General features: G+C 45.4%; 1 protein-coding gene across 1 annotated transcript; it reads left to right on the forward strand.

The window, feature by feature from the left end:
- Positions 1–1,878: 1,878 nt before the first annotated feature.
- LOC149468111 (uncharacterized) lies at positions 1,879–87,763 on the forward strand. Its single transcript, XM_089670676.1, has 7 exons — positions 1,879–1,992; positions 4,055–4,246; positions 4,356–4,497; positions 5,220–6,609; positions 15,442–15,556; positions 25,679–26,803; positions 85,428–87,763. The coding sequence occupies exons 1-7, from the start codon at positions 1,879–1,881 to the stop codon at positions 87,129–87,131; spliced, it is 4,782 nt and encodes a 1,593-aa protein (XP_089526802.1). The 3' UTR covers positions 87,132–87,763.
- Positions 87,764–144,179: the final 56,416 nt, after the last annotated feature.

Consider the following 144,179-nt stretch of genomic DNA (forward strand, 5'->3'; position numbering starts at 1 on the left):
TGGATAAGTGGATATATGAAGGATGAGGCTGGCTGGACTTACTTGGTCGCACTGGGCAGTTGTGTAAGAAATGGCCCATGGCCCCATGACATAAATGTAAGATTCAAGTAGTTGAGATGTGATCAGTAGAAATATGTCATTATATATTTAGTTTCAGTCCATGTTATTAAAGATAAGTGTTCAGGATTCAGTCAGAGACATATGTTCACCAATTAGCATCTGAAAGGACAGAGCAGCTCAAAAGCTAGAGGTGACACCTAGATGTCAATAAAACGTTGTCACCTATGTAGCCAGAGATTGCCACCTTCTTGAAAACTAAAAGAAGAGCTCCAGCCATTTTGGCTTTGGGAAAAAGCAGGAGACCAGGAGAGGGCTCCGCTTTGTCTGCTAGCTATGATTTATATCCACAGATCAGAGGAATATATTTAATCTCTCATAAAAGATTCAATATTAGTTCCAGAGAGATGAAAATACTTTCTTCTGATTGGACACACTGTAAGCTACATCTGCATGTAAAACTGTATTTGTAGCCTCTGTAGAATCCCAGAGAAACACAGAAAACAGTTATATGGTGCCTGATTGCAACAGCTGAACAGATTGGTACTGTCACGATCGGATTGATGCGCTGGTGTTGGAAATTCTATCCCTGACTTGGTGATTCAAACCATTCCTGGTCCAATTGACTTTAGGCACTTCAGTACCTCGAATGTCCTGTGGGCTGGTACAGGAACACCCCCCAAGGTTGATTGGCCAAGGGCTAATGTCCAGCCTACGTCCATATTTCCATAAATTGAGGACCCTGAGAAATGGATGGGGTGACTCGTACGGAGCCGGTTCTATTTGACTGGTGAATTGCAGACTTTCTCTGACTTGCTTCATTCACAGGATAACTCTTGGTAAAAGTTTTATTTCTGTTTTTATTCCCTTTAATGTTATAGTGAATAGCCAATTGTGTGTCTTTTTGTATGTTCTGTATTATTTGAAACTTTTTATACTTTGTACATATTTTATGCACTGCCCACTTTTGGGATATTAAATCATAAAATTAATAAGTGACTTCTGGGTACTTAAGCTCCGGCTCATATCTCCAGAGAGATTATTGTATTACAGTGTCTATATATGCTCGGTTTAAGTTCATTGCCAATCTGTATGCAATTGCACTGTGTGTGGGCAAGTGCGTGCGGTGTGGATCTGTGACAGCCCCGCAGTAAAGGCATAGGTTGCCTTGCCGTCTGCGTAATCTTTCCACTGGAGTTAAGGCAGGTCGGAGAAGGCCAATTAGCATGGGTTCTACTTCAGGATTTCCGATAGGCAGAGAAATAGGGACAGAATCCACTGGTCTTGGAACCCTTGGCAGAACCCTTGGCAAAAGGTCTGGGTACGTTTAGAACATCTCTCCCGTAGCTGTCAATCCAATTGGGTAGCGAGTTGAATAAGGTTCTCCAAGGAGGAGGGAGCCTCCACCCTAGCTAATTCATCCTTGAGGGACTCAGACAGACCTAGATGGAACTGGTATTTTAGGGCTGCGTCATTCCACCCGGTATTGGTGGACCATTTGCGGAATTTCACAATGTAGTCCTCCACATGCCGTCGGCCTTGTTGTAGAGCATGAAGGGCGGATTCAGCAGTAGAGGTCTTCTGGGGGTCATCATAAAGAGCTGCCATGGTTTCAAAGAATGTGATCACTGACTTCAGCGCTGGGTCCTTTTGTTCCAGTAAGCTGTGTGCCCATGATTGAGGTTTGTCAGATAGGAGAGAAATGATGAACCCCACTTTAACTGCCGCAAGTGAGAAGGTCCTGGGTTGCAGTGCAAAATACAACTCACAAGCATTCTTGAAGGCTCAGAATTTACATTGGTCCCCAGCAAGCATTCCAGAATGGTAACTCTAGGTAGTACCAAAGTGGGTGTAACAGTGGAAGGCGAACTGGCTGGTGCCACTGTAGGGATAGGACTAGGCAATGGATTCTGGTCTGCAGAAGGTGCAGTGGTAGTGAGTAAATGAAGATGTCCCTCCAGCTGAAAATATCCCTCCTGCAGATCCATGACCACTTGCGTAAGTACCGTCATCTGTTGTCACAGGGCCTCTAATGCGGAAGCACCTCTCTCGGCCTCAGACATAATGGCTGGTTGATACTATCACGTACCTGGTGAGAGACGCCAATGGAGAGAGGGCTTCCCTTATGGCTAAGTTCCAGACTCCCCTGAGAGTGGGACAGCAGGAGTCAGGACCAAAGTGGCATAGGTCACCTGTAGGAGTGCTTGTTGGTGGTCCACCCAGGAGCACAGCTGATGCACTGAGATGAGGTCTGCAGACAGGTGGCACCTGTGCGAGGTATGCAAGCCCTTCCGGGGAACAGGATTACTGGATAGCCGGTTTAAAGCCAAGATCCAGTACCGGGTGGAGATCAGAAGAGACATAGTCAGATGGGATAGCTGAGGTCATACACAGAGGAGCAAGAGAGAATATCCGTTAGCCCAGCTGAAGTCATACACAGAAGAGAAAGAGAAAATATCTGTTAGCCAGCCGAGGTCAGGTCAGGTCAGGGTTTAAGCAGAGAAGACAGGTCCAGGAGCAAGCCAAGTCAGTAACAGGAAATCACAGTTCACAGTGGAACAGGAACAAGGTACTGGGGAGCCAGAGATCAATCAGAACCTGAGAGTAGTGCAGGGTTTCCTTATAAAGGCCGTTTGCCACCAAATTTGAGCCAATGTGAACTTCTGCGGCCATGCAAGGTATTGGCAGGGGTGCCAGGTCTCTTAACACCTCTGCTGAGGACAGAGCCCTGACATCTGTCCCCTCTACCCTCCGGCACCTGCTGAACTGCACCCACAAATGGGCAAGCAGAGCCGGGGAAGCATAGTAGGTACAGGAGAGGATCACACACACGGGGTGGCAGAGGCTGGCACCTGAAAGGAGAGCCCTGTGGCTTGCCCTCAGCAGGGATAAAGAATAAAAACAATACTTGCCCGGCACCCAGAACTACATGTCCCGGGCGTCGGGTGATGTAAAGTGACCATCCCTGCATGATGAGCCGACATTGACCTCACAGCACTGCCTCAGAGCAAACTAGTCATAGGAAGGATCAGATTTATCATTCCTTGTCTGCAGATCTAAAACTCATCAAAACCAGTTCAGAGACCAAACAAACCCAACAGAGAAAAGGGTCCTCGGACCTCAAAACTGTAGTAAACACTAAACAGTCCAAACTAAATGTCTTCCCATGGGGGGAGTAGTTCTTCAATGTCCAGCAACCCTCCTATTCCCCCCTCACATCCACATCCTATTATTGTGTGACCAATACCATCCAAATCATTCTTACTTTCATTTCCCAAAGTTATCCGTCTACAAGGAGACCTGTATAGATCACATGATGGCACCAATGAGGATGGAGGAGGACCGGAGTCACATGACTGAGAAGATACTAAACCTCACCCTGGAGATCATCTACCTGCTGACCGGAGAGGTGAGGAGGATTCTGGGAGGTCACATGACATCACTCTTATCTCTATTAATAAAACATAGACCTGACCGGAGAGGTGAGGAGGATTCTGGGAGGTCACATGACATCACTCTTATCTCTATTAATAAAACACAGACCTGACCGGAGAGGTGAGGAGGATTCTGGGAGGTCACATGACATCACTCTTATCTCTATTAATAAAAAACAGACCTGACCGGAGAGGTGAGGAGGATTCTGGGAGGTCACATGACATCACTCTTATCTCTATTAATAAAACAGACCTGACCGGAGAGGTGAGGAGGATTCTGGGAGTCTAACATGATATTCCTATTGGTTCCTCAATACAGAGATTTCCTCTTCTGAAGTCAGGTGATCATATGACCATCACAGTGCCTCCATGTGACTCCCTAAACCCTGAGAGACACAACATGCAGAAGATTCTAGAAGTCACCAAGAAGATGATGGAGCTGCTGACAGGAGAGGTGAGCGGTGCTGGGAAAACTGGGACATTATCCAATCACTGATAGTATCATTAGGATCTGTACATTATCTGCATTGTTACCATTGAAAGGATTTGTGTTATGCATTCAGAGTGGAAACCTCGGGGATGAGAATATTGTTAAAGAGGAGGATGAGGAGTATGGAGTGATGGAGGAGTTTTCAGAAGGACACAAGGATATGATGGAGCCACCTAATACCAGGAACCCACCAGAGAGATGTCCCCGTCCTCTGTATTCCCCGGATTCCAAACAGGAAGATCACACCATCCCTCCTCATTACAAGGTTGGTTGTACAGAACATCTTGAACATGGATTTGAGGAGATAATATGTGGATTTTTCATGTTAGCTTATATTTATATATTATGAGAAATTTCGAATTTTCATGATTTAGAATGGAGATCCAATCGATATAGAATTTGAGGTGAAAGCAGAAGAAGAAGAGGCGTATGTGAGGGATGATCAGCAGTCTATGGAGGAGGATGGAATAACGGGGACATTTATAGAGGAGGACACTCCTACAGAGATCAGCACAGGTGGGTCATGAACACTAAATCCATTCCTCCACCCATACTGCTCACTGATTGGTCCAGAGTAGGGCGGGGACTGGGTGATATCAGCCTGTAATCCCCTGGTCACTTTCCTGAGCTGTGTTCCCCGTCCTGTATTCCTGGATTTCTCTCGGATAATCTTCCTTCTCTGTGCTGCAGACACAATTTATGTATCTAGACTGGATTTATGGAGGTTCTGGGGTTCAGCTGGCAGAAAAATGTTCATTTTCACCCTAGACAATCCTAGACCTAGGCCCGTAGGGCATGTTCTTTTGATCTTTTGCACAATGTCCAAGTCTAGTAAGATCTCTGACAGAACATTTCTCCCAGGCTGTGCCGGGTGGAGGGATATGTCTGTAGTGTCTCAGACCCAAGTCACTGAGTGCAGTCTCAGGAGATGGGAGGCAGCGGTGTGGGATCTCTGCAACTTGTCTTGTGTAGACATTTAAAGTGGTTGTAAACCCTCCTGTAATCCCCTCATCACTGTCCCTCCTATAAAAGACAGCTCTGGTTGTTTCCTCACTCTCTGACTAAGGTCCATGAATAAAGAAATGACCTGGTAGGAGATCAGAGGAGCCATTTCCTAGTTCCCTTGAGGGTGGAATTGTAAGCTCCTTAGAGACCAAGCTGCCTGATGTGGGCGGAGTCCTGGTTTGGGGGAACCAATCAGCTCCTGTCTAGTAATCCTCTTTGCCTTTGTATTTTAGTCCATGGCCGGGAGATGAGGAAAACCTCCGAGGATTGTCTCACTTTGTCTCCAGACTGGAAAGTAGAAGATGAGGACATCACACAGTTTAGTCCAGGAGAAAACCCGGCTCCCTCCAATGTCCATCAGGCACCACCCAGTGTAGATGAACCATCAAATTCCTCGTATACTGAGGAACCTCAGACTGTGCGGTACTGGGCCGGCTTTCCAACAGCAAAGAGCTTCTCCTGTACTGAGTGTGGGAAGAGGTTCCATTCTAAATCCAATCTTAATGCGCATGAAAGATCTCACACGGGGGAGAAGCCGTATTCCTGTCCTGAGTGCGGGAAATGTTTTTCACAGAAATCCAGTCTTAACAAACATCAGAGATCTCACAAAAGGGAGAAGCCGTATTCCTGTCCTGAGTGCGGGAAATGTTTTTCAAGGAAGTCCCATCTTTACACACATCAGAGATCTCACACGGGGGAGAAGCCGTATTCCTGTCTTGAGTGCGGGAAATGTTTTTCACAGATGTCCAATCTTTATAGACATCAGCGTTTTCATACAGGTGAGAAGCCATATTCCTGTCCTGAGTGCGGGAAGTATTTCTGTTCTAAATCCAATCTTAATGTGCATAAAAGATCTCACACGGGGGAGAAGCCATATTCTTGTACTGAGTGCAGTAAATGTTTTTCACAGATGTATCAACTTTATAAACATCAGAGATCTCACATGGGGGAGAAGCTATATTCCTGTCCAGAGTGTGAGAAATTTTTTTCAGACAAGTCCAGTCTTCACACACATCAGAAATCTCACACAAAGGAGAAGTCATATTCCTGTCCTGAGTGTGGGAAATGTTTTTCACAGATGTCCAGTCTGCACACACATCAGAGATCTCACACGGGGGAGAAACCATATTCCTGTCCTGAATGCGGGAAATGTTTTTCAATGAAGTTCAGTCTTCACATACATCAGAGATCTCACACAGGGGAGAAGCCGTATTCCTGTCCTGAGTGTGGGAAATGTTTTTCAGAGAAGTCCAGTCTGCACAAACATCAGAGATCTCACACAGGGGAGAAGCCATATTCCTGTTCTGAGTGCGGGAAATGTTTTTCACAGAAGTCCAGTCTGCTCACACATCAGAGATCTCACACAGGGGAGAAGCCGTATTCCTGTCCTGAGTGTGGGAAATGTTTTTCACAGAAGTCCAGTCTGCTCACACATCAGAGATCTCACACGGGAGAGAAGCCATATTCCTGTCCTGAGTGTGAGAAATGTTTTTCAGAGAAGTCCAGTCTGCTCAAACATCGGAGATCTCACACAGGGGAGAAGCCATATTCCTGTCCTGAGTGCAGGAAATGTTTTTCATGGAGGTCCAATCTCTCCAAACATCAGAGATCTCACACAGGGGAGTAATCACTTTCCTGTCTTGAATGAGGGAAATGTTCCTCACTGAAGTCCTGTCTTCCTGTACATCAGGGGTCACACACAACCCTGGAAATGTATTAGAGCCTTGAGTGCGGGAAATGTCTTCTAGATGAATGTTGCTGGACAACCCAGCTCTCATGTGGGGAAGAAGCACACTTTGATATACACGTCAGATACAGGTAAAACTCGAAAAATTAGAATATCGTGCAAAAGTTCATTTATGTCAGTAATGCAACAAAGGTGAAACTAATATATGAGACTCATTCCATGCAAAGCAAGATAGTTCAAGCCGTGATTTGTCATCATTGTGATGATTATGGCTTACAGCTCATGAAAACCCCAAATCCACAATCTCAGAAAATGAGAATCTTGTGAAAAGGTGGGATAATCTCGGCTCAAAGTGTCCCACTCTAATCAGCTCATTCAGCCATAACACCTGCAAAGGGTTCCTGAGCCTTTAAATGGTCTCTCAGTCTGGTTCAGTAGGAATCACAATCATGGGAAAGACTGCTGACCTGACACCATCACTGACACCCTCCATAAGGAGGGAAAGCCTCAAAAGGGAATTGCAGAAGAAGTTGGATGTTCCCAAAGTGCTGTATCAAAGCACATTAATAGAAAGTTATGTGGAAGGGAAAAGTGTGGAAGAAAAAGGTGCACAAGCAGCAGGGATGACCGCAGCCTGGAGAGGATTGTCAGGAAATGACCATTCAAAAGTGTTGGGGACTTTCACAAGGAGTGGACTGAGGCTGGAGTCAGTGCATCAAGAGCCCCCACACACAGACGGATCCTGGACATGGGCTTCAAATGTCATATTCCTCTTGTCAAGCCGCTCCTGAACAACAAGCAACGTCAGAAGCGTCTTACCTGGGCTAAAGAAAAACAGACCTGGTCTGCTGCTCAGTGGTCCAAAGTCCTCTTTTCTGATGAGAACAACTTTTGCATCTCATTTGGAAACCAAGAACCCCGAGTATGGAGGAAGAATGGAGAGGCCCAAGGACCCCGAGTATGGAGGAAGAATGGAGAGGCCCAAGGACCCCGAGTATGGAGCAAGAATGGAGAGGCACAAGGACCCCGAGTATGGAGGAGGAATGGAGAGGCCCAAGGACTCCGAATATGGAGGAAGAATGGAGAGGCCCAAGGACCCCGAGTATGGAGCAAGAATGGAGAGGCACAAGGACCCCGAGTATGGAGGAAGAATGGAGAGGCCCAAGGACCCCGAGTATGGAGGAGGAATGGAGAGGCACAAGGACCCCGAGTATGGAGGAAGAATGGAGAGGCCCAAGGACCCCGAGTATGGAGGAAGAATGGAGAGGCCCAAGGACCCCGAGTATGGAGGAGGAATGGAGAGGCACAAGGACCCCGAGTATGGAGGAAGAATGGAGAGGCCCGAGGACCCCGAGTATGGAGGAAGAATGGAGAGGCCCGAGGACCCCGAGTATGGAGGAAGAATGGAGAGGCACGAGGACCCCGAGTATGGAGGAAGAATGGAGAGGCACGAGGACCCCGAGTATGGAGGAAGAATGGAGAGGCACAAGGGCCCCGAGTATGGAGGAAGAATGGAGAGGCACAAGGGCCCCGAGTATGGAGGAAGAATGGAGAGGCCCAAGGACCCCGAGTATGGAGCAAGAATGGAGAGGCACAAGGACCCCGAGTATGGAGGAAGAATGGAGAGGCACAAGGACCCCGAGTATGGAGGAAGAATGGAGAGGCACAAGGACCCCGAGTATGGAGGAAGAATGGAGAGGCCCAAGGACCCCGAGTATGGAGGAAGAATGGAGAGGCCCAAGGACCCCGAGTATGGAGGAAGAATGGAGAGGCACAAGGACCCCGAGTATGGAGGAAGAATGGAGAGGCACACACTGCAAGATGCTTGAAGTCCAGTGTGAAGTTTCCACAGTCTGTGTTGATTTGGGGAGCCATGTCATCTGCTGGTGTTGGCCCACTGTGCTTCATTAAGTCCAGGGTCACCGCAGCCGTCTAGCAGGAGATTTTGGAGCACTTCATGCTTCCTTCCGCAGACGAGCTTTATGGGGATGCTGACTTCATTTTCCAGCAGGACTTGGCACCTCCCACACTGTCAAAAGCACCAAAACCTGGTTCAATGACCGTGGGATTACTGTGCTTGATTGGCCAGCAAACTCGCCTGACCTGAACCCCATAGAGAATCTATGGGGCATTGCCAAGAGAAAGATGAGAGACATGAGACGGAACAATGCAGAAGAGCTGAAGGCCGCTATTGAAGCATCCTGGTCTTCCATAACACCTCAGCAGTGCCACAGGCTGATAGCTTCCATGCCACGCCACATTGAGGCAGTAATTGCTGCAAAAGGGGCCCAAACCAAGTACTGAGTACATATGCAGCTTCTACTTTTCAGAGGTGCAATATTGTTCTATGTACAATCCGTGTTTTATTGATTGCATGGAATATTCTCATTTTCTGAGATTGTGGATTTGGGGTTTTCATGAGCTGTAAGTCATAATCATCACAATGATGACAAATCACGGCTTGAACTATCTTGCTTTGCATGGAATGAGTCTCATATATTAGTTTCACCTTTTAAGTTGCTGCACTGAGGTCACACTCCCGCACTCTGAGGTCACACTCCCGCACTCTGAGGTCACACTCCCGCACTCTGAGGTCACACTCCCGCACTCTGAGACTGGTAAAACTTTATTTTGATGGTATTTATTCACCGCTGGAATTTTTATCTTTTTGCTATATAAATGAAAATGTCCAAAAATTTTGAAAAAAGTGTTTTTCTTATAAAAGTTTGCAAATAAATAATCTTTCTTCATAAATCTTGGCCAAAATGTATTCAGATATCTTTTTAGTAAAAAAACAAAAAACAAATTAGTTTTTAACCAAAAATTATAATTTTTCCAAATAAAATTTACATTTTTGTTTTTTTACACCCTTAAAGGCTGTAAAAGCAATAATTTCTCCTTCTCTCCGGCTGCATTCCTGCAGCCATTGAGAAATACTGTGAGAGCTGTATTCACATGGTACAAGTCTGTTGGGAATAGCCCTGTACCATGTGACCTCGGTGATCATTCACAGATTTCACTAGTAGTAAGCAATGATATCAGGAAGTGACATCTTGCTTACTACTATTCATGTGATCACTTGTCTTCTGTTCACTGGTCTTCCCAGTGAATGGCTGTGTAGGGAGGGGGGTGTCAGGACAAGTCTGATGATTGGAGGAGAGCAGACTGAGCTCCCAGCACAGCTACAAAACTGACCACACTGAGCTGTCATGCCTAGTATGGTCAGGTTTAATAGGAAATCAGAGGGACTGGCAGGATCACCGGGGATCTCACACAAAGGAAGCAATACAGAGAGGAGAGGAGACGTCTTCATACCAGGACATGGGACAGCCGGCACAGATCAGGAATAGGACATGTTGGAGGAACATATTCTTTGAAGGAGAAGTTCAGGCAAAGCTCTTTTGTCTGTACTTCTCCTGTGGATCAGAGGAGTGCAGTTCATTCTGATCTCCTGTGACCCATTTTCAGGCGAAGCCCACTGTCAGCTGACGTCACTCAGCCAGTCCAGGCTGGGGAAAGATCCTGACATCAGAGTCTGGACCAGCCGCACCCTCCCCCTCCACAGCCCAGTGAGTGTGGGGGGGGCAGGGCAGAGAGCGGTGACTGACAGTCACCACTCTCTGCTCAGAATGGCTGTGAGAACTCATGTTCAGCAATCACATGATCGCTGAGTTCTCACACTTGGACCCGGCGGGGGATGGGAGCAGCATCCACCTAGGGGCAAGGATGAATTTACAAAGTCAATAAATAAATGTCATACTTTTCTGGCCTTTAGATGGCGCTAAGTATCATAGAAACTAGAACCATCTTATTGCCAAATGTGGTATTCTCCATTTTATATCCATGGAAACCATTCACCCCGCCCAGCACAGAGCCTACTCCCTCTACTCCCCCCATCCCATTCACACAGAGGGAATGACAGGCACATTCACCGGGTGTATTGCTGTGCAATTGTTTTATGGACAGACTCCTAGATGATTACAGCTACTTATATAGGGCCATCAATTTACATATTACCCATCAGTCCCCGCCCCCGAGGAGCCTACAGTCCAAGGTCCTAACTCACATTCATACATACACATACTAGGGGCCAATATAGACAGGAGCCAATTACCTTCCAGCATGTCTTTGGAGTGTGGGAGGAAACTGGAGTACCCAGAAGAAACCCACGCAGGCACAGGGAGAACATGCATACTCCACACAGGTAGGGAAGTGGTTGGGATTCAAATCAATGACTAGAGCTGCTAGGAGGAAGTGCTAACCACTGAGCCACTGTGCTGCAGAATATGTTTCTATAAAGGTGGGAAGTATGTAGCAGTGAATAGACCTCCCAGCAATGTTATTACCAGGCTGCAGCTAGGGGGAGCTCTAATGTGTACAGTGTGACCCCAGCAGAGGGATCCCATCTAGCCCACATTAACCCTCTCACTGCCAGAGCTGTTTCTGCATGATTTTGCACACATGGGAAAATGCAGATTTTGGTCCTGAAGATGAGATAAACCCCCAAACATCTATTCTGTGACATCAGAGGCCCTGGAGAATACAATGGTGAGAGTTCTGATTATTTATGTCACATGATATTCGCTCCATCAGTACAAAATACACTAAATGTAATGTTTGAGAACACAAATACATTATTTTACCAATTGTTTGTAATATATAAAAGATGAGGTTGTGCCAAGTCAATAGATACCCAACATGTCCAGCCCTAAGATGGGGTGTGCCATTGAGATGATAAAAAACGTTGTTACTGAACAATGGCCCCTAGGTGGCACTTGAACCCTTTCCCTGCCATGGATGTACTGATGTCCTACTGACCTACAGAACTGCCTCCAGCTGGTCAGGTGACTACAACATACTGTCATGGCTTTCCCCCTTCTGCTATGAGTGCCTGGTCTGCTGAGCTTCCCTCCACTCCACAGCCCCTCTGCCTGTCCTCTAAGATGGCTCCCCACAGCTCTAACATCCCCTTGCAGCACTTATCCCCCCACAGCACCCATCCCCCACAGCACCCATCCCCCACAGCACGGATCCCCCCACAGCACTGATCCTCCCTATGCTGCACTGATCCCCCCACAGCACCCGTCCCCCCTCCTCCCATCACCGTTCCATCTGTGGCTCCCCTGCATCTGGTTTCTTCTCTCCCCTCCCACTGGCTTCAGCTGCTGCAGGGGAGCCATAAGGAGATCAAAATGTCCAAATACTTCCCCATCACTGAAACTCCCTCCCTGTGCTGGGACCTCCTACCGATACCCCAGCCCCCCTCTGCAGTGCTGCTGTCTGACTTCCCCTCCTGCCCCCCACACTGGCTGCTGCTAGGGTTGGAGATCAGTGTGGTGTTCAGGATGGAGAGTGGGGGGTTGGCATATCATGTTTACCAGCCCCTTTCTGAATGAACACAGTGAGTGATTGGTACTGATCACTCCTGTGGTCATTCACTGAAGCATAGTAAAGGGTGTTTCCTGGGCTTCAGTTTTGTGAATGAATAGGTGCCTCTGTACAGGATCTTCCTACAAATCCCACCCATAGAACAATATTGGAGATAACAGCAGTATTGTCCTCACCAATCACAGCCCGGATATTTCCCAGTATAGGTCAGGAGGGGTTATAGTACAATAAGGGGCCCATAGACATGACATGACAGAAACCCTCATAGATATGACTTTGTCATCTGATCTATCAGAAAATGACCAGATTGGAGGACAGTCTCATGTCTGGGGGGTACCTGCACACAGTGGGGGCTCCTCAGGGGATATTGTGATTGGACAGGGCAGAATACCCTATAGGTCCCCCTCATAAACCAACACTGGGAGGAGTCTGTGTACTCCTCCCCCTCCCCTCTGCATACAATTAAAGTAGACCTGTCATGAGAGCAATATGTAGAAATCCTCCAAACCATCAGGAGACAGGAAAAGAGGATAAAAGACCATGGAAGAGATGGGACTGAGTGTAGTGATGGATACCAGAAGGTGGGAGATGGTTCTAGAAGATGGGGAGAAGTACGGTGCATGGACTCACATCTGGGAGGTTGTGGGAACCCATCCAGGGATCAGACAACCTATCTGAGGACTTGTGGGGAATATGTCTGTCTCCTCACTGAAGTCAATGGGTGGTCACCCTCCATGGTCATCGGGGAATTCCGGATCATCATATACTAAGCAGGATTTGGACCCCGGGGGGAGAACTTTCACCCCAAGAAAAAATGAGGGTGAGGTCAGCAGAGGAGCCCCATAGTAAAGGAGGAAACTCTGAAATGTTTTCTTCAGAAGGTCGGAGTTTACTGGACAAGTGAATGTAAAATACACCATCAACGCGTTTCATGGCTTCAAAGTGTCACTTCATCAGGACAGGTGTAAGAAGACGATATAAAAATAGGGAATGAAGTAACAGTCCAGTATATGGTATTATAAAGACCCGAGTCACATACAATTCATGGACAGGACTGAGATTTATAGCATTCAGGATTTGTATGATGTTACACAAGGTGAAGAGATATATGGAGAGGATGATCAATACATGGAGAAATCAATCTATTCTATCATAGAAGGGAATCAATAGATCAATAAATGACATCAACCAATCAATAAGATCCATTTCATGGGATAGATTTATCATTCTGTGCACTGGTTATGTTGGAGGATCAAACCGTGATCACTGGATATTGGAAACATTCCTATTGATCTGATGATTGCCGGCATGGATTCCTGATTGATTATTGCTGGGAATAAAGTCCAATAAACACGCAGATTTGATGGGATTATTGATAGAAAAATCTCTTCATATTCCATGGAATAAATATGTGTAGAATAGTTTGGATTTGATGGAATAAATCTCTATAAAAAGACTTTGTGGGGTTTGTTGGTTCTTTTCTATTCCTCTCTAGGTCTGGATTTCAGGAAGAAGAAACAATTCCTCCAATTTCTAGTGGATGGTGAGGAGGGGAGAGATTTGGGTGAGTTTTGTACATACAGAAGGTAATAGAGAGAATCCGGCTAGTAATTGATGAGAGGAGATTTCACTGGAGAGTTCCATTGTTGAGAATTCAGGGCTGGGGGCACTGCTGGGGCCTGGAGGGTTCTGATTGGATCACCAGTACACGTGTCATATTAATCTGGTGGTGTGCACTGCTGGGGCCTGGAGGGTTCTGATTGGATCACCAGTACACATGTTGTATTAATCTGGGGGTGTGCACTGCTGGGGCCTGGAGGGTTCTGATTGGACCACCAGTACACGTGTCATATTAATCTGGGGGTGTGTACTGCTGGGGCCTGGAGGGTTCTGATTGGACCACCAGTACACGTTTCATATTAATCTGGTGGTGTGCACTGGTGGGTCCTGGAGGGTTCTGATTGGACCACCAGTACATGTGCCATATAAATCTGGGGGTGTGCATAAATCTCCCACTTTTGGTCTAAGTTCATTGCCAATGTGTATGCAATTGTACTGTGTGTTGGCAGATTGCATGGAGATTGTAAAGTAGCAGATCTGCCAGACAGAGATCTGTGTGTGTGGTGGCCCAGAAGATCAGTCTGCCGACAAACTGTTGGGTGGTGGCAAGCTACCGTTTGTGGTGTCTGGTCTGGAGGTGTGTGGACAGTTGAAGAGTGATGAACATCGAGGTGCTAGCTTGTAAGATAGCTGGAGGAATCCTAAAAGGGTGTGCCAATTGCTAGACTGCTCCCCAACCCTTAGAGTGCACAAGATTGTATGTAAGATTCGTATCTGCCTGTGTGTGGTCAGCCAGCTGGATAGGAAAATCTCCCTCTAGTGGTGACCAGAGGTAGTGCGGGCTGTGAAATTGTATCATGGTCAGTCTTATATGCTCAGAGTCCCCCTCACTCCCTCTGTACCCCAGTCACACATGTGCACGCCTTGGTTATCTAGTCGCTGTGGGCGTGTTTTTATCCCTGACACACCCTCATACTGATGGCCTGGTGGAGCTTCCCCAGTCCTCTAAGGGGCACTCTCCATTTGAGTTACTCTATGGGAATCATCCTCGGGAGCTCCTAGACATAGCCAAGGAAATCTGGGAAGGGGAGCAGGCACCCCACAAACGTGTCATTGAGTATATGGCTCATATGCAGGACAGGATTACAGCGATCACGTCTATTGTAGAAGAACACGAAGTTCACACCCAGGAAGCCCAACAAAGAATATACAATGGGGTTTTCTCATCTGGTGACCGGGTCCTGGTGTTGGTTCCTACTGTTGAAAGCAAGTTCCTGGCTAAGTAAAAGGGTCCTTTGAAGTGGTTAAAAGAGTTGGGGAATTACAAAGTATATCAATCGGATAATAGAAAGCCTGAGCAGATATACCATGTACACCTGTAAGCCCCTGGAAGGATAGGGTGGCACTGACTGTGGGGTCTGCCCCTGGAACTCCTGGGAGTACTGAGTCCCCTCTAGTCCCTGAAGTCACAATTCCAGACAGACTGTCTCATTCCAAAAAGCAGGGAGCTAGAGAGTTCCTGATAAGGAACAGAGACACATTTTCAGAGTTACCTGGTATGACTTCAGTGGTTTAGGATGATATTATTACTGAACCTGGGGTCCGTGACAAACTCAAACCATACCGATTCCTGAAGCTAGGAGAAAGGACATCAGTGACAAAGTCAAGAGGATGCTGGAGCTAGACATCATTGAGGAGTCTAATAGTGACTGGTCTAGTCCTATCATTTTAGTCCCAAAACCAGACGGTACTTTGAGGTTCTGTAATGACTTCAGAAAGATTAATTTAGTGACACAATTTAACACGTACCCTATCCTCAGGGTAGATGAGCTCAGGGACAGGCTTGGGAAGGCCCGTTTCATGACCACTATGGACTTGACGAAAGCATACTGGCAAATCCTCCTGACTGAAAGTGCCAGTGAAAAGATTGCATTTGTGACCCCCTGAGGGTTCGTATAATATAAAGAAATGCCTTTTGGTTTACAAAATGCCCCGTCAACACTTCAGAGGGCTATGGACAGGACCCTAGGACCTCCTCAACAGTATGGAGCAGTCTATCTGGATGACATAGTGATACATAGCACTGAATGGGACTCTCACTTGCCCCATTTCCAGGTGGTCTTGGATTCTCTCTTCAAGGAAGGTTTTTTGGCAAATGCTGTATATTTGGGCTACACTATTGGACAAGACGTCATAAAACAAAATAGAAGCCATCCAAGAATGGCCATGTCCTGCAAACAAAAAGCATATCTGAACCTTCCTTGGTATTGCGGGGTACTATAGAAGGTCTATCCAAAATTTAGCAACTCTATCAGCTCTACTGGCTGACCTTACAAAAGGGAAAGACTTTGTAATGGTAAAATGGTACCCAGTGGCAGAAGAGTCTTCCCAAGTCCTGAAGAGGGCCCCCTTGTGCACACCCAGTACTGTACATCCCTGATTTTTCCAAGGATTTATGTGGTTTAAATGGATGCATCTGATGTATCGTAATGAACATGGAAAGAAATATGTTGTAATTGACAAGAAATGTTTAGCCATAAAGTGGTCCTTGGATGCTCTAAGATACTATTTGTTAGGGTGAGTTTGACCTGATAGCTGACCATGATCCCCTCAATGGATGGCCCAAAAGAAGGAGACAAATAGACGGGTGAACTGGTGGTTTTTGGCTCCTCAAGATTATTCCTTCATGGTAAAACACAGACCAGGGGCTAAGATGGGAAATGTAGATGCCCGGTCCCGGGTTCACTCCTGTTGGGCCACAGCTGTGCCAACCCTGGGGATGAAACAAGGGGGGATATGTAGCAGAGTGTCTCAGAGGGAGCTGGGAAAATCCTCTTCTGGGTTCACACATCTCCCAGGCTCCTCTCATACACTTATAGGAATCTCTGATCCTTGGTCCAGCTCAGGTTTCACGCCTCTCCCTGGGTGTAATTTATACTCACCAGAAACATGCAGTCAGATCTCTCATACCTGGGAACAGACAAGTCATGTCTGGGAGAGATGGAAGGTTGGTGGAAGCTGTAAAACTGCATCTTTGGAGACTGACAAGCACTAGGCTTGCTCACCCTGATAGTACAAGAAATGGCCGCTGCCCCAGTCTATAACTGGCCTTCACAGCAAGGAGCACTTGAACGGGCAACGCATGTCACACAACAAAAGAGAAACGTTCCCGGCTCAACTTGCCAGCCAGCCTGCAAACAAACCAAATTACCCCGTCTAACAGTATGCCTTAAAACGGGTTTAGTTAGCACACATTTGCAATCACATTGTAAGCTACAGAGCCATGTCACGGCACCCCGATATTCTGTAGTCATAACTCTACAAACTAATTGAACCCCCATAGTAGAGGCATGTGATGGGAGTGACTTTTGGGGGTGGGGGGACCTCTGTATCATCTTCCCAAATTCCCATTATGTTTAAGGCACCCTGTGCCTGTTAAGGGGTACAGGGTGTGTATGTGAAGGTCTGAGTCTTGTGTATAGTGTGTGTTCCTTTGTTCTCGGCCACATGGCTGTCCATTGTCTGTTTGCCATGTGATACCCCCCATTGTGCTGTGCCTTCCTGTCCAGCCAACTATTATGGGATGTACTGTTTGTGTATTGGTGTGGGGGTTGGTCAATGTCCTTTGCCGCATGGCTGCATCCCATTGTTCTGTGTCTTGGTTGGATGGGGAGGGGTGATGAGGTGTTTTCTGCCTATACTGTAGCCCTTCCCACTGATAGGGTGGGCTGATGATGTGTTTCCTGTCCCTGGTTGTCTTTCCCTGCCCTCTGTATAAAACATGTTGTTTGTGTACAATAAAAGGTGTTGGCTTTCTGTATTAAGAAGAGCTGGGTGCTGTCTTTTTCCTGAGGGATTTCAAGGGTGTGGTCCGTGGATGGTGTTCGGACAGGGGAAGCTGCGGTATAACGGAATATACCCAAGTGCGGTCGGGTACCGGTTCTGTTACAAGGCACATGTATTTAATGGATAGACCAGGGGCAGGTGGACCTGTAGGAACCCACCCCTCTTTAACCACTCCAAGTTCAGACACTTTCACCCCCTTCCTGCCCAGGCCAAGTTTCAGCTTTCAGCGCTGTCACACTTTGAATGACAATTGTGCGGTCATGCAACACTGTACCCATATGATTTTTTTAGCATTTTTTGAGACAGATAAAACTTTATTTTGTTGGTATTTATTCAGCAATGGGATTTTTATTTTTTTGCTTTATAAATGCAAAAGTCCAAAAATTTTGAAAAAAAGTGTTTCATCATACATCTTGGCCAAAATGTATTCCATTATCTTTTTAGTAAAACAAAAAATAACCCAAATTAGTTTATAACCAAAAATTATAATTTTTAAAAAATATTTTAACATTTTTATTTTATTTTTTTATATTATTATTTTTTTTATTTTTTTTTAACATACTGTCACCATGGTGACACTGTACTACCTGTGGGGGGTGATGAAGATTTTTTAAATTATTTTTTACACTGATTGCTTTTACACTCATAAAGAGGAATAATTTCTCCTTCTCTCTGGCTGCATTCTTGCAGCCATTGAGAAGTACTGTGTGAGCTGTGATTGGTCACAGCTTGTCACATAGTACAAGGCTGTTGTGAATAGCCCTGTACCATGTCACCTCTGTGATCATTTACAGATTTCACACGTAGTAAGCAATGATGTCAGAAGTGACATGTGATCACTGATTGGCCAATCAGTGATCACATGATCGTGACCTCGCACAGAGGTCCCGTACGATGAACGGTGTTCCACTGTGTCTGGAGGACACAGCGGGCACCGGATTGCGGTGCTGCATGCTCCCAGGGAGCGCACACAAGCAGGGGGCGGGGAGGCCATTTAAAAATGGCCACCCACCCCTGCACTGCCACCGTCCGGCCGTTTATATACAACAGCCGGACAGGAGGTGGTTAAAGGTACAGGAGCGCACCGGACACCCAGCGTATAGCACAATGGCAGCCAAGGTGTCCAGTGTGTCTCCTCCCCAATAATTCAACAGAACAAAAAATGGCCACTGCCCCAGTACCCTGATAGTCAGGAATCGTGTTTGTGTAGTTAGTGCCGGGACACGGCTAGGATTTTGGTTTTGAGGGTTTTGCCGTTACTTTGTGGAACATTGTACAGCACCTGTAATCAGCACCAATAAACACTGCACTGTGTGACACCACATCACTGGACTGGTATCTGTCCCTGAAAGTGTGCCCATCCCAGGGAGCTTTGTACCCGATACCCATCCCCAGCCCACGATTCAGAAACATTGAACTGCAATTTCCACTGCTCTGACCAGTCTTCCAGCAACACAAACTCCTGTTCCATGTTACAGATACCTCCAAGTTCTATATGTAGTCTCGGGGGTCCCTGTGGAAGTCCATGTGTGGACATTTCTACCTATGATAAATGACAGGCTAATCCCACCTAGAAACCTGGGGACACTGTACAGGATCTATATGTAGTCTGGGGGTCCCTGTGGAAGTCCATGTGTGGACATTTCTACCTATGATAAATGACAGGCTAAACCCACCTGGAGACTTTCTCCACACCTGGAGTGTGCTGAGTTCTTGGAGAACGTCTACACAGTGTTTCCAGATTGGCTTTATCACCCCAACGAGCTCGCTCCAGTTCATGGATGTCATCATTATGTTTGGAGGATCTCACCAGTCAGGAGCCTTTCCTGTCATCCTACATGTTCCCTTCTGAGGATTGTTCTATCCTTCCAAACAAATGTATGAAATCATGGATGAGTCCTCCTTCTATGTGATCTAGAAGATCTTCAATCACAATGTCTTTATGGATGAAGTGGATGGCCCAGTTTATATATTATTTATTGCTTTACAGCTTTATTCCCTCCAGGATTCATTCTTTATTTATAGAACCATTCAAGGAAGTGTTCTTACTTTGAGAGATCTCCACCACCATTCCTCTGTGACCATTACATCCTTGTCATTTATGTCTAACATCTTCATTATCAGTGGATTGATAGATATTTTTATACTTTAAATAATATTTTTACATTTTCTTCACCAAAAAGATTGATTTCAGAGGGAATCTGTTTTAATTTGTCTTCTATATGTAATAAAATATCTTTGTTAAAGTGTTGGTTCCATAAGAACTAGAATGATTTGTTCTTCCTTATCTTGTGTTATATATGAATTTCCCTGGTAGCCGTGTAAGGTAGATATTTTACAGGAATGATTATTCAGGCTCCATTCACACCAATGCGTTTTTTAGTTCTTTTTGCTTTTTACAAAAAACCCACTGCAGTCCACATAACATGGCTTCCTATGGGACACGTTCACATCTAAGCTTTTTTGAGTTGCTGTGTTTTTGGAAAGGGCCCGGGACTTTTTTAAAAGCAAAAAGCAGCATTTTTGCTACAATAGAATTCAATGGAGAATCTGCTGAAATGCATGGTTGTGCATTTTTGCATTTTTATTCTGCCCAACAAAAAAAAAGTCCACTTTAAAAAAGGAAAAAAAAAAGACCTAAACAAAACGTGATAAAAACACGTCACAAACGTATCAACATGCAAGTGCACAATCCAAACGCATCATGTTCCTGAGTTACAAATGGCTGTGTGTATAAGTGGGTGCTGCAGCGACCGTCGGCTGGAACTGAACAGAATCAGCGAGGGAGAATGTCACCAGCACACCGAGGATCACCAATACGGGTCCAAAAGTATTAATGAACGATCACATAGTTACAGCAAGGCAATGCTTTGGAGACTCGCATGACTCCTCCGTCACATGCCTGATGAAGGCTTCCTGCGAGACTCTGAAACATTGCCTTGCAGTAACTATGTGATCGTTCATTAAAACTTTTGGACCCATATTGGTGATCCTCGGTGTGCTGGTGATATTCTCCCTTACAAACATATCAAAAACACATTAAAAAACGCAAAATGAACTGCGAAAAGAACAAAAAGCAAACCGCAAAGGTGTGAACAGAGCCTTACAGATGTTTCTCGGGGCTGCAGTTCCTCTGAGCTCCACAAGGTGGAGATCTCACTTCTATCCAGACAGGAAGTCTCTATGGAAGACAGACAGGAAGTGATGTCAGGTAAAGACAGGAAGTGATGTCAGGTACAGACAGGAAGTGTAGTCAGGTACAGACAGGAAGTGATGTCGGGCAGGAAGTTTGAAGTGGCTTTGAAGCAGAGAAGAGACATTACCAGAAGTGACAGCAGAGGAGGTAATAAGATATTATTTCCTATTTACACCCAGTAACCCTCGTCATGTCTGTCCTCTGCCTCCATAGTCACGTCCGTCCTCTTCCTCCATAGTCACGCCCGTCCTCTTCCTCCATAGTCACGTCGGTCCTCTTCCTCCATAGTCACGTCCGTCCTCTTCCTCCATAGTCTCGTCCGTCTTCTTCTTCCATAGTCATGACCGTCCTCTTCCTCCATAGTCACGTCTGTCCTCTTCCTCCATAGTCACGTCCGTCCTCTTCCTCCATAGTCACGTCCGTCCTCTTCCTCCATAGTCACGTCCGTCCTCTTCCTCCATAGTCACGACTGTCCTCTTCCTCCATAGTCACATCCGTCCTCTTCCTCCATAGTCACGTCCGTCCTCTTCCTCCATAGTCACGTCTGTCCTCTTCCTCCATAGTCACGTCTGTCCTCTTCCTCCATAGTCATGTCCATTCTCTTCCTCCATAGTCTCGTCGGTCCTCTTCCTCCATAGTCACGTCCGTCCTCTTCCTCCATAGTCACGTCGGTCCTCTTCCTCCTCCATAGTCATGTCCATCCTCTTCCTCCATAGTCACGTCCGTCCTCTTCCTCCATAGTCACGTCCGTCTTCCTCCTCCATAGTCATGTCCATCCTCTTCCTCCATAGTCACTGTGACGTCTTTTATCTCCAGCAGATGATGATACACACATATATAGTGTGGGAACCCAGATGAACCCCTTCAGGGGCAGAACATTCCCCCACTTCCGGGGCCGGAACATTCTCCTCATTGTGGAGATAAATTCTAGTAATATGGTCCTCTAAACAAACAGCACTGACAATAAATAGACAAGACAAGGACCATCCTGACCATACATGGCCTACAAAGGGCAACGATGACACTACACAGGCAGCCAATGGGCAATCATTACACTATGCAGCCAACACAATGATGGAGTGCCGGGGTCAGGAGTATGGAACATAGAGCCCCTTACATTGCTGCTCAGGAGGAAGAAAATATTCCCCAGCCGGCCATGAAGAATATGTTCCATCATTGGTGTCAGAGGGAGGAAAATGAAGGAAGAAGAGGACTGAGGGGTCTCTGAGGAGGTAGTGGGTCTAAAGAACTCTGGATCCTCTGAGGGTTTCCTGCATCTAAAGGACTCTGGGACCTCTGAGGAGGTGGAGTAGCTGAAGAACTTTGGGAGCCTGTTAGGAAGTAATAGGGCTGAACAACTCTGAGAGGTTAGTGGGGCTGAAGGACTGTGGGGGCCTCTGAGGGGTATTCAGGCTGCAAGGCTCTGAGGTAAGAGGGGGCTTTAGGGCTCATAGGAACACTTGGTCTCTGATGGTCCTCCCACCCCTCCTTCACTTACTTTTCTGACCTCCTTAAAGAACTCCTGCCAGCACATGTAGGGAGTCTTCACCTCTCCATCTCACTGGTCAAGATACAAAATAGAACAAAGAAGGACACTTGGTCCTTGGGGAGGTCTGTATGCATAGCATTAATGCTTAATGGGCGGACAGTCCAATACCTTCCCATACCACAGAATCTGGCAGTGCCCGGTACTGGAATTCAGAGCCAGAAAAATCCACTGCCCCTCTGTACAATGTCCTGGAAATTTCAGAATACTTGGCAACTAAGAGATCAAACCCTTCCCCCCTGCTGTCCTCCTCCTACCCACACATAGAAGAGATGAGAACAGACTCCTCCCCCACAGCTCTCTACTCCACCAGCCCCATCCTCCTGCTATCCAATCTCTTCTCTTATTGCAGAGAGTGACAGTGACATCACTCCTGTCAGTCAGCAGGCTGCTGGAGATTGGAGCCTTGCAGCTGGAGTTCTGCCAATTATCCAGCAACTCCGGCCAGAGCAAACTAGTCATAGGAAGGATCATATTTATCATTCCTTGTCTGCAGATCTAAAACTCATCAAAACCAGTTCAGAGACCAAACAAACCCAACAGAGAAAAGGGGATTTCTGATGCAGCAGGTCAAGAGGGTCCCGGGACCTTGAAAATTTTGTAAACCCTAAACAGTCCAGATTAAATATCTTCCCATGGGGGGAGTAATTCTTCAATGTCCAGCAACCCTCCTATTCCCCCCTCACATCCACATTCTATTATTGTGTGACCAATACCATCCAAATCATTCTTACTTTCATTTCCCAAAGTTATCCGTCTACAAGGAGACCTGTATAGATCACATGATGGCACCAATGAGGATGGAGGAGGACCGGAGTCACATGACTGAGAAGATACTAAACCTCACCCTGGAGATCATCTACCTGCTGACCGGAGAGGTGAGGAGGATTCTGGGAGGTCACATGACATCACTTTTATCTCTATTAATAAAATGCAGACCTGTCCGGAGAGGTGAGGAGGATTCTGGGAGATCACATGACATCACTCTCATCTCTATTAATAAAACACAGACCTGACCGGAGAGGTGAGGAGGATTCTGGGAGGTCACATGACATCGCTCTTATCTCTATTAATAAAACACAGACCTGACCGGAGAGGTGAGGAGGATTCTGGGAGGTCACATGACATCATTTTTATCTCTATTAATAAAACACAGACCTGACCGGAGAGGTGAGGAGGATTCTGGGAGGTCACATGACATCACTCTTATCTCTATTAATAAAACACAGACCTGACCGGAGAGGTGAGGAGGATTCTGGGAGTCTAACATGACATTCCTATTGGTTCCTCAATACATAGATTTCCTCTTCTGAAGTCAGGTGATCATATGACCATCACAGTGCCTCCATGTGACTCCCTAAACCCTGAGAGACACAACATGCAGAAGATTCTAGAAGTCACCAAGAAGATGATGGAGCTGCTGACAGGAGAGGTGAGCGGTGCCGGGAATTCTGGGACATTCTCCAGTAACAGACAAGGGATGTGTCTGGATGGTGACTGTATCATTGTGTGTGTCAGGTTCCTATAAGGTGTCAGGGTGTCACTGTCTATTTCTCCATGGAGGAGTGGGAGTATTTAGAAGGACACAAGGATCTCTACAAGGACGTCATGATGGACAATCAGCCGCCCCTCACATCACCGGGTAAGAGGAGACTTTATTGTAAAGGAGAGAGCAGTACGGAGGATCCACCTAGATCCCCCATCATCTGATAAACACATAGAAACAATGGATTCAGTCAGTGTGTGTGTTTCCTACAGATGGATCCAGTCATGGGAACCCACCAGAGAGATGTCCCCGTCCTCTGTATTCCCGGGATTCCACACAGGAAGGTCACACCATCCCTCACCATCATCAGGTAGATGACTGACAATTATTGGTAGTTGTGATTTATACACAGCATGTTTGTTACAATGAATGTTTTATTATATCTTTCAGAGTGGAATCCTCGGGGATGATAATATTGATGTTAAAGAAGAGTATAAAGAGGAGGATGAGGAGTATGGAGTGATGGAGGAGTTTTCAGAAGGACACAAGGATATGATGGAGCCACCTAATACCAGGAACCCACCAGAGAGATGTCCCCGTCCTCTGTATTCCCGGGATTCCACACAGGAAGGTCACACCATCCCTCAATGTTACAAGGTTGGTTGGACTGAGCATCTAGAACATGAATTTGAGGAGAAAATATGTGGATTTTTCATGTGAGCTTATATTTATATATTTTTGGTGAAATTTCTCATTTCCTTGATTTAGAGTGGAGATCCAATCGATATAGAATTTGAGGTGAAAGCAGAAGAAGAAGAGGCGTATGTGAGGGATGATCAGCAGTCTATGGAGGAGGATGGAATAACGGGGACATTTATAGAGGAGGACACTCCTACAGAGATCAGCACAGGTGGGTCATGAACACTAAATCCATTCCTCCACCCATACTGCTCACTGATTGGTCCAGAGTAGGGCGGGGACTGGGTGATATCAGCCTGTAATCCCCTGGTCACTTTCCTGAGCTGTGTTCCCCGTCCTGTATTCCTGGATTTCTCTCGGATAATCTTCCTTCTCTGTGCTGCAGACACAATTTATGTATCTAGACTGGATTTATGGAGGTTCTGGGGTTCAGCTGGCAGAAATATGTTGATGTTCACAATAGGTGTTGATTGACCTGGGACATGTATATTGGGTCTTCTACCCCTTATCCTGGGGCTAACAGGATCTCTGACAGAAAATTTCTCCCAGGGTTCCTTGCTCTGTGGTCTGCTGGCTGTGCCGGGTGGAGGGATATGTCTGTAGTATCTCAGACCCAAGTCACTGAGTGCAGTCTCAGGAGATGGGAGGCAGCGGTGTGGGATCTCTGCAACTTATCTACAGTAAACATTTAATCTTCCACTGATTACTGGATACAATATTATGAGTCCTGACCCTTACACTGTATAATTTATATTGTACATTACATACTGCTGACCCCCACACTATGTACTTCTTGTGTTGGGAAGATGGCGATGAGTGATAGAGGGGGTGGGGCCCCTCATCACTGTCCCTCCTATAAAAGACAGTTCTGGTTGTTTCCTCACTCTCTGACTAAGGTCCATGAATAAAGAAATGACCTGGTAGGAGATCAGAGGAGCCATTTCCTAGTTCCCTTGAGGGTGGAATTGTAAGCTCCTCAGAGACCAAGCTGCCTGATGTGGGCGGAGTCCTGGTTTGGGGGAACCAATCAGCTCCTGTCTAGTAATCCTCTTTGTCTTTGTATTTTAGTCCATGGCCGGGAGATGAGGAAAACCTCCGAGGATTGTCTCACTTTGTCTCCAGACTGGAAAGTAGAAGATGAGGACATCACACAGTATAGTCCAGGAGTAAACCCGGCTCCCTCCAATGTCCATCTGGCACCACCCAGTGTAGATGGACCATCGGATTCCTCGTATCCTGAGGAACCTCAGACTGTTCGGGACCGGGCCGGCCTAACAACAGGGAAGAGCTTCTCCTGCACTGAGTGTGGGAAGGGTTTCAATTTTAAATCACATCTTAATGAGCATAAAAGATCTCACTCGGGAGAGAAGCCATATTCATGTCCTGAGTGCGGGAAATGTTTTGTATACAAATGAGGACTTGTTAAGCATCAGAGATCTCACACGGGGGAAAAGCCACATTCCTGTCCTGAGTGCGGGAAATGTTTTTTTCGAGAAGTCCAGTCTTTCCAAACATCAGAGATCTCACACGGGGGAGAAGCCGTATTCCTGTCCTGAGTGCAGGAAATGTTTTTCATTAAAGTCCAGTCTTTCCAAGCATCAGAGATCTCACACAGGGGAGAAGCCGTATTCCTGTCCTGAGTGCGGGAAATGTTTTCCTTCTAAATTCCCTCTTATTGAGCACAAAAGGTCTCACACGGGTGAAAAACCATATTCCTGTTCCGAGTGCGGGAAATGTTTTTCACAAATGTCTAATCTTAAAACACATCAGAGATCTCACACAGGGGAGAAGCCATATTCCTGTCCTGAGTGCGGGAAATGTTTTTCACAGAAATCCAGTCTTTATACACATCAGAGATCTCACACGGGGCAGAAGCTGCATTCCTGTCCTGAGTGTGGGAAATGTTTTTCAGAGAAGTCCTATGTTTACAAACATCAGAGATCTCACACAGGGGAAAAGCCGTATTCCTGTTCTGAGTGCGGGAAATGTTTTTCAGTTAAGTCCAGTCTTTACACACATCAGAGATCTCATACGGGGGAAAAGCCGTATTCCTGTCATGGGAAGAAGCTGTATTCCTGTTCTGAGTGTGGGAAATGTTTTTCACGGAAGTTCCATCTTCACACACATCAGAGATCTCATACGGGGGAGAAGCCGTATTCCTGTCTTGAGTGCGGGAAATGTTTTTCAGAGAAGTCCAGTCTTCACACACATCAGAGATTGCACACAGGGGAAAAGCTATATTCTTGTCCTGAGTGTGGGAAATGTTTTTCTCAGAAGTCCAGTCTTTATAAACATCAGAGATCTCACACGGGGGAGAAGCCGTATTTCTGTCCTGAGTGTGGAAAATGTTTTTCTCAGAAGTCCAGTCTTTACAAACATCAGAGATCTCACACGGGGGAGAAGCCACGTTCCTGTCCTGAGTGAGGGAAATGTTCCTCACTGAAGTCCTTTCTTCCTGTACATCGGGTCCCACACAACCCTGGAGGTGTATTAGTGCCTTGAGTGCGGGAAATGTCTTCTAGATGAATGTTGCTGGACATCCCAGCTCTCATGTGGGGAAGAAGCACACCCTGATATACACCTCAGATATACTCCATGGCTGATCTTCATCATGGAAGAAACAGTTCATAAGGAGATCAGAGGTCCCCAAAGACATGGATGAAGTGTGGGATTGGGTCGGCCATTGATATCAGGAGAAGAAGTTTTCAATGTATTTTCCATCAATGGAAGACATTCCAGCAGCTGAGATGTGATCCTAATAACATTGGTTCCCCCATTCACACAGGAGGAATGGACATGAACTCTCACTGAGGGAGTTGCTATACAAACATTCTATGAATAGACCCCCAAATGTCAGGAGACGTTTCTATAAAGACGGGAAGTATGGAGCAGAGAAATGAAGAGACCTCCCAGCAATGTTATTACCAGGCTGCAGCTAGGGGGAGCTCTAATGTCACCCCAGCAGAGTGATCCCATCTAGCCCACATTAACCCTCTCACTGCCAGAGCTGTTTCTGCATGATTTTGCACACATGGGAAAATGCAGATTTTGGTCCTGAAGATGAGATAAACCCCCAAACATCTATTCTGTGACATCAGAGGCCCTGGAGAATAAAATGGTGGTGATTGTTAAGGTGTTCCCCGTACACAGATTCCCCTTCATATCCGCCTTTATTTCCTCCTTTCCCCCATTTTCTATGTTGGGATCTTTTCTACAAAACTTTGTTATAATAATGGAACACGTTGTGTATTGTATTGTACACCAATAATAATGACTCCGCCCCCACATTCCAGACAAGGGATCTTCCTGACCAATTGGATTTCTGCCTTTACTGTTTCCTGAATGTTTTTTATGCTTCAATCTTGTTAAATGTAAAATTATAATAAAAATTGTATTGAATGAAAAACAAAATGGTGTGTGTGTGCAATGATGACAAAGCTGTGTATCCAGAAACGGCTGGTCGGTGACACTTCCATATACAGACCAATGAAGTGACAAGGAAGCCCTAGAACCCTTTGGAGGAACCCTGGCTGAGAAAGGCTGGACTAGGCAGTCACATATCTCTGCCCCCCTTGCAGGGTTCCCAACCCTCCGGGACTTTTATTACTGACACAACATGAACATTTACTGACGGAGGACATGTTTTTCCTGACATCCTGAAAAATGACAGAACTCCTGTTAGGATTATTATTATTATTATACAGTATTTATATAGCGCCAAAGGGTTTGCTCAGCGCTGTACAGTAGCAAGGGGGACAGAACATGAGACAAGACAGTAACAATACACTACACGAGGGGTGCGAGGGTCCTGCTCTTTCGAGCTTACAGTCTAGGACGGAAGGGATGGTGGTGTAGCAAACTAGCTCCTCAGAGCTGGAAGCGGAGTTCTCCTTCAACCTTTGCTTTTGTAACAAACTAGCTCATCAGAGCTGGAAGCGGAGTTCCCCTGTTCCTTGCTGTATTTGAGGTCTTCCTCGAATCATTCCTCACATCCCCCCCTTGCATTCCTGTGAGGCAGACTTTATCTCCTGGCAGATGATGTGGAACAACCTAAGACATGAGAAGTGGAGACAGGCTGTCTACAAACGTGTCACTTTGGTCACCCAAAGCTATGTAAGCCCCACACCTTATCAAACTGACCCGAAAACTGAACATTCCTCAGGTCAACTGTATGGTTCATATAATGGGATATGAAGCTGGTAGTTTAGTTTAGAGTTCCCCAATGACCACTCCCAAAACGTGTAGTCAGAGCCCCCCCCCCTCCCCTCCCCTTGAGAGGGACTTTCAAGAGAGTTAGAGCTTGTCACACTCACACAGATCTCCGAGGTAACATCGTAACAGAGGAGATCAAAGAACCTTTCTGCTCTGCATCTTGGATTTGCAAACCCAGGCATATGGGCAAGTAACTTAACCCTGTAATCTTCTTCCTAATTATCTCTTTGCTGTGTCTTTATGTACATATATATATATTTTTGTGACATCTCTTTGTAAATATTTATTTGCATCTGTCTGACGCTTTTAGTAATAAATCTTTCTTTCTGAAAGTGTTAAACTGTTTCTAAGCGCTTACTTGCAATTCACGAATCCCTGCCTTTGAAGAGACGCTACTGTTTGTTATATCTCTGTATAACAGGTCTGCGGGCCGTGCTATATACATCAATATTTCAATCATTATAGTGTATGTTTGATAACGGGAGTTTCCCCGTCTCCGACAAAAGTGGTGGTGGCAGTAGAGGGTTAGTTGCGTAATTAACCCGACCCAGTAACAAGCGCATTCAGGCTGCAGGCACCGATTGTAGACCATTATCTGGGCAATCGCTGTGTAGGGTGCAGCTGGGTGGGGCCTTGTTACGCACATCACACCGTGGTTTTAGATCGGCTGGTCCTTCGGTCACGAGTTTGGTGAGAAGGTCTGGGGTCTGACGCCGTGGGCGCGACGTATTACTGTTAGTCGTGGTCGTGCGGTTGTCGCCTGTTGGTCGGTGGCGACCGTGGGTCATGACGTGGCACAGGAGGAGATGGCTGTGGGGGATGGAGTTGTGGGAGGAGTGGAGGAGGTTAGTTGTTAGGTGAGGTTGAGGTAGGCTTCCCTGAAGAGGAGGGTTTTCAGGGTGCGCCTGAAGGTGAGGAGGGTAGGCGACAGTCTGATGGATTGGGGTGGAGAGTTCCAGAGGATGGGGGAAGGCCTGGAGAAGTCCTGCAATCGGGCGTGGGAGGAGGAGACCAGGGAGCTAGAGAGTAGGAGGTCTTGTGAGGAGCGGAGGGCACGGGTAGGGTAGTATTTGGGTATCAGGTAAGTTATGTAGTTTGGGGCGGCGTTGTGCATGGCTTTGTAGGTCAGAGTTAGCAGTTTGAATTTGATGCGTTGGGCAATCGGGAGCCAGTGAAGGGATTGGCAGAGGGGGGAGGCAGATGTGGAGCGGTTGGTGAGGTGGATGAGTCTAGCCGCTGAGTTTAGGATCGACTGGAGTGGGGATAGCGTTCGTTTGGGTAGGCCTACACTGACCACTGATATAAGGGGGTCCTTCTCCCATTGGTCACCAATGTAAGGGACCACTACACTGACCACTGATATAAGGGGGTCCTTCTCCCATTGGTCACCAATGTAAGGGACCACTACACTGACCACTGATATAAGGGTGTCCTTCTCCCATTGGTCACCAATGTAAGGGACAAATACAATGACCACTTGGGATGATCTCTGGGTTTAGTTGTCGGAGAGTAGGGATGAGACGACAGTACAAACCAAACTTTGCCTGTTCCGGTCCCGTGTTTTGCAGGAGCCGATCATCACATGTAGAAGAGACATTTCTACCACTTCTATATATAACTAGGCGTGTCCATACTGGAGATTTCCATTTAGTTTGGATACATTCGTTCATTGAAGAATTTCATTTAATCCCCTTCGTTATGTTGGCCCAATTCATCTTCAGAATTTGTTTTGTATTTCCTGCATTTGTTTTGTATATTCGTTGGTTCGGGTGGATTTGATAAAGTTGGTGGTTTTTCCAGAATATTGCTGTACATCTCAATCTCTGAAAATGACATTTTCATACAAAAAAACTAATTGAAACCAAATGCACGTTTATATATAACAGCTTCCTGCACTGGGGCCTAAGGAAGCAACGGATACTTGTAACTGCCAAATCCCCAGGAATCAGTGATGTCATTGGGAATCCCTACCATGTAAGGAAGGGGGTGGGGATAGCAGTGACATCACTGACTAAATATGGCCACTGGTCACATTTGGACAATTGTCAGGAGCATCTAGCACTATTGCTCCATCACTGCTGCTGGTCTCATTCCAGCATCCTGGTTTTGGATGCGATACATTCTCCCTGTCTGTCCAGCTGAAAGTTGATGGATGTTGCCAGTTTCTGGGTGGAGACCAAACTTGATTTAAGCCAGCCAAGCCTGCAGTCCCATGCTTGTGATATTGTGTTTTTAACACATGCTCCAATCTCCCTGTTTGTCTGCCAGTTTGGATTCCCTCATTGACGACCTCGGATCAAATATCTACTACTCTCTGAAATCTGTCTGCCTTTTGACTATGGATCTGACCCCGAGTTCCCTGAACCTTGCCTGCCTTGTACCTGGACTGTCATTGAACCAATCTGTCTTTCTGCCAACCTCAAGTCCCTTTTTTCTGTGCTCAGTTCACACCTGCCCCAGCATGGTAGCCAGGCACTATAGCATTGTGTATAAGTCCTGAGAGTAACTGAGCTTGCCTTATAGGAAAGGGGGCTGCTTTAGGTAAAGAACACAGAAGCCATCTCTAGTGTGTGACCACCTGTGTTAGGGGTGAGTGTGACATTATCACAAGTCTTTAACAAGAACATGTTTCTATGAAGATGGACTCTACACAGACTCATGCATTTGCTGAGGAGATATGCAAACTGACACTCCAAGTCCAGGAACTGTCTGTGCATGTAAACGCACATCCAGCAGGAATGCAGGAACCAGAGCCCAGGGTTATCCCGCCTGATCATGTTTCTGGTGACCCAACATGTTTTCCAACTTTAAAAACTGTTGTTTACTATGCTTCAAGCTCAGACCACATTCTTCTGGTTCTGAAGGACACGGGTTAACCTTGTTGTTACATGGTTGCAGGGGCCCTCAGTCTTGGGCTTTTAGTCTCCTCACAAATGACCCAGCCTGAAGGTCAGTTGGGTTTAATCAATGATAAACCTGACCGTGCCCACTCAGCAGAAACTAACCCTAGGCCATTACATCAGGAAAAATACATCGCTGAACAATACTGTTCTGATTTCCACCACTGGTCACCTGACTCGGGGTGGAAGGCCCCAGATCCAAGAAGCCGGTTCAGGTTAGGCCTATCCTTTATCCTCTGGAGAAAAGGCTAGAAGATCTCAGGGCCTCTGCTTATACTGTGAGGACCATGACCACTTTGTCACCAGCTGCTCCAATAAGCCAAGAAAAGGGCCCTTCCCCTGAACTTTTAAACTCTATTTTTAGGGCCCGTCTAGTGCTTTCTTAATCTACCCCCTGGAAAGCTGTTTGCTCCCCTCCACCTTAGGCTTACAGTGCTTTCAGAAGAATATCCAGCTAAGATGGCCGAGCTCCCAGGGAGTACTAAAACCTTTTCTTTGGTTTCTCGTGGGCTTTAGTGGCCTCTCTCCATAAGGACTCCTGTTTCTGTGTAAGAGCTTGCAGAATCTGTGCTCACTATAAGTCCTCAAAAGTCCAACACTCTGCATTACCCCTTCCTTTGCCTGTCCATAAACACCCTTGGATGCATGTCCAGGCTGACTTGTCCTCAAGGTCTGCTGCCTTTACACCTGCTGATGTGGTCTAGTCTGTCTCTACACCTGCTGATGTGGTCTAGTCTGTCTCTACACCTGCTGATGTCGTCTAGTCTGTCTCCACACCTGCTGATGTGGTCTAGTCTGTCTCTACACCTGCTGATGTGGTCTAGTCTGTCTCTGCACCTGCTGATGCGGTCTAGTCTGTCTCTACACCTGCTGATGTGGTCTAGTCTGTCTCTACACCTGCTGATGCGGTCTAGTCTGTCTCTACACCTGTTGATGTGGTCTGGTCTGTCTCTACACCTGCTGATGCGGTCTGGTCTGTCTCTACACCTGCTGATGCGGTCTGGTCTGTCTCTACACCTGCTGATGCGGTCTAGTCTGTCTCTGCTGATGCGGTCTAGTCTGTCTCTGCACCTGCTGATGCGGTCTAGTCTGTCTCTACACCTGCTGATGCGGTCTAGTCTGTCTCTACACCTGCTGATGCAGTCTAGTCTGTCTCTACACCTGCTGATGTCATCTAGTCTGTCTTTACACCTGCTGATGCGGTCTAGTCTGTCTCTACACCTGCTGATGCGGTCTAGTCTGTCTCTACACCTGCTGATGTGGTCTAGTCTGTCTCTACACCTGCTGATGCGGTCTAGTCTTTCTCTACACCTGCCAATGCGGTCTAGTCTTTCTCTACACCTGCCAATGCGGTCTAGTCTGTCTCTACACCTGCTGATGTGGTCTAGTCTGTCTTTACACCTGCTGATGCGGTCTAGTCTGTCTCTACACCTGCTGATGCGGTCTAGTCTGTCTCTACACCTGCTGAGGTGGTCTAGTCTGTCTCTACACCTGCTGAGGTGGTCTAGTCTGTCTCTACACCTGCTGATGTGGTCTAGTCTGTCTTTACACCTGCTGATGTCATCTAGTCTGTCTCTACACCTGCTGATGCCGTCTAGTCTTTCTCTACACCTGCCAATGCGGTCTAGTCTGTCTCTACACCTGCTGATGTGGTCTAGGCTGTCTCTACATCTGCCAATGTGGTCCAGTCTGCCTCTGCACCAGTTGTTCTGATTCAGCCCAGGCCAATTGAGCCTTTTTTCATTTTTGGGACTTTCAGTAACCGGGCCTCACCCTACTGCAACTGCATCTGCTCAAACCTGTCTAAGAAGTTCCATCCAGCCTTTGGATAAACTGCCTCATTCAGCCATGTGGGGTCACAACTTTGTCTTCAGGCCACTCTGCATGCAGCCTGCATTCAGCTTGACTTCAGTACCATGTCACCTTCTATCCAACCTGATGTTACAGGTTCTCTGCTGTCCAGTTTGGCTCCATAAACTCTCTGCCTGCTAACCAACCTGACTTTGCTGATCCCCTGACCAGGGGTGGACTGACAACTCATGGGACCCCAGACAATAGGGGATCATGGGGCCCCTGTGTCCTTGCTCATACTCAAAAAAGCCTATGAAAAAGGTACCAGGGGCATCTCATGGGGCCCCCTACTGACCCCAGGCCCTCGGGCAGTGCCCAAGTTTCCAAATGGTCAGTCCACCCCTGCCCATTGCTCAGCATGCTGGTCCTTTGTTGGATGCCCAGCCTGATGGTCCTGTGCTGGATGCCCAACATGCCTTTAAGGGACTATTGGCCCCTCTTCAGATGAAGGTTAATGTCAGGAACATCTAGTGCCCCCAATCCATCACAACTGATGGTCTCATTACAGCATCCTGGTGTTAGCTATGATTCAGCCAGTCTCTGGGTGCAGACCAAACCTGATTTAAGCCAGCCAAACCTGCAGTCTCATGCTTGTGATAGCGTGTATAATACGTGTTCAAGCTCCCTGTCTGTCTGTCCTGCTCTGCTGTTTGGATTCCTCTATTTATGACCTTGGATCAGATATCAATTACTCTCTGAACTCTGCCTGTCTTTGGACCAGGGATTGGACCCTGATTATTCTGAATATTGCCTGCCTTGTCAATCAAATGTTGCCAAACACAACAGCGCTCAAATCTTGGTGCTTCACAATTCCACATGGTATCTGTCACTTGATGAGGTGCAGCCCTCCACAGATGGGGGAATCTGGGAACTGACAAAGACAACACACAAGAGGGAGCATTACCGTAATACCAAATTTATTAAAAGATCGCAAATGGAATCTCACAGGCCGACCATAAAAACAGACATAGAGCCAGATCTTCAGTCCCAGACAATGGGGTCCTGTCCCAAATACTGCCCGGTTGGGAAACTGACATTTCTGGAGATGAACTCGCCTTGTACCTGGACTGTCATTGAACCATTCTGCCTGTCTGCCAACCACAAGTACCTGTTGCTGTGCTCAGTTTGCACCTACCCTGGTGTGGTAGCCAGGCACTATAGCATTGTGTATCAGTCCTGGGGGCACCGAGTACCAGTAGGCCTGCCTGCCTTATGGGAAAGGGGCTGCTATAGGTAAGGACCACAGAAGTCAGATATAGTGTCAGACCACCTGTGTTAGAGAGAAGTGTGACAAGACCTCCAAGTGTTTGTGAAATCTCCCACCACAAAATGTACTCAGCCAATCACGGGGCAGGACTCCAGTTGTATTCTTCTCCTGCTATCAATGGCCAACCCGGTCCCACACTTCATCCATGTCTCTGGGGACCTCTCATCTCCTTATGAACTGTTTCTTCCATGATGAAGATCAGCCATGGAGTATATCTGAGGTGTATATCAGGGGGTGCTTCTTCCCCACATGAGAGCTGGGATGTCCAGCAACATTCATCTAGAAGACATTTCCCGCACTCAAGGCACTAATACACCTCCAGGGTTGTGTGGGATCCCTGATGTACAGGAAGACAGGACTTCAGTGAGGAACATTTCCCTCACTCAGGACAGGAAAGTGGCTTCACTCCTGCATGAGATCTCTGATGTTTGGAAAGATGGGGCTTCTGTGAAAAACATTTCCCGCACTCAGGACAGACATAAGGCTTCTCCCCCGTGTGAGATCTCTGATGTGTGTGAAGATTGGACTTGTCTGAAAAACATTTCCCACACTCTGGACAGGAATACGGCTTCTCCCCTGTGTGAGATCTCTGATGTGTGTGAAGACTGGAATTGTGTGAAAAACATTTCCCACACTCTGGACAGGAATATGGCTTCTCACCTGTGTGAGATCTTTGATGTGTGTAAAGAATTGACTTATTTGAAAAACATTTTCCGCACTCTGGACAGGAATACGGCTTCTCCCCTGTGTGAGATCTCTGATGTTTGTGAAGACTGAACTTGTCTGAAAAACATTTTCCACACTCTAGACAATATGGCTTCTCTCCTGTGTGACATCTCTGATGTTTGGAAAGAGTGGACTTCCATGAAAAACATTTCCCACACTCAGGACAGAAATATGGCATCTCCCCTGTGTGAGATCTCTGATGTCTGTAAAGATCAGACTTCTGTGAAAAACATTTTCCACACTTCGGACAGGAATACGGTTTCTCTCCTGTGTGAGATATCTGATGTGTGTAAAGATGGGACTTCTGTGAAAAACATTTTCCGCACTCAGGACATGAATACGGCTTCTCCCCCGTGTGAGATCTCTGATGTGTGTAAAGACCGGACTTCTGTGAAAAACATTTCCCACACTCAGGACAGGAATACGGCTTCTCCCCCGTGTGAGATCTTTTATGCACATTAAGTTTGTATTTAGAACAGAAACCTTTCCCACACTCAGGACAGCAGAAGCTCTTCCCTGTTGGAAGGCCGGCCTGGTCCCGCACAGTCTGAGGTTCCTCAGGACAATCCTCGAAGGTTTTCCTCATCTCCCGGCCATGGACTAAAATACAAAGACAAAGAGGATTACTAGACAGGAGCTGATTGGTTCCCCCAAACCAGGACTCCGCCCACATCAGGCAGCTTGGTCTCTGAGGAACTTACAATTCCACCCTCAAGGGAACTAGGAAATGGCTCCTCTGGTCTCCTACCAGGTCATTTCTTTATTCATGGACCTTAGTCAGAGAGTGAGGAAACAACCAGAACTGCCTTTTATAGGAGGGACAGTGATGAGGGGATTATAGGACGAGGGTCCCCACCCCCTCTATCACTCATCGCCATCTTCCCAACACAAGAAGTACTGCACTTCCTTATTTACTCCATGATTTAGTCATGAAGAACAGCGGGGCTGAGCCCCACCAGAGGTCAGAGAGTGAGGATGGGGGGAGAACAACCAAGATGAAGACTGGACTGATCCTGAAGACCACCATCATTGGGGTATTGACTCCTCCCTCATTATCACTTTCTGTTTAAGGGTCCAAAGTTGGAGGATGTTATCACATTATTATCACCATGTAAAAGTCTGTGCTCCAATCACATCATCCGATATAAAATGTCCAGCTGGGAGGAAATGGTGTAAAATAATTAAGACCAATGTAATTGTCAACTTATCATAAAGGATACAAAAGTTAGGACTATACAGTATTAGTTTTCTTCTATATTCATCTGGTGATCTAGCCAGTAAATCTGTTGTTTTATAAAGACCATTTACCACTGACAGGGGGCTTACAATGATCAGCTTTTATTTATTCATGTAAAATGTTTATCCCAAAAAGAAAAACCTGTTTGATGAAACTGATTATGAAGTGTGAGCTGGAGTTTGGCTTCAATTAGTTTCTGTTTTTAAATCTGCTAGTACATCTAACACTCCCCTCCCCCCAGACTGACCATGCTGCTGTCTCCACAGTGGGGGCGCTCTAATGCAGAAGGTGTGTTACTGGCCAGATCACCAGGAGAAAACAGGGAAAAAAGCCAAAGAAAAGGAATGCAGCCGCCACATCCAATGATTGGTAAGCTACAATATGGGACATTTGTGGTTTAACTGCTTGCCGACCCGCCGCAGTGTTTTTACTGCAGCAGGGCGGCACCTGTACGCACAATGCCGTCTTTTAATGTCGCTGTGCAAAACAGGTAGGGGGCGCGCATGTCCCCGCCCTACCCTACCCGCCGATCATGGCAGTGGGTGTCCATCACCGGCTCCCGGCAGGTGGGTGGCAGTGGACGTGGCATACTTGGACAGAGGGGTGGCGGTGGACGTGGTATACTTGGACAGAGGGGTGGCGGTGGACGTGGTATACTTGGACAGAGGGGTGGCGGTGGACGTGGTATACTTGGACAGAGGGGTGGTGGTGGATGTGGTATACTTGGACAGAGGGGTGGTGGTGGACGTGGTATACTTGGACAGAGGGGTGGCGGTGGACGTGGTATACTTGGACAGAGGGGTGGCGGTGGACGTGGTATACTTGGACAGAGGGGTGGCGGTGGACGTGGTATACTTGGACAGAGGGGTGGCGGTGGACGTGGTATACTTGGACAGAGGGGTGGCGGTGGACGTGGTATACTTGGACACAGTTCCCCACACACAGCTAATGTGTAAGGTAAAGTCTATGGGCTGGAAAAATCTGAATGTAAATGGATAGAAAACTGGCTAAAAGATCATATTCAGAGAGTAGTGGTTAATGATTCATACTCTGAATGGTCTGGGGGTGTCAGTGGTGTACCCCAAGGTTCAGTCTTATTAGTGGGGTACCCCAAGGTTCAGTGTTATTAGTGGGGTACCCCAAGGTTCAGTGTTATTAGTGGGGTACCCCAAGGTTCAGTGTTATTAGTGGGGACCCCAAGGGTCAGTGTTATTAGTGGGGTACCCCAAGGTTCAGTGTTATTAGTGGGGTACCCCAAAGTTCAGTGTTATTAGTGGGGTACCCCAGGGTTCAGTGTTATTAGTGGGGTACCCCAAGGTTCAGTGTTATTAGTGGGGTACCCCAGGGATCAGTGTTATTAGTGGGGTACCCCAAGGTTCAGTGTTATTAGTGGGGTACCCCAGGGATCAGTGTTGGGACCCTTACTTATTAATATATATATAAACAATATGGGGTGTGAGATTATAAACCCCATTCCAGTCTTTGCAGATGACACCAAGCTGTGCCGGGGAATAACGTCCTTACAGGATGTCTCCAACTTACAAGCCGACCTCAATGCTCTGTGTAATTGGGGGACTATGGGGCCAATGAGGGCTAATGGTGATAAATGTAAGGTTCTGCACTTGGGGGCTAAGGATATGCATGCATCATACAAACTAGGGGGGTACAAAAGGGGGGTCAATGGTGAAGGATCTGGGGGGGGGGTCAATGGCAGAGAAGGATCTGGGGGGGTCAATGGTGAAGGATCTAGGGGCAATGGTGAAGAAGGATCTGTGGGAAAATTGTGGAGAAGGATCTGAAGGACAATGGTGGAGAAGGATTTGGAAGGACAATGGTGGAGAAGGATCAGGGGGGGTCAATGGTAGAGAAAGATTTGGGTGGGTCAATGGTGGAGAATGATCTGGAGGGGTCAATGGTTGAAAAGGATCTGGGGGGTCAATGGGGGAGAAAGATCTGGGGAGGTAAAAGGTGGAGAAGGATCTGGGGGTTCTAGTAGATCACAAGCTTAATAATGGCAGCAATGCAAAGTTGTGGGTTCTAAAGCGAGCAAAATCCTCTCTTGTATTAGGAGAATTATAGACTCCAGAGAGAGAGATATCACCCCCCCTCCCCCCCCCGGTAAAAATCATTAGTAATACCTCATCTGGAATATGCAGTTCAGTTTTGGGCTCCAATTCACAAAAAGAACATTGGGGAACTGGAGGAAGTACAGAGAAGGGCAACCAAACTGATACGAGGCATGGAGGAGATCAGCTATGAGGAAAGATTAGAGGAACTGAATGTATTCTCTACTGAGAAGAGGAGATTAAGGGGGGATATGATCTCCATGTATAATACATAAGGGGGGGGGATATGATCTCCATGTATAATACATAAGGGGGGATATGATCTCCATGTATAATACATAAGGGGGATATGATCTCCATGTATAATACATAAGGGGGGATATGATCTCCATGTATAATACGTAAGGGGGGGATATGATCTCCATGTATAATACGTAAGTGGGGGATATGATCTCCATGTATAATACATAAGGGGGATATGATCTCCATGTATAATACATAAGGAAGGATATGATCACCATGTATAATACATAAGGGGGGATATGATCACCATGTATAATACATAAGGGGGGGATATGATCTCCATGTACAATACATAAGGGGAGATATGATCTCCATGTATAATACATAAGGGGGGGATATGATCTCCATGTATAATACATAAGGGGGGATATGATCTCCATGTATAATACATAAGGGGGATATGATCTCCATGTATAATACATAAGGGGGATATGATCTCCATGTATAATACATAAGGGGGATATGATCTCCATGTATAATACATAAGGGGGATATGATCTCCATGTATAATACATAAGGGGGGGTATGATCTCCATGTATAATACATAAGGGGGTGATCTGATTTCCATGTATATTACATAAGGGGGATATGATCTCCATGTATAATACATAAGGGGGATATGATCTCCATGTATAATACATAAGGGGGGATATGATCTCCATGTATAATACATAAGGGGGATATGATCTCCATGTATAAATACATAAGGGGGGATATGATCTCCATGTATAATACATAAGGGGGGGATATGATCTCCATGTATAATACATAAGGGGGGATATGATCACCATGTATAATACATAAGGGGGGATATGATCACCATGTATAATACATAAGGGGGGATATGATCACCATGTATAATACATAAGGGGGATATGATCACCATGTATAATACATAAGGGGGATATGATCTCCATGTATAATACATAAGGGGGGCATATGATCTTCATGTATAATACGTAAGGGGGGATATGATCTCCATGTATAATACATAAGGGGGGGATATGATCTCCATGTATAATACATAAGGGGGGATATGATCTCCATGTATAATACATAAGGGGGGATATGATCTCCATGTATAATACATAAGGGGGGATATGATCTCCATGTATAATACATAAGGGGGGATATGATCTCCATGTATAATACATAAGGGGGGATATGATCTCCATGTATAATACATAAGGGGGGATATGATCTCCATGTATAATACATAAGGGGGATATGATCTCCATGTATAATACATAAGGGGGGATATGATCTCCATGTATAATACATAAGGGGGCATATGATCTTCATGTATAATACGTAAGGGGGGATATGATCTCCATGTATAATACATAAGGGGGATATGATCTCCATGTATAATACATAAGGGGGATATGATCTCCATGTATAATACATAAGGGGGGATATGATCTCCATGTATAATACATAAGGGGGGGATATGATCTCCATGTATAATACATAAGGGGGATATGATCTCCATGTATAATACATAAGGGGGGATATGATCTCCATGTATAATACATAAGGGGGGGGATATGATCTCCATGTATAATACATAAGGGGGATATGATCTCCATGTATAATACATAAGGGGGGGGATATGATCTCCATGTATAATACATAAGGGGGATATGATCTCCATGTATAATACATAAGGGGGATATGATCTCCATGTATAATACATAAGGGGGGGATATGATCTCCATGTATAATACATAAGGGGGGGATATGTTCTCCATGTATAATACATAAGGGGGGATATGATCTCCATGTATAATACATAAGGGGGATATGATCTCCATGTATAATACATAAGGGGGGGATATGATCTCCATGTATAATACATAAGGGGGGGATATGATCTCCATGTATAATACATAAGGGGGGATATGATCTCCATGTATAATACATAAGGGGGGGATATGATCTCCATGTATAATACATAAGGGGGGATATGATCTCTATGTATAATACATAAGGGGGGATATGATCTCCATGTATAATACATAAGGGGGGATATGATCTCCATGTATAATACATAAGGGGGATATGATCTCCATGTATAATACATAAGGGGGATATGATCTCCATGTATAATACATAAGGGGGGATATGATCTCCATGTATAATACATAAGGGGGGGGGGGATATGATCTCCATGTATAATACATAAGGGGGGATATGATCTCCATGTATAATACATGAGGGGGGATATGATCTCCATGTATAATACATAAGGGGGGATATGATCTCCATGTATAATACATAAGGGGGGATATGATCTCCATGTATAATACATAAGGGGGGGATATGATCTCCATGTATAATACATAAGGGGGATATGATCACCATGTATAATACATAAGGGGGGATATGATCTCCATGTATAATACATAAGGGGGGGATATGATCTCCATGTAGAATACATAAGGGGGGATATGATCTCCATGTATAATACATAAGGGGGATATGATCTCCATGTATAATGCATAAGGGGGGGGATATGATCTCCATGTATATTACATAAGGGGGGGGGGTATGATCTCCATGTATATTACATAAGGGGGGGGGATATGATCTCCATGTATATTACATAAGGGGGGGTATGATCTCCATGTATAATACATAAGGGGGGATATGATCTCCATGTATAATACATAAGGGGGGATATGATCACCATGTATAATACATAAGGGGGGATATGATCTCCATGTATAATACATAAGGGGGGATATGATATCCATGTATAATACATAAGGGGGGATATGATCACCATGTATAATACATAAGGGGGATATGATCTCCATGTATAATACATAAGGGGGGATATGATCTCCATGTATAATACATAAGGGGGGGATATGATCTCCATGTATAATACATAAGGGGGGATATGATCACCATGTATAATACATAAGGGGGGATATGATCTCCATGTATAATACATAAGGGGGGATATGATCGCCATGTATAATACATAAGGGGGGATATGATCTCCATGTATAATACATAAGGGGGGGATATGATCTCCATGTATAATACATAAGGGGGGATATGATCACCATGTATAATACATAAGGGGGGATATGATCACCATGTATAATACATAAGGGGGATATGATCTCCATGTATAATACATAAGGGGGGATATGATCTCCATGTATAATACATAAGGGGGGATATGATCTCCATGTATAATACATAAGGGGGGATATGATCACCATGTATAATACATAAGGGGGGATATGATCTCCATGTATAATACATAAGGGGGGATATGATCTCCATGTATAATACATAAGGGGGGATATGATCTCCATGTATAATACATAAGGGGGATATGATCTCCATGTATAATACATAAGGGGGGATATGATCTCCATGTATAATACATAAGGGGGATATGATCTCCATGTATAATACATAAGGGGGAATATGATCTCCATGTATAATACATAAGGGGGGGATATGATCTCCATGTATAATACATAAGGGGGATATGATCTCCATGTATAATACATAAGGGGGGATATGATCTCCATGTATTATACATAAGGGGGGGATATGATCTCCATGTATAATACATAAGGGGGGATATGATCTCCATGTATAATACATAAGGGGGGATATGATCTCCATGTATAATACATAAGGGGGGGATATGATCTCCATGTATAATACATAAGGGGGGGATATGATCTCCATGTATAATACATAAGGGGGATATGATCTCCATGTATAATACATAAGGGGGGGTTGCTGTAGGAAAGTCCTGGATTCTTTCTTGGATACACAGAATATAACTGGATATAACATTTATAGGGAAAGTTGATCCAGGGAATATCCGATTGCCTCTCAGGGGATCAGGAAGGAATTTTTTCCCCTGCAGGAGCAGATCGGTTCTTTGCTGGGTTTTTGCCTTCTGGAGGATCAGCTGTGGGTGTCGGATTATAACTTTTATTTTTAATGGTACAACTAGATGGATGTCTTTTTTCAGCCAGACTAACTATGTAACTATGTAGGTCCCACACCGCTGCCTCCCATCTCCTGAGACTGCACTCAGTGACTTGGGTCTGAGACACTACAGACATATCCCTCCACCCGGCACAGCCAGCAGATAACAGAGAAGGTCCCCTGGAGGAGTCAGGCACAAGGCAGGAGACCCCAGTCACATGTCCTGGGTGCCTACATTATGCAATGCTTATAGGAAAATTCAACATTTTGCTGCCAGCTGAACCCCAGAACCTCCATAAATCCAGTCTAGAGACATAAATTGTGTCTGCAGCACAGAGAAGGAAGATTATCCGAGAGAAATTCAGGAATACAGGACGGGGAACACAGCTCAGGAAAGTGACCAGGGGATTACAGGCTGATATCACCCAGTCCCCGCCCTACTCTGGACCAATCAGTGAGCAGTATGGGTGGAGGAATGGATTTAGTGTTCATGACCCACCTGTGCTGATCTCTGTAGGAGTGTCCTCCTCTATAAATGTCCCCGTTATTCCATCCTCCTCCATAGACTGCTGATCATCCCTCACATACGCCTCTTCTTCTTCTGATTTCACCTCAAATTCTATATCGATTGGATCTCCACTCTAAATCAAGGAAATGAGAGAAAATATCATCTGTAAAATGTAAGGTCACATAAAAATCCACACATTGTCTCTATGAATCCATGTTCTAGATGCTCCATCACACCAACCTTGCAATAGTGAGGGATGGTGTGACCTTCCTGTGTGGAATCCCGGGAATACAGAGGACGGGGACATCTCTCTGGTGGGTTCCTGGTATTAGGTGGCTCCATCATATCCTTGTGTCCTTCTGAAAACTCCTCCATCACTCCATACTCCTCATCCTCCTCTTTATACTCTTCTTTAACATCAATATTATCATCCCCGAGGATTCCACTCTGAAAGATATAATAAAACATTCATTGTAACAAACATGCTGTGTATAAATCACAACTACCAATAATTGTCATCATCTACCTGATGATGGTGAGGGATGGTGTGACCTTCCTGTGTGCAATCCCGGGAATACAGAGGACGGGGACATCTCTCTGGTGGGTTCCTGTAGCTGGATGACTCCACCATGGTGTCCTGGTACAGATCTTCGTGTTCTTCTAGAAGCTCTGACTCCTCCATCCCCCCATCCTCATCCTCCTCCTCTTCTATCTCTTCTTTAACCTCAACTTTAGGATCTCTCAGGTTTCCACTCTGAATATATAATAAAAATGCCATCAATGGTAACAATGCAGATAATGTACAGATCCTAATGGTACTATCAGTGATTGTTCCTCATCTACCTGATGATGGTGAGGGATGGTGTGACCTTCCTGTGTGGAATCCCGGGAATACAGAGGACGGGGACATCTCTCTGGTGGGTTCCTGTAGCTGGATGACTCCACCATGGTGTCCTGGTACAGATCTTTGTGTTCTCTTAGAAGCTCTGACTCCTCCATCCCCCCATCCTCCTCCTCTTTTATCTCTTTTTTGACCTCAACTTTAGGATCTCTCAGGTTTCCACTCTGAATATATAATAAAAATGACATCAATGGTAACAATGCAGATAATGTACAGATCCTAATGATACTATCAGTGATTGTTCCTCATCTACCTGATGATGGTGAGGGATGGTGTGACCTTCCTGTGTGGAATCCCGGGAATACAGAGGACGGGGACATCTCTCTGGTGGGTTCCCATGACTGGATCCATCTGTAGGAAACACACACACTGACTGAATCCATTGTTTCTATGTGTTTATCAGATGATGGGGGATCTAGGTGGATCCTCCGTACTGCTCTCTCCTTTACAATAAAGTCTCCTCTTACCCGGTGATGTGAGGGGCGGCTGATTGTCCATCATGACGTCCTTGTAGAGATCCTTGTGTCCTTCTAAATATTGATGTGTATCATCAACATGTGTGCATCATCATCTGCTGGAGATAAAAGACGTCACACTGACTATGGAGGAAGAGGACGGACATGATGGGGGGTTACTTGGTGTAAATAGAACATAACATCTTATTACCTCCTCCGCTGCTACTTCCACACACAAGGCACAGCCTGTTTATATTCCATATGACTTCTTGTCTGTTCCTGTCATCACTTCCTGTCCGTATTCCATAGAGAAGTCCTGTCTGGGTAGTAGAAATGAGATCACCATCTTGTGGAGTTCAGAGGAACTGCAGCCCCGAGAAATGTCCCCTAATACCCATTCCTGCATTGTATCTACCTTTCAGAGATATCAGGGAAGTGCCAAAATAACAAAAAAAAGTAAGAAACAATAAATCTAACTCTTATGCAACCAAATGTTTAAAAAATATATTTTAATACAGATAGAAAAGTCTTAAAGACACAGAACACAAGATAATAAAAACAAAGGAATACATAATAAAACAGAGACCTCCAAAATCAGACATGTTCCGTTCTCAAAACACTGACTATGTGTGGCTCTAAACGGACAGCTAAACCCTCATCAGAATCTCCAGAAAACAGAAGCCCACTGCTTGTGTTGTCTACCAAAGAATCCAACTTTATTTTATAGGTGAAACTGAAACACAATACAATGACAGCATATCAGTATACATAGAATAACTAGTGTAACATATCAGTATACATAGAATAACTAGTGTAACATATCAGTATACATAGAATAACTAGTGTAACATCAATGACAGATGACACAGCAGAAAGGCACTTACAGGTGATGATGTCTCCAGCCCCTTGGGAGAGAATCAGGCACGCTGCATCCCCAGTGAATGGCAATCTAAAATGGCTGAAAAACTTCCTAAACCAAAAGTCATTTCCTGTCTGAGAGTTTACATATCCAGAGAACTGCCATACATGTTTGCCACTAGATGGCCGTGGTACACTACATGTCCCATATAAGTAACTATAATTCCATTAGCCTGTGAAGGCAACACACTCCCTGCCTGATATAATATATTATATCACTACCTATACATATCTACTGTACAGGGAAAACACATCATAAGAAAATACATTCCGGCCTAGATTGGTAACATAAAACATGAGTCCACAACATATCAGGGTCTTTTGGCTATGGTACTTCAAGCTTATGGCCCACATGAAGAAATAGTTTAGTCCATAAACCCATCTTCGGATTGGAGTAGCCGCCCAAGGCCAAACTATCTCCAACCCCAATTGTAATCCACAGGATGGAATTTAACTCAATGGCGAATGTCTCGCCTGAACGCTATCAGTGAGGCGCTCTCTGCTTTGTATTGAGCCAGCTAAACAACAGCAATGCTATTCAAAGGAGAACAATGACATCTGAAACTGGTCTAGTATACACTTTAGCAGTCCCTTGTTTCGTCACTTTGACTTCAACCTTTCTGACATTACCATTAGAGATGAGCGAATCGAAGTATCCGAAGTGGAATTCGAGTCGAATATCGGAAAAATTTCGATTCGTGCCGAATCCGAAAAACAGCCTAATTCGGACGCGCGAATCGAAATTTTTCCGAAAATGGCGGCTGACATGTGCGGCGACGGAGCGGGGATGTCGGGGAAGGCGCGCAGACAAGGCGCGCTGCCCCATAATGCATTCCTCAACGACATGTGATCGCATCAGCCAATCAGCAGCCAGCCAGCCAGCACTGTGTAATGGTCGAGGTATATATAGCGGCCATTTTGGAAATCTTCATTTGCCTGCAGTCATTGAACAGAGGCAGACCGCTCTGTACTAGGGACAGGGACAGAGTTAGGGCCACAGAAACGAGAATTGGGGACAGAGAGAAGTTACTTAGGGACAGAGAACCATTACTCAGGGACACAGACTTGTTAATGAGGGCCACAGAATCGTTATTTAGGGACAAAGAAACGCTAGTTAGGGCCACAGAATTCATACTCAGGGACAGACAGAATTGTTACTCAGTGCCAGAGAATTGTTACTTAGGGCCACAGAAACGTTATTAGGGCCACAGAATTTTTACTCAGGGACAGACAGAATTGTTACTGAGTGCCAGAGAATTGTTACTCAGGGACAGACAGAATTGTTACTGAGTGCCAGAGAATTCTTACTCAGGGCCACAGAATTCATTCTCAGGGACAGACAGAATTGTTACTCAGGGACAGACAGAATTGTTACTGAGTGCCAGAGAATTGTTACTCAGGGACAGACAGAATTGTTACTGAGTGCCAGAGAATTGTTACTCAGGGACAGACAGAATTGTTACTGAGTGCCAGAGAATTGTTACTCAGGGACAGACAGAATTGTTACTGAGTGCCAGAGAATTGTTACTCTCACAGACACAAAATTGTTACTTGCACAGACACAGAATTGTTACTTGCACAGACACACAATTGTTACTCAGGGCCACAGAATTCATACTCAGGGACAGACAGAATTGTTACTGAGTGCCAGAGAATTCTTACTCAGGGCCACAGAATTCATACTCAGGGACAGACAGAATTGTTACTCAGGGACAGACAGAATTGTTACTGAGTGCCAGAGAATTGTTACTCAGGGACAGACAGAATTGTTACTGAGTGCCAGAGAATTCTTACTCAGGGACAGACAGAATTGTTACTGAGTGCCAGAGAATTGTTACTCTCACAGACACAAAATTGTTACTTGCACAGACACAGAATTGTTACTCGCACAGAGACAGAATTGTTACTCAGGGCCACAGAATTCATACTCAGGGACAGACAGAATTGTTACTGAGTGCCAGAGAATTGTTACTCAGGGACAGACAGAATTGTTACTGAGTGCCAGAGAATTGTTACTCTCACAGACACAAAATTGTTACTTGCACAGACACAGAATTGTTACTTGCACAGACACACAATTGTTACTCAGGGCCACAGAATTCATACTCAGGGACAGACAGAATTGTTACTGAGTGCCAGAGAATTCTTACTCAGGGCCACAGAATTCATACTCAGGGACAGACAGAATTGTTACTCAGGGACAGACAGAATTGTTACTGAGTGCCAGAGAATTGTTACTCAGGGACAGACAGAATTGTTACTGAGTGCCAGAGAATTGTTACTCTCACAGACACAAAATTGTTACTTGCACAGACACAGAATTGTTACTTGCACAGACACACAATTGTTACTCAGGGCCACAGAATTCATACTCAGGGACAGACAGAATTGTTACTGAGTGCCAGAGAATTGTTACTCAGGGACAGACAGAATTGTTACTGAGTGCCAGAGAATTCTTACTCAGGGCCACAGAATTCATTCTCAGGGACAGACAGAATTGTTACTCAGGGACAGACAGAATTGTTACTGAGTGCCAGAGAATTGTTACTCAGGGACAGACAGAATTGTTACTGAGTGCCAGAGAATTGTTACTCAGGGACAGACAGAATTGTTACTGAGTGCCAGAGAATTGTTACTCAGGGACAGACAGAATTGTTACTGAGTGCCAGAGAATTGTTACTCTCACAGACACAAAATTGTTACTTGCACAGACACAGAATTGTTACTTGCACAGACACACAATTGTTACTCAGGGCCACAGAATTCATACTCAGGGACAGACAGAATTGTTACTGAGTGCCAGAGAATTCTTACTCAGGGCCACAGAATTCATACTCAGGGACAGACAGAATTGTTACTCAGGGACAGACAGAATTGTTACTGAGTGCCAGAGAATTGTTACTCAGGGACAGACAGAATTGTTACTGAGTGCCAGAGAATTCTTACTCAGGGACAGACAGAATTGTTACTGAGTGCCAGAGAATTGTTACTCTCACAGACACAAAATTGTTACTTGCACAGACACAGAATTGTTACTCGCACAGAGACAGAATTGTTACTCGCACAGAGACAGAATTGTTACTCAGGGCCACAGAATTCATACTCAGGGACAGACAGAATTGTTACTGAGTGCCAGAGAATTGTTACTCAGGGACAGACAGAATTGTTACTGAGTGCCAGAGAATTGTTACTCTCACAGACACAAAATTGTTACTTGCACAGACACAGAATTGTTACTTGCACAGACACACAATTGTTACTCAGGGCCACAGAATTCATACTCAGGGACAGACAGAATTGTTACTGAGTGCCAGAGAATTCTTACTCAGGGCCACAGAATTCATACTCAGGGACAGACAGAATTGTTACTCAGGGACAGACAGAATTGTTACTGAGTGCCAGAGAATTGTTACTCAGGGACAGACAGAATTGTTACTGAGTGCCAGAGAATTGTTACTCTCACAGACACAAAATTGTTACTTGCACAGACACAGAATTGTTACTTGCACAGACACACAATTGTTACTCAGGGCCACAGAATTCATACTCAGGGACAGACAGAATTGTTACTGAGTGCCAGAGAATTGTTACTCAGGGACAGACAGAATTGTTACTGAGTGCCAGAGAATTGTTACTCTCACAGACACAAAATTGTTACTTGCACAGACACAGAATTGTTACTCGCACAGAGACAGAATTGTTACTCAGGGCCACAGAATTCATACTCAGGGACAGACAGAATTGTTACTGAGTGCCAGAGAATTGTTACTCAGGGAAGACAGAATTGTTACTGAGTGCCAGAGAATTGTTACTCAGGGACAGACAGAATTGTTACTGAGTGCCAGAGAATTGTTACTCTCACAGACACAAAATTGTTACTTGCACAGACACAGAATTGTTACTCGCACAGAGACAGAATTGTTACTCAGGGCCACAGAATTCATACTCAGGGACAGACAGAATTGTTACTGAGTGCCAGAGAATTGTTACTCAGGGACAGACAGAATTGTTACTGAGTGCCAGAGAATTGTTACTCTCACAGACACAAAATTGTTACTTGCACAGACACAGAATTGTTACTTGCACAGACACACAATTGTTACTGAGTGCCAGAGAATTGTTACTCAGGGACAGACAGAATTGTTACTGAGTGCCAGAGAATTGTTACTCAGGGACAGACAGAATTGTTACTGAGTGCCAGAGAATTGTTACTCAGGGACAGACAGAATTGTTACTGAGTGCCAGAGAATTGTTACTCGCACAGACACAAAATTGTTACTTGCACAGACACAAAATTGTTACTTGCACAGACACAGAATTGTTACTCGCGCAGACACAGAATTGTTACTCAGGGCCACAGAATTCATACTCAGGGACAGACAGAATTGTTACTGAGTGCCAGAGAATTGTTACTCAGGGACAGACAGAATTGTTACTGAGTGCCAGAGAATTGTTACTCAGGGACAGACAGAATTGTTACTGAGTGCCAGAGAATTGTTACTCAGGGACAGACAGAATTGTTACTGAGTGCCAGAGAATTGTTACTCGCACAGACACAAAATTGTTACTTGCACAGACACAGAATTGTTACTCGCACAGACACAGAATTGTTACTCGCACAGACACAGAATTGTTACTCAGGGCCACAGAATTCATACTCAGGGACAGACAGAATTGTTACTGAGTGCCAGAGAATTGTTACTCAGGGACACCTAATCGTTGAATTAAATAGTATGTCAGACAACATGCAGAGGAGTGGCAGAGGAGGCAATGTTTTAGGAGCGAGCAGACGTGGCAGCAGAGGAAGGGGTCGAGGCAGCAGTATTCGCAGCCAGAGGCCAGTGCTCCCGGTGTCATCCAGCGGTCGTGTCTCCACCGACAACCCTGCCGTCATTGATTGGTTGGCTCGGTCGTCTTCCTCTTCCCAGGTCACCTCTGACACCTACAGCCAACGGTCGGTGGGTACGTCAGACACAACCGTTAGTTGGCATGGCCCGGGACCAAGCCCACTGAAATCACGTGTCCTCTACCTGCCCCTGTCCTTTGCTGTTCCCTCACCAAGCGAAGTATCGCATGCTGTGGGCTCAGCCCCACTGTACAGTGAGGAAGAGCTAACAGAGGGCGGTCAGGAACGGGGGGAGACATCGGCCTTTTCAGCAGCCAAGCGAACAAGTACTGGCGAGGAGAGTGGCTCGGTAGCCGGTCTAGAGACAGGTCTGTCTCCTGACCCAGACGCAGCCGAGGGGGCTAGTAGTGAGGCGGAGACCCTACTTGATGATGAGGAGGTTGATCGCACTTGGCAGCCTCGTCGTCATCAGGCAATTTCTTCCGCATCATCAGGAGAAGAGGGTGGCAGCTTGGCAGCGAGCAAAACAGTCGGTGGGTTGCCCAGGAGACAGCAGCAGGGTCGCATCAGTGTCAGTGGAGCCAAACGTCCACGGAGTAGAGCACCAGCTCCACTGCAGCCTACCACCACGGCCAGTAGTGGTGCCGGTGCGCACGGAGGAAGTAGCAGTCAGCCAGTGAAGAGTAGCGGGGGCAAAGTTTCCTACTCGGTGGTGTGGCAATTTTTCCTCAAGCCGCCCGAGGAAGTAAATGTAGCCGTATGTCGACTATGTGGCCAGAAATGCAAGCGTGGCCAGGGGGCCCATGTTGGGACTACAGCGTTGCGTCAGCATATGCAGCGTCACCATTCGGTGGCCTGGGAAAACCGTGATAAACATACGGCGGTTCTGCCTGCCCCAGCCCCCGCTCCATCACCCGCTCCGTTACTTGCTCCGTCACCCGACGTCGTCAATCGCCCTCTATCAGCCAGTCAAGGCTCCAACACCTCTGCTGAGGGGAGTTGTCGCTCATTGGCATCTTCCGCTCGTTCAGATGCTCCTTCTCCTGCTACTCCTCTTCTCGGATTCCGTCAACAGTCTTTCTTGGAATCCGTATCCAAGAGACAACAGTTTGCGAGCACGCACCCGACGGTGCAAAAGCTGAACGTCCTCCTGTCCAAGTTGCTGGTGCTGCAGTCCCTCCCTTTCCAACTGGTGGACTCAGCACCTTTCCGAGAAATGATGGCTTGTGCCGCGCCGCGGTGGAGAGTGCCAAGCCGTCATTTCTTTGCCCAAAAGGCAGTGCCAGCCCTGCATTCACATGTAGAAGAGATGGTGGGCCAGTCTTTGAGCATGTCGGTCTCTGCCAAAGTGCACGGCAGCGCCGACGTGTGGAGCTGTAACTACGGTCAGGGACAGTACATGTCATTTACGGCCCACTGGGTGAACGTGGTGCCGGCACAGCCGCACCAGCAACTTGGACAGGTCACGACGCTTTTGCCTCCACGTTTGCACGTCCTTGGTCCAGCAAGCATGTCCGCCTCTACCACCTCTTTTTCCGCCGTGTCCTCAGCCGCCACCCCCGTGCCAAGTCCCATTACCCGACCGGCATATCACATGTGCAGGGCGCAACGGTGTCACGCTGTGCTGCACCTGGTATGCCTTGGCGAACGTAGTCACACAGGGGAGGAACTGCTGAGTGTAATGAACAGAGAAATCGACAGATGGCTGTCTCCGCGCAAACTAAAAATCGGAACCATGTTGACTGACAACGGAAAGAACATGGTGTCTGCTCTGCGTCAAGGAAGGTTGTGCCATGCGCCATGCATGGCTCACGTGTTCAATCTGGTTGTCAAGCGGTTCCTAAAATCCACCATCCCACTGCAAGACATCCTTAAAATGTCACGTAAACTGTGCATGCATTTCAGCCATTCCTACACCGCAAAGAACACCCTCATTGAGCTGCAGCGGCAGAACGGAATTCCACAGCATCGCCTGATCTGCGACGTTGCAACAAGGTGGAATTCAACCCTACACATGTTAGACCGCCTTTACGAGCAGCGAAAGGCCATCACCGATTTCCTGATGTTACAAGCGGATAAAGGTACTCCCCTGTGTAACTTAGATGTCAGCCATTGGCAGCTCATGCGTGACACCTGCCGCTTGCTCAGGCCCTTTGAGGAGGCCACGCTATTCGTGAGTCGGCAGGACTATGGGATGAACGACGTCATTCCTCTGTTGCACGTCCTGGAACAAATGCTGTTAACAATGGCTGGTCAGGGTGCGGTAGACGTGGCGCACAGATCTCAACGCCACATGACCCCTGTGGGGGCAGGACAGGAAGAAGAGGAGGAGGTAGAGGAGGACATTTGTGCTCAGGAATTATTGAGTGAAATGGGTGGTTTTTCCACTCAGCGGACAGGAGTGGAGGAGCAGGAGCATCTGGTAGAGGAGGAGGAGGAGGAGACAGAGGACCCAGACGCACCGTGGCAGTATGCTGTGGAGATGGAGGCAGGGAGTCCCTCGCATTCCTTGGCACAAATGGCCCATAGCATGCTCGGTTGCTTGCGTAGCGACAGCCGAATAATAACCATCAGACAGAGGGATGACTTTTGGCTGTCCACCTTGTTGGACCCTCGCTACCGGTCCAAAATGGTGGCCTTTTTCACACCTGCTGAGAGGGAGGCCAAAATTACGTACTATAAAAACCACCTATGTAGTCAGTTGGTCTCTGCCTTTGTGCGCCATCGTCCATCCTCAGACACTGTGGGCCCTGTGCGCTCGCGTTCCGCTGGCATGGCAGCAGGGGAGGGGTGGGGTGGTAGGAGCAGTGGCAGCTCCACCAGCAGCGGCTGCCTCAGTCTGCAGTCGATGATGAGTAGCTTTCTTCACCAGCGCAGTGAGGAAACTACTAACCAGCCGCAGCAGCAGCAGCAGCATCAGGTGGACCTGGAGCAGGAGCTCAAACAACAGGCTTGGGCCTACTTGGACAGCACCCTGCCAACCGAGGTAGACAATCCCCTTGACTACTGGGCAACGAAACTTGACCTTTGGCCCCAACTAGCTGAATTTGCCCTTGAAAGGCTGTCATGCCCGGCCAGTAGCGTGGCATCGGAGCGCGTGTTTAGTGCGGCAGGAGGTATTGTAACTCCGCGGAGGACACGACTGTCCACCCAAAGTGTGGAGAGACTCACGTTTGTGAAAATGAATCAGGCGTGGATTAGTCTGGATTTCAAACCACCAGTTCCTGACACAACTGACTAAATCCGCCATGAATCATGCCTCAAACATGTGCCACTTTCAGGTCTCCTCACACTGCTGGTGTGTTGAATTTTTTGACATAGGGTGCTGGCAGATTACGGGCCTCCTATAGCTGCTGCCAGGCCCCTAATCTGCCATAGGCCCCTATATACCACCTCCTCCTGCTGCTGCCAGGTCCAGAGTCTCTCATGGGTCCCTGTACGGCCTCCCATTGCTGCTGTCTCCATCGCCACACTCTGCTGCCATGTGCCACTTTCAGGTCTCTTCACACTGCTGGTGTGTTAAATTTTTTGACATAGGGTGCAGGCAGATTACGGGCCTCACATAGCTGCTGCCAGGCCCCTAATCTGCCATGGGCCCCTATATACCGCCTCCTCATGCTGCTGCCAAGTCCAGAGTCTGTCATGGTCCCTGTACGGCCTCCCATTGCTGCTGTCTCCATCGCCACACTCTGCTGCCATGTGCCACTTTCAGGTCTCTTCACACTGCTGGTGTGTTAAATTTTTTGACATAGGGTGCAGGCAGATTACGGGCCTCACATAGCTGCTGCCAGGCCCCTAATCTGCCATGGGCCCCTATATACCACCTCCTCCTGCTGCTGCCAGGTCCAGAGTCTCTCATGGGTCCCTGTACGGCCTCCCATTGCTGCTGTCTCCATCGCCACACTCTGCTGCCATGTGCCACTTTCAGGTCTCTTCACACTGCTGGTGTGTTAAATTTTTTGACATAGGGTGCTGCAAGATAACGGGCCTCACATAGCTGCTGCCAGGCCCCTAATCAGCCATGGGCCCCTATACCGCCTCCTCCTGCTGCTGCCAGGTCCAGAGTCTCTCATGCCATGTGCCACTTTCAGGTCTCTTCACACTGCTGGTGTGTTTAATTTTTTGACATAGGGTGCAGGCAGATTACGGGCCTCACATAGCTGCTGCCAGGCCCCTAATCTGCCATAGGCCCCTATATACCGCCTCCTCATGCTGCTGCCAGGTCCAGAGTCTCTCATGGGTCCCTGTACGGCCTCCCATTGCTGCTTTCTCCATCGCCACACTCTGCTGCCATGTGCCACTTTCAGGTCTCTTCACACTGCTGGTGTGTTAAATTTTTTGACATAGGGTGCAGGCAGATTACGGGCCTCACATAGCTGCTGCCAGGCCCCTAATCTGCCATGGGCCCCTATATACCGCCTCCTCATGCTGCTGCCAAGTCCATAGTCTGTCATGGTCCCTGTACGGCCTCCCATTGCTGCTGTCTCCATCGCCACACTCTGCTGCCATGTGCCACTTTCAGGTCTCTTCACACTGCTGGTGTGTTAAATTTTTTGACATAGGGTGCAGGCAGATTACGGGCCTCACATAGCTGCTGCCAGGCCCCTAATCTGCCATGGGCCCCTATATACCGCCTCCTCATGCTGCTGCCAAGTCCAGAGTCTGTCATGGTCCCTGTACGGCCTCCCATTGCTGCTGTCTCCATCGCCACACTCTGCTGCCATGTGCCACTTTCAGGTCTCTTCACACTGCTGGTGTGTTAAATTTTTTGACATAGGGTGCAGGCAGATTACGGGCCTCACATAGCTGCTGCCAGGCCCCTAATCTGCCATGGGCCCCTATATACCGCCTCCTCATGCTGCTGCCAAGTCCAGAGTCTGTCATGGTCCCTGTACGGCCTCCCATTGCTGCTGTCTCCATCGCCACACTCTGCTGCCATGTGCCACTTTCAGGTCTCTTCACACTGCTGGTGTGTTAAATTTTTTGACATAGGGTGCAGGCAGATTACGGGCCTCACATAGCTGCTGCCAGGCCCCTAATCTGCCATGGGCCCCTATATACCGCCTCCTCATGCTGCTGCCAAGTCCAGAGTCTGTCATGGTCCCTGTACGGCCTCCCATTGCTGCTGTCTCCATCGCCACACTCTGCTGCCATGTGCCACTTTCAGGTCTCTTCACACTGCTGGTGTGTTAAATTTTTTGACATAGGGTGCAGGCAGATTACGGGCCTCACATAGCTGCTGCCAGGCCCCTAATCTGCCATGGGCCCCTATATACCGCCTCCTCATGCTGCTGCCAAGTCCAGAGTCTGTCATGGTCCCTGTACGGCCTCCCATTGCTGCTGTCTCCATCGCCACACTCTGCTGCCATGTGCCACTTTCAGGTCTCTTCACACTGCTGGTGTGTTAAATTTTTTGACATAGGGTGCAGGCAGATTACGGGCCTCACATAGCTGCTGCCAGGCCCCTAATCTGCCATGGGCCCCTATATACCGCCTCCTCATGCTGCTGCCAAGTCCAGAGTCTGTCATGGTCCCTGTACGGCCTCCCATTGCTGCTGTCTCCATCGCCACACTCTGCTGCCATGTGCCACTTTCAGGTCTCTTCACACTGCTGGTGTGTTAAATTTTTTGACATAGGGTGCAGGCAGATTACGGGCCTCACATAGCTGCTGCCAGGCCCCTAATCTGCCATGGGCCCCTATATACCGCCTCCTCATGCTGCTGCCAAGTCCATAGTCTGTCATGGTCCCTGTACGGCCTCCCATTGCTGCTGTCTCCATCGCCACACTCTGCTGCCATGTGCCACTTTCAGGTCTCTTCACACTGCTGGTGTGTTAAATTTTTTGACATAGGGTGCAGGCAGATTACGGGCCTCACATAGCTGCTGCCAGGCCCCTAATCTGCCATGGGCCCCTATATACCACCTCCTCCTGCTGCTGCCAGGTCCAGAGTCTCTCATGGGTCCCTGTACGGCCTCCCATTGCTGCTGTCTCCATCGCCACACTCTGCTGCCATGTGCCACTTTCAGGTCTCTTCACACTGCTGGTGTGTTAAATTTTTTGACATAGGGTGCTGCAAGATAACGGGCCTCACATAGCTGCTGCCAGGCCCCTAATCAGCCATGGGCCCCTATACCGCCTCCTCCTGCTGCTGCCAGGTCCAGAGTCTCTCATGCCATGTGCCACTTTCAGGTCTCTTCACACTGCTGGTGTGTTAAATTTTTTGACATAGGGTGCAGGCAGATTACGGGCCTCACATAGCTGCTGCCAGGCCCATAATCTGCCATGGGCCCCTATATACCGCCTCCTCATGCTGCTGCCAAGTCCAGAGTCTGTCATGGTCCCTGTACGGCCTCCCATTGCTGCTGTCTCCATCGCCACACTCTGCTGCCATGTGCCACTTTCAGGTCTCTTCACACTGCTGGTGTGTTAAATTTTTTGACATAGGGTGCAGGCAGATTACGGGCCTCACATAGCTGCTGCCAGGCCCCTAATCTGCCATAGGCCCCTATATACCGCCTCCTCATGCTGCTGCCAAGTCCAGAGTCTGTCATGGTCCCTGTACGGCCTCCCATTGCTGCTGTCTCCATCGCCACACTCTGCTGCCATGTGCCACTTTCAGGTCTCTTCACACTGCTGGTGTGTTAAATTTTTTGACATAGGGTGCAGGCAGATTACGGGCCTCACATAGCTGCTGCCAGGCCCCTAATCTGCCATGGGCCCCTATATACCACCTCCTCCTGCTGCTGCCAGGTCCAGAGTCTCTCATGGGTCCCTGTACGGCCTCCCATTGCTGCTGTCTCCATCGCCACACTCTGCTGCCATGTGCCACTTTCAGGTCTCTTCACACTGCTGGTGTGTTAAATTTTTTGACATAGGGTGCTGCAAGATAACGGGCCTCACATAGCTGCTGCCAGGCCCCTAATCAGCCATGGGCCCCTATACCGCCTCCTCCTGCTGCTGCCAGGTCCAGAGTCTCTCATGCCATGTGCCACTTTCAGGTCTCTTCACACTGCTGGTGTGTTAAATTTTTTGACATAGGGTGCAGGCAGATTACGGGCCTCACATAGCTGCTGCCAGGCCCCTAATCTGCCATGGGCCCCTATATACCGCCTCCTCATGCTGCTGCCAAGTCCAGAGTCTGTCATGGTCCCTGTACGGCCTCCCATTGCTGCTGTCTCCATCGCCACACTCTGCTGCCATGTGCCACTTTCAGGTCTCTTCACACTGCTGGTGTGTTAAATTTTTTGACATAGGGTGCAGGCAGATTACGGGCCTCACATAGCTGCTGCCAGGCCCCTAATCTGCCATAGGCCCCTATATACCGCCTCCTCATGCTGCTGCCAAGTCCAGAGTCTGTCATGGTCCCTGTACGGCCTCCCATTGCTGCTGTCTCCATCGCCACACTCTGCTGCCATGTGCCACTTTCAGGTCTCTTCACACTGCTGGTGTGTTAAATTTTTTGACATAGGGTGCAGGCAGATTACGGGCCTCACATAGCTGCTGCCAGGCCCCTAATCTGCCATGGGCCCCTATATACCACCTCCTCCTGCTGCTGCCAGGTCCAGAGTCTCTCATGGGTCCCTGTACGGCCTCCCATTGCTGCTGTCTCCATCGCCACACTCTGCTGCCATGTGCCACTTTCAGGTCTCTTCACACTGCTGGTGTGTTAAATTTTTTGACATAGGGTGCTGCAAGATAACGGGCCTCACATAGCTGCTGCCAGGCCCCTAATCAGCCATGGGCCCCTATACCGCCTCCTCCTGCTGCTGCCAGGTCCAGAGTCTCTCATGCCATGTGCCACTTTCAGGTCTCTTCACACTGCTGGTGTGTTTAATTTTTTGACATAGGGTGCAGGCAGATTACGGGCCTCACATAGCTGCTGCCAGGCCCCTAATCTGCCATGGGCCCCTATATACCGCCTCCTCATGCTGCTGCCAGGTCCAGAGTCTCTCATGGGTCCCTGTACGGCCTCCCATTGCTGCTTTCTCCATCGCCACACTCTGCCATGTGCCACTTTCAGGTCTCCTCACACACTGCTGGTGTGTTGAATTTTTTGACATAGGGTGCTGGCAGATTACGGGCCTCCCATAGCTGCTGCCAGGCCCCTAATCTGCCATGGGCCCCTATATACCGCCTCCTCATGCTGCTGCCAAGTCCAGAGTCTGTCATGGGTCCCTGTACGGCCTCCCATTGCTGCTGTCTCCATCGCCACACTCTGCCATGTGCCACTTTCAGGTCTCCTCACACACTGCTGGTGTGTAGAATTTTTTGACATAGGGTGCTGGCAGATTACGGGCCTCCCATAGCTGCTGCCAGGCCCCTAATCTGCCATGGGCCCCTATATACCGCCTCCTCATGCTGCTGCCAAGTCCAGAGTCTGTCATGGGTCCCTGTACGGCCTCCCATTGCTGCTGTCTCCATCGCCACACTCTGCCATGTGCCACTTTCAGGTCTCCTCACACTGCTGGTGTGTTGAATTTTTTGACATAGGGTGCTGGCAGATTACGGGCCTCCTATAGCTGCTGCCAGGCCCCTAATCTGCCATGGGCCCCTATATACCGCCTCCTCATGCTGCTGCCAAGTTCAGAGTCTGTCATGGGTCCCTGTACGGCCTCCCATTGCTGCTGTCTCCATCGCCACACTCTGCCATGTGCCACTTTCAGGTCTCCTCACACTGCTGGTGTGTTGAATTTTTTGACATAGGGTGCTGGCAGATTACGGGCCTCCTATAGCTGCTGCCAGGCCCCTAATCTGCCATAAGCCCCTATATACCGCCTCCTCATGCTGCTGCCAAGTCCAGAGTCTGTCATGGGTCCCTGTACGGCCTCCCATTGCTGCTGTCTCCATCGCCACACTCTGCCATGTGCCACTTTCAGGTCTCCTCACACACTGCTGGTGTGTTGAATTTTTTGACATAGGGTGCTGGCAGATTACGGGCCTCCTATAGCTGCTGCCAGGCCCCTAATCTGCCGTAGGCCCCTATATACCGCCTCCTCATGCTGCTGCCAGGTCCAGAGTCTCTCATGGGTCCCTGTACGGCCTCCCATTGCTGCTGTCTCCATCGCCACACTCTGCCATGTGCCACTTTCAGGTCTCCTCACACTGCTGGTGTGTTCCATTTTTTGTCATAGGGTGCTGGCAGATTATGGGCCTCCCATAACTGCTGCCAGGCCCCTAATCTGCCATGGGCCCCTATACCGACTCCTCATGCTGTGACGTTGCAACAAGGTGGAATTCAACCCTACATATGTTAGACCGCCTTTACGAACAGCAAAAGGCCATCACAGATTTCCTGATGTTAAAAGCAGATAAAGGTACTCCCTGTGTAACTTAGATGTCAGCCATTGGCAGCTCATGCGTGACACCTGCGCTTGCTCAGGCCCTTTGAGGAGGCCACGCTATTCGTGAGTCGGCAGGACTATGGGATGAACGACGTCATTCCTCTGTTGCACGTCCTGGAACAAATGCTGTTAACAATGGCTGGTCAGGGTGCGGTAGACGTGGCGCACAGATCTCAACGCCACATGGCCCCTGTGGGGGCAGGACTGGAAGAAGAGGAGGAGGTAGAGGAGGACATTGGTGCTCAGGAATTATTGAGTGAAATGGGTGGTTTTTCCACTCAGCGGACAGGAGTGGAGGAGCAGGAGCATCTGGTAGAGGAGGAGGAAGAGGAGACAGAGGACCTAGACGCACCGTGGCAGTATGCTGTGGAGATGGAGGCAGGGAGTCCCTCGCATTCCTTGGCACAAATGGCCCATAGCATGCTCGGTTGCTTGCGTAGCGACAGCCGAATAATAACCATCAGACAGAGGGATGACTTTTGGCTGTCCACCTTGTTGGACCCTCGCTACCGTTCAAAAATGGTGGCCTTTTTCACACCTGCTGAGAGGGAGGCCAAAATAACGTACTATAAAAAACACCTATGTAGTCAGCTGGTCTCTGCCTGTCTGCGCCAACGTCCATCCTCAGACACTGTGGGCCCTGTGCGCTCGTGTTCCGCTGCCATGGCAGCAGGGGAGGGGTGGGGTGGTAGGAGCAGTGGCAGCTCCACCAGCAGCGGCTGCCTCAGTCTGCAGTCGATGATGAGTAGCTTTCTTCACCAGCGCAGTGAGGAAACTACTAACCAGCCGCAGCAGCAGCAGCAGCATCAGGTGGACCTGGAGCAGGACCTCAAACAACAGGCTTAGGCCTACTTGGACAGCACCCTGCCAACCGAGGTAGACAATCCCCTTGACTACTGGGCAACGAAACTTGACCTTTGGCCCCAACTAGCTGAATTTGCCCTTGAAAGGCTGTCATGCCCGGCCAGTAGCGTGGCATCGGAGCGCGTGTTTAGTGCGGCAGGAGGTATTGCAACTCCGCGGAGGACACGACTGTCCACCCAAAGTGTGGAGAGACTCACGTTTGTGAAAATGAATCAGGCGTGGATTAGTCTGGATTTCAAACCACCAGTTCCTGACACAACTGACTAAATCCGCCATGAATCATGCCCCAAACATGTGCCACTTTCAGGTCTCCTCACACTGCTGGTGTGTTCCATTTTTTGTCATAGGGTGCTGGCAGATTACGGGCCTCCCATAGCTGCTGCCAGGCCCCTAATCTGCCATGGGCCCCTATACCGCCTCCTCATGCTGCTGCCAAGTCCAGAGTCTCTCATGGGTCCCTGTACGGCCTCCCATTGCTGCTGCCTCCATCGCCACACTCTGCCATGTGCCACTTTCAGGTCTCCTCACACTGCTGGTGTGTTCCATTTTTTGTCATAGGGTGCTGGCAGATTACGGGCCTCCCATAGCTGCTGCCAGGCCCCTAATCTGCCATGGGCCCCTATACCGCCTCCTCATGCTGCTGCCAGGTCCAGAGTCTCTCATGGGTCCCTGTACGGCCTCCCATTGCTGCTGTCTCCATCGCCACACTCTGCCATGTGCCACTTTCAGGTCTCCTCACACTGCTGGTGGGTTCCATTTTTTGTCATAGGGTGCTGGCAGATTACGGGCCTCCCATAGCTGCTGCCAGGCCCGTAATCTGCCATGGGCCCCCGTACCGACTCCTCATGCTGCTGCCAGGCCCGTAATCTGTCATGGGCCACTGTTGTCGCTTGTTGGCATATTCCGCTCGTTCAGATGCTCCTTCTCCTGCTACTCCTCTTCACGGATTCCGTCAGCAGTCTTTCTTGGAATCCGTTTCCAAGAGACAACAGTTTGCGAGCACGCACCCGACGGTGCAGAAGCTGAACGTCCTCCTGTCCAAGTTGCTGCTGCCAGGCTCGTAATCTGTCATGCGCCCCTGTACCGCCTCCTCATGCTGCTGCCAGGTCCAGAGTGTGTCATGGGCCCCCGTACCGACTCCTCATGCTGCTGCCAGGCCCGTAATCTGTCATGGGCCCCTGTACCGCCTCCCCATGCTGCTGCCAGGTCCAGAGTGTGTCATGGGTCCCTGTACGGCCTCCCATTGCTGCTGCCAGGCCCGTAATCTGCCATGGGCCCCTGTACCGACTCCTCATGCTGCTGCCAGGCCCGTAATCTGTCATGGGCCCCTGTACCGCCTCCTCATGCTGCTGCCAGGTCCAGAGTGTGTCATGGGTCCCTGTACGGCCTCCCATTGCTGCTGTCTCTATCGCCACACTCTGCCATGTGCCACTTTCAGGTCTCCTCACACTGCTGGTGGTTTCCATTTTTGTCATAGGGTGCTGTATGGCCTCCCATTGCTGCTGCCTCCACCGCCACACTGTGGCTCCACACTCTGGTTTTGGCCCCGTGACTGCCCAAATGAGTGAAGTGTGCGGTGATTCTAAGATCGACGGCACTCATCTGCATGTCATACTGACTGACAGTATTATTTCTCTTCCCCAGCAGACTCCAAGGGCATTTAAATTAAAGGTACAGTGTTCTGCACTAATATTAAGTCTCTCTGAAGCCTAGAAACACCCTTTTTTAAGTTAAATTCACAGCGAATTTATTCGACTCGAATCGAATATTGTCCACGAATTCGCCGAATCAGTCGAATCGAATTTTTCATTTCTTCGCTCATCTCTAATTACCATCTTTACTTGGCAATGTATTTGTGACAATTCCCACAGGCCAGTTGTTTCTGCTTTCTTGACTATCTTTCAATAAAACAACATTTCCATCTTTGACGTTGGGACTGGTCTCAGTCCATTTCTTGCGACTTTGTAAGGTACACAGGTATTCTCTCCTCCATCTCTTCCAAAACATATCAGCCAGGCATTGGACTTGTTTCCATTGCTTTACATGAAGTTCTGTTGTACTAAAGTCCCCACAAGGGGCCGATAAAGAGTCTACCTTTTGGGTCAAGAGCATGGCAGGCGTAAGAACTGTAGGATTATCAGGATCTGTAGATAGTGGTACCAAAGGTCTTGCATTAATGATAGCTATGACTTCTGCCATGAAAGTACTCAAAGTCTCATGAGTCAAACGAGTAGGTTTAGCTTGGAGTAACATTGCATCTAAAATGCGCCTAGCTACACCTATTAATCTCTCCCAAGCACCCCCCATGTGAGATGAGTGTGGAGTGTTAAAGATCCATGTGCATCCTTTGTCTTGAAGATAGTCTAGAAGTTCTGCATCATTTGGGCATATATGCAGCTCTTTGCATGCTCCTACAAAGTTAGTACCTCTATCAGAGCGAATCAACTTAGCTGGACCACGAACAGAAAAGAATCTTCTTAGAGCGTTAATGAAACTGGATGCCGACATGGACTCAACCAATTCTATATGCACTGCTCTTGTAGAAAGACATGTGAAAAGAACAGCCCAGCGTTTACTGGCAGCACTGCCTCCTCTAGTTCGTCGTGTTACAACTGCCCAGGGGCCAAACACATCAACACCCACACTAGTGAAGGGAGGTTCAGGATTGACTCTATCTTTAGGCAACTCTGCCATCTTTTGGCTTTCCAATCTCCCTCTGAGCTTACGGCACACGACACATTTGTGAATGATTGCAGACACTAGACGTTTTCCCCCAAGAATCCAGAAACCTGCAGCTCTGATTGCACCTTCTGTTATGTGGCGCCCTTGGTGAACTATCTGGTTATGATAATATCTTAAGATCAATGTAGCAATGTGGTGATCATGAGGAATGATGACAGGATGCTTCTCCTCATCTGGCAGTGTGGCAAAGGATAAACGGCCACCCACTCTCAACAGTCCATCTTGATCTACAAAGGGACTCAGTTTTGTAAGACGGCTCTGTTTTGGAAGTGTCCTTTGTTGTTCAATACAGTCATATTCTTGTCTGAAACATGCGTGTTGTACAGAAGAAATTATAACTGTTTTGGCCTGTGAAAGTTCTTCTAAACTGACTCTTTCATGGAAAACTCCCCAGCTTCCGGGTTGATCATCATTGGTTTTCTTCTGGAAGCTTTTGGCAACATGAATTAATTTTGCTATAACCCTGCTTAGTCTCTTCCAGTTGGAAAATCTTTCAAAACAATGCGGCCGTAGTCTGGTGTCAAAGGCTTTAGTACTGAAGTTTACTACTTCTGACCTAATTTCAGGATCAGCTTCAGGATCCACTAAAGGATAAACATTGTTGTCATCAGGATTATCTACAGCTGTCTGATACAGAAAAGGTGGACCTGAGAACCATATAGAGTTCTGAAGGCAAGCTATCTGTGTAGGCCTGGTAGCATAATCTGCAGGATTTTGTTCTGAGGGTACGTAGAACCACTGCTCTGGACAGGTTGTTTGTCTGATCCTATTCACCCGATTGGAGACATACAAGAAGAATCTCTTTGAGGTGTTGCAGATATAGCCTAAAACTGTTTTACTGTCTGTAAAGAATTTCACAGCATCTAGGCTCAGGTCTATCTCATCTCTCACTAGCTCATACAGTTCAACCGCTAGTACAGCTGCACATAACTCTAGGCGTGGAATGGTATGTGCCGGCCTAGGGCTCAGTTTGGATTTTCCCATTACGAATCCAACATGATAGACATTTCCTGCATCGCTTACCTTCAAGTAAGCGACTGCACCTATCGCTATAACAGAGGCATCTGAAAAGATGTACAGTTCTCTCTTGCAGGCCTGTGACAATGAAACAGGAACATAACATCTGGATATTTGAAGACATTGTAAAGCTTGTAAAGACTCTGTCCATCGTACCCACTCATGGAGTCTCTCTTGTGGAAGTAAGGCATCCCACTCACTTTCTCCACTTGACAGTTCACGAACTAAGGCCTTACCTCTTATGGTGACTGGTGCTACAAACCCGAGAGGATCATAAAGACTGTTCACAGTGGATAGGATCCCTCTTCTTGTGAATGGCTTTTCTGCTAAAGAAACCTGAAACACAAAGCAGTCTTTATGTAGATCCCAGCTTAGGCCTAAACTCTTCTGTAAAGGAAGGGTGTCTGTTCCCAGGCACAGGTCTTTGAGATCTTTAGCTCTATCTTCTGCGGTGAAAGCTTCCATGACTTGTTTGCTGTTAGAGGCAATCTTATGTAGTCACAGATTAGACTCCGCCAGCATCTGTTTTGCTTTGTTGAGAATGTCGACTGCTCCTTCAGGTGTGTTAGCTGAAGCAAGTCCATCGTCTACATAGAAATGTCTCATCACAAAGTGTTTGGCATCTTGACCATAACATTCTGCACCTTTGTGGGCAGCTTTGCGCATGCAGTATATGGCAACAGCAGGAGACGGGCTGTTACCAAAAACATGTACTCTCATTCTGTACTCTGTCACCTCTTTATCTATGTCATTATCCTTGTACCACAGGAAACGCAGGTAGTCACGATGGTCCTCTCTCACTAGGAAACAATAAAACATCTGTTGCATATCACCTGTGAAAGCAATAGGCTCTTTCCTGAAGCGTAAGAGGACACCCAGAAGTGTGTTATTTAGATCTGGGGCACTCAGGAGTACATCATTCAATGAAACACCTCCATGTTGAGCACTGGAATCGAACACAACTCTTATTTGGTCTGGCTTGTGTGGATGGTAAACGCCAAACATTGGCAGATACCAGTGTTCTTTACCTTCATCCAGTGACGGTGCTACTTCAGCATGATTATTATCAAGCATCCTTTTGATGAATTCTGTAAAGTCTTTTTTCACTTCAGGCTTTCTTTGCAAGGTTTTACATAGTGTGTTCAGGCGCTTCAAGGCCTGCTCTCTGTTACTGGGTAAGTAACACCTTGGTGTGCGAAAGGGTAAGGGAGCTACCCAATTGTTGTTTTCATCTTGGAAAGTCTCTTTATCCATGATATGGAGAAAAGCTCGATCATCTATAGACATTGCTTGTTTGTCGTCATCTTTTGTTCTCTGGAATACTGAGTTCCCTAAAGTGTCAGACTCCATGCCACTACTAATGTCTCTATTGTAACTAGAAGGAAAGTCACAGTATGGTTTTGGGATGTTAAGGGTTTCTTTCACAACAAAACTGTTTTGGCATGGACTTAGAAGGGATGTGCGTCCATTCAGTAGCACAGATGTCTTTGACGTATTGACACTGTCAGGCCGATGTACTGCTCCTAGACAAACCTCTCCTACTATGACCCACCCTAGGTCAAGTCTTTGGGCATAGGGGGCATTAAAGGGCCCATTAATTTGTTGGCGTACCTTATGTACTTGTAGAATGTCTCTCCCAAGAAGTAGAAGAATAGAGGCATCTGTCTGGATAGCTGGAATAAGGTGAGATATTGAATTGAGATGAGGATGATGACGGGCTACTTCTGGTGAAGGGATCTCTGTTTTATCATCCGGTATCATATCACACTCTATCAAAATGGGAAGTGAGAGATGGACTCTCTTGTCAAGAGACTCAATAGTAAAGTCAGTAGCTCTTCTTCCTGAAGTTTCTATCATTCCTGCACATGTCTTTAGGGTGTATGGGATAGCACTTGATGTAATGTTGAAGGCATCGAAAAAGTCTGACCTTGCCAGTGACCTGTTACTCTGTTCATCCAGAACTACATACATCTTAACTGCCTTCTCCTTTTTCCCTGTGGGGTACACTGTTGCTAGGCAGATCTTGGCACATGAGCGTGGACTTGTACTGTCGCCACAGATTTCAGTGCATTTGGACATTACTGGGGGTGCTGAATTATCCTTTTGCTCCCTGCCCTCATCTTTCTGCTCTTCAGCGACCTCTAGTGGTTGATGCAATGTATCAGGGTGTAAAGCTGTGATGTGTCTGTTACTGCCACATTCTGAGCAATCCGCTTGTATTTTGCAGTCTTTTGCTACATGCTTAGTAGATCCACAACACTTGAAGCAGATGCTGTTTTGTCTAAGAAAGGCTATCCTTTCCTTGATGGGTTTACTTTTGAACCCTTTGCACTTGTTTAGAGGATGGGGCTTTTTATGAAGTGGGCAAAGTCTGTCAGGACCTTCAAAGGTGTTTACCTTGTAGCTGCTTGGACAGCCTGGGTCCTCAGAGGGAACCGTTGTCTTGTGGGCGATCACTGAAGTCCTATTGTAGGGTCTAAGTGGCTTTTCTGCCTTTGGCAGTTGACTGCTGGTGATGAAGGAAAAGCTGGGATCACACCGGATCCTTGCTTGCTGCTGTACAAATCTAGAAAACACAAAGAAAGGGGGGAAGGGGACATCATGTTCTTCTTTGTATTTGGCTCCAACACTCACCCATTTTTCTTGCAGGTTGTGAGGTAATTTCTCCACTATTGGCTTAGTACCGCTGGCGGTATCTAAATGTGCAAGTCCTCTTAGATAGCCTTCTTCTTTGGCACACTGGACTTCCCAAAGAATATCACCCAGCTCTTGCAGTTTCAAGTTGTCTTTGCTGTTTATCTTGGGAAAAGACTCAAGTCTTTTCATTAGAGCACCTTCAATTGCCTCTGGTGATCCATATCTTTCCTCTAGCCTTTGCCAGGCCATATCAAGTCCTGCTGGAGGGTTAAATATATGTACCCTGCGCATCCTTCTTGCATGTTCTGCTGACTCCGTCCCAAGCCATTTTATCATCAGGTCCAGCATCAGCAACATGTGACAACAGATATACAAATCCCCCCCGTGATCTCTACAGCCAGATATTCAAAGCTCAACGTGTACCTTGCCATGACTTGATCTGGAATCCCATACACAGGCCAATCCAATCCGCTTACAATCTGAGATGAAGATGTAATGTTACATGAAGTAGTCTACCTTGTCATATATATACTGTATACATCCGGATAAACCATTGACTAGAAGCCAGAATCAGCTTCAGGGATATGTAAAATCAATCTTCCCCAGAGGAGTGAAATGATAATAATTTATACTGCAGGTAAAATGACGTCACATCCCCTCCTGTGCTCACCAGAACCGTTATCGGACTAAACAATGTATCTGGAGATATAAGGGGAGTACAAGTTATCTGAGGAAAATGAAAGTTCTAGTTCCCAATATGGACTGTATGGTGTCAGTGATGTCAGCTTTCAGTGCGCTCACTTCAGGGGGTGTCTGTGTCCGTCTGTTGTCCCTTGTCTCCTGTCTTGTGAGGTCTCTTTGGTGATATGGTCTCCTCTCTATCCGTCTCTTACTTTTATCCCCCACATAAACCTAGGCGGGCAAAGCTTATCTTCACCTAGAAGTGACCTCAGACTAGGTGTCATTTCTCTATATAAAGATTTCAATGACCTGAAGGGGGCAGTATAGGATTGGGAAGGATTTGGGTCTTCTGGAACATGACAAGGTCTGGTAGGAGGAGTAGAAGATTCCATTATTAGCTGAGGGCAGGATAGGCTTCCCTAAAGAGATCGGTTTTCAGAGATCACCTAAAAGTGAGCAGAGTAGGCGATAGTCTGATAAATTGTGGTAGAGAGTTTGAAGATGGGGAAAGCTCTGGAGAAGTCCTTCAGATGAGCATGGGAGGAAGAGAAAAGGGAGCTAGAGAGCAGGAGGTCATATGCGGAGTGGAGAGTACGGTTTGGGTGATATTTAGAGACAAGATCGGTGATGTAATTTGGGGCGGAGTTATAAATGGCTTTATATGTTATTGTTAATGTTTTTAATTTTATCTGTTGGGCAATGGGAAGCCAGTGGAGGGATTGGCAGAGAGGGGTGGAGGACACTGAATTGAGACCAGTGGAGGGATTGGCAGAGAGGGGTGGAGGACACTGAGTGGAGGCCAGTGGAGGTCTTGTCAGAGAGGGGTGGAGGACACTGAATGGAGGGATTGGCAGAGAGGAGTGGAGAACACTGAGTGGAGGTCACTGGAAGGATTGTCAGTGAGGGGTGGAGGACACTGCATGGAGGCCAGTGGAGGGATTGGCAGAGAGGGGTGGAGGACACTGATTGGAGGCCAGTGGAGGGATTGGTAGAGAGGGATGGAGAACACTGAGTGGGAGCCGGTGGAGAGATTGGCAGAGAGGGGTGGAGGACACTGAGTAGAGGCTGGTGGAGGGATTGGCAGAGAGGGGTGGAGGACACTGAGTAGAGGCCAGTGGAGGGATTGGCAGAGAGGGATTGGCAGATACAGAACAGTTAGTAAGGTGGATGAGTCTGGCAGCAGCATTCATGATAGACTGAAGAGGGGATAGCCTACGATGAGGTCGGCCAATGAGGAGGGAGTTACAATAGTCAAGGCGAGAGATAACAAGGGAGTGAATAAGTTGCTTAGTGGTTTTCGAGGTTAAGAACGGCATCTCTTGGAGATGTTGCAGAGGTGAAGTCTACAAGATTAGGACAGCGATTGGATTTGGGGCTGAAAGGACAGTTGGTTAGTCTAGGATTACACCTAGTACCCTGGCATGAGGGGAGGGACTGATGGTTGTATTATTGGTCTTGATGGAGAAGTTAGTAGAGGGGGCACGGGAGCTCAGTTTTTGAAAGATTGAGTTTGAGGAAGTGGAGTGACATCCATGCCGATATGTCACTTAGTAGGTTAGTAATGCGAGAGGAGACTGAAGGGGTGAGGTGAGGAGGAGACTGAGGGGGTGAGGTGAGGAGGAGACTGAAGGGGTGAGGTGAGGAGGAGACTGAGGGGGTGAGGTGAGGAGGAGACTGAAGGGGTGAGGTGAGGAGGAGACTGAAGGGGTGGGGTGAGGAGGAGACTGAAGGGGTGAGGTGAGGAGGAGAAAGATAGATTTGTGTGTCATCAGCATAGAGATGGTACTTAAAGCCATGGGAGTTTATCAATAAACCAGAAACCATGAAATAGAATATACAGAACAAAATGGCTTCCAGCATGTCCATGTAGAGATGATAAGTTCAGCCTTCCTGTTTCATTCTGTGAGCCCAGAACAGTTCTGACAACCTGGTGATCTATGATTGGCTCATATCCCTGTGGGGTGGTAACCTGTAGGCACCTGCTGATCTACAATCGGCTCATATCCCTGTGGGGCGATAACCTGTAGGCACCTGCTGATCTATGATTGGCTCATACTCCTGTGTATCCTGATCAGATGATGATTGCAGCACTCCCAATATTGTTCATGTAATGGAGTGCACAGTGTGTTCCATCCAAGAAGGGCAGCAAGGTAGAAGCCGGCAATTACAGGCCAGTGAGTCTAACATCGGTGGTAGTCATGTTAATGGAATCACTCCTGAAAGGAAGGATCATTGATCATCTAGAAACACACAACTTGCTGGATCCAAAGCAGCATGGCTTTACTGGGGGCAGACCATGGCAGACTCGACTGATTGGACTTTTTGACTATATTACCAATGATTTGGACCAGGGTGGTGCTGTGGACATAGAATATCTTGACTTCAGCACGGCATGTGATACAGTTCCACATAACTATCTAATACAGAAGTTGGACAAGCTAGGACTTAGCCCTTGGGTGGTTCAGTGGATGTGCAGTTGGCTAAAGGAGAGATACCAGAGTGTGGTTGTAAATGGGGTTCACACGGAACAGAGAGCAGTCACTAGTGGTGAACCCCAAGGTTCTGTACTGGGAGCTGTTCTATGTAATCTATATGTAAGTGATAGAACTAAAGGGTTGTTGGGTAAGGGGATGTCTCTTTGCCGATGACACAAAGGTGTGTAATAGGGAGGATATCCCTGGAGGTGTCTGTAACATGGAACAGGATTTAGCATTGCAGGAAGATTGGTAAAAAAGTGGAAATTGCAGTTCAATATTTCAAATCTAAAATAATGCACCCAGCAAAAAAGAATCCCTTGAGAAAGTACAACATTGGAGGTACAGTGTTGTCCAGCACTTCAGAAGAAAAGGATTTTGGGTACTTATTTCAGAAGATTGCAAAATGAACAAACAGCATGGCCAGGCAGTGGGGAAAGCGAATAGAATTCTAGGATGCATCACTAGAGGGGTCACCAGCGGGAGGAAGGTATGACAGAATGCGGCATCCGACCTCAGCCCTTCTCACCAACTCGTGACCGAAGGACCAGCCGATCTGCCACTTGCGTAACAATGCCACTCTCAGTTGCGCCCTGAACAAAGATTTTCCAGCTTGTGGGACTACAATCTATGTGCCAGCAGCCTGAGAGCGATTGTTACTGGTTAATTACGCAATTAACCCTTCACACTGCCACCACCACCTTTTTACAGAGAAGGAGGAAACTCACAAATCTTAGCAGTAACACTATGATATTAGTATAAGTGTCTGTAATACACACTGTCACCTCAGACAGGGATATTCAGAGGATTATTACATACAGGAACACTCTTCCAGGGACAGGGATATTCAGAGGATTATTATATACAGGAACACTCTTCCAGGGACAGGGATATTCAGAGGATTATCACATACAGGAGCACTCTTCCATGGTCAGAGATTCTTTAATTTGCATTAAAAGCTTTAGAGACAGTTCAACACTTTTCAGAAAATAGGATTTATTACTAAAAAGGTCAAAATGGTGCAATAAAAATATTTACAAATAAAGATGTAACAAAGATATAAAGAGAGCAATAAAACAACAGAGAAATAAAAGAAAGGAGTCCAGAAGACAGAATACTTGCAATATCCTTGGTTTGAGCAGAGTCCAATTGTCCGAACAAAAAGATTGCCTTGGCTCTCAAGTCTGTTAGATGTTTTCTGATTGATGTTAAATGAGAGCTGTCTTCTCCAGGCTGTCAGTCTTTTTCTACCATATTAAAGGGGTGTCTCCTGAGAACAAATGACCAATCATCCAGTTTGGGGATGGGTGTTAGGCGGTAACCAAGGTTATGACCAAATCCCTTACAATTTTATACTAAGGTCAATAACCTTCAATAGGTACAGGTAGCATCCTAGCAACTGGCAGATTAATATTTAGAAATATATTCTATACCAGTGGCAGACTGACCATTTGGAAACTCGGGCACTGCCCGAGGGCTCGGGGTGAGTAGGGGGCCCCATGAGATGCCCCTGGTACCTTTTTCATAGGCTTTTTTGAGTTTGGGCAAGGACACAGGGGCCCCATGATCCCCTATTGCCCAGGGGCCCCATGAGTTGTCAGTCCGCCCCTGTTCGTAACACAAAGATACCAAACATAGCATACCCTTGTCACCCAGGAGGAAAGAGACTGCTTCTTCTCTCTTGTAGGCACTAACATAGTAATGTAGTTCTTGTGTGACTCATATTAAAATGATCTATCTGTATATATACTTCATATTAATGTGCCCAGTTCCTGCTGAAGTTTATAAATTGTATGAAAAATGACTCTTGTGGAATGTACGTTTTATGGCACGCTCTGCCCTAATAGCGTAACAGGTCATGACTGGCTGAGTTATTGTTTTACAACTGGGCAGAGGGAAGTGGTTTTCCAGCAAACCCCCTGGAACCAGACTAATTAGAGGTTTACAGCCCTGGAGCTGATCTATCTGTGTTTTATTTAGGATAAGAGATCCTGTTGACCTCCGTCAACTTGTAGCTATGCATTCCATGGACAAAGGGATGAGGGAGGACAGAAGGGAACATGGCTGAAACCTAACAAGATGGCTGTCATGTACAACATCTATGCCTCTATTGCACACAATCATCACAGAAGGAGGTCCTGATTCCTCTATATAGATCTTTATATTGCTAGAGGGGTCACCGGCAGGAGGAAGAAGGTCCCGATTCCTCTATATAGATCTTTATATCACTAGAGGGGTCACTGGCAGGAGGAAGGAGGTCCTCATTCTATATAGATCTTTATATCACTAGAGGGGTCACCGGCAGGAGGAAGGAGGTCCTGATTCCTCTATATAGATCTTAATATCACTAGAGGGGTCACCGGCAGGAGGAAGGAGATCATGATTCCTCTAGATAGATCTTTATATCACTAGAGGGGTCACCGGCAGGAGGAAGGAGGTCCCGATTCCTCTATATAGATCTTTATATCACTTGAGGGGTCACCAGCAGGAGGAAGGAGGTCCCGATTACTCTATATAGATCTTTATATCACTTGAGGGGTCACCAGCAGGAGGTGGAAGGTCCTGATTCCTCTATATAGATCTTTATATCACTAGAGGGGTCATGAATCATGCTGAGCCCTCTCTGGGTAGTTATGTCTGAGACTGCAGAAGGACCCATGGCTGTTGAGACATCTGACTTGGTTGGTAATTGGTTTTCCATGTGCTCAAGGATTCTTTTGCAACCTCTGCACCATGTAAGACAAGGCAGAGATTGATTGACAGATGTCCCCTATTGCAGAGGCCTCCCTTTCAGACTCCATCATTGGCTGACTGGTACTGTCATGTACCTGATGGGGGACTGAAATGACGAGATTGGCCTTACTTGTGTCACTAGCCCTGACCCCACTGGAAGAGGAACAGAGGGTGTCTAGGGACCAGGGGGACAAGAGCGCCAGCAGGTGTTGTTTGCAGCTCTTGCAATTGGAGACTTTGGAAGACTGATGAACCTCCAATTGAGGCACAGTAGTGATATGCAGAGCTGGTATGGTAGATCACCAGGTGTGCACCAGAGCAAGGCAGGAAGCAGGCATGGGAGACAGGAGCAATGTCATAGGAATAGCCGGGGTCATTAATGGGCGGACAGCGAGGTACCAAATCATAAGCAAGCCAAAGTCAGGAGCAGAGCCGAAGTCAGGAACCAGTATCAAGCAGGGGAGTAATCAGAGTCAGGTCAGGAACAAGCCGGGTCAGCAACAAGGAAATCACACACAGGAACGAGCAGGAAACAGGGAACAGCTGAAGACCAGTCAGCACTCAGCACAGGCAAAGGCACCTTTTAAATAGTCCACCTGGAGGCAATCTTCACCGTGCATGATCGTGCATTTCTGTGCACATGCGCACGTCTAATCACCAGCCGTCTCACGGGAATTCCCTTACAGAGGGGTCACCGGCGAGAGGAAGGAGGTCCTGATTCCTCTATATAGATCTTTATATCACTAGAGGGGTCACCGGCAGGAGGAAGGAGGTCCCGATTCCTCTATATAGATCTTTATATCACTAGAGGGGTCACCGGCGAGAGGAAGGAGGTCCCGATTCCTCTATATAGATCTTTATATCACTAGAGGGGTCACCGGCAGGAGGAAGGAGGTCCTGATTCCTCTATATAGATCTTTATATCACTAGAGGGGTCACCGGCGAGAGGAAGGAGGTCCCGATTCCTCTATATAGATCTTTATATCACTAGAGGGGTCACCGGCAGGAGGAAGGAGGTCCCGATTCCTCTATATAGATCTTTCTATCACTAGAGGGGTCACCGGCAGGAGGAAGGAGGTCCTGATTCCTCTATATAGATCTTTCTATCACTAGAGGGGTCACCAGCAACCTCATGTAGAATACTGTGTCCAGTTCTGGAGACCTCACTTACATAAAGGTATTGATAAGATAGAACGAGTCCAGAGACGGGGAATACAAATAGTGATATCAGGAGAGACTTCAGGAACGTAACATGTCCAGTCTGGAGGAGAGAAGGGAAAGGGGAGACGTGACTGAAACCTTTACATACAACAAGGGAGTGAATAAGGTTCAGGAGGGCAGGATTTTCAATATAAAACCAAAATGAAGAACACGGGACATGACCTCCAACTAACTGGAGGAAAGTTCACAACTAATCTCAGAAAGTATTATTTTACTGAAAGAGTAGTAGATGCTTGGAATACATTTCCAGTAGAGGTATTGAGCCAGAGACAAATCACAGAGACCATCACAATAGTACACAATGAATGGTTATGAATGAAAGCCATTCATTGTGTACAACTGTCATGTGATCACTGTGATTGGTCATAGCAATCACATGGTACTGGGCTGGTCTGGTACAATGATCTGTCATCTGGTGGACACAGCAGGTGACATATCAAGATACAGCAGAGCCACTAGACTTGGAGGACTTCATATGATGTCCTCCCAGGATGGGAGAGATCCCGCTCAGCTGTCATTCTGCTATAGGCCTGGTGGGAAGCAGTTCATTACAGGGGACACTGTACAGGTTCTACATGTAGTCTCGGGGGTCCCTGTGGAAGTCCATGTGTGGACATTTCTACCTATGATAAATGACAGGCTAAACCCACCTGGAGACTTTCTCCACACCTGGAGTGTGCTGAGTTCTTGGAGAACGTCTACACAGTGTTTCCAGATTGGCTTTATCACCCCAACGAGCTCGCTCCAGTTCATGGATGTCATCATTATGTTTGGAGGATCTCACCAGTCAGGAGCCTTTCCTGTCATCCTACATGTTCCCTTCTGAGGATTGTTCTATCCTTCCAAACAAATGTATGAAATCATGGATGAGTCCTCCTTCTATGTGATCTAGAAGATCTTCAATCACAATGTCTTTATGGATGAAGTGGATGGCCCAGTTTATATATTATTTATTGCTTTACAGCTTTATTCCCTCCAGGATTCATTCTTTATTTATAGAACCATTCAAGGAAGTGTTCTTACTGTGAGAGATCTCCACCACCATTCCTCTGTGACCATTACATCCTTGTCATTTATGTCTGACATCTTCATTATGAGTGGATTGATAGATATTTTTATACTTTACGATGTATTTTTTTTTTTACCCAAAAAGATCTGTTTTGGAGGTCTCTGTTTTATTATGTATTTTGTTTTTATCTTGTGTTCTGTGTCTTTAAGACTTTTCTATCTGTAGTAAAATATATTATTTAAACAGTTGGTTGCATAAGAGTTAGGTTTATTGTTTCTTACTTTTTTTAGTTCTTTTTGATCTTCCCTGGTATCTCTGTAAGGTAGATACAATGCTGGAATGGTTATTAGGGGATGTTTCTCGGGGCTGCAGTTCCTCTGAACTCCACAAGATGGTGATCTCATTTCTCCCCAGACAGGACTTCTCTATGGGATACAGATAGGAAGTGATGTCAGGTACAGACAGGAAGTGATGTCAGGTAGACAGGCCATTCCGAGAGGTGAGTGGGGAGGAAGCAGATCAGAGACATTGGTGGACGAGGCAGCAGAGGAGGTAATAAGATGTTATTTCCTATTTACACCCAGTAACCTCACCGTCACGTCCGTCCTCTTCCTCCTTAGTCACATCCGTCCTCTTCCTCCATAGTCACGTCCGTCCTCTTCCTCCATAGTCACGTCCGTCCTCTTCCTCCATAGTCGTGTCCGTCCTCTTCCTCCATAGTCGTGTCCGTCCTCTTCCTCCATAGTCGTGTCCGTCCTCTTCCTCCATAGTCGTGTCCGTCCTCTTCCTCCATAGTCGTGTCCGTCCTCTTCCTCCATAGTCACGTCCATCCTCTTCCTCCATAGTCACGTCCATCCTCTTCCTCCATAGTCACATCCGTCCTCTTCCTCCATAGTCACATCCGTCCTCTTCCTCCATAGTCACTGTCAAGGCTCCGGGGTGTGACCAGTGGTATGTGACTGACGCAGGGAAACGCAGGCTTCAGATAAGTTATAAACAATATAATTTATTAAAGACTAACAATACAAACATAAACGCAGTGCAATACTAAAACATAACACAGTGCAAACGAACCAAACCAAACCACCCACAGATAACAGTACATACAATGCAAGCGTCGTCAGGCAGCCCGGGTCAATAACAATCGGGCAGGTAGGAATAGGGGGTCAGGCAGAGAATGGTCGGGGTCACAAGCCAGGGATGAAACAGGAGAAGTCAGCAGAGGTCCGGAATCAGGCAGGGTCAGCAACGAATCAGTCAGACAGGAACAGGGATGCAGGTAACAAGATACAGGGCCCAGGAAAAACACACACCAAGGCAGAGACTGCAGGTCTGGCCATCCCTTAAATACACCTCCGTAATCAGCTTCAGGTGTTTGGCTGGATGCAAGGTTGAGTCTCTGATTGCCGGGAGCACCCGCTGGCCAGCCCTGGTACTGCAGCCCACAAGGCAGGTGAGTCCCACCATTACTGGCAAGCCCATTCCTGACAGTCACTGTGATGTCTTTTATCTCCAGCAGATGATGATACACACATATATAGTGTGGGAACCCAGATGAACCCCTTCAGGGGCAGAACATTCCCCCACTTCCGGGGCCGGAACATTCTCCTCATTGTGGAGATAAATTCTAGTAATATGGTCCTCTAAACAAACAGCACTGACAATAAATAGACAAGACAAGGACCATCCTGACCATACATGGCCTACAAAGGGCAATGATGACACTACACAGGCAGCCAATGGGCAATCATTACACTATGCAGCCAACACAATGATGGAGTGCCGGGGTCAGGAGTATGGAGCATAGAGCCCCTTACATTGCTGCTCAGGAGGAAGGAAACATTCCTTTGTAACAGAAAATGTATATAAATCTGAGGTGCTTTTAGGAATATCTGGGGTTTCAAAAATGAAAGGAGCTTTATAGGGACTAAAACATTTAATATGTGTAACATTGCGCTGTTTATCTCCTCCTCCCCTCCCCCGCCTGTCTCCAGCACCACACCCGGGGACTAGCAGGGAGGGGAGATTCCTTGCAGTGTAATGAGAACTGATTGGCTGCTCCTCAGGAAAGGGGAGTGTCCTGTTTATCCTTTCTCCCTTTCACTCCCAGAGCCATTTTGGCATTTTTTGCACATTTAAAAAATCATTTTATCCTGAAGATGACACAAAACCCCCAAAATATCAATTTTCTGAAAGTAGAGACTTTAGAGAATAAAATAGTGGCAGTTCTAATTTTTATGTCACAAAATATTATAACAAAGTCTATGAAATGCCAAAAGTCAGTAAAAAATACTCTTAAGCTGATTTCAGGGCATAAAAAGCAATAGATGACCCATTTATGTGTAAAAATATAAAAGCCGAGGTTGCAGCGAGTAAATAGATATCCAACATGTCAAACCTTAAGTTGTGTGTGCTGAAATGGTGACAACCTTTAGTCCCCGGTATTATCTATAGGTGACACATTTATAGCCCCTTCTAGGTCATCAGTATAGAGTACGGAGGAGGTCTGCTCCTAGAATTATCCTCTCATTCTGGTGTGACCGGCGATATGTAACGTGTATCACAATCAATGTTATCACGTGTAGGCGCTCCAGCGTGTGCTCTTAGGTTTGGGTGTGCATATATGTGGGGGAGGGGGGGGCCTTAAAATTTTTTAAAGGGAGGAGTTATGTACTTGGTTATAACTTTAATTCTTTGCATTTAAAAAAAACATTTTTACTTAAGGGGACAAAGTCCTCTATGAGATGACTTTTGATGACAGGTTCTCTTTATTGAGACATCCAGGGTCTAAAAGACCCCCAATGTTCCCCTGTACTCCATTGGATGTAATGTAGTGCACATCGCACCGCATTACATTCTTTGCCGGCCTCGATGGTCGGGAAATCTGTCATAACGTCACTTTTTGGTCAGGACAAGAAGGGAGTGAACATGTCCGCTCTCCTCCATCCCCTTTTCCCTCCGACACCCGCTGACCCGGGCCCACAGATGGGCAAGCAGAGCCGGGGAAGCATAGTAGGTACAGGAGAGGATCACACACACGGGGTGGCAGAGGCTGGCACCTGAAAGGAGAGCCCTGCGGCTTGCCCTCAGCAGGGATAAAGATTAAACACAATACTTGCCCGGCCCCCAGAACTACATGTCCCGGGCGTCGGGTGATGTAAAGTGAACATCCCTGCATGATGAGCCGACATTGACCTCACAGCACTGCCTCAGAGCAAACTAGTCATAGGAAGGATCAGATTTATCATTCCTTGTCTGCAGATCTAATACTCATCAAAACCAGTTCAGAGACCAAACAAACCCAACAGAGAAAAGGGGCCCCGGACCTCAAAATTGTAGTAAACACTAAACAGTCCAAACAAAATGTCTTCCCATGGGGGGAGTAGTTCTTCAATGTCCAGCAACCCTCCTATTCCCCCCTCACATCCACATCCTATTATTGTGTGACCAATACCATCCAAATCATTCTTACTTTCATTTCCCAAAGTTATCCGTCTACAAGGAGACCTGTATAGATCACATGATGGCACCAATGAGGATGGAGGAGGACCGGAGTCACATGACTGAGAAGATACTAAACCTCACCCTGGAGATCATCTACCTGCTGACCGGAGAGGTGAGGAGGATTCTGGGAGGTCACATGACATCACTCTTATCTCTATTAATAAAACACAGACCTGACCAGAGAGGTGAGGAGGATTCTGGGAGGTCACATGACATCACTCTTATCTCTATTAATAAAACACAGACTAGACCGGAGAGGTGAGGAGGATTCTGGGAGGTCACATGACATCACTCTTATCTCTATTAATAAAACACAGACCTGACCAGAGAGGTGAGGAGGATTCTGGGAGGTCACATGACATCACTCTTATCTCTATTAATAAAACACAGACTAGACCGGAGAGGTGAGGAGGATTCTGGGAGGTCACATGACGTCACTCTTATCTCTATTAATAAAACACAAACCTGACCGGAGAGGTGAGGAGGATTCTGGGAGGTCACATGACATCACTCTCATCTCTATTAATAAAACACAGACCTGACCGGAGAGGTGAGGAGGATTCTGGGAGGTCACATGACATCACTCTCATCTCTATTAATAAAACACAGACCTGACAGGAGAGGTGAGGAGGATTCTGGGAGGTCACATGACATCAATCTCATCTCTATTAATAAAACACAGACCTGACAGGAGAGGTGAGGAGGATTCTGGGAGGTCACATGACATCACTTCTATCTCTATTAATAAAACACAGACCTGACCGGAGAGGTGAGGAGGATTCTGGGAGGTCACATGACGTCACTCTCATCTCTATTAATAAAACACAGACCTGACCGGAGAGGTGAGGTGGATTCTGGGAGGTCACATGACATCACTCTCATCTCTATTAATAAAACACAGACCTGACCGGAGAGGTGAGGAGGATTCTGGGAGGTCACATGACATCACTCTCATCTCTATTAATAAAACACAGACCTGACCTTAGAGGTGAGGAGGATTCTGGGAGGTCACATGACATCACTCTTATCTCTATTAATAAAACACAGACCTGACCGGAGAGGTGAGGAGGATTCTGGGAGGTCACATGACATCACTCTTGTCTATTCTGGTCAATAGACCATTTTATTTTTGCACACATTTAGATGATGTCAGGTGGTTTATATTGTTTTATTTGTCTCCTGATCTGTAGGATTATGTTGTAAAGAGGAAGTCTAGTGGGGAGCCAATCTCAGGAGGATGGAGCAGAACCCAGAGCCTCACCATGGTGCCTCCATCTCATTCTCTGATACCTGAGAGGGAGAAAGAGCAGAAGATTCTGGAACTGACCACCATGATGGTCCATCAGCTGACAGGAGAGGTGAGCGGTGCCGGGAATTCTGGGACATTCTCCAGTAACAGACAAGGGATGTGTCTGGATGGTGACTGTATCATTGTGTGTGTCAGGTTCCTATAAGGTGTCAGGGTGTCACTGTCTATTTCTCCATGGAGGAGTGGGAGTATTTAGAAGGACACAAGGATCTCTACAAGGACGTCATGATGGACAATCAGCAGACTTTGGGTTTTGTGAAGATTGTAAGGAAGGAATTTCCCCGGAATGAGACGATATTGAAGCTCACCCTGGAGATCCTCAGCCTGCTGACTGGAGAGGTGAGTGTAATGAAGGGGTTAAATCTGACTGGGCTGTACACTGGGAGGTATTCAGAGTCACTTGAAGTCTTCTGATGTTCTGTAATCAATAACGACATCCACACAAGTACTATGAATACATAAAGTGTCCGGACTCTATGAGATTTGGTTATAGCACAAGATGGCGGCATTGGTTATAGAAGAGAACAATCTCAGCTTTAGTCCAATCAGGGAGACCCATGATTACCAGCATGCCACGCCCACTGACCACTAAATCCATGGGTGACATTTCCTGGTGGGTCAGTGAGCCTTACTAGTAAACCATTAGTGACTCTATTATATGACTTCTAGAAGGAGCTATAAATCTGACCCCATTGTCATCATATCATTGGATGGACATGTCTGTCCTTTGCTGAGTCGGCACATTGTGGCCAATCGCTGGAGAATAAATCTAGAGCTGACCATAGAAGTGAGGGATTATGGGAGAGTGAGATTTATCTTTGTATCACACAGAACTGTACAGGAGTCATGAAGAAATCTACCGACAACTCCACCTCCCTCCCTGATAGAAGAGAGAAAGAAGAAGAAGATTCTAGAAGTCACCAGAGAGATCACTGAGCTGCTGACAGGAGAGGTGAGCGGTGCCGGGAATTCTGGGACATTCTCCAGTAACAGACAAGGGATGTGTCTGGATGGTGACTGTATCATTGTGTGTGTCAGGTTCCTATAAGGTGTCAGGGTGTCACTGTCTATTTCTCCATGGAGGAGTGGGAGTATTTAGAAGGACACAAGGATCTCTACAAGGACGTCATGATGGACAATCAGCCGCCCCTCACATCACCGGGTAAGAGGAGACTTTATTGTAAAGGAGAGAGCAGTACGGAGGATCCACCTAGATCCCCCATCATCTGATAAACACATAGAAACAATGGATTCAGTCAGTGTGTGTGTTTCCTACAGATGGATCCAGTCATGGGAACCCACCACAGAGATGTCCCCGTCCTCTGTATTCCCGGGATTCCACACAGGAAGGTCACACCATCCCTCACCATCATCAGGTAGATGATGACAATTATTGGTAGTTGTGATTTATACACAGCATGTTTGTTACAATGAATGTTTTATTATATCTTTCAGAGTGGAATCCTCGGGGATGATAATATTGATGTTAAAGAAGAGTATAAAGAGGAGGATGAGGAGTATGGAGTGATGGAGGAGTTTTCAGAAGGACACAAGGATATGATGGAGCCACCTAATACCAGGAACCCACCAGAGAGATGTCCCCGTCCTCTGTATTCCCGGGATTCCACACAGGAAGATCACACCATCCCTCACTATTACAAGGTTGGGGGGATGGGGAATCTAGAACATGGACTTGTAGAGACTATGGGCTCCAATCACAAAGCGGTATCTTCCCGTATCCCAGTATGTAGTAAGATGCTGCATTCTGTTTTTTAGTAGTGAATCCTGCGGGGAATTTACCACTGGTGTCCATAGCAACACTTGTAAATAGCTTGTTGTTAAGGAGAGGGCAGCCGCCAGTGTCCCCAACAACCAGTAAACAAGGAGCGGACGGCCACCAAGTTCCCCACTGACAGCTGTGACAGGTCTGGGATGGATTTTGAGGGGAACCCCGATGCCAAAATAATACAAAAAGTGTGGTTTCCCCACTAAAATCAATACCAGACCCTTAGTGAGTGCCCACCTTCCTCCTGAACCATAACAGGCCACATATCCTCAACATTGGGTGGGTGCTTCAGGGCAGGGGCGCTCTATCCTCCCAAAAGCACCTTGTCCCCATGTCGATGGGGACAAGGGTCCCTTCCCCACAACCCTGGGCAGTGGTTGTGGGGGGCTTATTGGAATCTGGAAGCCACTTTTAACAAGGAGGCCCCCAGATCCCATCCCCCCACAATGTGAATGAGTATAGAGTACATAGTACTCCTATTCATTCACCAAATAGTGTAGTGTAAAAAAACACTGGAAGTAATTTTTGACAAAACAAAAATAAAGAACAATATCCCCCTGATGTAGATCCATCGATGATCCAATCACAATACTCGCTGTCATCGCTGACTCAAATAAAAAACAAAGCTCCCCTCCTGACATCTGACAGCTCCGCCGCCTCCCACTTCTAAATAAACTAAGGAGCACTACCACCCTGTGATGTCACTGGGTGGCCTTGCCCTCTTGTGACATCACCAATACAACATGCCCCGGTCAGTGACGTCACCAATACAACATGCCCCGGTCAGTGACGTCACCAATACAACATGCCCCGGTCAGTGACGTCACCAATACAACATGCCCCGGTCAGTGACGTCACCAATACAACATGCCCCGGTCAGTGACATCACCAATACAACATGCCCCGGTCAGTGACATCACCAATACAACATGCCCCGGTCAGTGACATCACCGAGTGGCACCGTCCCTTAATATATTTAGTGGCAGGAGGCAGCAGAGCTGTCAGACAGAGGGGAGTCTTCATTGGGAGCGGAGCTTTTCTTTCCGAGTCAGCGGTGACAGCGAGCATCGTGATTGATGATGGATCTACACCGGGGGGACATTTTGCTTTAGTTTTGCTTTTTTAATAAAGGACTTGTCAAAAACTGCCTGCTGTCTTTTTAACAGAATACTTTTTTGGGGTGAATAATTTGGGGTACCATGTACCCCATACTCATTCACATGGGGTGAGGGATCTGAGGGCCCCCTTGTTATATTTTGTAAGTACTCTTCCTGCAAACCTCCACAGCCACTAGCCTGGGTTGTGGGGAAGAGTCCCTTGTCCTCGTCAACATGGACAAGGTGCTCTGGGGGAGCAAAGCCCCCCCTGCCCCAGAACATCCACTCCATATTAAGGGCATGTGGCCTGGTATGTTTCAGGAGGGAGGTCACTTGCTTGGCCCCTTTCCTGACCTGCTGAGCAGCATGCTCAGATAGGGGTCTGGTATGTATTTCTTTCATTTTGACAAGGGGTTCCCCTCAAAATCCATACCAGACCCGGGGGGGACCCCACGCCATTTTCTTAATATTTTGTTGCCGGTAAATCTTTTTTTTTAGATTTATCGGTTGGTTAGGACGTGGTGGCCGCTCGCTCCCTAACAACCATGTTGTTTACTGGTTGTTAAGGATGCCAGCGGCCGCCCACTCTTTACCAAGCAGTACACATTTCCTGAATGCCGCATGTCTCCACCACTAATTAATGACCGCATGCATTTCATTCTTTATTTCCTTCTGTGAATGTAACGCCTGTTCATGCGGTATTTACTGAGCGTGTTCAGTGTTTGTGGTCAATACCGCAACACGGGATAGGAAATGGACAGTTTCAGGATGGCATGCGGTATTTAGGGGAAATGTACCCACATATCACATGTGATCTGCTTCTGTGAAGGGAGACAATGTGTGGATTTTGTGTGTGATGTCACAATCATAAATCTTACATTTTACAGATGATATTTTCTCTCATTTCCTTGATTTAGAGTGGAGATCCAATCGATATAGAATTTGAGGTGAAAGCAGAAGAAGAAGAGGCGTATGTGAGGGATGATCAGCAGTCTATGGAGGAGGATGGAATAACGGGGACATTTATAGAGGAGGACACTCCTACAGAGATCAGCACAGGTGGGTCATGAACACTAAATCCATTCCTTCACCCATACTGCTCACTGATTGGTCCAGAGTAGGGCGGGGACTGGGTGATATCAGCCTGTAATCCCCTGGTCACTTTCCTGAGCTGTGTTCCCCGTCCTGTATTCCTGGATTTCTCTCGGATAATCTTCCTTCTCTGTGCTGCAGACACAATTTATGTATCTAGACTGGATTTATGGAGGTTCTGGGGTTCAGCTGGCAGCAAAATGTTCATTTTCACCATAAGTGTTACTAGACCTAGGCACCTGGGGTGTGTGCTTTTGATCTTATTCCTCATAGTGGTGACATAGCAATTCTCCCAGTATTTGTCACCTGTGCCGGGTGGAGGGATATGTCTGTAGTGTCTCAGACCCAAGTCACTGAGTGCAGTCTCAGGAGATGGGAGACAGCGGTGTGGGACCTCTGCAACTTGTCATTAGAAGGCAGGGGAAGCAGTTGAACCTGAAGCCAGTGAAGCCTAGAACAGTCCAAAACATTCAATCACTGATTAGAGGGGAACCAAAAAGGACTAAAGGTGCCTAGGCTATCTGGAAACCTGTCTAGAAGGGTGCTATGCACTATATAATTTATATTACAACTTGACCCATGCACTATATACTCTATGTTGTACATTACATACTCCTGACCCCTGCACTATATACTCTATGTTGTACATTACATACTCCTGACCCCTGCACTATATACTCTATGTTGTACATTACATACTCCTGACCCCTGCACTATATACTCTATGTTGTACATTACATACTCCTGACCCCTGCACTATATACTCTATGTTGTACATTACATCCTCCTGACCCCTGCACTATATACTCTATGTTGTACATTACATACTCCTGACCCCTGCACTATATACTCTATGTTGTACATTACATACTCCTGACCCCTGCACTATATACTCTATGTTGTACATTACATACTCCTGACCCCTGCACTATATACTCTATGTTGTACATTACATACTCCTGACCCCTGCACTATATACTCTATGTTGTACATTCCATACTCCTGACCCCTGCACTATATACTCCATGTTGTACATTACATACTCCTGACTTCTGCTCTCCCTCTCCCCCCACTGCTATATATACACATAATATGGATTCTCTTTTGTTCCCCCCATTTCCTCCCAGCTGGACATTTTATATCGGATGATGTGATTGGAGCACAGACTTTTACATGGTGATAATAATGTGATAACATCCTTCAACTTTGGACCCTTAAACAGAAAGTGATAATGAGGGAGGAGTCAATTCCCCAATGATGGTGGTCTTCAGGATCAGTCCAGTCTTCATCTTGGTTGTTCTCCCCCCATCCTCACTCTCTGACCTCTGGTGGGGCTCAGCCAGTCCTGGTTTGGGGTAACCAATCAGCTCCTGTCTAGTAATCCTCTTTGTCTTTGTATTTTAGTCCATGGCCGGGAGATGAGGAAAACCTCCGAGGATTGTCTCACTTTGTCTCCAGACTGGAAAGTGGAAGATGAGGACATCACACAGTATAGTCCAGGAGAAAACCCGGCTCCCTCCAATGTCCATCCGGCACCACCCAGTGTAGATGGACCATCGGATTCCTCGTATCCTGAGGAACCTCAGACTGTGCAGGACCGGGCCGCCCTTCCAACAGGGAAGAGCTTCTCCTGTACTGAGTGCGGGAAATGTTTCCATTCTAAATCCAATCTTAATGTGCATAAAAGAACTCACACAGGAGAGAAGCCGTATTCCTGTCCTGAGTGCGGGAAGGGTTTCCGGCGTAAACCAGAGCTTAATGTGCATAAAAGAACTCACACAGGGGAGAAGCCATATTCCTGTCCTGAGTGCGGGAAATGTTTTTCACATAACTCCAGTCTTTACCTTCATAAAAGATGTCATACAGGGGAGAAGCCATATTCTTGTCCTGAGTGCGAGAAATGTTTTTCACAGAAGTCCTATCTTTACCTGCATAAAAGATCTCACACAGGGGAGAAGCCATATTCCTGTCCTGAGTGCGGGAAATGTTTTTCAGTCAAGTCCATTCTTAACAAACATCAGAGATCTCACACAGGGGAGAAGCCGTATTCCTGTCCTGAGTGCGGGAAATGGTTTTCAGACAAGTCCAGTCTTTACACACATCAGAGATCGCACATGGGGGAGAAACCTTATTCCTGTACTGAGTGCGGGAAATGTTTCAGTTCTAAAAAACATCTTAATAGGCATAAAAGATCTCACACGGGGGAGAAGCCGTATTCCTGTCCTGAGTGTGGAAAATGTTTTTCAGACAAGTCCAATCTTTACAAACATCAGAGATCTCACACAGGGGAAAAGCCGTATTCCTGTCCTGAGTGCGGGAAATGGTTTTCAGACAAGTCCCATCTTTACACACATCAGAGATCTCACACAGGGGAGAAGCCGTATTCCTGTCCTGAGTGTGGGAAATGTTTTTCAGAAAAGTCTAGTCTTCACAAACATCAGAGATCTCACACGGGGGAGAAGCCCTTTTCCTGTCCTGAGTGTGGGAAATGTTTTTCAGAAAAGTCTAGTCTTCACAAACATCAGAGATCTCACACGGGGGAGAAGCCGTATTCCTGTTCTAAATGCGGAAAATGTTTTTCAGTGAGGTCCTATCTTTCCAGGCATCAGAGATCTCACACGGGGGAGAAGCCATATTCCTGTCCTGAATGCGGAAAATGTTTTTCAGACAACTCTAATCTTTACACACATCAGAGAACTCACACAGGAGAGAAGCCGTATTCCTGTCCTAAGTGTGGGAAATGTTTTGCACATATGTACGTTCTTCACAAACATCAGAGATCTCACACGGGGGAGAAGCCGTATTCCTGTTCTAAGTGCGGAAAATGTTTTTTAGAGAAGTCTGATCTTTCCAGACATGAGAGATCTCACACGGGGGAGAAACCATATTTCTGTCCTGAGTGTGTAAAATGTTTTTCACATAAGTGCAGTCTTTCAAGACATCAGAGATCTCACAAGGGGGAGAAGCCGTTTTCCTGTCCTGAGTGCGGGAAATGTTTTTTACAGAAGTCCGATCTTTGCAGACATCAGAGAACTCACACAGGGGAGAAGCCACTTTCCTGTCCTGAGTGAGGGAAATGTTCCTCACTGAAGTCCTGTCTTCCAGCACAGCAGGGGTCCCACACAACCCTGGAGGTGTATTAGTGCCTTGAGTGCGGGAAATGTCTTCTAGATGAATGTTGCTGGACATCCCAGCTCTCATGTGGGGAAGAAGCACACCCTGATATACACCTCAGATATACTCCATGGCTGATCTTCATCATGGAAGAAACAGTTCGAAAGGAGATCAGAGGTCCCCAAAGACATAGATGAAGTGTGGGACCGGGTTGGCCATTGATGGCAGAAGAATAAAAATGGAGTTCTGCCTGAAAGGATCTAGAGAACCTCCATTGTGTTGATGTACGCCTTTTTAAGTATTAAGTTAGGTTTTTGCAGATATATTAGAAGTTTAATGGAACTGTTTTAGTTTGCTGAAGGATGTATCTACAAAAGATAACACGACCCTGAAGCTTTCTTCACCCGGCTATTTCTCAGAAAGCTAGCAAAAACAGTTTATACCAAGAAATGTATATGTCATGTTTCATGTAGTCAGCTCATGATGGAAACTTACAATTACAGTTTTAGAACTCACTCCCCCCCCCCCCCCCTTATTATTTCTGTATCCTATATAATCTTAGTAATGTCTAATAAACTTTGAACATAAGCTGCCATTATTTCCGTGTTCAAGGGGTGTTCCCAGAATTCTGCTGATAAACCAGGAATCTCTCCACAGACCGGGGGTCTCTGAGGGGACAAGAAAATCATCCTTTCAGCTGGGGGCTTGGCCCAGGATGACCACCCACCTCACTTGGTAAGTAAACCTTTTGTCTTTTTATGACCAAAAGCTCTTTCTTGCCCTGTGTTGAGGGAAGGTCTTGAATCATTCTGTATTGTCTATATAGACCCGTGATAACCTGCAGCTACTTTTGGTAAGCAGACTTAACTCTTTGATAGCGTTACAAAAGAGTGCACTATATATATATATAAAAAAGAGTGTTTTTGGTAAAACACAGATTGTTCTTTGGTAGAACACACTGTCCTTTGGTAGTGTTAGGGATCCAGGTATGACCAGAGATGTGTGGACTGACACAGGGAAACGCAGGCTTCAAGTATGGTGTAAAACAATATAATTTATTAAGATTATACAGTACACAGTGCAAAAACCAAACCTTCAATAAATAACAATATGTGCGGGAACACAAACGCAGTCAGGCAGGGTCGGTAACTATCGGGCAGACAAGGTACCAAGGAGCAGGCAGGAGAGTGGTCAGGAATAGCCGGGGTCGGTGCAGGCAGAGTTCTAGCAGAGTCACGATCAGGCAGGATGCAGGTACAGGGGCTCATGGGAACAAACACCAAGGCACTGACTGCAGGCCTGGCCATTGCTTAAATACACCTCCTGCAATCAGTCTCAGGTGATGGCTTGATTGCAGGAGTGAGATTATGGCTGCTGAGAGCACCCGCTGGCCAGAACTGGTACTGCAGCCCACAAGGCAGGTGAGCCCCAGCACCACCTGTGCTGAGCCCATTCCTAACAGGTAGAACAGTGAAGAGATAACTTTTAGGAAGTTATCAAAAGGTTAATAAGTTTGTGGAGCAGATTCTTGTTTATCTTTTGCTTTTTCTTTCTGTTGCATAGAAATATAAGATAATTTGTTGTGTGGAACAAAATAAGATTATAAAAAAGGTAAGATAGATAATCTTATCCACTGTCTAAATATGGGTCAAGGAGGTAGTTACCCACCAGGTCCCCCAGAAAAGGGAGACAATTGTAAGGATTATGTTGCTAGAGTTTGTGGAATGGATTATTTAATAAATCCCTGGGTGGATTGTATGGCAGGCTGGACAGAAGATATGGGAAGTACAGACCCATTCCAGAGAGAGAGGGAGAGATTTTATGGGAATTTTAGGGATTTCTCTGAGAGTAACATCAGAAGGAGGTATTGTTGCCAGATCCTCCAAAGTACCCATTATACCCACCTATTTCAATGATGAGAGTCATCCCTCACACATTACACCCCCTCCTGATACACATCCAGTCTGGGCCACAAATTCTATGGATGTAGGATTGATTTCATGTACACCATACACAGTCACACTCAAGGAAGGGGCATTGCCCTACAAACAGAGGCAATACAAATTGACGCCAGAGAAGGAGGAAGGGATTGCTCTTCTAGTGGAAAGATTTTTAGAGACAGGTATTTTAGAAGAAACGGTTTCTCCTTACAACACACCTATCAGTCCTGTTAAGAAGCCGGATGGCTCTTACAGGTTTGTACAAGATTTGAGGGCCATAAATAATTTGGTGGTTCCAATAGCCCCAATAGTGTCTGATGTGCCATCACTCTTCACCTCCATTCCGTCCGATGCAGAATATTTTACAGTGATTGATTTAACTAATGCATTTTTTTTGGTTCCTGTGGACCACCAGATGAGGGCGCTATTTGCATTTATATTCTGAAAATTGCCAGATGACCTGGTGTAGAATGCCCCAGGGCTATGTAGATTCGCCTGCAGTCTACTCACTTGCCCTCCAGACCACACTGAGGTCCTGGATCCCTCCCAATGGTTCGGTCCTCCTACAATTTGTGGGACCTATTGATTTGTAGTTCAAGTCAGGCGGCCAGTCAGGAGGATAGTTGGTCTCTGTTAGAATGGTTGTCAGGGAATGGTCACAAAGCATCTAAAAAGAAATTGCAATGGTGCCAAAAACAGGTTGAATACCTTGGTGTTACTCTAAGTCATGGTGAGAGGAATGTCAGTCACAAAAGAGCTGCGGCTCTCGTGGGTCTGCCCCGCCCACAAACAAAAAAGGACATGCTAACTTTTCTTGGTATGATTGGTTACTGCCGCCAATGGATACCTGATTGTTCATTCTATGATCACACTCTGAGGTCTGCCACACTTTCAGAATCACCTGACATTCTCACATGGTCAAATGAAATGGTTGATGCCTTTGTGTACCTGAAGAATGCTATGGTAACGGCCCCTGGTCTTGGACTACCTGACTATAAGAAAATGTTTTATCTGTATGCGGGGGAAAATTGTACAACCATGGCGGGGGTCCTGGCTCAGGAACATGGAGGCAAGCTCCGCCCTGTAGCTTTTTTTTTCCAAAGTAGTGCCAACTCAGGTTCAGGACATGCCTGCTTGTCTGAGAGCTGTTGCATCCTTTGTGATGGTGGTGGAGATGGCTATTTCTTTCACATTGGGACATGAAACTACCCTACACACCACACATCAAGTGTCCTTACTACTGAAAAACATACACACTCAACACATGTCAGCACAAAGGTTGAGCGGATATGAAGTGATTCTTCTATCTGATCCCAACTTGATTATTAAATATTCTTCAGTAAATTCAGGTCCTGCTCCAATTCTGAATGCCCTATTGGGGCTAAAGGGGGAACAGGATGAAGTGGCACCAGAATACAATTGTATAACCCACATACAGCAAGACACTTCCCCTAGGCCCCACATGTCAGCTGTGGCTCTTGATGGGGCCCCAGATGTGTTTGTAGATGGCTCATGCTCTAGGCCAAATGATAATACTTACCATGCAGGATATGCCATTGTGCAACTTCCTGACAAAATACTCGAGGCAAAGCCAATCCCATATCAGTCAGCCCAAGCAGCCGAACTGATTGCCCTTACAAGAGCATGTCAATTATTTGCAGGACAAGTCAACATTTACACAGACTCCAAGTACGCCCATGGTGCTGTACATGATTTTGGAGTCATTTGGGAGAGAAGAGGATTCATTGCTGCTGATGGCAAAACCATATCTCACTCTTCCTTGATATCTGATCTACTCAAAGCCATACAGTTACCAAAAACATTAGCCATTCTCCATTGCAGGGCACATACAAATCACAGAGATCATATTGCCAAAGGAAATGCATTAGCAGATAAGGTAGCAAAGGAAGCCGCATTACAACAGGTGGCCAGTGAACAGATGTCTATGCCCACTTCAGGCATCACAACCACCCCACATGACCAGATGTATGCAGATTTACAAACATTTGCTACAAAAATCGATCTATCAGACTGGAATGGTTCTGGAGCACAACTAGATCCAGCTTCTGGTCTAGTGTGCTTAGAGGGGAAACCATGCATTCCCATGTCAAGTGCCCCATTGTTCATTGCACAGTACCACGGTCTAGGACATAGAGGATGGAAAACGACATGTGAAACATTATTGCAGGATTTTTACATTACAGGTTTATCTAGGTTGGTGAAAGAATATGTTTCCAGGTGCATTACATGTATAAGGAACAATCCACAGAACCCAAAGAAATCACAACACCAGCATCTAGTGTACCCAACTACACCTTTCACCCATTTACAAATAGATTTTACCCACATGCCAAAAACAGGACAGAGGCAAGAGTTTTTGTTGGTAATGGTGGATATGTTCAGCAGATGAGTGGAAGCATTTGTCACTAATAAAGAAGACGCACAGACTGTAGTCAGAATTCTTACACAGGAGATAATACCCAGATGGGGATGTCCGCTGCAGATAAATTCTGATAACGGACCAGCCTTTGTGGCCAAGGTATGCCAAGACCTGGTAAAAGTACTTAGATTGGAAATGTCATATTCCCTATCATCCTCAAAGTTGGGGTATAGTAGAAAGGATGAACAGGACAATTAAGGATAAGTTGAGGAAGGCCACTGGAGGAACCTATACCCACTGGAAGAAAATGTTACCTGCAATTCTAGCAGAGGTAAGAATGACACCTAATAGGACTACAGGGTTATCTCCTTTTGAAATATTAATGGGAAGACCGTTCCCCACTCCTTGGGCTAGACAGCCACTTATGTTAGAAAGAGGGGACCTTGACCTGGTACAACAAGAATATGTGAGAAAATTGATTCAGACTTTAGATAAGGTTGAAAGAAATGTTGCTCGCACCTCTCCTTTATCTTTTCAGGAACCAACACACCTTTTCCAAGTGGGAGATGTCGTAGTGGTCCGCCAACTCGCTAAAGACAAGAAGCAAGGCTACCCCTTTGGACCGCCTACTACGGTGATAGCGGTTACCAGAACGGCTGTTCTGGTGGAGAATTCCCAGTCCTGGATCCATGCTAGTCGAGTGAAGAAGGTGAACCAAACACCTGAGAAACATGAGATGGAAAAAGGAGGTGAAGTATGAGAGAAAAATCCTCGAAGAGCGGGTGAAGTAAGTGAAAAAGGCCCTGAAGATGAAATTTTTTACTGCCTCTCATGGTGCTTTGAAGATCTGGGTCCTATTGGGCACACTGACTGCTCTTTTTCCTGTCAGTATGGATCTTAACTAACTGTATTTATCACCCTGAGGACTTGGGCCTAATAAAAGGTATTTGTGGTCAAGGACTAGATTTAAATGAGACCCAGATAACCAAAAGTGAAAGAAAGTCAAAAAGAAGTTTTGAAGAGAACAATCCTTTTTCAGGAAAATGTTGATGATGCAGTTTAAATCTGCTTATGCTCAAAAGTCAGGTTCTGATAAATGTTGGATATGTAGTAAGTTACATCCGAGCACATAGGAAATTCCTCTTCTGGCCGCTCCAGGCAAAATATTTTTGTTAATAAAAGGGAATGTAAGTATTGGTTTGACCAATATTACTTCTAATGCCGCCATATCTTTTCCAACTCTGGGAGTCACTCAACTCCCCGATTGGTGTTTTAGACTGGGGAATATTTCCCACAAGGGAAAGGGAATGTGCTCTCAGTCCATATTAAATATATCTGATCCTGGAAGGAGGGATGGAACTTCTTCTGTGAAACTCTGGCAAGTAAATGGTAAAACCCTGAATGAAAGTTTAGAAGGGATACAAGATAATGTGGGGAAAACTATGTTTGGAAAACTTCTTTTTTATTTTACACTTGTTGTCACCCCTGAATTTTGCTCTGCAATACAAAAATTGCTGATCTCCTTGGGAAACAATACCTATATCTGTTGTGGTAAGATCTGTTACCCTTGGATCCCGAGTAATGTCCAGGGCTGGTGCTATGTAGCCCAATTAGTGCCAATCATGGCAGCTATAGACCAGAAGGAACACCAGGTAAAAGCCAATACATACCCAAAACACCAACTAACTCTGAGACAGAGAAGGGAAACCAAACAAGAAAAGGTAGATCTATTCTCTACAGGCGATAAGGTTTGGTCATGGTTCCCTACCTACACGGGATGGGGAATAACACTCATGAACAAAATAAATAATTACACAAACATTATTGATGACATACTGGAGAGGACCTCTAAGGACATGGGGTTGCTAAATACCGAGACCAGAGCTATTAGAGAACAGCTGGAGATGCAAGAATTAGCTATTGAAAGCATGAGTGCTGCTCTGACAGGTCTGTGTGAGATGACAGAGGATTCTGAATGTTGTACTTGGATATATAATACCACAATGACTGTTCCAGATTATTATGAAATAATAAAGCAACACAGGGAACAGGTAGATGGTTTAATGGAAGAAGCTAGAGCTATAGGAAAAGATGGATGGACTCCTTTTGATTGGCTAGGATCAGGATTTGGTTCTGTCTTTTCATGGATGAAAGGTATCGCTGTAAGAATAGTCATGATATTGTTTTTTGTTTTATTTTTATATCTATGTTTTAAATGCTTATTATATTGCATTGCTAGAGCTACCAAGCCGCAAAATACAAATGAAGGTTATCTGGCTATGTACAAAAAGATGAATGAGGTAAAGAATTGAGATCATGTTCATGATCTAAGAGGGGATTGAAAGGATCTAGAGAACCTCCATTGTGTTGATGTACGCCATTTTAAGTATTAAGTTAGCTTTTTGCAGATATATTAGAAGTTTAATGGAACTGTTTTAGTTTGCTGAAGGATGTATCAACAGAAGATAAGACAACCCTGACAATGTCTTTATCTGGTTGTTTTTCAGAAAGTTAGCCAAAACAATTTGTACCAAGAAATGTATATGTCATGTTTCATGTAGTCAGCTCATGATGGAAATTTACAAGTTACAGTTTTGAAACTCGCTCCCCCCTCCCTTATTATTATCTGTAGTCTATATAATCTTATTAATGACTAATAAACTTTGAACATCTCTGAACATAAGCTGCCGTTATTCCCGTGTTCAAGGGGTGTTCCCAGAATTCTGCTGATAAACCAGGAATCTCTCCACAGACCGAGGGTCTCTGAGGGGGAAAGAAAATCATTCCTTTCATATATAATGATACAATGTATAATAGAATGTATATAATGAGACAATGTATAATAGAATGTATATACTAATACAATGTATAATAGGATGTATATAATGACACAATGTATAATAGAATGTATATAATGACACAATGTATAATAGAATGTATATAATGATACAATGTGTAATATAATGTATATAATGATACAATGTGTAATATATATAATGATGCAATGTATCTCTCTCCTCCATTCAGAGAGAGAAAACAAGGGGGTGGGTTTCATAGTGACTGATCACTGCCAATCAGAGGCTATCACAGCGAACATGTCACCCAGAATTGAGAGTTCCAGGACCCGGGGCTCTCAGTGACACCCCGATCTTTGTGCTGGGAGTGCGCCGTGCGGTGTGCTTCCGGCACAAAGACAGGTACACAAATTAGCGGCCCCACGGAACAAATCCCAGGTCTGAGAGGTCACTAATTTGCGTGCGCTCGGCATCAGGGGGTTAAACCAACACTATGAAACCAGCCCTTGATTTAAAATGGGAAATTCTGCATTTGGCCTTTAGATGGCGCTAAGTATCCTAGGAATTCTCACCATCCAATAGACAAATGTGGTATTTTCCATGTGAAATGGATGGAAACCCTTCAAGCAGCTCAGCAAATATCCTCCTACCATTGGTCCCCCCATCCCATTCACACAGAAGGAATGGACTGTACCGGCACTTCTACCTGGGGGAGTTGTTGTTCCATTTATTAATAGACTCCTAAATGTCAGGAGACGATTATTTATTGTATTTATCATTAATACTTCCCTACCCGGCCAATTCTGACATTCCGACATGTAAAAGTCATTATTTGCTGGGAAATGACTGAGAGCCCCCAAATATTATATATAAGCAGAGACCCTGGAGAGTAACATGGTTGCTGGTACAATATTTGTTGCTCCGTATTTCTGCAGATTTGTTTTAATGCACATTTTTTAGAAAGGAAACTTTACTTAATGTTAGTGCAGCAAACACAATATAATACCATTTTGGGGGTAAAAGATGATGTTATGCCGAGTAAATAGATACCTAACATGTCACGCTTTAAAATTGCAAACGCCATTAATCACAAAATTTAAGGGACCAATACACTGACCACTGATATAAGGGGTCCTTCTCCCATTGGTCACCAATGTAAGGGATAAATACAATGACAACTTGGGATGATCTCTGAGTTTAGTTGTCGGAGAGTAGGGATGAGACGACAGTACATACCAAACTTTGCCTGTTCCGGTCCCGTGTTTTGCAGGAGCCGATCATCACATATAGAAGAGACATTTCTACCACTTCTATATATAACAGCTTCCCGCTGTCACTGGTGCCTGAGGAAGACATGGATGGGTACAGCGGCCACACCCACAGGAATCAGTGATGTCATTGGGAATCCCTGCCATGTAAGGAAGGGGGCGGGGATAGCAGTGACATCACTGACCAAATATGGTCACATTTGGGTAATGAGGTCCCACCATCCCTGTCCGTTCACTTATGTAGATGATGACAGTTTAGGGAGCTGTCATTGGGCTGGTGCTATTGTCAGTTATCCCCCCCTGGTAAGGTGACCCCCATGTTGTGGACATGTGGCCTGGTATGGATCAGGAGGGGGGGCACACTACAGCCCCCCTCTGCACTCTGTATGGTGGGCTGTATATGATATACTGCTGACCCCCGCACTCTGCGCCATTATTGAAGGGTGTGAGGTGTCACCGAGGAGCAATGTTCTATATTGAAGTTTGCCGTCATTGCACCGACACACACAATAGTTTTTGTTCAATAAATGTTTTATTATAATTTTACATTTAACAAGATTGAAGCATAAAAATCAGGAAATAGTAAAGGAAGGAATCTGATTGGTCAGGAAGATCCCTTGTCTGGAATGTGGGGGCGGAGTCATTATTATTGGTGTACAATACAATACACAACGTGTTCCATTATTATAACAAAGTAACAAACTGATCTTCAGGTCCAAAATTAGCATTTTAACATTTGTGCAGAAACAGCTCTGGCAGTGAGAGGGTTAATGTGGGCTAGATGGGATCCCTCTGCTGGGGTGACATTAGAGCTCCCCCTAGCTGCAGCCTGGTAATAACATTGCTGGGAGGTCTCTTCATTTCTCTGCTCCATACTTCCCGTCTTTATAGAAACGTCTCCTGACATTTGGGGGTCTATTCATAGAATGTTTGTATAGCAATTCCCTCAGTGAGAGTTCATGTCCATTCCTCCTGTGTGAATGGGGGAACCAATGTTATTAGGATCACATCTGAGCTGCTGGAATGTCTTCCATTGATGGAAAATACATTGAAAACGTCTTCTCCTGCCATCAATGGCCGACCCGGTCCCACACTTCATCCATGTCTTTGGGGACCTCTGATCTCCTTATGGACTGTTTCTTCCATGATGAAGATCAGCCATGGAGTATATCTGAGGTGTATATCAGGTGTGCTTCTTCCCCACATGAGAGCTGGGATGTCTAGCAACATTCATCTAGAAGACATTTCCCGCACTCAAGGCACCAATATACCTCTCCTGACACGTCTCCTGACATTTGGGGGTCTATTCATAGAATGTGTAGAACCATTCACCTGGTGAAAGTGCATGTCCATTCCTTAGCAGATCCGGAGAGGTAAGTGTGCATGGATGGGGTGTAGGTCAGTCCTTACCCTAGATGAAATCTCTCATACAGACACAATGGGACTCATGGGACTTTATAAAGAGGAACTCCAGAAAAACATATCAATAAAGATCTTCCAATGTTTTCTTCCCAATCAGCGTAGAAATCATAAAACCCTCCCAGCAGGTGTACAAGGCCATGAAATCTCTCACAAAGTCCATCAATGGACAATTCCTGGACAACAATCACCGTGGGACAGAATTCTGAGCACCATAAGGAGGATCCAGCAGCGTCATCCATCTCCACGCGTTTCGTGGTGCAGCGCTCACTTCTTCAGGAGAAATGATTCCTGCTGATCAGAGTATACACCAATAATAAAACAAATGGCGGCAGGACCATCACTGGCTGGATGGAAAGTGGAGCAGGAAAGTGGCGTCAGGTAAGTCTTCCCAGGAGTTCTGTGTTGGGCCAGCTCCCTTGTTTATGGCAGCTGGTGGACATGCTGGAGCTCAGATCTATGATGCTTCCTGCCTACCATGGTAAGCCAGCCCCCCTCTGTGTTCTCACTGTATGCCCCCGGGTCTGCCCCTCCCCCCATGTGCAAATTGCACAGAACACATTGGAAGATTTGATTGATGTGATTTTCTGGCGTTTCTCTTTATAAAGTCACATGACCATTCTGTCTGTATGAGAGATTGTATCTCCTGTCCATTCCTTCTCTGTGAATGGGGCTAAAACACCGATGTCATTAGGAGATTTGCTGAGCCGGGGGAATGTTCTCCATCATTACAGAGCATTTCACACTCCATTTATATTCTTCTCCTGCCATCAATGGCCAACCCGGTCCCACACTTCATCCATGTCTTTGGGGACCTCTGATCTCCTTATGAACGGTTTCTTCCATGATGAAGATCAGCCATGGAGTATATCTGAGGTGTATATCAGGGTGTGCTTCTTCCCCACATGAGAGCTGGGATGTCCAGCAACATTCATCTAGAAGACATTTCCCACACTCAAGGCACTAATACACCTCCAGAGTTGTGTGGGACCCCTGATGTACAGGAACACAGGACTTCAGAAACGAACATTTCCCTCACTCAGAAAAGGAGAGAGGCTTCTCCCCCCTGTGGGATCTCTGATGTGTGGAAAGATGGGAATTCTGTGAAAAACATTTCCCACACTCAGGACAGGAATACGGCTTCTCCCCCGTGTGAGATCTCTGATGTGTGGAAAGACTGGACTGCACTGAAAAACATTTCCCACACTCAGGACAAGAATACGGCTTCTCCCCTGTGTGAAATCTCTGATGTATTTGAAGATTGGACTTCCTTGAAAAACATTTCCCGCACTCAGAACAGGAATACAGCTTCTCCCCGGTGTGACATCTCTGATGTATGTAAAGATTGGACTTCACTGAAAAACATTTCCCGCACTCAGGACAGGAATATGGCTTCTCCCCTGTGTGAGTCTTTTTATGACGATTAACAAGGAATTTAGAATGAAAACATTTCCCACACTCAGGACAGGCATATGGCTTCTCCCCTGTGTGAGATCTCTGATGTGAGTAAAGATTGGACTTCTCTAAAAAACATTTCCCGCACTCAGGACAGGAATACGGCTTCTCCCCCGTGTGAGATCTTTTATGCCTATTAAGATGGTATGTAGAACTGAACCTCTTCCCGCACTCAGTACACGAGAAGCTCTTCCCTGTTGGAAGGCCGGCCCGGTCCCGCACAGTCTGAGGTTCCTCAGGATACGAGGAATCCGATGGTCCATCTACACTGGGTGGTGCCGGATGGACATTGGAGGGAGCCGGGTTTTCTCCTGGACTATACTGTGTGATGTCCTCATCTTCTACTTTCCAGTCTGGAGACAAAGTGAGACAATCCTCGGAGGTTTTCCTCATCTCCCGGCCATGGACTAAAATACAAAGACAAAGAGAATTACTAGACAGGAGCTGATTGGTTCCCCCAAACTAGGACTCCGCCCACATCAGGCAGCTTGGTCTCTGAGGAGCTTACAATTCCACCCTCAAGGGAACTAGGAAATGGCTCCTCTGATCTCCTACCAGGTCATTTCTTTATTCATGGACCTTAGTCAGAGAGTGAGGAAACAACCAGAACTGTCTTTTATAGGAGGGACAGTGATGAGGGGATTATAGGACGAGGGTCCCCACCCCCTCTATCACTCATCGCCATCTTTCCAACACAAGAAGTACTGCACTTCCTTATTTAGTCCATGATTTAGTCATGAAGAACAGCGGGGCTGAGCTCCACCAGAGGTCAGAGAGTGAGGATGGGGGGAGAACAACCAAGATGAAGACTGGACTGATCCTGAAGACCACCATCATTGGGGTATTGACTCCTCCCTCATTATCACTTTCTGTTTAAGGGTCCAAAGTTGGAGGATGTTATCACATTATTATCACCATGTAAAAGTCTGTGCTCCAATCACATCATCCGATATAAAATGTAAAGCTGGGAGGAAATGGGGGGAACAAAAGAGAATCCATATTATGCGTATATATAGCAGTGGGGGGAGGGGGAGAGCAGAAGTCAGGACTATGCAATGTACAACATAAAGTATATCGTGCAGGGGTCAGGAGTATGTAATGTACAACATAAAGTATATAGTGCAGGGGTCAGGAGTATGTAATGTACAACATAGAGTATATAGTGCAGGGGTCAGGAGTATGTAATGTACAACATAGAGTATATAGTGCAGGGGTCAGGAGTATGTAATGTACAACATAGAGTATATAGTGCAGGGGTCAGGAGTATGTAATGTACAACATAGAGTATATAGTGCAGGGTCAGGAGTATGTAATGTACAACATAGAGTATATAGTGCAGGGGTCAGGAGTATGTAATGTACAACATAGAGTATATAGTGCAGGGGTCAGGAGTATGTAATGTACAACATAGAGTATATAGTGCAGGGTCAGGAGTATGTAATGTACAACATAGAGTATATAGTGCAGGGGTCAGGACTATGTAATGTACAACAGAGTATATAGTGCAGGGGTCAGGAGTATGTAATGTACAATATAGAGTATATACTGCAGGGGTCAGGAGTATGTAATGTACAACATAGAGTATATAGTGCAGGGGTCAGCAGTATGTAATGTACAAAAGAGTATATAGTGCAGGGGTCAGGAGTATGTAATGTACAACAGAGTATATAGTGCAGGGGTCAGGAGTATGTAATGTACAACATAGAGTATATAGTGCAGGGGTCAGGACTATGTAATGTACAACATAGAGTATATAGTGCAGGGGTCAGCAGTATGTAATGTACAACATAGAGTATATAGTGCAGGGTCAGGAGTATGTAATGTACAACATAGAGTATATAGTGCAGGGGTCAGGAGTATGTAATGTACAACATAGAGTATATAGTGCAGGGGTCAGGAGTGTGTAATGTACAACATAGAGTATATAGTGCAGGGGTCAGGAGTATGTAATGTACAATATAGAGTATATAGTGCAGGGGTCAGGAGTATGTAATGTACAACATAGAGTATATAGTGCAGGGGTCAGCAGTATGTAATGTACAAAAGAGTATATAGTGCAGGGGTCAGGAGTATGTAATGTACAACAGAGTATATAGTGCAGGGGTCAGCAGTATGTAATGTACAACACAGAGTATATAGTGCAGGGGTCAGGAGTATGTAATGTACAACACAGCTTATATAGTGCAGGGGTCAGGAGTATGTAATGTACAACACAGAGTATATAGTGCAGGGGTCAGGAGTATGTAATGTACAACATAGAGTATATAGTGCAGGGATCAGGAGTATGTAATGTACAACATAGAGTATATAGTGCAGGGTCAGGAGTATGTAATGTACAACATAGAGTATATAGTGCAGGGGTCAGGACTATGTAATGTACAACAGAGTATATAGTGCAGGGGTCAGGAGTATGTAATGTACAATATAGAGTATATACTGCAGGGGTCAGGAGTATGTAATGTACAACATAGAGTATATAGTGCAGGGGTCAGCAGTATGTAATGTACAAAAGAGTATATAGTGCAGGGGTCAGGAGTATGTAATGTACAACAGAGTATATAGTGCAGGGGTCAGGAGTATGTAATGTACAACATAGAGTATATAGTGCAGGGGTCAGGACTATGTAATGTACAACATAGAGTATATAGTGCAGGGGTCAGCAGTATGTAATGTACAACATAGAGTATATAGTGCAGGGTCAGGAGTATGTAATGTACAACATAGAGTATATAGTGCAGGGGTCAGGAGTATGTAATGTACAACATAGAGTATATAGTGCAGGGGTCAGGAGTGTGTAATGTACAACATAGAGTATATAGTGCAGGGGTCAGGAGTATGTAATGTACAATATAGAGTATATAGTGCAGGGGTCAGGAGTATGTAATGTACAACATAGAGTATATAGTGCAGGGGTCAGCAGTATGTAATGTACAAAAGAGTATATAGTGCAGGGGTCAGGAGTATGTAATGTACAACACAGATTATATAGTGCAGGGGTCAGGAGTATGTAATGTACAACACAGAGTATATAGTGCAGGGGTCAGGAGTATGTAATGTACAACACAGCTTATATAGTGCAGGGGTCAGGAGTATGTAATGTACAACACAGAGTATATAGTGCAGGGGTCAGGAGTATGTAATGTACAACATAGAGTATATAGTGCAGGGGTCAGGAGTATGTAATGTACAACAGAGTATATAGTGCTGCAGTCAGGAGGATGTAATGTACAACAGAGTATATAGTGCAGGGGTCAGGAGTGTGTAATGTACAACAGAGTATATAGTGCAGGGGTCAGGAGTACGTAATGTACAACAGAGTATATAGTGCAGGGGTCAGGAGTATGTAATGTACAACAGAGTATATAGTGCAGGGGTCAGGAGTATGTAATGTACAACAGAGTATACAGTGCAGGGGTCAGGAGTACGTAATGTACAACAGAGTATATAGTGCAGGGGTCAGGAGTACGTAATGTACAACAGAGTATATAGTGTAGGGGTCAGAAGTACATAATGTACAACAGAGTATATAGTGTAGGGGTCAGGAGTATATAATGTACAACAGAATATATAGTGCGAAGGTCAGGAGTATATTATGTACAACAGAGTATATAGTGCAGGGGTCAGGAGAATGTAATGTACAAAATAGAGTATATATTGCAGGGGTCAGGAGTATAATGTACAACATGGAGTATATAGTGCAGGGGTCAGGAGTATGTAATGTACAACATAGAGTATATAGTGCAGGGGTCAGGCGTATGTAATGTACAACATAGAGTATATAGTGCAGGGATCAGGAGTATGTAATGTACAACATAGAGTATATAGTGCAGGGGTCAGGAGTATGTAATGCACAACAGAGTACAGGTGAAATTAAAAAAATGAGAATATGGTGCAAAAGTTCATTTATTTCAGTGCAGCAACTTAAAAGGTGACACTAATATATGAGATAGACTCATTCCATGCAAAGCAAGATAGTTCCAGCCGTGATTTGTCATCATTGTGATGATTATGACTTACAGCTCATGAAAACCCCAAATCCACAATCTCAGAAAATGAGAATATTCCATACAATCAATAAAACACGGATTGTACATAGAACAATATCGGACCTGTGAAAAGTAGAAGCTGCATATGTACTCAGTACTTGGTTGGGGCCCCTTTTGCAGCAATTACTGCCTCAATGCGGCGTGGCATGGAAGCTATCAGCCTGTGGCACTGCTGAGGTGTTATGGAAGACCAGGATGCTTCAATAGCGGCCTTCAGCTCTTCTGCATTGTTCGGTCTCATGTCTCTCATCTTTCTCTTGGCAATGCCCCATGGATTCTCTATGGGGTTCAGGTCAGGCAAGTTTGCTGGCCAATCAAGCACAGTAATCCCACGGTCACTGAACCAGGTTTTGGTGCTTATTGCAGTGTGGGCGGAGCCAAGTCCTGCTGGAAAATGAAGTCAGCATCCCCATAAAGCTGGTCTGCGGAAGGAAGCATGAAGTGCTCCAAAATCTCCTGGTAGACGGCTGCGGTGACCCTGGACTTAATGAAGCACAGTGGGCCAACACCAGCAGATGACATGGCTCCCCAAATCAACACAGACTGTGGAAACTTCACACTGGACTTCAAGCATCTTGCAGTGTGTGCCTCTCCATTCTTCCTCCATACTCGGGGTCCTTGGGCCTCTCCATTCTTCCTCCATACTCGGGGTCCTCGGGCCTCTCCATTCTTCCTCCATACTCGGGGTCCTCGGGCCTCTCCATTCTTCCTCCATACTCGGGGTCCTCGGGCCTCTCCATTCTTCCTCCATACTCGGGGTCCTTGTGCCTCTCCATTCTTCCTCCATACTCGGGGTCCTTGGGCCTCTCCATTCTTCCTCCATACTCGGGGTCCTTGGGCCTCTCCATTCTTCCTCCATACTCGGGGTCCTTGTGCCTCTCCATTCTTCCTCCATACTCGGGGTCCTTGGGCCTCTCCATTCTTCCCCCATACTCGGGGTCCTTGGGCCTCTCTATTTTTCCTCCATACTCGGGGTCCTTGGGCCTCTCCATTCTTCCTTCATACTCGGGGTCCTTGGGCCTCTCCATTCTTCCTCCATACTCGGGGTCCTTGGGCCTCTCCATTCTTCCTCCATACTCGGGGTCCTTGGGCCTCTCCATTCTTACCCCATACTCGGGGTCCTTGGGCCTCTCCATTTTTCCTCCATACTCGGGGTCCTTGGGCCTCTCCATTCTTCCTTCATACTTGGGGTCCTTGGGCCACTCCATTCTTCCTCCATACTCGGGGTCCTTGGGCCTCTCCATTCTTCCTCCATACTCGGGGTCCTTGGGCCTCTCCATTCTTCCTCCATACTCGGGGTCCTTGGGCCTCTCCATTCTTCCTCCATACTCGGGGTCCTTGTGCCTCTCCATTCTTCCTCCATACTCGGGGTCCTTGGGCCTCTCCATTCTTCCTCCATACTCGGGGTCCTTGGGCCTCTCCATTCTTCCTCCATACTCGGGGTCTTTGGGCCTCTCCATTCTTCCTCCATACTCGGGGTACTTGGGCCTCTCCATTCTTCCTCCATACTCGGGGTCCTTGGGCTCTCCATTCTTCCTCCATACTCGGGGTCCTTGTGCCTCTCCATTCTTCCTCCATACTCGGTGTCCTTGGGCCTCTCCATTCTTCCTCCATACTCGGTGTCCTTGGGCCTCTCCATTCTTCCTCCATACTCGGGGCCCTTGTGCCTCTCCATTCTTCCTCCATACTCGGGGCCCTTGTGCCTCTCCATTCTTCCTCCATACTCAGGGGTCCTTGGGCCTCTCCATTCTTCCTCCATACTCGGGGTCCTTGGGCCTCTCCATTGTTCCTCCATACTCGGGGTCCTTGGGCCTCTCCATTGTTCCTCCATACTCGGGGTCCTTGGGCCTCTCCATTCTTCCTCCATACTCGGGGTCCTTGGGCCTCTCCATTCTTCCTCCATACTCGGGGTCCTTGGGCCTCTCCATTCTTCCTCCATACTCTGGGTCCTTGGGCCTCTCCATTCTTCCTCCATACTCGGGGTCCTTGGGCCTCTCCATTCTTCCTCCATACTCGGTGTCCTTGGGCCTCTCCATTCTTCCTCCATACTCGGTGTCCTTGGGCCTCTCCATTCTTCCTCCATACTCGGGGCCCTTGTGCCTCTCCATTCTTCCTCCATACTCGGGGCCCTTGTGCCTCTCCATTCTTCCTCCATACTCAGGGGTCCTTGGGCCTCTCCATTCTTCCTCCATACTCGGGGTCCTTGGGCCTCTCCATTCTTCCTCCATACTCGGGGTCCTTGGGCCTCTCCATTGTTCCTCCATACTCGGGGTCCTTGGGCCTCTCCATTCTTCCTCCATACTCGGGGTCCATAGGCCTCTCCATTCTTCCTCCATACTCGGGGTCCTTGGGCCTCTCCATTCTTCCTCCATACTCGGGGTCCTTGGTTTCCAAATGACATGCAAAAGTTGTTCTCATCAGAAAAGAGGACTTTGGTCCACTGATCAGCAGACCAGGTCTGTTTTTCTTTAGCCCAGGTAACACGCTTCTGACGTTGTTTGTTGTTCAGGAGCGGCTTGACAAGAGGAATACGACATTTGAAGCCCATGTCCAGGATCCGTCTGTGTGTGGTGGCTCTTGATGCACTGACTCCAGCCTCAGTCCACTCCTTGTGAAAGTCCCCAACACTTTTGAATGGCCTTTTCCTGACAATCCTCTCCAGGCTGCGGTCATCCCTGCTGCTTGTGCACCTTTTTCTTCCACACTTTTCCCTTCCACATAACTTTCTATTAATGTGCTTCGATACAGCACTTTGGGAACATTCAACTTCTTCTGCAATTCCCTTTTGAGGCTTTCCCTCCTTATGGAGGGTGTCAGTGATGGTGTCAGGTCAGCAGTCTTTCCCATGATTGTGATTCCTACTGAACCAGACTGAGAGACCATTTAAAGGCTCAGGAACCCTTTGCAGGTGTTATGGCTGAATGAGCTGATTAGAGTGGGACACTTTGAGCCGAGATTATTCCACCTTTTCACAATATTCTCATTTTCTGAGATTGTGGATTTGGGGTTTTCATGAGCTGTAAGCCATAATCATCACAATGATGACAAATCACGGCTTGGACTATCTTGCTTTGCATGGAATGAGTCTCATATATTAGTTTCACCTTTTAAGTTGCTGCACTGAAATAAATGAACTTTTGCAGCATATTCTCATTTTTTGAGTTTCACCTGTATCTGAGGTGTATATCAGGTGTGCTTCTTCCCCACATGAGAGCTGGGATGTCCAGCAACATTCATCTAGAAGACATTTCCCGCACTCAAGGCACTAATACACCTCCAGGGTTATGTGGGATCCCTGATGTACAGAAAGAAAGGACTTCAGTGAGGAACATTTCCATCACTCAGGACAGGAAAGTGGCTTGACCCCCGTGTGAGATCTCTGATGTGTGTGCAGACTGGACTTCGTTGAAAAACATTTCCCACACTCAGGACAGGAATACGGCTTCTCACCTGTATGAAATCGCTGATGTCTATAAAGATTGGACTTCTGTGAAAAACATTTCCCGCACTCAGGACAGGAATACGGCTTCTCCCCCGTGTGAGATCTTTTATGCCTATTAAGATGGTATGTAGAACTGAACCTCTTCCCGCACTCGGTACAAGAGAAGCTCTTCCCTGTTGGAAGGCCGGCCCGGTCCCGCACAGTCTGAGGTTCCTCAGGATACGAGGAATCCGATGGTCCATCTACACTGGGTGGTGCCGGATGGACATTGGAGGGAGCCGGGTTTTCTCCTGGACTATACTGTGTGATGTCCTCATCTTCTACTTTCCAGTCTGGAGACAAAGTGAGACAATCCTCGGAGGTTTTCCTCATCTCCCGGCCATGGACTAAAATACAAAGACAAAGAGGATTACTAGACAGGAGCTGATTGGTTCCCCCAAACCAGGACTCCGCCCACATCAGGCAGCTTGGTCTCTGAGGAGCTTACAATTCCACCCTCAAGGGAACTAGGAAATGGCTCCTCTGATCTCCTACCAGGTCATTTCTTTATTCATGGACCTTAGTCAGAGAGTGAGGAAACAACCAGAACTGTCTTTTATAGGAGGGACAGTGATGAGGGGATTATAGGACGAGGGTCCCCACCCCCTCTATCACTCATCACCATCTTCCCAACACAAGAAGTACTGCACTTCCTTATTTAGTCCATGATTTAGTCATGAAGAACAGCGGGGCTGAGCCCCACCAGAGGTCAGAGAGTGAGGATGGGGGGAGAACAACCAAGATGAAGACTGGACTGATCCTGAAGACCACCATCATTGGGGTATTGACTCCTCCCTCATTATCACTGTTTAAGGGTCCAAAGTTGGAGGATGTTATCACATTATTATCAGCATGTAAAAGTCTGTGCTCCAATCACATCATCCGATATAAAATGTCCAGCTGGGAGGAAATGGGGGTAACAAAAGATAATTCATATTATGTGTATATATAGCAGTGGGGGGAGGGGGGAGAGCAGAAATCAGGACTATGGAATGTACTACATAGAGTATATAGTGCAGGGGTCAGGAGTATGTAATGTACACACAACATAGAGTATATAGTGCAGGGGTCAGGAGTATGTAATGTACAACATAGAGTATATAGTGCAGGGTTCAGGAGTATGTAATGTACAACATAGAGTATATAGTGCAGGGATCAGGAGTATGTAATGTACAACATAGAGTATATAGTGCAGGGGTCAGGAGTATGTAATGTACAACATAGAGTATATAGTGCAGGGGTCAGGAGTATGTAATGTAAAACATAGAGTATATAGTGCAGGGGTCAGGAGTATGTAATGTACAACATAGAGTATATAGTGCAGGGGGCAGGAGTATGTAATGTACAACATAGAGTATATAGTGCAGGGGTCAGGAGTATGTAATGTACAACATAGAGTATATAGTGCAGGGGTCAGGAGTATGTAATGTAAAACATAGAGTATATAGTGCAGGGGTCAGGAGTATGTAATGTACAACATAGAGTATATAGTGCAGGGGTCAGGAGTATGTAATGTACAACATAGAGTATATAGTGCAGGGGTCAGGAGTATGTAATGTACAACATAAAGTATATAGTGCAGGGGTCAGGAGTATGTTATGTACAACATACAGTATATAGTGCAGGGGTCAGGAGTATGTAATGTACAACAGAGTATATAGTGCAGGGGTCAGGAGTATGTAATGTACAACATAGAGTATATAGTGCAGGGGTCAGGAGTATGCAATGTACAACATAGAGTATATAGTCCACGGGTCAGGAGTATGTAATGTACAACAGACTATATAGTGCAGGGGTCAGGAGTATGTAATGTACAACAGAGTATATAGTGCAGGGGTCAGGAGTATGTAATGTATAACAGAGTATATAGTGCAGGGCTCAGGAGTATGTAATGTACAACATAGAGTATATAGTGCAGGGGTCAGAAGTATGGAATGTACAACATAGAGTATATAGTGCAGGGGTCAGGAGTATGTAATGTACAATATAGAGTATATAGTGCAGGGGTCAGGAGAATGTAATGTACAACATAAAGTATATAGTGCAGGGGTCAGAGGTATGTAATGTACAACATAGAGTATATAGTTCAGGGGTCAGGAGTATGTAATGTACAAACTAGAGTGTAAAGTGCAGAGGTCAGGAGTATGTAATGTACAACATAGAGTATATATTACAGGGGTCAGGAGTATGTAATGTACAACATGGAGTATAAAGTGCAGTGGTCAGGAGTATGTAATGTACAACATAGAGTATATAGTGCAGGGGTCAGAAGTATGTAATGTACAAACTAGTGTAAAGTGCAGGGGTCAGGAGTATGTAATGTACAAACTAGAGTATATAGTGCAGGGGTCAGGAGTATGTAATGTACAAACTAGTGTAAAGTGCAGGGGTCAGGAGTATGTAATGTACAACATAGAGTATATAGTACAGGGGTCAGGAGTAGGGAATATACAACATAGAGTATTTAGTGCAGGGGTCAGGAGTATGTAATGTACAACATAGAGTATATAGTGCAGGGATCAGGAGGATGTAATGTACAACATAGAGTATATAGTGCAGGGGTCAGGAGTATGTAATGTACAATATAAATTTTACAGTGGAAGGGTCAGGACTCATAATATTGGTATTCTGTAATCAGTGGAAGCCTAAATGTTTACTGTAGACAAGTTGCAGAGATCCCACACCGCTGCCTCCCATCTCCTGAGACTGCACTCAGTGACTTGGGTCTGAGACTATACAGACATATCCCTCCACCCGGCACAGCCAGCAGACAACAGAGCAAGGAACCCTGGGAGAAATGCTCTGCCTGAGATCTTACTGACCCAGACATGGGACAGAAGACTCAAAGCACACACCCCAGGTGCCTAGGTCTAGTATCGCTGGTGCTGAAAAACATTATGCTGCCAGCTGAACCCCAGAACCTCCATAAATCCAGTCTAGATACATAAATTGTGTCTGCAGCACAGAGAAGGAAGATTATCCGAGAGAAATCCAGGAATACAGGACGGGGAACACAGCTCAGGAAAGTGACCAGGGGATTACAGGCTGATATCACCCAGTCCCCGCCCTACTCTGGACCAATCAGTGAGCAGTATGGGTGGAGGAATGGATTTAGTGTTCATGACCCACCTGTGCTGATCTCTGTAGGAGTGTCCTCCTCTATAAATGTCCCCGTTATTCCATCCTCCTCCATAGACTGCTGATCATCCCTCACATACGCCTCTTCTTCTTCTGCTTTCACCTCAAATTCTATATCGATTGGATCTCCACTCTAAATCAAGGAAATGAGAGAAAATATCATCTGTAAAATGTAAGGTCACATAAAATATCCACACATCATCTCTACAAGTCCATGTTTTAGATTCTCCATCCCACCAACCTTGCAATGGTGAGGGATGGTGTGACCTTCCTGTGTGGAATCCCGGGAATACAGAGGACGGGGACATCTCTCTGGTGGGTTCCTGGTATTAGGTGGCTCCATCATCTCCTTGTGTCCTTCTGAAAACTCCTCCATCACTCCATACTCCTCATCCTCCTCTTTATACTCTTCTTTAACATCAATATTATCATCCCCGAGGATTCCACTCTGAAAGATATAATAAAACATTCATTGTAACAAACATGCTGTGTATAAATCACAACTACCAATAATTGTCATCATCTACCTGATGATGGTGAGGGATGGTGTGACCTTCCTGTGTGGAATCCCGGGAATACAGAGGACGGGGACATCTCTCTGGTGGGTTCCCATGACTGGATCCATCTGTAGGAAACACACACACTGACTGAATCCATTGTTTCTATGTGTTTATCAGATGATGGGGGATCTAGGTGGATCCTCCGTACTGCTCTCTCCTTTACAATAAAGTCTCCTCTTACCCGGTGATGTGAGGGGCGGCTGATTGTCCATCATGACGTCCTTGTAGAGATCCTTGTGTCCTTCTAAATACTCCCACTCCTCCATGGAGAAATAGACAGTGACACCCTGACACCTTATAGGAACCTGACACACACAATGATACAGTCACCATCCAGACACATCCCTTGTCTGTTACTGGAGAATGTCCCAGAATTCCCGGCACCGCTCACCTCTCCTGTCAGCAGCTCAGTGATCTCTCTGGTGACTTCTAGAATCTTCTTCTTCTTTCTCTCTTCTATCAGGGAGGGAGGTGGAGGCAATGTGATGTCATATGATCTCCAGACTTCACAGGAGGAAAACTCTACATCTGAACACAAAGAGTCACATCAAATGATATTCCCAGAATCCTCCTCACCTCTCCATTCAGGTCTCCATTTTATTAAAGCCCCACTTCAGGCTGAGGTATAATTCCCCCCCACAGGACCCCCACATAACTCAAGATAAAGCTTGGTGTAAGCAGTTCTGATGTCATTACATATGACAGGACAAACAGTCCCACTGTGCTAGTGAGAATAACAAGTACCTGCTGATATCCTAAGAACATCAGAAAAAAAAAGCCAGATGGAGTCACATTGGGAGGAGGAGCCGTGAGGTCAGTGTGATGTCATCAGTTTCTCCGACTCTGGTTGGAGGGACATTGGGAGGAGGAGCTGTGAGGACTGTGTGATATTATAGGATTCTCTGATTCTGGATGGAGGGACATTGGGAGGAGGAGCTGTGAGGTCATTGTGATGTCATAGGATTCTCTGACTCTGGATGGAGGGACATTGGGAAGAGGAGCTGTGAGGTCATTGTGATGTCATAGGATTCTCTGACTTTGGATGGAGGGACATTGGGAGGAGGAGCTGTTAGGTCAGTGTGATGTCATAGGACATATAGACTCTGGATGGAGGGACATTTGGATGGGGAGATTTGAGGGGTCCTCTATATGAGGCTCCCCTATAAACCAAATTCTTGTTCCTGGGTGCGTCCTACCTCTCCTAAACTGAAGAGTGACCTTTGACCTTTAGCATCCAGAAATCTGTCCGGAATCTGTGGAAGTAAGCTGTCATGTGATCAGGTGACGTGCGGAGGAACGGAGTGTAAATAGCAGACAATTGTCTCCACAGCCCCTAATGGTGGGGATGGATTTGGCGGCGTGCTGGTGCCAAGTTTCCTCCCCCCAGGGTCACTACAGGTGTGGAGAAAAGCTGTGTAAGAGGATATGGAGGAGAGATGAGGAGGAGATCCAGGAATCAGGAGAAAGGTCAGGGCAAGCAACAGACGAGCGCATCCAAGAGACCAAGCCGGGGTCACTACACAGAAAATCAATCCAAGGAAACAACAGGCAGGACAAGGAATAGCAAGAAGGAGCTGAGAGACAAATGAGAATATTGCTCAGCCAATGGGAGATGATCTCAGCATGACTTCCATCATGAAGGAGATGAGGGGGAGGGGAGGAAGTCACTGAAGGTGACTATAGATCCATGGAAATTCAGCTGGTTCAGCAGGGATCGCTCACATTTCCATCCATGTGTGGCCACTGCCGGATAAAAGCCACTCCCCCAGCGGCTGCAGCCAATAGCTTCAGTGCTGATCTGTGTATTCTGAGAGCGGTGGAGTCTCCCCATTGTCAGAATACAAGAGTGCAGCGGGGAGGATTCCCCCATCCACCTCCAATGTGTGGATGGGGGAATCACTTCTATCTCCTTCCATGACCTTTTTGTCTCCCACTCCCTTAACCTACTAGCAATTACAGAAACCTGGCTCCAAGCAGCAGATTTTGCATCCACCACAGCACTTTCCTATGGAGGCCTCCTCTGGACCCACTCACCCAGACCCAGTGGTCAGAAAGGTGGTGGGGTTGGTTTGCTTCTATCCCCACTCAGCACCTTTCAATTCCCCCCTAACCCTCCCTCTCTACCCTTCTCTTCTTCCCAGACTCACTGCATCCGGCTGTTTTCTCTGATCTCTCTGAGGATTGCAGTGATCTATCAGCCTCCTGGACCCGTATCCCGCTTTCTTGATGATTTCTCCGCCTGGCTACCCTACTTTCTCTCCTCTGAACTACCCGCTATCATTCTCGGAGATTTTACCATCCCTATTAATGTCAACAACCCGGCTACATCCCAACTCTTCAACATAACCTCATCTTTTGCCTGAACACAATGTATACAGTCCACCGCTCACTCTGACGGACGCTGTCCTCCACTCACTCTGACGGGAATACATTGGACCTTGTTTTCTCCCATATTTGCACTCCCTACAACCTCACAAACACCCCCTTTCCTCTCTCTGATCACAATCTTATCACCTTCACAGTCTCCTTGTCTTCAAACACCTATCCCTCCAAGCAGCAAACAATTACCCGCAGAAACCTTCACAACTTGAACCCGGCTCCTTTCCACTCTGCAACTGACCAACTCTATGACAGAATCTCTCCCCTGTCCTGCCCTGACCTGGCCACTGCTGTTTATAACAGTTCGCTTTCATCCACACTGGACTCACTTGCTCCTCTAACCACACGAAGCATCAGGCCCCGACCATTACAACCTTGGCAGACTGACCACACCAGACATCTTAAAAGACATTGTCGTGCGCTGGAGCGATTGTGGTGTAAACCCAAATCTCAGCAAGCATTCACCCGATATAAATCTGCTTTCTTCACATACAATTCCTCCCTCCATGCTGCCAAACAAGCCTACTTTGTCACCCTTATTAATACCTTGTCATTCAGTCCTCGTCATCTCTTCTCTACTTTTAACTCTCTACTTTCTCCACCTCCACCCAGTACCTCACTCACTGCTCATAAGATTGCAAATCTTTCAAAAACAAGATTGATTGAATTCATAGCGGCATCTCCACTGCACAGACATCCATCCCACTTAGCATACCTTATACTAAACCTCCCTCAACACTTTCCTCTTCTGACCTTCTACTACTGAAGAGGTCACTAAGGTTTTCTCAGAAGCCCGTCTCACTACCTGCCCCCTGGATCCTGTCCCCTCACAACTACTACGGTCACCCTCTTCTTCCATCCTATGCTCCCTCACTCACATCTTCAATCTTTCCCTCTCTAATGGTGCCTTCCCCTCCCCTCTAAAGCATGCGCACATCACTCCCATACTTAACAAGCCCTCCCTGGACCCCACCAACCTGAACTACTTAAGACCCATCTCCCTGCTGCCATTTACCTCTAAACTCCTAGAACGCTTAGTCTACAAACTCCTGAGCTCCTCCCTCACCGATAACAACCTTCTTCACCCTTTAGTCTGGCTTTCGCTCACTACACTCCACTGAAACTGCCCTACTAAAACTCACTAATGATCTTCTAACTGCTAAAACCAATGACCACTACTCCGTACTCATTCCAACCAATGGCCACTACTCCGTACTCATCCCAACCAATGGCCACTACTCCATTCTCATCCCAACCAATGGCCACTACTCCATACTCATCCCAACCAATGGTCACTACTCCATACTTATCCCAACCAATGACCACTACTGCATTCTCATCCCAACCGATGGCCACTACTCCGTACTCATCCCAACCAATGGCCACTACACTGTACTCATCCCAACCAATGGCCACTACTCCATTCTCATCCCAACCAATGGCCACTACTCCATACTCATCCCAACCAATGGCCACTTCTTCGTACTTATCCCAACCAATGGCCACTACTTCGTACTCATCCCAACCAATGGCCAGTACTCCGTACTCATCCCAACCAATGGTCAGTACTCCGTACTCATCCCAACCAATGGTCACTACTCCGTACTCATCCCAACCAATGGCCACTACTCCGTACTCATCCCAACCAATGGCCACTACTCCATACTCCTCCCAAGCAATGGTCACTACTCTGTACTCATCCCAGCCAATGGCCACTACTCCGTACTCATCCCAACGAATGGTCACTACTCCGTACTCATCCCAACCAATGGCCGATACTCCGTACTCTTTCTACTTGACCTCTCTGAGGCTTTTGATACTGTTGACCATCCCCTCCTCCTCAAAAAACTCCACTCTTTTGGCCTCTGAAACTCTGCTCTCTCCTGGTTCTCCTACCTATTGCAGCGCTCCTTCAGGGTTACCTATAATGCTGCCTCCTCCTCTTCACTCCCTCTTTCATGGCTTTAAGTACCATCTCTATGCTGATGACACACAAATCTATCTTTCTACTCCTCACCTCACCCCTTCAGTCTCCTCCTCACCTCACCCCTTCAGTCCTCTCTCATATTACTAACCTGCTAAGTGACATATCGGCATGGATGTCACTCCACTTCCTCAAACTCAGTCTTTCCAAAACTGAGCTCTTAGTATTCCCTCCAGCCCGTGCCCCCTCCCCCGACTTCTCCATTAAGATCAATAATACAACCATCAGTCCCTCCCCTCATGCCAGGGTACTAGGTGTAATCCTAGACTCCCATCTGTCCTTTCAGTCCCAAATCCAATCGCTGTCCAAATCTTGTAGACTTCACCTCCGCAACATCTCCAAGATACTCCCGTTCCTAACCTCAGAAACCACTAAGCAACTTATTCACTCCCTTGTTATATCTCACCTTGACTATTGTAACTCCCTCCTCATTGGCCGACCTCATCGCAGGCTATCCCCTCTTCAGTCTATCATGAATGCTGCTGCCAGACTCATCCACCTTACTAACCGTTCTGTATCTGCCATTCCTCTCTGCCAATCCCTCCACTGGCGTCCACTCAGTATCCTCCACCCCTCTCTGCCAATCCCTCCATTGACCTCCACCCCTCTCTGTCAATCCCTCCACTGGTCTCCTCCCCTCTATGCCAATCCCTCCACTGGCCTCCACTCAGTGTCCTCCACCCCTCTCTGCCAATCCCTCCACTGGCCCCCACTCAGTGTCCTCTACCACTCTCTGCCAATCCCTCCACTGGCTTCCCATTGCCCAGCGGATAAAAATCAAAACAATAATGTATAAAGTAATTTATAACTCCGCCCCAAATTACATCACCAATATTATCTCTAAATATCACCCAAACCATACTCTTTGCTCGTCACAAGACCTCCTGTTCTCTAGCTCCCTTGTCTCCTCCTCCCATGCTCATCTCCAGGACTTCTCCCATCCTCTGGAACTCTCTACCCCAATTTATCAGACAAACGCCTACTCTGCTCACTTTTAGGCGATCTCTGAAATCCTCTCTTTTCAGGGAAGCCTATCCAACCCTCAGCTAATAATGGAATCTTCTACTCCGCCTACCAGTCCATCCCCCACAATTACTACCTTTTGTACCACTAGCCCCTCCCTCCTAGATTGTAAGCTCTGAGGATCAGGGCCCTCCTATCCCTCTTGTATTGAACTGTATTGTTGCTGTATTGTCTCCCGTTATATTGTAAAGCGCTGAGCACACTGTTGGCGCCATAAATCCTGTATAATAATAATAATATTTTTTTCTCTCATCCCGCTGGCTGAACGATAAAACTGAACCATGTAGGCCAGCTTTAGGAACAAATATATTATCATCAACTCCTCCCCCTGAAGGGGTTAATCTGGGTTCCCACACTATATATGTGTGTATCATCATCTGCTGGAGATAAAAGATGTCACAGTGACTATGGAGGAAGAGGACGGACGTGACTATGGAGGAAGAAGATGGACGTGACTATGGAGGAAGAGGACGGACGTGACTATGGAGGAAGAGGACGGACGTGACTATGGAGGAAGAGGACGGACGTGACTATGGTGGAAGAGGACGGACGTGACTATGGAGGAAGAGGTTGGACGTGACTATGGAGGAAGAGGACGGACGTGACTATGGAGGAAGAGGACGGACGTGACTATGGAGGAAGAGGACGGACGTGACTATGGAGGAAGAGGACGGACGTGACTATGGAGGAAGAGGACAGACATGACGGGGGTTACTGGGTGTAAATAGGAAGTAACATCTTATTACCTCCTCTGCTGCTACTTCCACCAATGTCTCTTTTTCTTTGTGCCACATGGAACTTTGTCGTTATTCCAGGTCACTTCCTGCCTGTACCTGACATCACTTCCTGTCTGTACCTGACATCACTTCCTGTCTGTACCTGATATCACTTCCTGTCTGTACCTGACATCACTTCCTATCTGTCTTCCATAGAGACTTCCTGACTGGGTAGAAGTGAGATCCCCACCTTGTGGAGCTCAGAGGAACTGCAGCCCTGAGAAGCATCTGGTAGTGTAGATCTCATTTGTTGCCACAAGTTTTTGAAAATTGAAGAAAAAATCAAAAACATTTTTTCTTTTTTTTAATATTTCAAAACCTCGTGAGAAAAAATGAGATCTGCAAAATACTCACCATGCCTCTTTTTAAATTCTTTGGGGTGTCTACTTTCCAGAAAGGGGTCATTTGGGGGGTTGGTGCTATCCTGGCATGTCAGGGCCTCCGAAACTGTGATAGGTATTGAGAAAGTGTAATGAGGAAGTTACACACCTTCAGGCTTTCAAAGTGATCACTGGAATTCAGGCTCCTGTATGTGGCTAGGCTCCCAAAAAGTCTCACACATGTGGTACCCCCATACTCGGTAGAAGTAGCAGAATGTATTTTGGGGTGTAATTCCACATATACCCATGGCTTGTGTGAGCAATATGTCATTTAAATGACAACTTTGTATAAAAAACCTTTTTGTCATTTTCCAGAAACTTGTGGAAATAAAATAAATCTTCCATGGACTCAATATGCCTCTCAGCAGATAGCTTAGGGTGTCTACTTTCTGAAAAGGGGTCATTTGAGGGTGTTTGTACTATCCAGGTATTTTAGCACCTCAAGAAATATGATGGGCAGTCAGAAAGTAAAAGCTGTACATTCCATTATCTATCCCATAGTTTGTAGACGCTATAACTATCACACAAAGCAATCAATATACACTTATTGGGATTTTTTTAACCAAAAACATGGAGCAGAATACATTTTGGCCTAAATTTATGAAGCAATTTTAGTTTTTTTAGATATTGTTTATGACAGAAATAAGAAAATATTGTTTTTTTCCAAAAAAACATTTTTTTCTCAAAATTTTTTTTGTATTTAGCGCCAAAAATAAAAAGCGCACAGGTGATCAAATATCACTAAAAGAAAGCTCTATTTGTGTGAAAAAAGAACATAAATTACCGTGTTGTACCGTATTGCATGACCGCGCAATTGTCAGTTAAACTAGTGCAGCGCTGTATAGCAAAGAAATGGCATAAATTGCAGTATCTGTCCCATAGTTTGTAGACGCTATAACTATCACACAAAGCAATCAATATACACTTATTGGGATTTTTTCACCAAAAACATGGAGCGGAATACATTTTGGCCTCAATTTATAACTAACTTTGAGTTTACTATATATTTTTTTATAGCCAAAATAAAAAATATTGTTTTTCTTCAAAATTTTCGGTCTTTTGTTTATAGCACAAAAAATAAAAAGCGCACAGGTGATCAAATACCACCGAAAGAAAGCTCTATTTGTGTGAAATAAAGGACGTAAATTTTGTTTGGGTGCAGCATTGCATGACCGCGCAATTATCAGTTGAATTAGTGCTGCGCCTAGTAGCAAAAAGAGGCGTGGTCATTAAGGGGGGTAAATCCTCTGGATGGCGAGGGGTTAATGATATACAAACATATTTTGCTGTCTTCTATTGATCAAACACAAGATGGCGCTGATGAATCGTTTTGATTCCTCTTTGATATTGGTTTTCTATTGAGCCAATCATTTGAGATATGTGTCATCTTGTCTTGATTTCTTATAAGGTGTTGCCAATATAATGAACCAATGAGAACAGAGGCGGCTCTTTAGGAGCTCGCTTAAATCCACTGCTGATCACACCCTCGGACGAAGTCGTGTGACGAAACGTGTTAGGGCGTGATCCAGCAGTGACGTCATCATGCATGCCGTATCATGTGTCCGGACCATGTGACCACAACCTTGTCATCTGTTGAAGGCTGGTGAGACACCACTGTGTGTGTAGGAAGCGGTGTACTAAGCGCTGCAGGCTGAAATATTTTAATATACAAGGCTTTGCTGTACTGACATACTGTGAGTGCGGTTATTATGGGGTATTCTGTTGGAATACATTTTCTGACACGGTATTGCGCTATGGAGAATGTTTTTTACTTTGTTCACATGTGACCTATGGAGCTCATTGGGGTCGTCTGCTGATTACAAATGATATGCTGCGGAGTTTATCATACCTGCTGAGTATATAAAGATATGATGGTTGTTCCCCAGTCTCTGGTGAGTTTGCACTTTGATGGGGTGCTGAGCGCTGGATCATCCACTGGTGAAGGAAGTTTATAGGATCCCAGAACTTCATTGATTGACGATCATATATGCTCTATATGGACTTTATTTCATGGACGTTATTTAGGATCCAATATTTATTGTTTTTGCACACATTATTACATTTGGTGGTTGGATTACTATTATTAGTATTATTTTTATTAATTTCAGTTGTTTTGTGGTGAACGCTATTATTGTGCTTATATATTTACTTTCACAAAGTTGATACATTTTGGGCTATTGTATAATAGCAGCTCCTATTCAATCAGCTATTTCCCAGGACTACAATCTTAAGGCGCGATGATGTAGACTTTGGAATATATTGATCTGCTATTGATATCATTCACTGGGGTTTACATTTATTATTTAAATCAGAACCACTTGCAGAATTGAGTGATAATGATTCGTGGGGGAAATTTGTCATCAGACACTGAAAACGATTCTGCGACTGAACTCAGTGATGTGTGAACTTGGCGCTATATTTCAAATTTCAGTGTTTTTGGTTTGATTACATTATTAAATTAAATTTATTATTATTATATTATTATTTTGTATGATTATTTATTAAATTATAATTTATGATTTTGTGTTTCAAATTTTATCATACCCGGGATGCTTACTAGACTCTTGTTCGGACAGATTTCAGTGAGTTATTCCTAAAAATTACAGACCTACAATAAAAAACAACATATTTCCATTGACAATAATGTACCGCTTTGAGCACAGAAATACTGACATAATCAGACCACTAGGGGGGTTAAGCGGTTGCCCCCAGAGGTAGGTAATCTCTGGCCAGTGATTGGGGTGACAGGTACCCCCCTGTCACCGTTGCTGCTTTTCACTACTTGTCAGAACAAACTTTTAATGTTTCCCTGTTCTGACTATAGCCCTTCAAACAGCCTGGGGAGCTCCCGAACTTGCCAATAGTTCAATCCCCCCCCCCCCGAGGACCTTTCTGAAGTATTCTGACAGATTTTTTTCCTAAATTGCTCCTATTTCCCCAAGAAGGATTAGAGCAAACGTGAATAATCAGAATGTGAGTGCTTGGAATACAGCAGGTGGGTAATGGAGGCGCAGCTACTTGCAGTATGAGGTGTAGTAGTTACAATATAGCTGTTGTTCACAGATCTAACTACACTCTTACAATCCACAGTTAGTAGATTACAGAGGACAGATCCATACACAACAAGATCATTCCATGTGATTTAGGCCCACAGGTGCATTTCAGTCGCAAAGATTGGGAAGTGTCTTGACCTAATCTCATTGGAGGGTCAACTGGACCTGCTTTAGGCAGATTGGCACAGATCCTACGTTTTATTTCCCTGCCTCCAAGAGTCCAGTCAGATCCCTTTCATCCACACTCACACCCCGCTGCAATAGCTGCACCCAGCAGTTAGGATGTTTCCTCATTCACTCTCAGTACAATTTTATGTCAATTATACTGTTCATAATCATCTCATCAAAGTGTTATTAAAGACAAAAGGTAAAAATGACATTGGACAAAGCTTACTAGTCTAGGTATCTCACACAACATGGAAGACAGACATGAAAACGAAGAAAGATGTAAATAATTCTCTGTATTCCACACAAGAAGTAACATTTACCTAAACGTTCAGACTTCCTCACCAAGGGGCTCCATTTGTTTCGGTGGTTTTGCTCCGGCACTTATTCACTTGGTTCCATACAGATTATAAATGTAATAAGTCATCACAACCTTTTGTCTAATTCAGCCAATCCTCATCCAGATATTACCAATAGTGTTTATACCAAAGGATAACAACTGGGCAAAAATAAAGATCTCATTTACTTACACAGAAAAGAAGCTTGCTATGAATGGAATATAACAAAATATAATGTAGCCGGTATAACTGTAAAAGTAGTAATATTACAATGCAAATACAGAATGTCACCGATACAAAGAGACTACAGGAAAGAATGTCACCGATACAAAGAGACTACAGGAAAGAATGTCACCGATACAAAGAGACTACAGGAAAGAATGTCACCGATACAAAGAGACTACGGGAAAGAATGTCACAGATACAGAGAGACTACAGGAAAGAATGTCACCTATACAGAGAGATTACAGGAAAGAATGTCACCGATACAAAGAGACTACAGGAAAGAATGTCACCGATACAGAGAGACTACAGGAAGGAATGTCACCGATACAAAGAGACTACAGGAAAGAATGTCACCGATACAGAGAGACTACAGGAAGGAATGTCACCGATACAAAGAGACTACAGGAAAGAATGTCACCGATACAGAGAGACTACAGGAAGGAATGTCACCGATATAAAGAGACTACAGGAAAGAATGTCACCGATACAGAGAGACTACAGGAAAGAATGTCACCGATACAAAGAGACTACAGGAAAGAATGTCACCGATACAAAGAGACTATAGGAAAGAATGTGACCGATACAGAGAGACTACAGGAAGGAATGTGACCGATACAAAGAGACGACAGGAAAGAATGTCACCGATACAAAGAGACTACAGGAAAGAATGTCTCCGATACAGAGACACTACAGGAAGGAATGTTACCGATACAGAGAGACGACAGGAAAGAATGTGACCGATACAGAGAGACTACAGGAAAGAAGGTGACCAATACAAAGAGACGACATGAAAGAATGTGACCGATACAAAGAGACTACAGGAAAGAGTGTCACCGATACAAAGAGACTACAGGAAAGAATGTCACCAATACAAAGAGACTACAGGAAAGAATGTCACCGACACAAAGAGACTACAGGAAAGAATGTCACCGATACAGAGAGACTGCAGGAAAGAATGTCACCGACACAAAGAGACTACAGGAAAGAATGTCACCGATACAGAGAGACTACAGGAAAGAGTGTCACTGATACAAAGAGACTACAGGAAAGAGTGTCACCGATACAGAGAGACTACAGGAAGGAATGTCACTGATACAAAGAGACTACAGGAAAGAATGTCACCGATACAAAGAGATTACAGGAAAGAATGTCACCGATACAAAGAGACTACAGGAAAGAATGTCACTGATACAGAGAGACTACAGGAAAGAATGTCACCGATACAAAGAGACTACAGGAAAGAATGTCACCGATACAGAGAGACTACAGGAAAGAATGTCACCGATACAAAGAGACTACAGGAAAGAATGTCACCGATACAGAGAGACTACAGGAAAGAATGTCACCGATACAAAGAGACTACAGGAAAGAATGTCACCGATACAAAGAGACTACAGGAAAGAATGTAACCGATACAAAGACACTACAAGAAAGACTGTCACCGATACAAAGAGACTACAGGAAAGAATGTCACCGATACAAAGAGACTACAGGAAAGAATGTCACCGATACAAAGAGACTACAGGAAGGAACGTCACCGATACAAAGAGACTACAGGAAAGAATGTCACCGATACAGAGAGACTACAGGAAAGAACGTCACCAATACAAAGAGACTACAGGAAAGAACGTCACCGATACAAAGAGACTACAGGAAAGAATGTCACCGATACAGAGAGACTACAGGAAGGAATGTCACCGATACAAAGAGACTACAGGAAAGAATGTCACCGATACAAAGAGACTACAGGAAAGAATGTCACCGATACAGAGAGACTACAGGAAAGAATGTCACCGATACAAAGAGACTACAGGAAAGAATGTCACCGATACAGAGAGACTACAGGAAAGAATGTCACCGATACAAAGAGACTACAGGAAAGAATGTCACCGATACAGAGAGACTACAGGAAAGAATGTCACCGATACAAAGAGACTACAGGAAAGAATGTTACCGATACAAAGACACTACAAGAAAGACTGTCACCGATACAAAGAGACTACAGGAAAGAATGTCACCGATACAAAGAGACTACAGGAAAGAACGTCACCGATACAAAGAGACTACAGGAAGGAACGTCACCGATACAAAGAGACTACAGGAAAGAATGTCACCGATACAGAGAGACTACAGGAAAGAACGTCACCGATACAGAGAGACTACAGGAAAGAATGTCACCGATACAGAGAGACGACAGGAAAGAATGTCACCGATACAGAGAGACTACAGGAAGGAATGTCACCGATACAAAGAGACTACAGGAAAGAATGTCACCGATACAAAGAGACTACAGGAAGGAACGTCACCGATACAAAGAGACTACAGGAAAGAATGTCACCGATACAAAGAGACTACAGGAAAGAACGTCACCGATACAAAGAGACTACAGGAAAGAACGTCACCGATACAAAGAGACTACAGGAAAGAATGTCACCGATACAAAGAGACTACAGGAAAGAATGTCACCGATACAGAGAGACGACAGGAAGGAACGTCACCGATACAAAGAGACTACAGGAAGGAACGTCACCGATACAAAGAGACTACAGGAAAGAACGTCACCGATACAGAGAGACTACAGGAAAGAACGTCACCGATACAGAGAGACTACAGGAAAGAATGTCACCGATACAAAGAGACTACAGGAAAGAACGTCACCGATACAAAGAGACTACAGGAAAGAATGTCACCGATACAAAGAGACTACAGGAAAGAATGTCACCGATACAAAGAGACTACAGGAAAGAATGTCACCGATACAAAGAGACTACAGGAAAGAATGTCACCGATACAGAGAGACTACAGGAAGGAATGTCACCGATACAAAGAGACTACAGGAAAGAATGTCACCGATACAAAGAGACTACAGGAAAGAATGTCACCAATACAAAGAGACTACAGGAAAGAATGTTACCGATACAAAGACACTACAAGAAAGACTGTCACCGATACAAAGAGACTACAGGAAAGAATGTCACCGATACAAAGAGACTACAGGAAAGAATGTCACCGATACAAAGAGACTACAGGAAGGAACGTCACCGATACAAAGAGACTACAGGAAAGAATGTCACCGATACAGAGAGACTACAGGAAAGAACGTCACCGATACAAAGAGACTACAGGAAAGAACGTCACCGATACAAAGAGACTACAGGAAAGAACGTCACCGATACAAAGAGACTACAGGAAAGAACGTCACCGATACAAAGAGACTACAGGAAAGAATGTCACCGATACAAAGAGACTACAGGAAAGAATGCCACCGATACAGAGAGACGACAGGAAGGAACGTCACCGATACAAAGAGACTACAGGAAGGAACGTCACCGATACAAAGAGACTACAGGAAAGAATGTCACCGATACAGAGAGACTACAGGAAAGAACGTCACCGATACAGAGAGACTACAGGAAAGAATGTCACCGATACAAAGAGACTACAGGAAAGAATGTCACCGATACAGAGAGACTACAGGAAGGAATGTCACCGATACAAAGAGACTACAGGAAAGAATGTCACCGATACAAAGAGACTACAGGAAAGAATGTCACCGATACAAAGAGACTACAGGAAAGAATGTCACCGATACAAAGAGACTACAGGAAAGAATGTCACCGATACAAAGAGACTACAGGAAGGAATGTCACCGATACAAAGAGACTACAGGAAAGAATGTCACCGATACAAAGAGACTACAGGAAAGAATGTCACCGATACAAAGAGACTACAGGAAAGAACGTCACCGATACAAAGAGACTACAGGAAAGAATGTCACCGATACAGAGAGACTACAGGAAGGAATGTCACCGATACAAAGAGACTACAGGAAAGAATGTCACCGATACAAAGAGACTACAGGAAAGAATGTCACTGATACAGAGAGACTACAGGAAAGAATGTCACCGATACAGAGAGACTACAGGAAAGAATGTCACCGATACAAAGAGACTACAGGAAAGAATGTCACCGATACAAAGAGACTACAGGAAAGAATGTTACCGATACAAAGACACTACAAGAAAGACTGTCACCGATACAAAGAGACTACAGGAAAGAATGTCACCGATACAAAGAGACTACAGGAAAGAATGTCACCGATACAAAGAGACTACAGGAAGGAACGTCACCGATACAAAGAGACTACAGGAAAGAATGTCACCGATACAGAGAGACTACAGGAAAGAACGTCACCAATACAAAGAGACTACAGGAAAGAACGTCACCGATACAGAGAGACTACAGGAAAGAATGTCACCGATACAGAGAGACGACAGGAAAGAATGTCACCGATACAGAGAGACTACAGGAAGGAATGTCACCGATACAAAGAGACTACAGGAAAGAATGTCACCGATACAGAGAGACTACAGGAAGGAATGTCACCGATACAAAGAGACTACAGGAAAGAATGTCACCGATACAAAGAGACTACAGGAAAGAATGTCACCGATACAAAGAGACTACAGGAAAGAATGTCACCGATACAAAGAGACTACAGGAAAGAATGTGACCGATACAGAGAGACTACAGGAAGGAATGTGACCGATACAAAGAGACGACAGGAAAGAATGTCACCGATACAAAGAGACTACAGGAAAGAATGTCACCGATACAAAGAGACTACAGGAAAGAATGTCACAGATACAAAGAGACTACAGGAAAGAATGTGACCGATACAGAGAGACTACAGGAAGGAATGTGACCGATACAAAGAGACGACAGGAAAGAATGTCACCGATACAAAGAGACTACAGGAAAGAATGTCTCCGATACAGAGAGACTACAGGAAAGAGTGTCACCGATACAAAGAGACTACAGGAAGGAATGTCACCGATACAAAGAGACTACAGGAAAGAATGTCTCCGATACAGAGAGACTACAGGAAAGAGTGTCACCGATACAAAGACGACAGGAAAGAATGTCACCGATACAAAGAGACTACAGGAAAGAATGTCTCCGATACAGAGAGACTACAGGAAAGAGTGTCACCAATACAAAGAGACTACAGGAAGGAATGTCACCGATACAAAGAGACTACAGGAGAGAGTGTCACCGATACACAGAGACTACAGGAAAGAATGTCACCGATACAAAGAGACTACAGGAAAGAATGTTACCGATACAAAGACACTACAAGAAAGACTGTCACCGATACAAAGAGACTACAGGAAAGAATGTCACCGATACAAAGAGACTACAGGAAAGAATGTCACCGATACAAAGAGACTACAGGAAGGAACGTCACCGATACAAAGAGACTACAGGAAAGAATGTCACCGATACAGAGAGACTACAGGAAAGAACGTCACCGATACAAAGAGACTACAGGAAAGAACGTCACCGATACAAAGAGACTACAGGAAAGAATGTCACCGATACAAAGAGACTACAGGAAAGAATGTCACCGATACAAAGAGACTACAGGAAAGAATGTCACCGATACAAAGAGACTACAGGAAGGAACGTCACCGATACAAAGAGACTACAGGAAAGAATGTCACCGATACAGAGAGACTACAGGAAAGAACGTCACCAATACAAAGAGACTACAGGAAAGAACGTCACCGATACAGAGAGACTACAGGAAAGAATGTCACCGATACAGAGAGACGACAGGAAAGAATGTCACCGATACAGAGAGACTACAGGAAGGAATGTCACCGATACAAAGAGACTACAGGAAAGAATGTCACCGATACAGAGAGACTACAGGAAGGAATGTCACCGATACAAAGAGACTACAGGAAAGAATGTCACCGATACAAAGAGACTACAGGAAAGAATGTCACCGATACAAAGAGACTACAGGAAAGAATGTCACCGATACAAAGAGACTACAGGAAAGAATGTGACCGATACAGAGAGACTACAGGAAGGAATGTGACCGATACAAAGAGACGACAGGAAAGAATGTCACCGATACAAAGAGACTACAGGAAAGAATGTCACCGATACAAAGAGACTACAGGAAAGAATGTCACAGATACAAAGAGACTACAGGAAAGAATGTGACCGATACAGAGAGACTACAGGAAGGAATGTGACCGATACAAAGAGACGACAGGAAAGAATGTCACCGATACAAAGAGACTACAGGAAAGAATGTCTCCGATACAGAGAGACTACAGGAAAGAGTGTCACCGATACAAAGAGACTACAGGAAGGAATGTCACCGATACAAAGAGACTACAGGAAAGAATGTCTCCGATACAGAGAGACTACAGGAAAGAGTGTCACCGATACAAAGACGACAGGAAAGAATGTCACCGATACAAAGAGACTACAGGAAAGAATGTCTCCGATACAGAGAGACTACAGGAAAGAGTGTCACCGATACAAAGAGACTACAGGAAGGAATGTCACCGATACAAAGAGACTACAGGAGAGAGTGTCACCGATACACAGAGACTACAGGAAAGAATGTCACCGATACAAAGAGACTACAGGAAAGAATGTTACCGATACAAAGACACTACAAGAAAGACTGTCACCGATACAAAGAGACTACAGGAAAGAATGTCACCGATACAAAGAGACTACAGGAAAGAATGTCACCGATACAAAGAGACTACAGGAAGGAACGTCACCGATACAAAGAGACTACAGGAAAGAATGTCACCGATACAGAGAGACTACAGGAAAGAACGTCACCGATACAAAGAGACTACAGGAAAGAACGTCACCGATACAAAGAGACTACAGGAAAGAATGTCACCGATACAGAGAGACTACAGGAAGGAACGTCACCGATACAAAGAGACTACAGGAAAGAATGTCACCGATACAAAGAGACTACAGGAAAGAATGTCACCGATACAGAGAGACTACAGGAAAGAATGTCACCGATACAAAGAGACTACAGGAAAGAATGTCACCGATACAGAGAGACTACAGGAAAGAATGTCACCGATACAAAGAGACTACAGGAAAGAATGTCACCGATACAAAGAGACTACAGGAAAGAATGTCACCGATACAAAGAGACTACAGGAAAGAATGTCACCGATACAAAGAGACTACAGGAAAGAATGTCACCGATACAGAGAGACTACAGAAAAGAATGTCACCGATACAAAGAGACTACAGGAAAGAATGTCACCGATACAGAGAGACTACAGGAAAGAATGTCACCGATACAAAGAGACTACAGGAAAGAATGTCACTGATACAAAGAGACTACAGGAAAGAATGTTACCGATACAAAGACACTACAAGAAAGACTGTCACCGATACAAAGAGACTACAGGAAAGAATGTCACCGATACAAAGAGACTACAGGAAAGAACGTCACCGATACAGAGAGACGACAGGAAAGAATGTCACCGATACAGAGAGACTACAGGAAGGAATGTTACAGGAAAGAAACATAGAATAATACATTACGCAGACATCCTGATGACTGGGCTTCCAAAGAGGCAGAAATGTGAGCAATGGCATACTTTATACCCCTCCCCCCTCCATTCCAGGTAGTCACACCCTTCAATAGGTTCCAGTATTTTGCTATTTCTGTTCAATGGGGGGCTCTGTGATTTGTGAAAGACATTGGCCAACTGTAGCTCATCAGATGGAATAGGATAGGCCAATGTCCAGCAAAGCGTACCTCCTCTGAATTCAGTTCCCGCAGGACAATCTATGACATCACACCCTAGGAGGTGTTAGAAATGACGCCTCCGGGGATTATTCAGCCAGATGGACCTACTGTCATAAATCTCTACAGGAAAACATCTAAGGGGGGTGTTGGGGTGATGCAACAGATGGGAAATAAGTTACAGGAATTGAGACCCCTATCAGAAGTTCACAATAATATTACAAATTATTACAGGCCTAAAACATCTATCACATGTCTAGGAGATAGGTGGGGTGGGGGTTGTGGATTGTTTGGTATCCCATTGTTGTATTGTGTCTTGCTTGGGAGCAAACTATTATGGGATGTATGTGTTTATGTATTGGCTTAGTGGAGGGTGTCTGCAGCAGCCCTCCTTCCTGATGGGACTGTCTGCTGGTGTGAAGTTTGAATAGCTGTGTGTCTCTTGTTACTAAATGTAGATTCCCCCGCCCTGTGTCATTATGCATGGAGGGGGGATTGTCCCCTGAGTGTATATCTTGTATCTGTGTTCAAATAAAGTAGCCTACTTTCTGGCTTACTTCCAATCTGTGGTGTCTGTTGTCGGTGTTCGGATGGGGAAGCGTTATTCTCACAGAAGTACTCAGCGCAGACTGGGACGGTTCCATTACAATGCCCATTATGGACAAGAGCCCCCCCCATGCTCCTTTGTATACACAGAGCTGAAGAAGGGATTTCATACATTGTCCTTCTCTTTGTCCCCAGTCACCCCCTCTAGATGGTTCTGTAAAGGGCCTACATGCTGGGACCGGACCTTTCTACTATTCATATATTGGAGGAATGTTTTGGGGTCGTCCTGATATCTTTCTGTCTTTCATTTTCAGTTTTTACGCCTTTATTTCCTTTTTGCATATTCTGTTCTATTCTTTGTAATGTGTAAACGATGATCGCGTTCCTTCATTGTTATATTTAATAAAAGCTCTTTTCTTATTATCTATCGCTTTTGTAACTTTGGCCGTAAGCCACATAGGTTGGATTTTTAGCCTTTTATACTTGTTGCCCATGGGAATATATTTTGCAGTGTGATCACATACAGACTTTATGAAGCACTCCCATTTCTGTGTTGTGTTCATCGATGCCAATATTCCCTCCCAGTCTAAGTCCTGGAGAGCAGATCTCAGCCTTGGAAATTTAGCTCTTTTAAAATTGAGCGTTTTTATTTTTCCCATATGTGCTCGCTGTTTACAGGTAACAATAAATAAAATCATGTTATGGTCACTGCTACCCAGATGTTCTTTTATATGGACATTCGTAATAAGCTCTGCATGGGTGGAGATGACCAGGTCCAGCAGAGCATCATTCCTAGTTGGGCCTCTATGAACTGGACCATAAAATTGTCCTGTAGTAGGTTTAAAAATATTTGCCCTTTAACTTTTCCTGCAGTCCCATTACTCCAGTCACTATCCGGGTAGTTACCATCCCCCATTATTATCACTGTCCCAGAGCCTTGCATCCCTTTCCATCTGTGGGAGGAGCTGAGTCTCCACCTTCTCATTAACACTGGGAGGCCTATAACAAACTCCAATGATGACCTTTGTAGTACCGCCCCCCATGTACAGCTCCACCCATAATACTTCAGCCTCATCACACTCTCCATCAACTAGGTCCTCTTTCACACTCGCTCTGAGATCACTTCTCACATAGAGACAGACACCACCCCCTTTCCTATTTCCCCCGTCTCTCCGAAAGAGAACCTAGCCAGGAATATGAATGGCCCAGTCATGTGAGGAATGAAGCCAAGATTCAGCAATACCAATTCAATCCTAGTTCTCTTCATGCACCAAACCTTCCAACTCACCTATTGTGCTGGGCACACTTCTGGCATTGGGGAACAAACACTTTCATTCACAGACACCTTGTTCATTCACTGACACCTTGTTCATTCACTGACACTGACACCTTGTTCACACGGATTTTGTGTATTTTTTATTTTCATACAAATGGTATCAATTCCACTGGTTGTTTGTAACATGGGAAACTTCTTATCATCTGCCATAGCCCTCCCCCCATCTTTCCCCATTCCACCCCCCAATAAGTACGGACCCGTCTGATCTGTCTACCCCGTTATGTTGTGGGCTTTTGGAATCATGTCAAAAATATGACTTTTATCAAGACATAATGTTATATAGCAAACAGCTCAGCAGAACCGGATGTTAAGAGTTAATTTTGTCTTGGTTAAACCTTCAAGAATTCTAGTTAAAGAACTGAAGAGAACAGGGAATTAAGACTTTTCCAAGACAATGGGATTGTTTAAACTGTCAACAAGGACTATTTGCATATGGAAGTGAGAAGAATGCATCTACAGAAAGTCAAACACATAGGACTCTGACTTGTAAACATTTCAACAATAATGAGACGGGAACTCAACTGTTTGAAAGCTTAACCAAAACCTGTAGAGTGTGATGAACCAACAAACCTCTGAAACTATTACTATCTACTATTGTTCACCAAGGGTGAAAGCATTAACAATTGTTTACCATGAGTCCAATACAAGGGCTAGGCAAACAGAGATTTTTTTTCCATACACAGAGGAAATGTTGATGCTGAAACCAAGGGGTGAAATTCAGGACATTTAAGTTTAAAAGTTCACTGTATATCATTACAAAAATGTACTACAAAAACAGATTATAAATAAGATGTCATAGACTTTAAACACCACTAAATACTCAGCAATGGGAACTATATATCACTAACTTGAGTATTGAGATGATGGGAAGTAAGATGTATTATAAACTAGCATTAGTTACATGTCTTATCAGGAAACAAACAGGATGATACTTCAAGGAGGAATAACCGAATATACACCTATATTCCATGGTCCCTATTTAGAATATCATAGGTATGATCACTGCTATATCTGGAAAGTGCTGTATATTTTATTCCTGAAGTTACCTGAAGATTCCACCCAAGATATGAGTCATATCAAATACTCACATTGTTCTGTGATACATGACCGCCACCTGGCGGGCAGGTGAGAAATAGCTTATGTACACACATTTCTCAACTAGCCAATCAGGAAGCCTGGTGGGAAGGTATCTTAGAACAATGGACTAGTGGATATAAAAAGCCCATGTGCTGTAACAGAGAGAGACCTCATGAAAAAAAGAACCCTCATAAAGACCTCATGGAAAGACCTGACATCTGAAGAAGATCTCTGCTGAATAACTACTCTTCCATCTTTTCAAACTTCCTAAACTTTAAACCTCTAAGCTTATAACTTCCTACATTCTCCCCTATTGAATCTATCACTTGCCTATATATCAGTCTAAAGGCGTTCCACTGCCAGCTAAATCCACGGGAGAGTTGCCTAGTCTGACGTCCGGGTGTGGTGAGATGTTTGTTTGATTTTTGTATTAATTATTTTCTCTGTTGTGTGGAATCATAAAATTACCTCAGTGTATCATAACAATATTGGGTAGTTAGATATATGTAGAAAGATACTGTGTTACTGTTAAAAATTGTTTATTGCCATATTATAAATTTTTTCATATTTCATAATTTATTGAATATTAATAACCAGAGTATCATATATCAAGGGCTTGCTTCTTGCAATCCTATGGCCACGGCTTGTAAGAATATAACCTTTGAGATATTCGAAATTATTAATTATTAATAAATTTAATAAATATCATATCATTTAAAGTTTGTGATTGATGAAATTAGTTAGAGACCTTATTATTGTGTCTTACATTGGTAGGATATATTTTTGATTGTGTGTACCAATATTCATTTATCACCAGTCTTCTGTGTTTTGTGTTAATATATATATAATTTTTGTACATAAATAAATTTTTATATTTATCTATTATAAGGCAAATTTTGTGTGTATGGTACGAAATCATATTGGCTAAAAGAATTCAAGGTATAATAATAAGTGGTGATCAAATTATCAAGGTGTCCAAATTATTGGTTTACTAAATATTTGCCGTATTTTAACGGCTGGAGGCACTGTAATATTTCATCTAAGGGAAAGGGACACGCCCTTTATAAATAATATATATCCTTACATAAACCACCACAACATAAATTTGGAGGCGCTGCTGAGAGCCATAGAAATCGTACCATAACACAAAACGCACTGGTGATTGTATATTTGTACACTTTATCAAACATATATTTTGTATCAAAATGGCATCCAGTAATCACGGATCCACCTCTTCCAAGCATAACGAGGAAAATATGGCGGCTCAAGGCATTGAGCAGGAAGTTATGAAGCCAGCTCGGAAAGCTGCCGGTGCTTGGCAGAAGTATGTTGAAAATGAAGTAATAAATTATCTCCGCAAGAGATTGAATTTGGGGGATAGTAATAATGAATTTGTGGATGAAGAGAAAGAGCAGGCCATGAGCACCTTTGAGGACCTGTTTAACCAAAAGGGCCAGGTTGTTGGGTTTTTAATGGCATTTGCTGGAACAGAAAGTGATAGAGGCCGTGACAGACTTCTCCTAGAAGCTTGGCCCATGTTATGGTTCATGACCGCTGGAGCTGCCCAGCGGACCATGACTATAAGGGAAGAGTTGTCAGAGGCCCGCCTCTTGTTAGAAAGCAAAAATCAGGACATTGAGTCTTTGAAAGGGAAGCTTGGTCATGCCGGTATTCGTTTAGACGAATCCGAGAAACATTATGATAGATTGGTCGGAGACTTTCGAAGTGCTCAGGACCTGTATGAAAGAAACTTTCAGGAGTTAAAACAACTTCAAGAGAAGTATCAGGACTTAAAAGATGAGGTGGAATACTTCAGATCAGAGAGGTTATCTCCTGTCAAAATTAAAGTTCACCCAGGGGATAAGCATGACCAGTCAGAACTTACCTTGATAAAATCTGAGCAGAAAACTCTGGAGGAGCAGATTATAAGGTTGACGGCCCAAATAAATTCTGGGGTCCGAAACCGGACCAACCCAGGCAAGCAGGAGGCTGATGAGCGGAGATACCCGCATCACAGCGAAGTATCTGATAGTGAGGCAGGGTCAGAATATAGGTCACCTCCTAAGCTATCAAGATACACTCCAGAGCGCTCTGAAGAAAAATATGAGGTTTCATATAGGCAGGAAGGGAAATCCCAGGGGTCATTCAGGAGATATGACACCCCAAAGGTCATTAAGTTCCTGAAGGACACTGTTCCTATGTTTTCTAAGAAAGGGTCCCTTGAAATCACCGAACACATGAAAACATATGAACAGACGTTAGAGATTCTGGGCATTAGAGATGACCACACCAAAATAGAATTGCTGCCATGGGTGTTTGAGGAGAAATACCGGCAATTCTTTGAGACCTTGAGGGCCTATTCCAATCAGTCCTGGAGAGAGGTTAAACATAAGTGCCACATGGAATTTGGGCCTTATAAAACTGTAACCTCTGCCAAGGCTGCGGCCTACAATTTAAAGTGTGGTCCTCACCAAAGCCCTGCAGAATTTCTGGCTGTCCTCAGAAATGCCTATTTCCTGGCTGAAAAGGATCCCAATCCTAACCAGCCAGAATTCAAGACACTATTCTATGAAGCATTACCTGCTTACATAAAATTGGGACTTGCAAAGGATTACAGAAAGGGATGCTCTCTTGATTGGTTGGTGAGAGAGAGTGACTATTTATTCTCGATCCAACAATCCAGTGAGGGCGGGATAAAAAGAGAACCTAAAAATAGCCCCAAGATAGTAGCAGCCACTACCGTTTCCCCTCCAAATCCAAATGTGCAGGCAGAGAAGAAATCATATGCGGAAGTAGTCCGTGGGGGTAAAACCAATGGTTCCCCTAGATTTGTACCTCAAGCCCAGCAAGTGAAGGAGGTCCATAACTTTGCACCCCAAAACCAGTGGGTGAGAAAGGATAGACAAAAGCCAGGGAACTACGGTAGTGGAAGTGAGAAGAATAAAAAGTATGGTAAGGGCCAGTATAGTGATGAGAATCAAAGGAGGCAATGGTATCCTCAGAGGTTCTATTATCCTCGCCAAAACCAACATGGGAATTTTTATGGGAACCCCAATTTCAACAGGCCCCATAATTACAATAAGAATCCCAATTTTAATAAAAACTCCGACTTCCAAAGATTTCCTCCACGCCAAGAACACCCTCAGGCTCAAAGGGGGGATACAGTACCCCAGGCTCCCTTTAATAACAGGGAGACCCCAAAACCTCAGAGAGAACAATGGCGTCGGGATCAGAGCAGTAGTTCTGACTCTGAGTCTCATTACCAGTCTCGTCCAAAATACAAGCGCAAGTATAGGAAAAGGGAGAATCAACAGAATGACTCCTCTGAGCGTATTGGACAAATAGAGGCACAGGTCAGCAAAATGGCTGAACAAATGGACAGGCTTGTCACTCAATTTCCATCCAATCCTTTTTTAGGAGCAGCTCCTGTGACCAACCAAGGGTCACAGAATTAACAGGCAACCAAGCCTTAAACCAACAGGGGAGGACACTGAGTCAAATGACAGGAGATGTGTGCCCCGTCCCTGACACGCCTACTAATAGAGAATCTAGTTCTCAGGCAAAGGGGGACCAGTTGTTGGTTATTAATGATTCTCCTGTTTTTCAGTGTCCATCTATTGCCCCTAATATAGTCGCGGCATCGGAAGTCGTCGGGATTGACAAGCCAGACGGAGCACCAACTTCTAGTTGTGCTTCTGTCTTGAGACAGTCCAAGAATCCCACCAGGGAGGATAAGGGTAATGTGTCCACCACATGCGGTGAGATAAGAGCCAGTCATATGTTATTGAAGGGCCCACAGATCTTCAACCACACTAATTTCATGTGTGAGATGACTGAATCTGATGGGAGATATTATGCCACGGTGCAGGTGCAGGATGCCAGTGATCTTTCGATTGTCGGCTTAATAGACACTGGATCCCAAGCAACCATCATGTCACAGGAGCATTTTGACAAAGTGGCGAATGTCATGCCCACCAAGCCAAGACTTAAAAGTTTTGACAGCTCATTGATTGGTGTAGGTGGAGACCCTTTACAAGTCATGGGTACCGCCTGGCTTAAACTGAAACTGGGTAATAAGGAACTGAGACACCCCATCATCATTGCTAGCATATCACAGCACCACATGATAATTGGGATGGACTTCCTAAAAAGGCTGAACACCATAGTTGATTGTGTGAACCAAGTCCTGTGGTCACAGGTAAATACCCCAATTAAATATGGGAAACTTAAAACTCCCCATTCCCGACAACACTGCCACCTGGTGGAAGAAAGGCCTGGATCATTAGAAATCCATTTCAGGAACAGCCAACTTCCTGATGTAACGGTTATCAAACCTGATGACTGTAACCCTATCAGAAGAGATGAGGAACACATTTATAGAATTCCCCAAGATAAAATCAAAGATATTTCCCTCCAAGATGACATCCTTACGATATCTTTTCATCAGGAGGATAAACCAAGAAAAGGGGGAGATCATACCCAATTCTTGACAGGTATTGAAAGGGTTAACAGCGACTTGTTTATCCCCATCCGGATAAATGGTCTTAATAGGTCAAAATATGCCAAACTAGATTTGAGACAGGAACACAGCTTTGTAAGCCATGGGTTGATAAAACACCTGACCGAAATGGAAATGATCCGTTTCTCCACACCTCAGCGTCATTGGATTTCAGACTCCCTTGATGACTCTGATGATTACAATTCAATGGCTAGGTGTCTCTTAAACGTCACTGTAGGAAACAAAACAGCCGCCCATGTGTTCCTAGTCTTGGATAATTCCCAAACTAAAATTGATTTTGGCAACGATATATTACATCGCTTTGCAATGCAAGTCGACCTAATTAATGACTGTTTATGGAGTCGACTAAAGGGGGACCCCGAAAAATACCAAAATCTGGACTTAGCTTTAAAATCCCAGCAACAGATGCCTTATGCTGTTGAAGTCCAGGTAGCCCAAAAGATTACAATTCCTAAGGGCATAAATAATTTCATACTCCCCATCCAAGTTAAAAAGGGACATAGACTGAAGGGGTCAGATGCATTAGTATGCCTCTCCCATAAAATGCAGGGGGAGGGACTGAACATTACACACACGCCCCTAGTCAACACACATCAATCCCCGATGTACATTTACGTACATAATCTGTCCAATCAGGACATCGTCTTACCCAAAGAGACCCTTATTGGTCTAGCGGTAGAGACTGAATATTATACCTTTGGGGTTACTAACCAGGTGATTGGACTCATCCCCGATGAATATTTGTCGGAGGAACAATTAATTGAACAAACATTCCATTCATTACCAGAGGGTATTTTCACCATAGAGTCCATTTATCCATTCGATTCTAAAGATGGCACCTGTCGAATCGAAGAGACATCAATTGTCTTTGATCACCCAATCAAAGAACAAGAGTACCCCAAAGAACCTGGATGGCAGGAGAACACACACACACATCACATACCCAATGACCTCACCACGAAACTTGAAGAGGCATATGAGATAGGTCAGCCGGAAAGCTTTCCTGGATTCAAGGAGTTAGTGGAAGAGATGGTGGCCCTCGCCGACGCGTGTGCCAGTGATCTCGACCGACAATTGCTCCGAGAGCTTCTCCTTGAATTCCAAGAGATCTTTGCCAAGGATTCTTACGATTGTGGGACTACTGACCTACACATCGCTAGGATCCAAACAGATCCAGATGCCCCACCAGTATTCGTAAGACAGTATAGGTTACCATTAGCTTCCTATGAATCTCTAGCTGAGATTATCAGGAAGTTACATGAAAGGGGTATAATTAGGCCCATCCACAGCTCCTACAACCACCCGATCCTGGGTATCTTAAAACCCAATGGACAATGGCGTTTGTGCGCTGATCTCCGTCAGCTAAACAAACGTGTGTACATGTCAGGATGGCCTGTCCCATACATAGACCAGTGTCTCGCCCAGCTCCAAGGATCCCAAGTTTTCACAGCTTTAGATTGTGCACAGGGGTATTGGACCATAAAGGTGAGTGAGGAAGACCAATACAAACTGGCCTTCAGTTTTGGGAATCGACAATATTGTTGGGTACGAATGCCTTTCGGATTCATAAATTCCGGACATGAATTTGCTGTGTTCATGCACAAGGCCATGCCAGACGCCTTCGAAAGGGGGACGTTGGCATATGTGGACGATATCCTGATCAAAAGTACAGATATGACCAAACATATTACAGAACTTCGGCATGTCCTGGGCCAATTAAAAGCAGCAGGAGTAAAACTGTCCTTACAAAAAGCCCAGTGGTGTCGCACGAAGGTAAACTTCCTAGGCCATGAAGTTACTGCTGAAGGTTTGAACCCACAAAAGAAGAAAGTTGAGGCGGTTCTGAATTGTAAAGTCCCTACTAACCTTAAAGAATTGAGATCCTTCCTAGGTATGGTAAACTACTCGCGTAAGTTTATTGATAATTACGCCGAGATAAGCAAGCCACTGCTTCACCTACTGAAGAAGGATGTCGAATGGTCGTGGGGTAAGAAACAGGAGGACGCCATGAAGGAATTAAAGGAACGTCTCACACAAGCCCCGTGTCTCGGATATCCCGAAGGGGGTAAAAATTTCTATCTAGAGACAGGGTTTACGCAGGTAAGTATGAGTTCTGTTCTTTACCAGAAACGTGATGATGTCAGTAAGGTGATTGCCTATGCCAGTAAAACTTTGTCCCCGGTTGAAGTAAAGTTCAGTGACTGTGAAAAAGCTCTATTGTCCACCGTGTGGGCATTACAGAATTTTCGCAGTTACATTCAGGGAGAGAGAATCATTGTTGAAACGGCACACCAGCCTTTACAGTATTTAAAGAGTGAACGTATCAAGGGAGGAAATGTGTCTAATAGCCGCATCACTGCTTGGACTTTATCTTTGCAAGGGTGGCCTCTTGAAATTCGGTACAAACAGAACAAGGAAAGTCCAGTAGCCCAGGGCCTAGCCGAGCTCCATGATTGTTCCGCAACTACGCCTGCTATGGAGGCCCCGGACACTGACTTTCTGGAAGAACAACTGTTCTCTCCCTACAAGGTTTACGATGGAGAATACTGTAAACAGCTGCCGTGTGTATATGTGGATGGTTGTGCTTTTCATCACAAGGATGGGGAACAGCTCCAACTAGTGGCAGGTATTGGAATCGTTTGGACCCAAGGTGTCACCCCAATTTCTGTGGGATACAAACTTGGACCAAAAAGCAGTCAGGTTGCTGAACTGACTGCAATTCTTAGAGCAGTTGAGATGGCTATAGAGTTCAACATCAGAGAGTGTGCCATCATAACCGATTCCAATTATGTCAGGAATAGTTTTGTGGAGTATTTCCCTAGGTGGAAGCGAAACAACATGAACAAGAGTAATCACAAACCCGTGAAACATGGTAAGCTCTTTTGTCACATCGATGAACTGGTAAGGTCCAATGATCTCACCCTGCACTTCAAGAAGACCAAGGGCCACTCCAAGGTTCTAGGTGCCGAGAAAGAAGGGAACGATCTGGCCGATTCTCTAGCCAAGGAAGGGGCAATCACCGGTGAACTGATAGACATTGACCAATTTTTAGGTACCGTACAGGTTGAAGCTGTCACCAGGCAACAGGCCAGAACAGCTGGTGATCCAAATGCATTACAGTGGAGTCACGATTCTCCTAGTGAGGATTTAATTACTGCCCAAAAAGAAGACCCAATAATTGGCTTGTTTTATAGTCATATAGAAGATCCCAACCAAAATCCCATAAATAAGGAAGTATATAGTGGGAAGGAGGATTTACGTATCTTAATGAAATCCAAATCCCAATTCTCTTTATACCAGGGATTGTTGATACGAACCTCGAAGGGTGGCGTACAACAATGGGTCGTCCCACTTAAATTTAGAGGTTTGATGCTACAGCATGCCCATGATGCTCCCACTTCCGGTCATCGTGGAGAGAAGATCACGTATGAGATCCTGCGGGATTATGCCTACTGGCCTCATATGTTGCGTGATGTGAAGGAGTACTGCCAAGGTTGCCTAATCTGTCCCCAATTTCAACCTACCAAGCCAACTCACAGAGCACCTCTCCAGAAGAGGGGGATATGTATGCCTTGGTCAGACCTTCAGATGGATTTTATTGGGCCAGTAACAAAATCTTCACGAGGAAATCGGTATATGTTAACAGTTACATGTTTATTCACCAAGTATGTCGAATGTATACCAGCACCAAATAACAGCTCCGAGACATGTGCTGCATTGTTAATAAATCATGTATTTTCTCGTTTTGGTTTACCTCAGAGGATAGAGTCTGATAGAGGATCGCACTTCACTAGCGAAGTGATGGCCAAATTGTGGAAAATTTTGGGGATTAAAAGGAAATTGCATATCGCCTATCGGCCAGCCTCTAGTGGTGGTGTAGAACGATACAATCAGACCATCGTTAATGTCCTTAAGAAATTTGTTAAGGAAACAGGTAAAGATTGGGATGTCAAACTCCCGCTGGTCCTGATGGCGTTGAGGGCTACTCCGAATACAGTTACAAAAATGTCATCTTTTGAACTGATGACAGGTAGACGGATGGTACTGCCCCAGCACTTATTGTATCGCACTACAGATCAAAATTTGATCAATGCTACCACCACACACCAGTACATAGAGGATTTACGTAAACATCTGCAATATGCTTTTGCCTTTGCCCAGCGAAATTTGGAAAGAGCTGCAACTAGTGCTAAGACATACTATGATCTCAAAACCTCCAAGAAGGAATATGAGATTGGTGACAAGGTCTATCTATACAACTTTGCAAGAGACCAGATCAAGGAACGGAAATTCCTTCCATCTTGGAAAGGTCCGTTCTCTATCATTGATAAAATCTCTCCGGTCGCATATAAATTGCAGGTTACCCGGTATGGTGAAATCAGTGATAGATGGGTGCACATCAACCAATTACGTGCTTGCCATCCAAAGTCTCAATTGCAGTTGTTGGAAGACTAAACCTACCAATTCCTATCTGGAGATATTGAGATCATTCTTAAACTTCCTTTAAACATATAATTCATCTTTTGCCTTACAGGATCCAGTAACATAATTTTATGTATATCCATTACTCAAACTGTTCATTTTAATAATTTAGAAAGGAAGGCCCAGACTATGACCAGACCGGCGATCGGAGGTGTCAATGACCGGACCCTAGAAGGAAGCTATAATGTCCTGTGGGAAAGACCAGATGCCAGAGATCGATCCGGAGACGATAACCTGATGTCCCAGGCCACCAAGGGCCAGTCCAGAAGAAAAGACCCGCCTAGGAGACCGTCTAAGAGACCTGTCGTGCGGAGGACCCATGGACCCCAAGGTGGATGTGCCAGGCCAGGCCGGCCTCATCACAAGACCAGGATCGTCATCGGAAGTGTCCATCTAAAGACGCCGAGTCAAGTTGAGGAACAACCAGCATGACCGCTGCCATTTTATTATCGGAAATTTTTTTTTTTTTTATTTCATTCACTTCACCGGAGAAGACGAACAATCACTCTAGCCAAAAGCCCCACTCATGTTTTGCGACACAGACACCCCTATACACGTGCCTGTACCCCAAACAAAGGGGGATTTTGTTGTGGGCTTTTGAATCATGTCTCAAGAATATGACTTTTATCAAGACATAATGTTATATAGCAAACAGCTCAGCAGAACCGGATGTTAAGAGTTAATTTTGTCTTGGTTAAACCTTCAAGAATTCTAGTTAAAGAAATGAAGAGAACAGGGAATTAGGACTTTTCCAAGACAATGGGATGTTTGAACTGTCAACAAGGACTATTTGTATATGGAAGTGAGAAGAATGCATCTACAGAAAGTCAAACACATAGGACTCTGACTTGTAAACATTTCAACAATAATGAGACGGGAACTCAACTGTTTGGAAGCTTAACCAAAACCTGTAGAGTGTGATGAACCAACAAACCTCTGAAACTATTACTATCTACTATTGTTCACCAAGGGTGAAAGCATTAACAATTGTTTACTATGAGTCCGATACAAGGGCTAGGCAAACAGAGATTTTTTCCCTACAACAGAGGAAATGTTGATGCTGAAACCAAGGGGTGAAATTCAGGACATTTAAGTTTAAAATTTCACTGTATATCATTACAAAAATGTACTACAAAAACAGATTATGAATAAGATGTCATAGACTTTAAACACCACTAAATACTCAGCAATGGGAACTATATATCACTAACTTGAGTATTGAGATGATGGGAAGTAAGATGTATTATAAACTAGCATTAGTTACATGTCTTATCAAGAAACAAACAGGATGATACTTCAAGGAGGAATAACCGAATATACACCTATATTCCATGGTCCCTATTTAGAATATCATAGGTATGATCACTGCTATATCTGGATAGAGCCGTATATTTTATTCCTGAAATTACCTGAAGATTCCACCCAAGGTATGAGTCATCTCAAATGCTCACATTGTTCTGTGATACATGACCGCCACCTGGCGGGCAGGTGAGAAATAGCTTATGTACACACATTTCTCAACTAGCCAATCAGGAAGCCTGGTGGGAAGGTATCTTAGAACAATGGACTAGTGGATATAAAAAGCCCATGTGCTGTAACAAAAAAAAAACCTCATGAAAAAGAAGAACCCTCATAAGACCTCATGGAAAGACCTGACATCTGAAGAAGATCTCTGCTGAATAACTACTCTTCCATCTTTTCAAACTTCCTAAAACTTTAAACCTCTAAACTTATAACTTCCTACATTCTCCCCTATTGAATCTATCACTTGCCTATATATCAGTCTAAAGGCGTTCCACTGCCAGCTAAATCCACGGGAGAGTTGCCTAGTCTGACGTCCGGGTGTGGTGAGATGTTTATTTGATTTGTATTAATTATTTCCTCTGTTGTGTAGAATCATAAAAATTACCGTAGTGTATTACAACAATATTGGATAGTTAGATATATGTAGTCAGATACTGTGTTACTGTTAAAAAAATTGTTTATTGCCATATTATAAATTTTTCCATATTTCATAATTTATTGAATATTAATAACCAGAGTATCATATATCAAGGGCTTACTTCTTGCAATCCTATGGCCACGGCATGTAAGAATATAACCTTTGAGATATTCGAAATTATTAATTATTAATAAATTTAATAAATATCGTATCATTTAAATTTGTGATTGATGTAATTAGTTAGAGACATTATTAGTGTGTCTTACATTGGTAGGATATATTTTTGATTGTGTGTACCAATATTCATTTATCACCAGTCTTTTGTGTTTTGTGTTAATATATATATAATTTTTGTACATAAATAAATTTTTATATTTATCTATTATAAGGCAAATTTTGTGTGTATGGTACGAAATCATATTGGCTAAAAGAATTCAAGGTATAATAATAAGTGGTGATCAAATTATCAAGGTGTCCAAATTATTGGTTTACTAAATATTTGCCGTATTTTAACGGCTGGAGGCACTGTAATATTTCATCTAAGGGAAAGGGACACGCCCTTTATAAATAATATATATCCTTACATAAACCACCACAACAATTATACATGGAGATCATATCCCCCTTATGTATTATACATGGAGATCATATCCCCCTTATGTATTATACATGGAGATCATATCCCCCTTATGTATTATACATGGAGATCACATCCCCCCTTATGTATTATACATGGAGATCATATCCCCCTTATGTATTATACATGGAGATCATATCCCCCCTTATGTATTATACATGGAGATCATATCCCCCCTTATGTATTATACATGGAGATCATATCCCCCTTATGTATTATACATGGAGATCACATCCCCCTTATGTATTATACATGGAGATCAGATCCCTCCTTATGTATTATACATGGAGATCATATCCCCCCCTTATGTATTATACATGGAGATCATATCCCCCTTATGTATTATACATGGAGATCATATCCCCCTTATGTATTATACATGGAGATCATATCCCCCCTTATGTATTATAAATGGAGATCATATCCCCCCTTATGTATTATACATGGTGATCATATCCCCCCTTATGTATTATACATGGAGATCATATCCCCCTTATGTATTATACATGGAGATCATATCCCCCCTTATGTATTATACATGGTGATCATATCCCCCCTTATGTATTATACATGGAGATCATATCCCCCCTTATGTATTATACATGGAGATCATATCCCCCCTTATGTATTATACATGGAGATCATATCCCCCCTTATGTATTATACATGGAGATCATATCCCCCCTTATGTATTATACATGGAGATCATATCCCTCCTTATGTATTATACATGGAGATCATATCCCCCTTATGTATTGTACATGGAGATCATATCCTCCCTTATGTATTATACATGGAGATCATATCCCCCCCTTATGTATTATACATGGAGATCATATCCCCCCCTTATGTATTATACATGTAGATCATATCCCCCTTATGTATTATACATGGAGATCATATCCCCCCTTATGTATTATACATGGAGATCATATCCCCCCCTTATGTATTATACATGTAGATCATATCCCCCTTATGTATTATACATGGAGATCATATCCCCCCCCTTATGTATTATACATGGAGATCATATCTCCCCTTATGTATTATACATGGAGATCATATCCCCCCCCTTATGTATTATACATGGAGATCATATCCCCCCTTATGTATTATACATGGAGATCATATCCCCCCCTTATGTATTATACATGGAGATCATATCCCCCTTATGTATTATACATGGAGATCATATCCCCCCTTATGTATTATACGTGGAGATCATATCCCCCCTTATGTATTATACGTGGAGATCATATCCCCCTTATGTATTATACGTGGAGATCATATCCCCCCTTATGTATTATACGTGGAGATCATATCCACCCTTATGTATTATAAATGGAGATCATATCCCCCCTTATGTATTGTACATGGTGATCATATCCCCCCTTATGTATTATACATGGAGATCATATCCCCCTTATGTATTATACATGGAGATCATATCCCCCCTTATGTATTATACATGGAGATCATATCCCCCCTTATGTATTATACATGGAGATCATATCCCCCCCTTATGTATTATACATGGAGATCATATCCCCCCTTATGTATTATACATGGAGATCATATCCCCCTTATGTATTATACATGGAGATCATATCCCCCTTATGTATTATACATGGAGATCATATCCCCCCCTTATGTATTATACATGGAGATCATATCCCCCCTTATGTATTATACATGGAGATCATATCCCCCTTATGTATTATACATGGAGATCATATCCCCCTTATGTATTATACATGGAGATCATACCCCCCCTTATGTATTATACATGGAGATCATATCCCCCCCTTATGTATTATACATGTAGATCATATCCCCCTTATGTATTATACATGGAGATCATATCCCCCCTTATGTATTATACATGGTGATCATATCCCTCCTTATGTATTATACATGGAGATCATATCCCCCTTATGTATTGTACATGGAGATCATATCCCCCTTATGTATTATACATGGAGATCAGATCCCTCCTTATGTATTATACATGGAGATCATATCCCCCCTTATGTATTATAAATGGAGATCATATCCCCCCTTATGTATTAT

This window comes from Staurois parvus, unplaced genomic scaffold, assembly GCF_062004578.1.
Source record: "Staurois parvus isolate SC_StPar_1 unplaced genomic scaffold, SC_StPar_1.0 ptg000092l, whole genome shotgun sequence".
Taxonomy (NCBI): Eukaryota; Metazoa; Chordata; class Amphibia; order Anura; family Ranidae; genus Staurois; species Staurois parvus.

Excerpts from the sequence above, each read along its gene's own strand:
- LOC149468111 (XM_089670676.1), top strand. The coding sequence starts at position 1,879 with ATGGTAACTCTAGGTAGTACCAAAGTGGGTGTAACAGTGGAAGGCGAA. Across the intron at positions 1,993-4,054 it reads CTGCAGAAGGTGCAGTGGTA|AGTGGAAACCTCGGGGATGA; the intron begins GTGAGTAAATGA and ends TTATGCATTCAG. Across the intron at positions 4,247-4,355 it reads CCATCCCTCCTCATTACAAG|AATGGAGATCCAATCGATAT; the intron begins GTTGGTTGTACA and ends TTCATGATTTAG.